Source organism: Nilaparvata lugens, chromosome 1 (genome assembly GCF_014356525.2).
Source record: "Nilaparvata lugens isolate BPH chromosome 1, ASM1435652v1, whole genome shotgun sequence".
NCBI lineage: Eukaryota > Metazoa > Arthropoda > Insecta > Hemiptera > Delphacidae > Nilaparvata > Nilaparvata lugens.
In genome coordinates this window covers 28,852,299-28,996,477 of record NC_052504.1, presented here as the reverse complement: position 1 = coordinate 28,996,477, position 144,179 = coordinate 28,852,299, and the positions used below count along the sequence as shown (strand labels likewise).

The 144,179-nt window shown below is 34.4% G+C and overlaps 4 protein-coding genes across 7 annotated transcripts; 2 read left to right on the top strand and 2 right to left on the bottom strand.

The window, feature by feature from the left end:
• Nucleotides 1-30,437: 30,437 nt before the first annotated feature.
• On the bottom strand, nt 30,438-87,594 carry LOC111058001 (neuropeptide-like 1). Of its 2 annotated transcripts, XM_039424616.1 has the most exons (4): nt 87,417-87,558; nt 42,722-44,078; nt 38,415-38,583; nt 30,438-32,598 (listed from the first exon to the last, which is right to left on the bottom strand). In XM_039424616.1, the coding sequence occupies exons 1-4, from the start codon at nt 87,480-87,482 to the stop codon at nt 32,403-32,405; spliced, it is 1,788 nt and encodes a 595-aa protein (XP_039280550.1). In that variant the 5' UTR covers nt 87,483-87,558; the 3' UTR covers nt 30,438-32,402. The 2 variants fall into 2 exon arrangements, with proteins under 2 accessions (XP_039280550.1, XP_039280556.1); XM_039424622.1 differs by lacking the exon at nt 38,415-38,583 and having other exon boundaries at nt 87,417-87,594.
• On the bottom strand, nt 46,337-48,180 carry LOC111058002. Of its 3 annotated transcripts, none has more exons than XM_022345495.2 (2): nt 48,064-48,180; nt 46,337-47,117 (listed from the first exon to the last, which is right to left on the bottom strand). In XM_022345495.2, exons 1-2 carry the CDS (start codon nt 48,118-48,120, stop codon nt 46,428-46,430), a joined length of 747 nt encoding a protein of 248 aa, XP_022201187.1. In that variant the 5' UTR covers nt 48,121-48,180; the 3' UTR covers nt 46,337-46,427. The 3 variants fall into 3 exon arrangements, with proteins under 3 accessions (XP_022201187.1, XP_022201188.1, XP_039280579.1); XM_022345496.2 differs by lacking the exon at nt 48,064-48,180 and adding an exon at nt 47,883-48,053; XM_039424645.1 differs by lacking the exon at nt 48,064-48,180 and adding an exon at nt 47,533-47,767.
• Nucleotides 87,595-107,296: 19,702 nt separating the features above from the next.
• Nucleotides 107,297-121,602, top strand: LOC111061272 (beta,beta-carotene 15,15'-dioxygenase-like). The gene is made up of 11 exons (XM_039420627.1): nt 107,297-107,560; nt 109,293-109,426; nt 109,840-109,980; nt 110,638-110,760; nt 115,440-115,593; nt 115,719-115,735; nt 116,103-116,294; nt 118,202-118,315; nt 119,807-119,947; nt 120,463-120,663; nt 121,336-121,602. The coding sequence occupies exons 1-11, from the start codon at nt 107,491-107,493 to the stop codon at nt 121,600-121,602; spliced, it is 1,554 nt and encodes a 517-aa protein (XP_039276561.1). The 5' UTR covers nt 107,297-107,490.
• A 15,885-nt stretch (nt 121,603-137,487) lies between these two features.
• On the top strand, nt 137,488-138,174 carry LOC120349785 (reticulocyte-binding protein 2 homolog a-like). The gene has a single exon (XM_039420537.1). It carries the CDS (start codon nt 137,488-137,490, stop codon nt 138,172-138,174), a length of 687 nt encoding a protein of 228 aa, XP_039276471.1.
• Nucleotides 138,175-144,179: the final 6,005 nt, after the last annotated feature.

Below are 144,179 nucleotides of genomic sequence, written 5' to 3'. Positions count from 1 at the left end.
TCTCATAGAATTCTATCAATGCCATTGGCCTTGAATGCGTTACATACATAAACACAGACTAAATAAAATCTGAGTTGAAACATAGACCTCACTGCGTTCGGTCAACTTCTTAATATATGGATTTGCGGTTTTCGCCATTCATTTTCTCATGGAATTATGTATCAAAATAATGTATTACAGGACCACCTTATCTTCCAGTTTTTAAAAATGAAGTTGAATACAAAATGGTGGATCCAAGATAGCGGACCAAATTTTGAAGCGACAGAAAAGCAGTTTTTTCTAATTCAAATAGGATCCTCAAGATTCCTACAACCTACAAAATCCCCAATGTAACCTACTGTCAAATTACCCTTAGTGAAAGAAGTTAGCCGAGACGCGTGTTCGAATCTCAACAAATCCCATCGAATAGGCATGGACGTTTGAACATCTCATCAAATCACTCTTGTACTTCCCATTACCCACGAACAAGCAGAAAGCTCATGTGGGAATCATCCGCAATAACATTTGCTGATAATGTGATGATAACATTTCTAGCTGACGTTCCAGGTCACTACAGTCACAAAGTAGAGAAGCACTACTTATGGTATGCTTATTCCGTGCTACAGTCGAAGAAAGAACTTCCGAGTTTCTGTGAAGCAGAGAAAAGTAGGGATACAACAGCAGCGATGTTGCCGTGCTGAAAGCACTGCATCGATTGAGCCTGATCGTGAACGTGGCAACCGCGTTTCTTTCGGTTCTTTAGTGACTATTCATCAATTGGCTGAACTGGTTCTTCATCCCCCCCATCACCCTGCTCCCCATATCCCTCCAAGTCAGTGGTTGTTTTAATTCTACTATAGTGTAAAGTTTGAAAGGTTTGATTATTGCACAGTCCACCTGAGCAATGGAGCCATTTTGTATTGGTGTATTGCGCAGGTGTGTCTTCCGTGCAGGCGTATTGCACTGTTCGGCTGACCAAACAATTGAAATTGATTATCAATACGTGCGCAGATTACCTGATCGATAAGCCATTCGGCAAATCTGCACCGGCGTGAGGACATTTGTGGCAAATATTCCAAGTTGAACTTGAATCATTCGGAATAGATTGATTAATATAGAATAATGATAAGGTATATACAGGTACATAGAATGAATACATACACACATAGAATATAGAATTAATTTTGAAATATATTTGAAAAATTCCGACTGACTTTATTTCCATCATCATTCTCTGTTTATAGCAACTAGGTACTGTCAAAGCAATCACATATCTTGATAGGACAGTACTTCACAAATCCTTTTTTCTTAATGCCCAGGCCGCACTCTTGCCAAGTCGCTTGCCAAATGGTCAACACGAGCGGCTCGCGTTGTTCTTACCATCCACACTGCAATGTAACTAGAAGACAAGTGCCCCATCAAGATCAGTAGGGAGCCACTCAACTTCGCTCGTCTCGTCTTCACAAAAATCGTAGTGAAGGAGAGTGGTGGCTTAGTAGGTAGCCATCCATACTCTCGCGCTTTTCGTCATTCGGACACAGCGGCAAGAGTGTGTCAGCTTTAATAATCTTAAACTTTCTATGTGGTCTTACTTGTCCAGGTATTCACTCTTTTATCTGTCGCTAGTTGCTATACATAGAAGATAAAACAACGCTTGATTTGGAAACTCCCCACAATATCCAAACAGGTCATAGACCTATTCCCCACAGATTCAAGAACTATAGCCTAATCTACTATCACGAAACCTAATCCAAAAACGTTGAGGACACCAAAAAACGACTTTTATTTTATGGAGTGTTGCAGCGGTAATGTTATGCTTCTATTCAATATGTATTTCAGTTCCAAACGTTATTGATTTTTATAGGCTATATTGAGTAAGTTTTATGTTTCTATATTTTGTGTTTGTTCATTCCTTGTTTGTTCACCAGATTATCTATATTCATATAGGTGAGTTGAGACTTTGCACTCCAAACGAAGAAATTACAGCGTTGGCAAACTGTTTAAAATTGTAAAACTTTCACAAATTTCTAATTTATAGTCTGTCCAAACTGGCGTGAGCTTTCGAAGGATTATAGGCCGACCCACCCCTACTCACACACACAAGCGCAGTCCGCGTTTGTGTGTGTGAGTAAAGGGACGGTCTGCATATCTTCCCACTAATGATTCTTCTATGAATCGCCTTGTGCTAAAAATATACATTTTCCAACTGTCAACTTTACTCAATTTGTACTCCAATTACTGAACTCTAAAAATGATTCTTTTCAAAAAAATGACGGTACAATTTCCAAATACGATACAATTGTGACAACTCTTAACAGTTTCATAGTCAATTGGCTACAATATAATAAATAAATTAGACTTTTTTGAAAGCACAGAGTTGTCACAAATGTTCCGTTTTTGGACTCATTTTGAAAGGAATGATATATGGATTTCAGTAATTAGAGTACAAATTGAGAGAAGTTACAGTTAGAAAAATGTAATTTATCAGCACAAGGAATACTTGATGATAGCACAGGCATTCTATTGGTTTCAATTGAATTGTTCTTCGCTCATTTCTAGAAGACCCAATAGCGCAGGTAGGCAGGGCTTGTGTGCCTGTGCTTGGGGGTGCAAGGGTCAGCTTAATCCTTCAGAGCTCACGGCTGCTTGGACAGACTATAACCACAGAATTTTTTGTAGAATATCATCCCCGATATTCCAGTATTGCTGAAAAAGTTTCAGGAATGAAGGATAAAATAAAAATTCAATTTTTTGATAAAATTAAAAACATTGCAAAAATGTTCTTTTCTTTTTTGAATATCACTTCTCTCAGAATCATGGGGTATCGTAATGCGTAATAATTTTATATAAGAATAACGGGGGGAATGTCTTATTTTTATTGGTGTCTGAATTATTTTCATCCGAAAATGTTGCTGTTCGTGCCAATTAATAATGTGTTCTGTCTTCCTGTTTTAAAATCCAAAATTTTTAATAATATGCATTCCTAAAATCATTCATTATTGTTGGCGAAATTGAAATTTTTCTGTTGAGATGACTTGAAAGCCATAATAATTCTTCCTATCGCCGAAGCAGAAGCATTGAAGAGGTACAAGTGATTGATCTCTCAATACCAGGTTTCTTAAATCTCAGCTATTACGACTTGTTCAGTTTTTCTTTATTCAGCAAGGTTGACCTAATAATGAAAGACCATCTTCTTCTCTTCTCTATATCTATAAAAGGCTAAGCCCCGACAGACTGAAATCACACCACAGCCCAAACTACTGAGCCTAAAACTTAAAATTTTGCACAATTGTTTATGGTAGCCTCAAAACATTCACTAAGAGAGGATTTTCAGAAATTTCCCCCCCTGAGGGAGCTGGGGCCCCCAAAAATTGTGTACTTATTAACCATTCATTTCACAGCAGAGTCATGAGGAACTTTTTTGTTCAACTACGAAAAAAAATTAGATCTATACAGAAAAATTCACATCAGGAGCACAGGGGGGTTCAGGAGAGGGCATTTCTCGAAAATTTTTATGTAAAATCACACTACAGCTCGAACTAATTGGCCTACAGACTTAAAACTTTGCACAAATATTCTTCAAACATGCTAGACGCGCACTAAGAACGGATTTTGAGATATTTCGCCTCTAAGGGTTTCAAAGGATGAAAAAGGATCCTATTAAGTAAGGTTATGAACATGGTGAGGTGAACGTCATATGGAACTGAGATAATTGACACATGATATTCTAACATATTATGTTGTAATCATTGGAAAGCTTAAAATAATTTTATCAATCAACTGATCAAATTAATTTTGTGTTGAGAGCGCGAGCTTTCCACGTGTGTATTCCATTGTAGTATGCTTGGCCAGTTCGGTTTGCGCCTTCTATCAGCTGTATATGGAGTCTCATACATTCTGATTAAAAAAGAGCACATAGATTTTCTTTGGTTAGGAGTTTGTTGATAATTCTTTTTTCAAATTCAAATTTTATTGCTATCAAAAATCACATTGAAAACTTTCTTAATAGACAACAAGATTACAAACAGATAGGGGCCTACCTACATTTATTTGTAGTACGGCCAGAAAAAGACAAATTTGAGTACTAGCCGTGAGTTCATTATTTTTCGTTAACATTTTGTGAATAAAAAGTACGAGTTGATGAGAGATGTGAGTAACTCCTTATATTTGATCCAAATGGTTATTCATATTGTAGTAGTCGTGGTCACTTCAATCAAAATTTTTTCATTCTTTTATTGGCTAATAAATTTCATAGGTATTGATTGTCCATAATGTATCCAGTGTCCATAAAGGAAGTGATTGAACTACGTACTGAAAATTAATGGCTTACTGGTCCCTCATAGAATTTATAGTATTCCTGGTGATTGAGCCTGTCTTTTTTCAGTGTTGACTATTAATAACTAGTAGTTCTGTCAACAGTAGACCTCGCGCTCAGTGAGTTGAATTGACTTGTTCTTATGTTTTCTCAAAAAATAATAAATAATTTATCAATTAAAAATGTCTAAAAAACCCCTAAATAAACATAGAGCTTTCTGTCCTATATCGTACCGTGATGTGTCATCCCGGAATGTGAGTGTGAGCGCTGTTATCAGGTCTGGCTGCAACTGTCTACAACGTTGATGGAAAGATACAATTTTCAAGATGTTCAATGTTTCTGAACGGGTAGTATTATAGTCAACTGTCTACTAACGTTAATGGAAAGATACATTTTCAAGATGTTCGATGTTTTTGAACAGGTAGTATTATAGTCCACTAGACAGCTGATTTATGATGAATAATATTCTATAGACTTTTTTTTACGGTAATATTGGCGTATGGAGGAGGCTTCTTTCTCCTTTTATATTATCCTTGAAATGTAAAATTTCCAAAAACCTTGTATATACATCGACATGCAATTTAAAAAGGAACATACCTGTCAAATTTCATGAAAATCTATTACCGCATTTCGCCGTAAATGCGCAACATAAAAACACTAGCAGGAACCCGTGCTTCGCAAGGATCTATTTTCAAACTTGATAATCTGAAAACTTGACATAATGAAATTTTGAAGAATTGAAAATAGACCTATAAACATCCTTGGTTAATTAAGAATCTAGCGTATATGCAAAATTTTAAGTTAATTAGTCCAGTAGTTCAGACGTGATGATGGCGTCAAACATAATTTTCCTATCCCGTACGTGTATAAGCAAACTCTTTATTTTATTATAGATATGGTTAACGACTGCAAGAGATAAGAGTGTGGAACAGAATAGTTGTGCAACTATGATAGCGCCAGAAGTGTCTCAAACACAATAGTAAGTACTACATGAACTTTTTGAAAGTGATTTGAAAAAAAATGTTAAAACAACAGAACTGAAAGTTGTCAACCTTATCATTCTAAAAAAAAATGTTAAAACAACAGAACTGAAAGTTGTCAACCTTATCATTCTACCATCATTTAGAGAGGCTTTTGTTTGAGCCGAATGAAATCTTCTATCTTCTATATATATATATATATATATATATATATATATATATATATATATATATATATATATAAGAAAATGAATGTCTGTTTGTGTGTTTGTTCCCTATGACTTGAAAAATACTTAACATAACGGCATGAAACTTTGGGAATATGTTGTGTGAATATTGGGGATGGTTTCTGACCAGAAATTTTAATAGGGTGGCTAATAATGATTATTTATTAATCTACTTTACAGGCCTATGTTTTCGAAATTGTCGGCCTAGCGGCTACCGAAGAACGGAAAGATGATCATGATTCAAGATCATATTGAGATAATATGATTTAGCATCTAAAGTTACCAGCTGTAATAAACACGTCACCCTATGATAAATTGTGTAGGCTACTGGTATTACAACGGTAGTTTGGAGTTAAAGTATAGTTGATTGGTACCAACTGTAGATAATGGTTCCTTAGAAGACCTATACAAATAATTATCACTCCCCTATCATTGAGTAACCGGAAAATGTTGGAAAAAATTATTCACCTCATGGAAGAGAGTTGTTCATATTGCATTCATTATTACTGAAGAATGTCAGAATAATTCACAATTTTTTTGAATTTAGCTTAGCTTATTTTCATCCTGAAAATCCTAAAATGGAAGATGGAAAGAATATGTAATTCCTGGTGATGATTCATTGTACATCGCATATTTCCTGGACCATCTATTGACAATCAACAACTATGAAAACATTGAACTCAACACTAATTCATCCTATCTATTTTTTTTTTAATTCAACACTTTACTGTTAGATATTACTAACAATTGATTGAGAAGAATATGTTTTGGGAATAATGAATGCTGCATGACTAAGCACATAGAAATTCTGTATTTAGATGTGAATGAAAATATTGATTGTCAGATAAATTTCATGATTCACCAAATAAAGTGAAGTGTACATTGACTTTTGGCGGTACGAAGTTCGCCAGGTAAGCTAGTTGTAAATAAAGCTTTATTATTAATAGTCAACACTGAAAAAAGACAGGCTCAATCACCAGGAATACTATAAGTTCTGTAAAGGACCAGTAAGCTATTAATTTTGATTAGTTTAATCACTTACATTATGGACAATCAATATGTATGACATTTATTAGCTACAAAATAAAAAACTTTGATTGAAGTGACCCCGACTACTACAATATGAATAACCATTTAGATCAAATAAAAGATATTACTCACATCTCTCATCAACTCGTACTTCTTGTTCACAAAATATAAACACAAAAATATGAGTTATATTGAATGAACTCACGGCTAGTAGTACTCAAGTTTGTCTTTTTCTTGCCATGCCACAAATGAATATAGGTTTATGTTTGACATCTTGTTTTTTAAAATCTTGTTGTCTATTAAGAAATTTTTCAATGTGATTTTTGTTTGCAATAAAATTTGAAAAAAGAATTATCAACAAACTCCTAACCAAAGAAAATCTCTGTGCTCTGTTCTAATCAGAATGTATGAGACTCATACAACAATGGAACAAACACGTGGCAAGCTAGTGCTTTCAATCTATGGAAAATTAAATTCGATCAGCTGAATGATGAAATTATTTTGAGCTTCCCAATGATTATAACATATGTTAGAATATCATGTGTCAATTATCTCAGTTCCATATGGCATTCACCTTACCATGTTCATAACCTTACTAAATATGATCCTTTTTCTCCTTTGAAACCCTTAGAGGCAAAATATCTCAAAATCCATTCTTAGTGCGCATCTAGCATGTTTGAAGAATATTTGTGCAAAGTTTCAAGTCTGTAGGACAATCAGTTTGAGCTGTAGTGTGATTTTACATCAAAATTTTCGAAAAATGCCCTCTCCTGGACCCCCCTGTGCTCCTGATCAGAATTTTTCTGTATAGATCTAATTTTTTTTTACCTGAACAAAAACGTTCCTCATGACTTTGCTGTGCAATGAGCGGTTAAAAAGTACAAAATTTTGGGGGGCCCCAGCTCCCTCAGGGGGGTAAATTTCTGAAAATCCTTTCTTCGTGGATGTTTTCAGGCTACCATAAACAATTGTGCAAAATTTTAAGTTTTTAGGCTCAGTAGTTTGGGCTGTGGTGTGATTTCAGTCTGTCGGGGCTTAGCCTTTTATAAGTATAGAGATGAATGTCTGTTTGTGTGTTTGTTCCCTATGACTTGAAAAATACTTGACATAACATCATGAACCTTTGGGAATATATTGTGTGAATATTGGGGATGGTTTCTGACCAAAAATTTTAATAGGCTAATAATGATTATTCATTAATCCATTTTACAGACCTATGTTTTCGAAATTGTCGGCCTAGCGGCTACAGAAGAACGGAAAGATGATCATGATTCAAGATCATATTGAGATAATATGATTTAGCATCTAAAGTTACCAGCTGTAATAAACATGTCACCCTATGATAAATTGTGTAGGCTACTGGTATTACAACGGTAGTTTGGAGTTGAAGTGTAGTTGATTGGTACCTGCTGTAGATAATGGTTCCTTAGAAGACCTATACAAATAATTATCACTTCCATATCATTGAGTAACCGGAAAATGTTGGAAAAAAATCATTCACCTTATGAAAGAGAGTTGTTCATATTGCATTCATTATTGGCAGAATAATTTACATTTTTTTTTTCAATTAAGTGTAGCTTATATTCATCCTAAAATGGAAGATGAAAAGAATATGTAATTTATTCTGTGTGATTCATTGTTCATAGCATATTTCCTGGACCATCTATTGACAATCAACAACTATGAAAACATTGAACTCATCTTTGAATCTCTGATTTATCCTATTTTTTTTTAATTCAACACTTTACTGTTAGATATTGTAACAATATTCATTGTTCCAATTGTGAATGATGAGGATTATGCAAATTATCATGAGAAGTCAGCCTGTTATGAAACTCTATTTCGCTTTTCTGCATTGTGTTGTGTCGACTCTGTTAGTGTGTGCATAGAAGTTATGGTACTAAGAAAATCAAAGATTTTCCTGGAGCATCAGTCTGGTTCATGACCTTATAAGGCAAGGAATTTGGGTCCGATTGATTATCAATCATGCCTTATTTGGTTAGGAATTTGGAAAATAGCTGTCACTAGGTGAGAGAATGTATCTTAAATTGTAGTTGTACCGTTCCTTTCTATTAGCGGAAATTTTTCTAGGAAATAGTAACACCCAATCACAGTTAATGTTGGTTGGGTTTCTATCTAGTGAGGCCGTTTACAGCTGTCCATGGCAAGACGAGAAAAGCAAAGTGCATTCACTCAGTGTCTGTCCTCTGTTGTAAGAAGTACAAAATGTAATCACAGAACTTTTTGTTAATCATGGCTTTCATGCCAGCTTTAGGCTTTTTAGTATTTGGCTCTGGAACCTTTTGTTCCAGTAGCATATTTAGTTTTTTCCGCCTCAGTAATTGCTTTAATTGAGAAGAGAGGATATCAAATTTGTCACCTTACAATGGAAATTTTCCTCCTATAACCGCTACTAAAGGTACGTCATAGATTATAATATAATTAAGGAAATTATTATCGATGAAAGCTTCCATCAAAGTGTTAAATTTATTGTGATAGATACATTCAAGTTTAATATGTAGAAATGTGGAGTACCTATAAGAAGGAATTGAGAATGATGTTTTTGATTTTAAATTATTTTTGAAGAGGAAGCTATTAACCTAAATTTAAATGACAGTATTTTGTGATATAGATTTTATTTGTTTTGCTGATTCTAATGAGAAGCTTTATTGATTCTTAAGGAAACACCTATCATGTTATTTATTTTTTTTAATTACACTATATATATGTAATTTATGTAAGAGAACTGACTGAACAAACTAACAACAATACTCTGAAGACCTTGTTATGAAAAGTTGTTCAATCAACTAGTGAATTAAAGTTTGGTATTATGGAATAATAATTATGTACTCACCTCTTTGTATATAGGGCATGACCCTGACTACAAATAAATCAAGATATAAAAGTAATGGCTATTTGTATTTTAAAGTATTTTTTTGTATTTGAGTTTCTTATAGGAAGCACCTAAATAATGTTGATTTTATTATATAACTGAAGTTAAGTTAATTTGTTTTATCCTAGTTTATTTTTTTACTCTAACAGCGGTCAAAGTATGGGTCCATCAATTTACGGGTTCATGAATGTCTCGTGAACGTGTGTCTTTAAGCCGCTGAGATGCCTCTGAATCGATGGCGATCCTAGAAGCTTGGGGTATGCTGTCTCCTGTCCATCTGGACGTGTAGAGCTCGATCACCGAGCCTAGATTCAAATTGAAGAAACAGCTTTGATGTAACAACTTTTTCCAAATTAAACAAACGTCCCAGGAACTCCGGATGTGACAGAATGGGTTTTAGTGACTATAGACTTTCAAAAAGGGTAGGGGTGTAAAACGTGCTGGATTAGACTCTTTTTGTTAAATCGTAACTTTGATTTGGGAATTATTAGATTACAAATTTTTATTTCATTTGAATAGTAGATTTTCGGTTGTATCTTTACATTGAAATGTGAGGCCATATTTTCTCTGTAAGGATCCAGCTGGGAATTTCATTTTTCTTTAAATTTATATTTTATATTCTACTAAACTACTAAAAGTTGAATTAGTATATGAAATGTTTAAAGGTCCCTTATTGATAAATAAATGTTTTAAAATAATTTTGGTCTTAAAAGTTGTAAAGGATCAAATGAAGTTTCAAGAACCCTAACCTTTTCTAAATTTGTTTTGATATCACATAATTTTGAATAGTCTTCCTATGTAGAATTCCGTGATGTGATACTTGAGGAGTATTTGTCTTTGCAGCTTTCATGATATAAAGATACAGAATATATATTATTGGGGATTATTAGTATTTGATAATGTTTTGATAGTGTTTTAAAAGTTTCCAAGTGTGTTCTAAATGTTCTAAGAATTTTATGAATTTTATGTTGATCTTTCTTTTAGAAGATGAATTGTTATTTTATGATTAACTTTTGAGAAATGTCTATGATAATATATTCCAATTCTTCTTTCTGAAATTAGAGTCCTTAAAGTTTCTCATGATTCAATCTAAAACGTTAATCTAACGTTCCAATCTAACGAGTAGGATACTATTGAATTAGCTATATCGGAGATAACTTTCTAAATTTATTGATTGTATTTTCGGTTTTCATGATGTAACTTCATTTTGTTTTAATTAACAGTTGAATCAACAAACTCCTAACCAAAGAAAATCTCTGTGCTCTGTTCTAATCGGAATATATGAGACTCCATATTATACAGCTGATAGAAGGCACAAAATGAACTGGCCAAACATACAACAATGGAACAAACACGTGGCAATATGCTCGCGCTATCGATCCACGGAAAATTAAATTTGATCAGTCGAATGATAGAATTATTTTAAGCTTTCCAATGATTACAACATATGTTAGAATATCATGTGTCAATTATATCAGTTCCATATGGCATTCACCTTACCATGTTCATAACCTTACTAAATAGGAACCTTTTTCATCCTTTGAAACCCTTAGAGGCAAAATATTTCAAAATCCGTTCTTACTGTGCGTCTAGCATGTTTGAAGAATATTTGTGCAAAGTTTCAAGTCTGTAGGACAATCAGTTTGAGCTGTAGTATGATTTTACATCAAAATTTTCGAAAAATGCCCTCTCCTGGACCCCCCTGTGCTCCTGATCGGAATTTTTCTGTATAGATCTATTTTTTCTGTAGGCCAATTAGTTTGAGCTGTAGTGTGATTTTAAAAATTTCAAAAAATGCCCTCTCCTGGATCTCTCTCTGCTCCTTGTCGGATTTTTTCTGCATAGATCTGATTTCTTTTCCGTTGCTGAACAAAAAATTTTCTCATGACTTTGCTGTGCAATGAGCGGTTAAAAAGTACAAAATTTTTGGGGGCCCCAGCTCCCTCAGGGGGGCAAATTTCTGAAAGTCCTCTCTTAGTGGATGTTTTTAGGCTACCATAAACAATTGTGCAAAATTTTAAGTTTTTAGGCTCAGTAGTTTGGGCTGTGTTGTGATTTCAGTCTGTCGGGGCTTAGCCTTTTATAGATATAGAGAAGAGAAGAAGATGGTCTTTCATTATTAGGTCAACCTTGCTGAATAAAGGAAAACTGGACAAGTCGTAATAGCTGAGATTTAAGAAACCTGGTATTGAGAGATCAATCACTTGTACAAGTTTTCAGGCTCAGTAGTTTGGGCTGTGAAGTGATTTCAGTCTGTCGGGGCTTAACCTTTTATAGATATAGAGATATAAACATATAAACATTTACACATTTAAACATTTAAATATTAAGAGAAATGCCAAGCCGTCGACTTGAATCTTAGACCTCACTTCGCTCGGTCAATAAAGCTTCATTTATAAATAGCTTATCTGGCGAACTTTGTACCGCCAAAATGTCAATGTATCCCATGTCACATTTGATTTTATTTGGTGAATCATGAAATTTATCTGACAATCAATATTTTCATTCACATCTCAATATGGACTTCCTATGTGCTTAGTCATGCAGCATTCATTATTCCGAGAACATATTCTTCTCAATCAATTGGTAGTAATATCTATTAGTAAAGTGTTGAATTAAAAAAAATCTGTTGGTTGAATCAGTGTTTCAAAGATGAATATTCAATGTTTTCATAGTTGTTGATTGTCAATAGATGGTCCAGGAAATATGCAATGTATGATGAATCACACAGAATTACATATTCTTTCTATCTTCCATTTTAGGATGAATATATAAGCTAAGCTAAATTCAAAAAAATGTTAATTATTCTTTCATTCTTCAGTAATCAATGAAATCAATATGAACAACTCTTTTTCATGAGAGTTAATTTTTTCAACATTTTCCAGTTTTTCAAAGATAGGGGAGTGATAATTATTTATATAGGTCTTCTAAGGAACCATTTTCTACAGCAGGTACCAATCAACTACACTTCAACTCCAAACTACCGTTGTAATACCAGTAGCCTACACAATTTATCATAGGATGACGTGTTTATTACAGCTGGTAACTTTAGATGCTAAATCATATTATCTCAATATGATCTTGAATCATGATCATCTTTCCGTTCTTCTGTAGCCGCTCGGCAGACAATTTCGAAAACTTAGGTCTGTAAAATAGGTTAATAAATAATTATTATTAGCCCCCTATTAAAATTATTTATGTTCATGGAACCATCTCCAATATTCAGACAACATATTCCCAAAGTTTCATGCCGTTATGTCAAGTAGTTTTCAAGTCTATAGGGAACAAACAAACATACAAACATACATTCATCATTATCTATATAGATTTACATTCAAATGAAAGCCTTTCTAAATAGAGGTAGAATGATAAGGTTGACAACTTTCAGTTCTGTTGTTTTAACATTTTTTTCAAATAGTTCATGTAGTTCTATACCTACTATTGTGATTGAGCCACTTCTGGCGCTATCATAGTTTCACCACTATTCTGTTCCACAGTCCTATCTCTTGTAGTCGTTAACTATTGTAAAATATCGGAATTTGGGTAGATAAAAATCCCTAACCGAAATATTAATAGGTCTGAAATAAAGTAACTGGCTAATATCGCCAAATAGATAACAATTAAGATTAGATAGCATCAGCTTGTTCTGGCTAAACGGTACAAAAACCTAAAAAGGATTTGAAAGAATTTGTTGCTAATAAATATATTATTATATAAAATATTTTGAAGATTGAGGTTAGGTATATGCATTCAGTGATCGGCGACCTAAAGATCGACCAAATCGAGCAACGTAGAATCTGACCAAAACCCCTTGGCAGAGCTCTATTGCAACAAAACAGTATGCAATGTGAAAGAACACATGATCACGTGGCTAACTATTAGGTGGCATGAAACAAATATTAGTATATAGAATATTAGCTAGCATGTAGAGAGCATAAGTAAAAAACCAAATAAAAATAATTAAGTGTATTCAGGAAATAGGAGGTACCAGGCGCATGAATACTGAACCAAATTTGCATGCACCAATAGCACAATAGCAGTTAATAGGCGGCAATTGTAGGCCAATTCAAAAATATTTATATATATTTCTATAAATGTTCGGAATTTATGTTAAATTGTTGTATAGTCTATGTTATAGATATGGCCCGAAGGCAAAGAAATTATTAAATACACAACCTAAGTAATAATTTGATATTTTTTGTACGATCTATTTGAACCTAAATGGCGGAGGACTAAGATATTCAAATTTTATGTTAATTTGAAAGTCGGAAATAAGATTTGTAAAATTGAGAAAGGAGAACCATCACTCGCCAGCCAAATGCCACCATGAGAGGACCCTAAATATTTTAGAGCGTAATACCTTGCTAATAAATTGTAAAAGTTAAAGTTAGATCAAATTATTAAATTTCTTAAAGGACTTTGTGATGCTCTTGTAAAGCAGAAGTCATTTTCAATTTCAAATATTTATAACCCCTTGGAAGAGACGATTCCGGCTACCATATTCCAGGACCACCAGGAGTTGGATCGACATCGGCGGCTTATAAGAAGATTTTCGACACGTGAGTGATAAATATTGAATTAGTGATGGGCGCCCTAGTGCTTCGAATCTATCAAATGATCAAAGCTAGCTCGTCGAAAGGGTTTTTATTATAAATTAAGAATTTAATAAGAAAAATACTTGCGCAAGTAAAATTAGTATTAAAGGTATTTTATTGAAGGAAAAAATAGATCAATACATTTCAGAAAATTCTATTGAATCAAAGAAGTATAAAATCTAGGCTATTAAAACATATTCATATGATATTTAATATTTGCGATATATTTTGCGATAGTTTGTTATAGCTCTAATTCACTAGATGAATTGCTCTACCTATTCCATCAGGTGCCGAATCTTGCACCCTGAGATAAAATATATATATTCAATACAAAGAAATCTACTAAGTACTAGAGAATTATATATATATATATATATATTTGGATTATTAGTTGCTAATTTATCAAGTTGATCTTAAAGAACCTATTTTTAATTGAATTGTCCAAGTCGACAAGTATTAGCAAGCTCATATTGCAGCTACATGCAAAAGGATGCATATGATTTTAAGATAAAGGCACATGGTAATGATTCGTGCCATAAATCTAGAGTATAAAGTTTAGCCTGTGATATATTACTGATTTCAATTATTGTTCTGTTTTTATTTTTATATTATATTTTTTTATCGCTCTTTATATATTTTTGCCTCGATCTATTTTTTGCATTATTTGTTTAATATATGTATCAAATTGTTTATGGTGTGCAATTTATTTTAATTCCTCAACACTATAGTATAAGTATCATATTTATATATATTTATTTTTTAATGAATTACAAGAGTTATAGGGGAAGCTCATATCTGGGCCTATAAAGATTTTATGAGACTGAATTCTATTAAAAAACCATGACCTAACTATATAATTATATCAAATATTCATGCTCTACCGACTGATGCCAAGCAGGAGGCTAATCGTTATTTAAATATAAAGAATAACGTCATAGAAACATGCCGTACCAACGTGGGACTGATGATGAGAGCCGAGCTCATTGAATAATTATTTGAAATTAAGTCAATAACCATATTGAAAATTATAGATAACTTATACGAGTATTGAGGAAAACAGGCGAAGTAAAATTTGTATTACTTTTTGGGGAATCAATAGCTTTAAATAAAGAGAAATTATATGTTTTAAAGAAAATTTTATATTATTGTTATTGTAAAAAATATATGTTTTATAGAGAGAGATTATATTTTATAAGCCTAAACTGCTATTACTTTCTAGTCAAGAATATATTATGTATTTAAGCCGGTTGGAAAATAAGTCACAGTCTGCAAACTAGTCAAGAATTAAAACTAAACATTGGGGGCGCTAGAGCATTATAAAAAACTTAAGTATAAATACCTTGTCTTTGAGTATCCAAACACTTTGCACATAACTGTTTCACTGTAAGTCCCGGTTTGTGTCTCTTTTTTAAGCATTTTCGCTTATTATTTATCACTTTTTCAATTAGCATTTATCATTTTTGACACAATGAATCACACTCCCGCAAACTCTGAAGTTTCATATATGTACAGCGGTTGCACAGATCCCACTTTGTCGACTCCCAGCACATCAAACCCCACCATGGTAGATGCCAATACGCCACGAGAAAGGGAACCAGGAAGTGTCGGGTCGATAGTCTTTGATCCACAAGGTCTGCAACCTCTATCATCCACTCGAATCGACGCCGTTGACACACCACTGAATCAACGGATAGCAGAGATCAACTTTGAAGGGGGCGAGGAGCAGCCTGCAGAACCCGCATCCCCAGAGGCTGAGTCACATCTGAGCAAACAAAGTCTATTTTCAGTCACAGAGCTAGATCCATTTAAAAGGGTAATAATGGAACAAACTAGCAGTACGTTCAATATTATGTTACAAAACACAATGGATAATATGATGCAGGAGATTAAAAAAGAGATTGCTGCAATAAAAGAGGAAAATAAACAAACAGTGGAACAGGGCATGAAAGAGACCACAGGCGCTATAAAATTAGTAGAACGACGGTTGGATAATATTGAGACTAAAGTAGAGAATCATAGGGAAGAATTAAAAGCAATGTTAACTTTACAGAAAGAAAGTCAGGATAAAGTTACGGCAGGATTATCGGAAAGGTTGGATACGGTTACCTGTGGACTCAACGAAAGGATAGATAACCTAACCACACAAATCACTACACCCATTCAGGATATAACAAATAACATTAAGGCCGATTGCCACCAAGAAATCCACAAACAAATTACCATTGCCAATCAAAATTTAACAACTACAGTTGACAAAAATATTAACAGTATTAAAGAAATACAAAATAAACAGATTAATATGTCCACAAAAATGAACCAACTGCAAGGTAGCATCAATCAAAATACAGAAACCTGTAAAGCTTTAAACGGAACTCTACTAATTCAAAAATCCACTCTGACTCAATTAAATCAAGAAATAAACGCTAATAAAATTACACATAATAGTCAATGGCAGATGACACAGGAAAAAATAACAGCATTAGAAAATCATATCCAACAACGACCTCAAGGGATTCAAGCAGATAACATCAACTCACATAGTATATTGCAAGGACTGGGCAAATTTGATAATACTGATCGCCATTTGCAACCTCAACCATTCATTGATCAGATAAAATTAGTACAAACTCTTGCACCTACCTCTTGGAGCATGTGGCGTCTTCGTTTGACTAGTTTATTGATTGGCGAACCCCTGATGTTCTTTCGGAGTAGAGCCCATGAATTTACATCATTGGATGAGTTTGTAGCTGTCTTCCTGGAACAGTATTGGAGCAGAAGTAAACAGTTGGACGTGCTAGCAGACATTATATCATGCGATTTCAACCCTAACTTAGACGGTGCATGTACCACTTTCGTCACTGCCCTACAGTTTAAAAATTCTCAATTGAGCGAGCCCATTAACGAATCGGCATTAGCAAGTATTATTTTAAAGAAACTACCGTATCAAGTTAGAATGGCACTCGCCACACAACCCATTACTGATTGCAAACAGCTGATAAATCATTTATATGGCATACAGTCTGTGATGGCAATGTCAAACCACCGTTCAGACCAAAGATACACACGGAATCAACACAACTCAAAAAGTAATCAGTATAACAGCCAAAATTATGAACCGGTATCATATGATCGCTACCGATCTGCCCCTCAATTTGAACGCCGCTATGAGCACAAGCAAAATGGTAACTGGAATAATGAAAAATTTCAAAATCGCCAAACAAATCATTATCCACAGCAAACTTATCAAAGAAATTATTATTATGGCCATGATCGATTAAACTCAAATAATGGTTACACTCAGAATAATTATAATAGAAATTACAAACCGCCACCTCATCAAATAAGTACAAACTACACCATAGCGCATGCAACAGGATTAGACCAACAAAGAACACAGAACCCAACACCTGATAAATCACCACCAAAAACCGCCGCCAACAATGCAGTTAAAACACCCCGAAAGCATCAGCCTCTATTAAGTATCCTGTTCCCTACCGAAGATCCCTCACCGCCGGAGAACACCAACAGCCACCAGGATCATGCTATAATTAAAGAGTTGGTGAATACAGAACAAATTGAAAATGTATCAGATCCATGCACTGAACCTACAACCGCTTATCAAGGGACACCACCGAGGCAGACCAAGGACCCCAAGATAGAGGACCAAGAGGATGACACCAGGGAGGACGGACTACCGGACAAGAGGAGCGACCACCGCAAGGCCCGGAGACGGAGGCGCCCGAGGACACCCGACCGACATCAAGAACGAGAGGACGGCATTCGGGACACAAGAGGTATGCATCGTAAGGCCCGGAGGCGGAAGAAGCGATGAAGGAGGAACCGCGCGCGCGCATACCGGCCGCATGCACGTTTTAAACGCCCGAGGAGGATTCCGGACCGACACCGCGGAGGACAGGAGGCCGACGACATGCATCCATGGCACATATGCTTCAAGAGAGCCAATCAGCGATGTGACCGGCAAAATGGATCGAATGAATGGGTTAAAACTGGAACTACTGGAAGGACTATTATGGATTCATGCATGGGCAACAACGAAATGGACTACTTATGGAGATATGTGAAGGATAAACAGTGTCTAAGAGTGAGAGAAATAAGGAATTATACTAATAAAATGGAAGTACCTGGCTATATGTTGAGAGATTATATTGTTAAAAAGATGATAAATGTTTGGATATGGTGTTTAATATTTGTTATGATGGCTGTGATAATATTGAAAAGTGATGCTATAATTAAGACCATGTTATTGTTGAAAGAATTTATTAGTGTTGATTGGAAGTGTTATATTATTGAATTGTTTATTATGATGATGAAGCCTAATAATGAATTTAAGTGGAAAGTATCGGATGAAGATGATTGGAAGCTTTATATTATAAAGTCGTTTATTGGTGTAACTAGAAATATAAACAATGCCACTAAAGTGAAAATATCGAGACTCAACGGAATAAATAGAAATAATAAGGAAAAAAACAGAACCAGAACAAGGAGTTATTTGAAGAAAGAATACACAAGATACAAGGGCTTTAAATTCATGAAGATAAATTATCAATTAGGACAGCCTCACCAACGGATAGCAGATAACCGAACAGCCTACAACATCTACAAGCAGAATGCAAGAAGATACGGGAAAGCCACGAAATTTCTACATGCTATATCGTCAAATTTGAAATAATACGATAAGTAATCAAAGAAAACACCACTATCAAGCCAATTACTAACCTTTCTTAATAAATTTAATATTGATGAAGCCACCTCGTGTCAACAAATCAGATTTTTCGTTTCCTTCCAACTATCAAAACCTGCAACAAGCAAGGGAGTAATTTTTGATTATGTAATTAAATTAGTTACATCATATAAAAAAGGACACAAGCGGGGATAAAATATTTAAGATTTGTTAATTACCTTTAAAGAGGAAAAATGTAGAAATTAGGTTACTTGCAAGACTCGACAACCAGTTATGACGTAAGCAGTATGAAGATAGAGACAGCGACCAGCTGAGCAAAGCCACCTAAATCAAATATGTAACGTCTGTTAAACATATGATTATAAAAAAGTATTGTAACCCAAAAATGTTATTTATTACTGTTATTTATTATATTTATTAATGTTATTATATTTATTTATATGTTTTATATTTATTACCGTTAGTTATGCCATGTTTGTACCCTGAAAAAACCTAAAGTGAATGCTAGCTACCCAAAACCAAAGAGCCATTAGCAAAAGAAAAGTATTGTACCTGATGTATAGAAAATTATTTATATTAAGACCTAAGAAGTACTATAAAATATAAGCCCAGAAGTTTTGTACATCGAAATTATTGTCTGAAAAGAATCAATTATGAGAATCAAGAAATGTGTGTAGTTAGGTTGGCGGCCCTGCGAGCGGCGAATTTAAAAATATTATGTTTTAAGTGTTGTAAGGAGGAATGCGTCTAGAAGATTATATTTATGATATTTTATGTGTGTTGAGGAGGAGAAATTGTTATTGTATTTGATAGAGGTCTAAAGGAGGTGCAGCAGATAGATCTGCGAACTGTGATAGAAGTCTGAGAGTATAATTTATAAATAAAGTATGGTATATATCGATGTATTGAAGGGTGGATTTTCATTAAAAACATTGTGATTCTCAAATATTTTGAATTCAAATCCAGGGGTGCGTGTAAAATATTGGAATTTGGGTAGATAAAAATCCCTAACCGAAATATTAATAGGTCTGAAATAAAGTAACTGGCTAATATCGCCAAATAGATAACAATTAAGATTAGATAGCATCAGCTTGTTCTGGCTAAACGGTACAAACACCTAAAAAGGATTTGAAAGAATTTTTGCTAATAAATATATTATTATATAAAATATTTTGAAGATTGAGGTTAGGTATATGCATTCAGTGATCGGCGACCTAAAGATCGACCAAATCGAGCAACGTAGAATCTGACCAAAACCCCTTGGCAGAGCTCTATTGCAACAAAACAGTATGCAATGTGAAAGAACACATGATCACGTGGCTAACTATTAGGTGGCATGAAACAAATATTAGTATATAGAATATTAGCTAGCATGTAGAGAGCATAAGTAAAAAACCAAATAAAAATAATTAAGTGTATTCAGGAAATAGGAGGTACCAGGCGCATGAATACTGAACCAAATTTGCATGCACCAATAGCACAATAGCAGTTAATAGGCGGCAATTGTAGGCCAATTCAAAAATATTTATATATATTTCTATAAATGTTCGGAATTTATGTTAAATTGTTGTATAGTCTATGTTATAGATATGGCCCGAAGGCAAAGAAATTATTAAACACACAACCTAAGTAATAATTTGATATTTTTTGTACGATCTATTTGAACCTAAATGGCGGAGGACTAAGATATTCAAATTTTATGTTAATTTGAAAGTCGGAAATAAGATTTGTAAAATTGAGAAAGGAGAACCATCACTTGCCAGCCAAATGCCACCATGAGAGGACCCTAAATATTTTAGAGCGTAATACCTTGCTAATAAATTGTAAAAGTTAAAGTTAGATCAAATTATTAAATTTCTTAAAGGACTTTGTGATGCTCTTGTAAAGCAGAAGATATTTTCAATTTCAAATAATTTATAACCCCTTGGAAGAGACGATTCCGGCTACCATATTCCAGGACCACCAGGAGTTGGATCGACATCGGCGGCTTATAAGAAGATTTTCGACACGTGAGTGATAAATATTGAATTAGTGATGGGCGCCCTAGTGCTTCGAATCTATCAAATGATCAAAGCTAGCTCGTCGAAAGGGTTTTTATTATAAATTAAGAATTTAATAAGAAAAATACTTGCGCAAGTAAAATTAGTATTAAAGGTATTTTATTGAAGGAAAAAATAGATCAATACATTTCAGAAAATTCTATTGAATCAAAGAAGTATAAAATCTAGGCTATTAAAACATATTCATATGATATTTAATATTTGCGATATATTTGCGATAGTTTGTTATAGCTCTAATTCACTAGATGAATTGCTCTACCTATTCCATCAGGTGCCGAATCTTGCACCCTGAGATAAAATATATATATTCAATACAAAGAAATCTACTAAGTACTAGAGAATTATATATATATATTTGGATTATTAGTTGCTAATTTATCAAGTTGATCTTAAAGAACCTATTTTTAATTGAATTGTCCAAGTCGACAAGTATTAGCAAGCTCATATCGCAGCTACATGCAAAAGGATGCATATGATTTTAAGATAAAGGCACATGGTAATGATTCGTGCCATAAATCTAGAGTATAAAGTTTAGCCTGTGATATATTACTGATTTCAATTATTGTTCTGTTTTTATTTTTATATTATATTTTTTATCGCTCTTTATATATTTTTGCCTCGATCTATTTTTTGCATTATTTGTTTAATATATGTATCAAATTGTTTATGGTGTGCAATTTATTTTAATTCCTCAACACTATAGTATAAGTATCATATTTATATATATTTATTTTTTAATGAATTACAAGAGTTATAGGGGAAGCTCATATCTGGGCCTATAAAGATTTTATGAGACTGAATTCTATTAAAAAACCACGACCTAACTATATAATTATATCAAATATTCATGCTCTACCGACTGATGCCAAGCAGGAGGCTAATCGTTATTCAAATATAAAGAATAACGTCATACTATATATCTATAATATTAATAAAGCAAAGAGCTGGCTTATAGACGTACGGGATAGGAAAATTTTGTTCGAATCATCATCACGTCTGAACTACTGGACTAATTAACTTGAAATTTTGCATATAGGCTAGATTCTCAATCAACCATGGATGGTATAGGCCTATTTTCAATTCTTCAAATATCATTACGTCAAGTTTTCAGTTTGTCAAGTATTAAAATAGATCCTTGCGGAGCACGGGTTCCTGATAGTTTTTTTTAACAAATATGTAAACTGAATTGGCTTACCGTACTTAATAGGAGCTACTCTTTCATGGATTACTTATTCATCAATCAGTATCAGTAGTGCAATTCCTTAGTGGGCTTCTTGTAACTCAAAAGCATCTTGAGAGAGACGAAGCGGTCCTGCTGAATCTGGATACTATTTGAATTTGTATTGAAAAAGGACTACATTCTTGAAATGAGATGAAAAGTGATTTGTAAAGGAATAAAGTCATTTTTATTATAGACATATAATAAATTATTTAGTTCATAGGGAAATTTTGATGGGCAATCGAATTGGAGAGTCAATATTTTTTATTATTTATACTCATTTGTTGGTTCTCATTAACAAGCTTATCAGTTGGAAAATTTGTCCTGTCCAAGGGGCTCTAATAAAGTTCTGAGAGTATGAAAAGAGAGATACGAGGATGAGTCAATATTATCTGCAATGTATGTGTATTTCTGTTCACTGTTAATTTGCGAAAATCAACTTATTAATTCATTTACCCATTTATTAATTTATTAAATTAATTATGCATACTTTGCTTATATTGTGCTCAGGCTAGTTTCAAACTGTTGTTTTTTATTCCATCATCACTGACATGATGTCAATTTATTATGCCGCTCCACTTGTCATTTGCACCAACGTTCAGTGTGAACCGTATTCCGAGATCGGAAGGTGTATCAGGGAAAATTCATCAACATTTTCAGTGCTATACGGAAATAGTGTTTTACCATAACTGAGTGTTTATGAATGAAATTCAATAAATTGTGTCCGCTCTCCTACCACAAAAAACGATTGATCTCACTAATCGTTATACTCTTATTTGGTGAAAATGAATAGTGTAGCTACCTTAATTAACAGCATGTCAGTGATGATGGAATTGAAATAGCTGTTTGAAACTAGCCTAGATATTATAAGCACAAATGAACAAAGAATACATCATCAATGCAAATCAACAGTCCAACCAACATAAAGAAAAATACACCTATATTGCGGATAATAATTGACTTGCCGTCGTATATTGGTTTCGGGAAGGAAGGGTTTCGTCGTTTATTGGTTTATTGTAAAGAAAAAAGTAATATTATATCTATCATTGAATAGAGCTGTGCAGCGAGACAGTTCGGGAGGTAACTTGAGAACAAGATCATTATCTGTGAATGTCGCAGGTTGTTGTCGACAAATTTTATCGCCCACAATATCAGTTGCTCTAGAATCGGTCGCTCGGAAGCGGTCGCCTCGCCTCGCCTTGCCGCCACTCGACTCGACTCGATCGATAAGCGTTTATTGTCTTGAAAGATATTAAGTCAGCTGAACAGCTTGCAAAGCACACGGACAAGGACCACTCGTTCCCGAGTCTGACAAGGTGAAAAGCTTCCCCAATTCACAACACCATCCACTGTCAAGCATTCGCACTTATCTTGATGCGCTTGTTGTATTGGACCGCTACTGTGCTATGACATTGTTGTGCTCGAGGAAAAAGAAGTGACTGATCTTATAGATAAAATATTAAATTTCATTTCTACATTACTTTTTTATTTAAATGAAGTACAAGTATTACCCTATTCTTAAACGCTTAAATTTTTCCAGTCTGTAATAATAAAATCAACTACACTGTCAACTATTCAATGAATTTCACATAATGGCTACTGATTAATGCTTATTGAACGAAATTCTAATTAATAAATTTAATCAATTACTGCGTATCCTTCCCATAGACAGTGTAACACAATAAAAAAAATATAATCGTGTAACTACGACTAGTAGCTATTTTTGAACGAGCGATAGCGAGTTCTCACCTTTGACTCACTGTTGGCCAAAGTCGTTATCCGTCTGTTTGTATATGTTTGTCACTGCAACCTTGTTCGTGGCGCTTGAGTCTGTACGCACTTTTACATGACTTAGTAATATTGCGTATTGTGAATCTCTAAAGCTGCACTCACACCAAAGCTATCAACAAAATATTAATAACTCAATCCTTATAGATTCTATTAGGTTGAACATAACTTATCATACACACATGATGAATATATGTGTTTGTCAAGTTCCATTCAATCTAATAGAATCTATTAGGATTAAGAGTTATTAACATTTTTTCAATAACTTTGGTGTAAACGAAGCTTTAGGTGTAATACCAGTCAAGTTCTCATTTGACCATCTCCTATTGCACAAAGCGAAGATTGAGTGTACCGTACGTTATTGGATTCTGGAGTGGATTTGAAAGCTTCTTTCTCATTCGATGGAACGAGAGATCTATGAAGTACTGTCGGAATATACAGAGGGAGGCAAAATAATCTGAGATCATTTTCCGTTATACATTTCGATTTTACTGAACTCAGCGGTTTTCAAATGAATAAAACAGCCCCTTCATTCATACAGTTCATTACATTGTTCAGTTCTTACTCCATTTGAAATGTCACTCTTGGATGGAAAAATAACCTCATTCTAGCTTTATGGAGTACTTTTTGTTCATAATTGATGCAATAAAAGCGTATTCTAAATACTAAAAAGTCATTATTTTATGTTTGCTTGGTAATATTATCATGCTCTATACTTGATACATTATCGTCTTTATAACTGTGTCTTATTCTATTATTGGTACCTAATAAACTATTAAGATCGCGTAAAATGGGCTTTTGCTATTATTTAGCAAACATATATTATTGAAATGAACCGGTAGATAGGTGTTGGTTTATTTACCATGTACCACTACGGAATCTCACTGTAACTTACAATACCATCTTCAATTATGCGCTATCCTGCAATCATATTTTTTATCATGGTAGAAGTACAGATGAATTTTTTCAGAACTCTCAAGTTCACCATATTCTACTGAACTAAAATATCTTGAAAATTCATTAGTTGATGGTTTGGGCATTTTGATGTGATGAATATTTCAAAATTGTTAAAAAAGAACATTATATTATATAGATTGCCTGGTGTACCGTAAAACCGGTCAACTTGGGACAGTAGTCTAACTTGGGACAGTTTAACCCCTTCCCTCCAATTCCAACTTACCAGCTGTCTGTGCAATTCATTCCGAGTTCTGGCATTGTGGATTTGTTGGGAACATATCATTGAAAATATTTAATAACGTTTTGAACATTTGATTATCAGCTTAGATACTTTTTTAACAGTCATAACAATCTACTATTTGTAACCTAGAAATTAATTGAGCCTTTAATAAACTTCTATTGTGAACACTCAATAAATTATTACACACGATTATTATATAAATTATTTTACAGTTAAAGTATTTTTATTATGAACTAGCCGTCAGGCTCACTTCGCTCGTCATATCCGTCTAGCCAGGGGGCTCCGCCCCCTGGACCTCCGACTGGATCGTCCAAGAATGAGATCAGCAGGCTCGCTTCGCTCGCCTGCATTTTTCATTTGAGAATTTTTATCATATGTTAGGACAATCCAGTCGGGGATCCAGACTAAACGTCTGGCTAAACGGATATGGCGAGCGAAGCGAGCCTGACGGCTAGTAATATAATATTCCCAGGATTGAAGTAGCAGTGCCCAATCAATTTTCCGCGATAAATGCATTTAAATCTTCAACTTGGTGCCAACCTAACAAAGTCAACTCAACTTAATGCCAACCTGACAAAATTATTAATTTAGTTGCCAGTTAACAACTGTTTCGAAGAGGTACTCTATCTAGATTATAGTTCTATAGTAACATACGGAAATTTCAATTATAATTAAGAGATTGGGAGAAGAAGAATATACATGCTAAAAGACGAACTTTAAACCCTTAAAAACAACCCTTAGAGTTAAAATATTGCCAAAAGATTTCTTAGTGCGCCTCTAAAGGGCCAACTGAACATACCTACCAAATTTGAACGTTTTTGGTCCGGTAGATTTTTAGTTCTGCGAGTGAGTGATTGAGTGAGTGAGTGAGTGAGTGAGTGAGTCAGTCAGTCAGTCAGTGGGCGAGTGCCATTTCGCTTTTATATATATAGATATGAAACATAGGTATTATTCAAAATCTAATGTCCCAAGGTAGCCTTCAACCACTCAATTGTCTAATTACAGGCAAATCATATTGGTTTCCCAAGTTACCCAACCTCTGTGGGTAACTTATTGGGACACCATATTTTCTTGTCAGAACAGGTTGGAATAATAATGAAATTGAATGTATATATTTGAAGTCTTATTAAAGACCTTCGGTAAGTTCTGAGCACAGGAGAAATAAACTATTCAAATAATGATGGAACTGAATTTCAAGTCAAAGTTGAAAACTGTCCCAAGTTAGCCAGTTTGACGGTATAGAATTCGTTGTAACACTAGTAATAAAAAAGATGACTGTCCAGTACCGCGTTATACACTTTTTTGAGTTTTATATAGGCCTACCGTATATTTCCCCTTTTTGAATATCATTAAATGTTGGAATCGTCCAGTTTTTATCATTCATAATCTTCCCGTGTAGACCATGAATACAGAACTACTACAGAACTTTAAAACTCACTAAACATAAATTCATCTTACCAAATAGTTTTGACACCCGCACAGTTAAGTTATGTGAATGATTGAATTTCAGTTTCTTTCTAATCAAGATTATTCGAGGTTGAGTGGTAGAGAGGACTCAAACGTCCTAACTCCACCTAATAATTTTTTCCCCATTTCATATAATGCTTATCAATGAAAAATATATTTGTATTATTATCATTGAACAACGTTTCAAAGGCTATTTTATACCTTTATTTGCAGTAATGCATACGAAATTGAACTACTGCTACTCGTATTTTACAAGGTTTTTGTAGTCTTTATAATTATTGTTGAGTTATAGATTCAGTTGATTGAATTGAAACGAACATAAAATTTACCAAAGACATTCTATTCCCTCTCCTAAATGGGGGAATAATAATGGAAAAGTAATATCACTAATTAGAGGCATCGTTGATACAGCTGTTGATAAAGCTTGTTCATATGAAAAGGGCTGTATAAAGATAGCGAGGAAGAGACTCGTGAAACCATCAAGTATCGGAAAATGTAGAAACTCACACATGCCGAGCATTTTCTTGTGGTTGGGAATGCAATGGATGTTTCTAAGCTGGCTTTAGAGCTGACTCGAGGGGAGTGGGTTATTCGTGATAAAAATCCTTTGGAAAGACTGTGGCAACTGGATTCTCAGTCCAACAACATCCGTCTTACTGTCGCATTTTCTTATTGATTTCCCTGGAAACTTTGAAAAAGAGGCTGATGTATCAGATTTCAATAACATGAGAGGTGAAGCTGAGAACTCCAGAATTCAAAGAGAATATATTTTTCAATTCAGTTCAGAAAAGCAAAAAGTGAACTTCTGTGTCCAACTCGGATTTCTTACATTATATTCACAATAAAAATATTTATATTTATATACAGGCCTATTTCGAATTCAAAATAATTTGTTTGTCATAGAAAACAATATTACAAATCATGAAAGAAAGGAAACTACCTACAGCAACATAATTAACATAATTAATAAGTCTCATCCTATCTTTATATTCGAATATTAACTAAAAAAATAAAAACTCATAATTATATTCATAAAATATATCGCCAGCAAAAATCAAAACATTGCCCGCTCGTAGTTATTGCAATCGAGTTGATTATAATATACGTTTGAAGAATCGTTACTGTATTATTCTTGTGGCTTGACTATAAAAAAAAACTGTGCAATCAAAAGATTCAATTCATCAAAAATTGGAAAACCATAATATTCAATCACGACTCCACGGCCTGAATATAAGATTTGAAAAATTACAAAGTAGATTGAATTTAAATACAAAAATCATCAAACATATTGATCGATTTTCCATACCGGTAGCTCATATTAATGTAAAAATGGTTGTTAGTTATATTATTAAATTCTATGATCAATTTTTAATAATATCAATGTGCTGATTGTCGGGCATTCAATTACTGTATTATGCTCTTTACGCCGGCCAGGCACGGCCCTAGGGACTTAGCCGCCCTGGGCGCCGCCCCATCTCGCAAGTATCCCGTCTAATTGTTAATCCCGGGTACTACCCCTTCCTTGAGCGATCGCCTAACTATTGTGTCTCCGCTGTGATGCGATAGCGCCATTCGCACCACAGTCACAGTAAACACTAAATAATTATGTACTAGGAGTCTCAAGTGTAAATTGCACATTTTGAAATTATTTTTGTTTTATGAACTATTTCATGTTTACGGTTGCAGATATATTTTTAATAAGCCGACTTAAAAATTTACCTGAAGTTAAACAAATATTTGACAAATATGAATATTGGGGAACAGTAACACAAAATAACTGATTAAACTATTTTTATGTTCGTAACGGATACGGTACACAACAATAAAACTGGCTGTGCAAAGACTAAAAATAAACTTTCTACTGGTGATATTTTTCAATTTTTTTCGATTTGTATATTATCAAGCTATCAAAATGATAAAGTTTTCTTGAAAAACACGTTTATTTCAGATATTTTTGGTAAATTGAATAACTTTCTCAAAAATTGATATTTTGAAAATGTTCTTGTTTTATTTAATGAACAATACCATGAAGAATATTATCCTCTAAATCTCATGGATTTATTTATCTCTTACCGAATTTGAAATGTTCTGTCCCAAAAATTTAAACTTTAGGCGGTCTTATCTCAAGAAGTAATGATCGAAAAAAAATGTTTTCCTAAGAAACTTTTTCACTTTGATAGCTTGATAATATACAAATCGAAAAACTTTGGAAAATATCACCAGTTACTGGTAAACCAGTCGTGTCACTTCAGGTACAATGAAGAAACGCTTCAATACTTGTGTGTCAAACTAAAGTAAGTGACTGCTGTCACTACAACAGGTATAATAGCACTGGACCTAGGATTACGCTAACTTCAGCAATGTAATTATTTCATTATTCTATGAATTTGAATTTAAACTAAGAAAATCTATTTTTAGCTTTTGCACAGCCTTTAGACGTAGACTGCAAGAGAGTATTAGGCCTACTTGACTTGCTAAGTAATTAAAACTACAATTTTTACAACACACGTCTGTTTAACGTATCTGTTTAATTAAGTAGAACTCGTCTGACATTTGCATGGGAAAATTCCTCCACCAATTCTTCAAGATCTGGGGACTGAACTATTTTATGTTCGCTAGACCACTCAGACGTTCCTGGGACATTGTTGATCTTAGAAAAGTCTTCATTAGCTCGAGTTGGGAAAAGCTTCTTATATAATTATACTATTCACATTTAATATTATGAATCTATTATTTATTTGTATTTTAAAATTTTCCGTTCCTTAAAATTTTCCGCCCCCAAAATCTGCCGCCCTGGGCGGCCGCCCGGTCCGCCCACCCCTGGGGCCGGCCGGCCCTGCTCTTTAGATCTGAATCTGGAATTATAGGCAACAGAATAATAGCATACTTTCTGCTGTACCTGCTTCAATCTCATAATTAGTTTTAATGGTCGATTGCCTTTTTCTACTAACGAAAAATGGAGGGGGGGAAATATAATATAAAAATTTTGTTGCCTCAAAAAAATTCAAATCCTTCATATTATTGATGGCTTACACCCATGGATGCCCCATCAACGAGACATGGAAATTAAAAATGGGGGTCGAGAATGAATTCTTTAATAAGCAATAAGTACAGTTACAATATAATAAGTAATCGTATAAGAGGATATCAGTATCAGGATAGAAATTAGAGTCAGTTTCATTCATATTTTATTCATGTATCAATATCTTACATTTATAAATTTCAAAAGGACTGTCCTTTTGAAAGTAATATGCTTTTCAAAACATCTATAATAATATTACAATTTGATATAATGTGAGATTTTGAAAAATTCAACAACTTTATTGATAATGGATTATTTCTGATTTTTATAATAGTAATATTGTATATTGTTTAACGTTTGACCTATCAACTATAGATACTGTACTTGAATGCAATGATTCAATCAATTCAAGATTATGCAATCCTATATTCTTCACATAATATAAATACACCAATCCTGGTTAAGAAAATATGGGAGTTAGTTGATTTCACAGCTAAGTATTGTCTTGAAGGAGGTTAGCGTTTGATTCTATCATAGAGGTCTAATTTTTGTTGAATGGAAGATTCTTATTAATTTTTGGTTCATTCTCGCTACGAGAATATTCTACCCGAACAATAAATTCTCAATTATTGTCATTTGTTATACTGAAGTGAGTTCTCTCTTCAATAATTCAGATCCAATCATCTATCTCGATTGTATTACACGATATGATAGAATATCTTTTAGAACTCCTGATGTTTTGACGTTTCAAATTTTCTGTTTTTCAATTTGATTGAAAATGTAGCTTGATTTTAAATTTTTAATCATAATCATCAATAGAATCAAGCATAAATTATGCTCAAATTGATGGTAAAGTTCAAAGATCGAATTTTGATTGTGATTATCAGTTGCATTAGCACTAGGGAAGTGACTCCTGTGACGAGACCAATCTTTTAATGTAAAATTATTGCAATTCCTCTTTTCAATATATTGTTCTTTAAAAATAAAGATTTTTCATAATACGGTAACTCTCAATTATAGGGAATTATATAGATGGCGTATATTGTATAATCCAGTTCTAGAAAAAGTCATAATGAGTGCTCATCAACGATCTGATTATTAGACTTGAAATCTCAAGATGTTTTACTTTGGAGATTATTAAGAAAGTGATCACTTCATAGCCTCCATGATCGCCTCTGGTCGAATACTTACCGTACTTCACTCACTGAACACTTTACATATTGTATTGTTTTGTTCAGTGCACTACCAACTAACAACTAATGAGAATCTACTGAAATGACTAGGAAAGATGATTGAGTGATTGAAAAAAAAAACGATTTGACTTGTTCAAATATGAGTTGCATTGAAATGTTGTTTGGATCCTCATCCTTGAGAATAACAACTTGATCATTCCTCACATAAAAATTATGATTCTTCAAATTAATCAAATACAAATTATAAATAAAAAAAATCACATGCCAATTTATGAGATTTTAGAATTCAATTCAAATTTAAATGCTCTCATTATCCTACCACATTCTCATTGATTGGTATTGGTATTTTACGGTATTGCTTCTATTTAGTGGATTTCCAATTAGGCCTACATTTATTTTCTCGAGCGTGTTTTACCGTTTTAAGCGATAAGCCTACATTTGTTTTCTATCATCGTATTTCAGTAGACAACTATAGAGCCATTAAATTACGGATATGCTTATTACATTTTGTAATCTGTTATTTAGTCGGATTTATATGATATGAATAAATGTCAATGCATGAAATTGAATAATATCTACAACAATATAATGTGAATTCCATTTTGAAATAAGAAATAGATTTAGACTATGACTGACAGCGTGTAATCAAATTCTGTGATGTTTTTTTAGAAATCTCTTTTCCTTCTCCTTATTGTGGAGGACATCGACACCTTCAACAAAAATATCACAGGATAATTGAAATGGACTTTTTGAATGTTTGCTCAAACTGTCGTTACGGTATTATCAGTGTTAGTATAATATATTTTCTTAAAAATAACATTAAAATGATGAGCTATAGAGTTCCGAGGAATATTATTCTCTTTTTTAAATTCGACTGGTGTTAACTAGTGTTAGTATTCATGGAATTTATATAATATTTTTAGTTGAAAGGTTTTTTATTAGCCCTTTCTAAGAAAAAGATAATATTTGACTAATCTGAATTTCCATTTTTGTTATGTCTTTCGACATTTTCAATAATATAGAGTGAATATTGATTCCACTCTAATCAATGATTATATAATTTATTTTGACGTCCTTGTGCAATGATATTGTTAAAATAATAATTATTAAATATTTTTATTTCATTAAATTTTATCGGTAATATTTTTTTCTATTGAGTCTCTATCGATTTTCTTGTTGAGTAGGCTATCTTTGCCTCAATTTTCGGGAATAAAGGGAACTCGTCTTTCGGATGGACACGACCGGGATCGTTCCCGGCTGCCTAATAACGCTCGTTAGGTCATGTCAGAGGCCCTGAAATTGATCACGTGTGACCTGAAAATTCTGAGCCAGCCATGTCACTCAATATTATTAGTATGTTGGAAATGTGATCCATTACCCAACTTGTTGAGTATAATAATCTAACCTATACTGGTATTATAATTATTATTTTCCAATGTTTTAGTACGTCTTATCATACTTAGTTTTCATCTTGAAAACTATATTATAATGTTGTTAATTATCGAATTCAATTTCTTGATCTGTATTTTTATATATTGAGTTTTGAATTTTATATTGTCAGTCATCGACATTATGACTTGATTGATTTGTACTTGTCAAGTCCTCTTCCCAGGAGTCACTTCACGAGAGGTTTGATGGCAACAATAGATGGCAATAAATAGATGTCAACAAAAGCGACTACACGATTTGTCGTGTAGGTTGTTGGCTGTTTGCGGTGTGGGAGTGGGACTAGTGTTTAGTGTTTGCGGGGTTGATGCATTTGCCTGAGAAGTATGTAGTCGAGTGCATTCAGCAGGAATAGTCGCTTGTCCTTGCGGTGACTGTCGTCGCTTAGTGGCCACGACGTCTGCCCGAGTTCTGGTTGTGCGAACGCCGCGACGATCCTATCTGCGGCAGTCTGCCCCCAGGTATCTTCCCCCCACCCCTCACCGCTGCAAAACACAAATCATACATATTCCATTCAATAAATTACTTATTCATTGTTCGAAATTAAAATAATGTTGATGAGAAAACAGGTGTTTTGAATGAGGTAATTCAGTTTATCTCTTAAAAATCGTTGATGTGGAAAATCTTTGAACTCAACATCTCCAGCTCTGGAATTTGCTATAATATTATATTTTCAAATATTGAGTTCATAGATTTTTTATACCAACGATTTTCAAGAGATGAACTGAATGTCTTCATGTATATTAAAAAGTAGATTTTTATCATGGACATGTATTATTTCAACCATATAATATAATGATTATTGGCTCGCTTGCACAAAAGCCTGTTGAATTCTAACCGTGACTAAATGTCCCGAGAACCAATCAGAAAAGCCATTTTTTTCAAAAAAAAATTCTCAGATTAGTTCTCTCATGTACCCTAATTTATGATAATAAAGGAAAGAATTTGCTTTTACATGTACGGGATAGGAAATTCACGAATGACGCATCATCACGTCTGAGCTACTGGACTGATTAACATGAAATTTTGCATTTTGATTCTCAATCTACCGAGGATGGTTATAAGCCTATTTTAATTTTTTCAAGATTCCAGTAGGTCAAGTTTTCAGTTTGTCAAGTTTTTAATTGGATCCTTGCACGGGTTACCTGCTAGTCATGAATAAAATCAACAGGATTTTGTGCAACCGGGACTTGAAAGCCTTTTAAATTTTAGCCGTGATTAAATGGCCCGAGAGCAGAGAAGCCTAATTTCCAAAAAATCCTTCTCTGATTGGTTCTCATGGCATTTAATCATGATTAAAATTCAACAGGCTTTTGTGCTACCGGGACTTTTATATGTTTAAAATGGAGGGTTGCATAGACGCTGACTTAAATTGATTATTTTGGGAGCATTCAAGTTGATTTAAGTGTTATGGAATACCCTACGGGAAACTGAGACAGCGGAAAATTTCAGTCCCTTGGAAAATTTCAAATACTGTTTCTCCACTTTAGCAAACCTGTAAACTCATAGAATTTCATTTTTTAAAATTATAAGTTATCACTACATTCCATAAAATTGTTTGAGTAAAATGGGAATTAGACGAAAGCTTTGGTGCCAAAAAGTGGCAGCTCTATATGTTGTTAGTTACTGCTTTACTCTTATAAATAAGTTGAAAATAACCCATTTTCCTTGTTTTATTATCGATTATGAATGTTCATACTATAAAATTATTCAGGCTAAAGGAAATAAAAACAATATATTATGTATTCTGTACGAGTCATAGTGTAGTTTACTCTTGATGGAAATAAGTTAAGGGGAGCACTTTCCTGTATCCTTTCACATGTTAACGTAGCTACCTTTTTCTTAAATACCATGAAGATATTATAGTTCTGATTGCACTTTCAGAAAGAACATCATTTTCTGTGTAAGTGAAAATGATAAAAACAATCCTGTCATTAATTTTTATTTCGTGGAAAACTCTCAAACAAAACATTACAAAAAGTTGAAAAATATATATAATAAATAGAAATGAAAAATTTGTTTCAAGATAATCTGTGATTTTTAGAATTTCCAATTGTGCAGAATAACATCTGGAACATAGCAAGAAAAGAATCAAACAGATATCTAGAATGGTTTCTGAGAAAAAGGTACCTAAATTTGAATAAATAATATGATTTTGAGAGAATCGCGTAAAACAAAAAAGTTAGTAATCACACACTTTTAGTACTGTCCTAGAGCCTAAGACGGGGTGTTTTCGTCTTTCTCTTCAAATTGATCTTTCAGTATCCTCTTCAACACATGTCTTTGTTGTCTGATCTTTATTTTTAGTTCTTTTGGTGCTTTTTTGTCCCTGATTGAAATGCCTTTTGTCCAACATCTTCATCACTCTTATACAATTTATCCCAACCCTAACACCAATTTCCCAAAATATCATGCACTTTGTTATGAGTCCATCATTGAAGTTTGTTACCACCTAGTATACACCAAATCTTAGAGTATTCAACCGAACAAATATTTGCTTGGAAATATTATAATTCCAAATCACATTATTTAGAAACTTATTCACATTTTGCATTCTACCCTGAACACAAATTAAAAATTTCAATATGAATAATTTAGCTGTTGGATTTAGGTTATGCAATGTATGAGTCATAGAAATGGGAATAAATGATGAGATATTCGAAGGAAATAGAAATATTTTTGTGTAGTTGAGAAGTTGATATTGTGGTACCAGGTATCAGTTTATCAGAGATTGACAATGGTGTAATAATCGAAACCGGTCTTTCTAATTATCAATAAATCAGTGGTTTTTTGACAATTTCTTAGACTTTTTCATTCAAATAGGAATATGTTACATTTTTTTATTCACAGTAAAATCTGAAATGAATGATCTGTAGAAATAACCACATATTCTTAAAAAAAAAATTAAAATATTTCTAGCCATCTAATCGACATGAAACCTATTCCATTATCAAGAGGAAGATTCAAACTAGTAGATAGAGCAATAAAATGAAATTTGATAATTTTTCAAATGTTTGAAAAGTGCTTCCCTTAAACTAGGGCTTTATGGAGAGGGGAGTGGGCTAAGCCCCCAAGAATAGTGTATAGCTATATACCATCCTTGCTAAGATTCTACTACCTACCACAACAATCAAGTAGGAGGACTGGCAAAGCTTTAGAACCCCTCCCCCTCACTCTTTGCCTATTTGCCTATGTAGGGTTGAGTTTTTCCACATCAACTATTTGAGAAATAAACTGGAATAAACTTGAAAATTTAGACTCTCATATCTTAAAAAATGGATTTAGGTTCACATGGATTCGGAAACCTGTGCGTGGTTTCAACCTCAAAAATACAAATTCACCTATGAAATGAAAGTAATACTAAAAATTATTTTCCATTTTACAAAATCAGAAACATGAACAAATCTAAATGAAATCAAATAATATCTATGTGAATTGTTCTGAACAACTTTGATGTTTTGAAACTAGTAAATTACCTCAACAAGTTTCAAAAAGAAGAGCAGGAGGGGAGCTCACTAAATACCGGTAAAGAGCTTTACTGGTATCTACATTGAGCGATCAGATAGTGTTCTTATATAAGGTCAACCTCAAAAGTACACTAGCACTACTGAAAATTACATTTCTTGCTCAATAACTGAGTCCAATACAAATTATTACTTTCATAATACAATGAGAATACTGTAGTGAATCTTATAATACCCATTTTAAAATTATAAGTCCAACACTATGAAAAAAGCTATGAAAGAACCTGGAAGTCTGCAGGATAGCATAATACAAAGAAGCTTTATAAAAATTCCCTAGAAGTTTAAGTAGTCTAGACTTGAAAGGTTGCTTTGTTAAAGGATCACATATTTATCCAAGTAGTATATTAAACTATAACCTTGATGTCTAAGCATTATTTCAACCCCTAGTGCGTAAGTGCGTCCACAATAGTCACTAGACTTATCGATTCAGTACTGTCCTACGGTGCGAGAATGACAATGTCATTGGTGAATTCATCTATTCATTACTTCGAATTTTCCGTTTACCAGAATTGCCTCTTGGAAAACCAATCATTAGAAGAAAATGTTGAGTATATTTTTGAGATGTCATTATCAGGAGACATTTTTCTTCTGATATTGTGGACTTCATGTGTTAATCGTGGCATATTAAATCTGTGCTGTAGGCCTATTAATTATTGAGCTATTGAAATTCTGATAGAGAGGAAAATCGTTGAAATGAATATGAAGAGACAAGTTCATTAGTTAAGGTAACTTATCTTTTATTATTCCATTAATAAGACTATTTCTTGTAATAAATATTGTAAGTTCTCGTGGTATCAAATTAGTTCCGTTTCAATGAATATTATATTATTTGAACTAATATTTTATTGGCTTTTATCGATGTGATTCGTTGAACAGCCTACTTTTCCACACACGAGTCGTTGTGGAGTCTCTCTCTCTATTCCCACCTTCATAGCAACTTCTCACGGGTAAGTATACAGATCGAAGGCGAAGCTTTAGTAACTTTCCTAGTATCCACTGTACAGCTCTGTAAGTGCCTCATAACTATGGTTCATGGTTTATATCAGTTGTATAGCTATTTGGAAAATTCAGTACAAAGTTGAAAGTGGAATCTATTATTATTACTTCGAAGTTAGTGGTTTCTTCATCTTTGATATTTATGTGTAGCAATCAATGGAGACAACAATAATTTTATGTGCGAGCTTCGAAGTTGGTACAAGTAGTTGTCACTTATACCTTTGAGTTGGAGGATGAATAAATTTAGTATCCTACAAAAATATTAGCCAGACTTGACAGTTTTGAAATATGATAGTTTTATACTGAAACCTATGAAAAACCTATTCCAGTCTACCTCAAACAACTCACGCAGAACAAAAGAATACAATAATTATTTGATATAGAGCTTTCGCTCCAGTAGCTACATAACCTCATACCTCGTCCTCCAATTCGATGAATAATTTATTATCTTCAAAATGAACAAAATCAATCAAAATCCAATCAACATAACAAAGGCGTATCTCTGCATTGCAGATGACAACGTGGAAATGACAACACATCATTGTTACCGTAATCAAACTGATGGAACCTTTCGTATGTGGTGGCACGGTACTGTTATGATGTTGCTATGATAGTTATTGCTAAGTAAATTATAAACATCAAACCTGTAAGACCTACGATCTGAGAATTGAGCATCTGCAGTGAATTGCTTGGAGTACATTGAATTTTCTACCAGCATAACAGGATGAGAATTGACAGCTGTTATCAGATGACAATGGTGTTCATGACAATGTAAGATAATGTTCCAAGGAGAAGGAATTGAAGGAGGAAAGTAGAAAATGGACAGGAGACTGCACAAAGGATGGGAAGGATCTATCTGGGAAGGTTTTTGAGAGGAATTCTTGGCAGAATATTGGCCAAAGAATTTATTTATTCAGCGTATGACAGATACACAACACATATAAAGCTCATAAGTCTCAAATGTCTACATATACACTACCTATATTTTTTCAATTTCTTCAAGATGTTGTGTAGTTTTTGGTCAGGAGAACATAAGTTTGTCTGACCGCCATTATATGCTAGTCCATTTAGCGTAACCTACTGTGCACCATGAGATGAGATTATGAGATGATACTACACAATGGCCAAAGAATGAGATAAGATGTGTGACGAGTGAAGGTCACACTAGCCAGTGGCTTGTAAAGGCTAGTGAAATTCACTTTACAGTCAGAATTTAGTAGAAATCACTTCAGTGCTTTCCATTCGACTAATCCTGACCGATAAAAGTTTAGTTGTCCAGTTTGTGCTCAGAAACTACTTGAATGTTTTTAGTAACAGCGACTGGACTAAAGTTGACTTAGTTTTCAGGAGTTGAACTGTTATAGAATCAAGGCTAGTTAGACTGTCAGTATTCCTTACAAATAACATCAAAGCTTGTCATTAAGATAATGCTGACAGTTTGGAGAGTTGCTGATGAGTTTTTGCTCAGGCTGTGAGTGGAACTCCTCGAGTTTGTAGGCTGTAGTAGTTTGTAGGCTGGACTGATGAAGTAGATTATGTAGATTAGGTTGTGTCAAGAGTTCAATTTGAGTGGAATGTGGAAGCATAGAGAAACGAAAACTATATTTTAGTTTATACTTGAACGGATATTTCGTTTATAGATGAACGTATATTTCTTTCATCTCTGGTGGAAGGAAGGGCTGCTTCATAGTCCCATATGAATGCACCAAAAAATATTTTTAATGGAAAACTATTGATAATTTGTGAATGGGAAGTTGTGATTGTTGGGAGTGAAGTCTAACCTCGATCTCTTGCAGGGCGATCTTGCGTGGCGTCCGTAGCGGTTGAAGGAGCGGGCACTGCGGAAGGAAGGGAGCCAGCCGAGCCGGGCCAGGGCTCCGATGTGCCGCTTCGACGTACCCTTGCTCGAGTAGTAGCCAGACGGTAGCCACCCGTTTCTGGCCAGGGCACCTGCAACGCTCAATCTCATACTACCAGAGCGTCTAGACAACTGGCCAGCCCTAACTATGCGTGCGGTTGGCGACTATCGAGGCTCAATATACTAGAGTCTCAATCACCTATCGAGTCTTGATTACCTATATCAGTATAGGTGTAAGGAGTATAATATCACCTCCTGTCATACGTCCTAACATAGCACTAAGCGGTTGAGGACTATCAAGTCCTAACTATCTATACTGGTGAAGTGGAGAGTATATCATTACCTCCTATTATATTCAAAATGCTTATGTCAATCTAAAGGTTATAACATATCTTAGGTTGAGAGTTGAGAGGAAGAGAGAACTCTAACGTTGAGGGATACCGGTATTTTGATTTCATTTGTATTTTTCAATCAAGAACCGTAGGAGATTCTGCCCCTGATTCTGTTCTTGGAGTTTCTAATCAGTTATTTCAAGGTTTCTGAGAAAAATGGAATCCTATATACAAATCTAATTCCATACCTTCTAAAGGTAGGTATCAAATAACTTTCTGGGGCCGTTTAACTATTATTCAACCCGTGAGAGTCACTGATTATGTCCTTGGAACTGGCCTTGAAAATTAAAAAAAAAAAATTCGAAAGAAAATTTATATTGATTAAGGTATTTTGAAATTTGAAACAGTAAATTTTGAACTCCAAATCTCCAGTAATTAATGAACTACATACTTGAGCTAGTATCTTTTGGATGTAGTGTCTTAAGCTTCTAGAGTAGTTCAAGGAAAAATATCTTCATAATTTTTTGAAACTGTAACTCCATGAACTACATGACGTTGTGAATTTCTGAGTAAATGACCAAATAAGAGAATACAGATATCAATCGATTAGTTTGATTATACATTTTCCTACAGTTACCTTAAAAAGTGATCATTCCTGCACTGATTACAGAACGCAAAGAATCACTTTTCCGCACTAGTGCGCAAAGCATTACTTTGCATACTCCAGATTTGCAACATGTCAACACAATAAATATTCTCCATTGTCCATGTTATTTTTAAAAAAATTCAGTTTACTTTGAGCATTTTTCGGTAATTTGAGTCATAAGTCTAAATCTCTGAATCCTGTTTTTAGTACTTTTGAGCTGAATGAAACGAACTTAGGTATGATTTTTTTCCGCTAGGTCACGCGCTTGTTCAGCCATCTTGCAGCCATCCCAATCAGCTGTTGACATTGTTGGCGTGTATTTTGAATGCGAATTTGTTCTATCTGTATTTTTTCTGATTTTCAAATAAATAAAAATGAGAACTCATTAAATTATACATTTTAAGTATTATTAATTATTCATTATTTCAAATAATAGGCCTATTTTTTTCATTCATAAATTGATTAGTTGAAAAATTATTTCGAAATTAAGATTTACTCAAAATTATTCAATTTTTCAAATTAATTGGATCAATTTAATTTTTAATTTGAATAAATTATCGATTATTAATTTTCAATTGGATTATCAAGTTTAAAATAAATATTAAAGTTGTTATTAATAACAACATTATAGAGGCAAACAATTGATGGATTCCAGCCATCATTTTACCCATAATCAACCACTTCTCATATTCAATCGTAACTGTAGGAAAAATTTAATGTGAAATACGTGCGCAAAGTTCCTCTGCTGCACTCAAGAAACCATTCTGCCCTCGCCTACAGCTCATGCGTAACGTTTCTTTTGGTGCAGCAAACTGCCAATTTGCGCACTAGTTGCACAAATAACTATTCAACATCTTTTGTTACTTTATTGTACTAATTTACTGATGAATTATGACTATTGCTGATTGAGTGGATACATTTTTCTCAATAAAATAATTGCGTTATGGTCCAGCTATTGGTTACGCTGTCTATTGTTTTGTTATGGTCTTTAATAATGTAATAATTGAACCCTCGAGAATCTATAAATAAGAGTGATTATTACTGAAGAGTAGAAAGCTCTTGATTGGAAATCGATGTTAATGGATTTAGCTTCTTTGTCCACTCTAGTATAGAGAATTGTACCATAGAGTGAAGCTACCGTTTAAGGGACCTATTTATTTGTCTTTGATAGTATATTGTACATCTCTTCTAATCAGCTATTTCAAGTTTTTTTGAGAAAGATTGAATCTTACATACAAATTTAATTTTACACCTTCTAGAGGTAGGTATCGAATTGATTTCTGGGAATGTAGCCTATTCTGATTTTTGTATACTATTCTTATTATTTGTCATTAGTTTCTGAATTATCATAGCCTGAGATTGTTGAGATGCGATCAGTAAAATAATATCGATAATCTTTCAATAGTCAGTAATCTAGACGCTCATAAGAACAGACAATTTTGCAATCAGTTTTTGAAACCCCTATTGACGAGAATGACATTCCTTCAGTTGATGGAAGCCTGGTATCCTGTGGAACATCATAATGAAGATCAATCAGTTAACTTCCAGAAAAATCAACTTCAGAAGCATGAAACAAACATCTATTGTGAAATAAGATAGGAGATCAACAAGCTACTCTACTAACATCAAGAAAGGCAAGAATCTGATACACAGCACTCATGACTTACAACAAATGCATTAATCGTAACATTGAAGATAAGTCAAGAAGAAACATGCTTCACAGAAAACTACACATACAATTCAACGAACAACAAATAGAAGAGAGTTGAGATTCACATAGACAGCCAACATTTAATGTCAGTGATAATGAAATGGAAGCTTCCAGTAACACAATTCATCTCCGAAGAGAAGCACATGAACATAGAGCTCTCAAGTGCTCATGGTGATGATGATCATGATCATGATGACAAGAGACACAGATTGAAGAGAGATGATCAACAAAGCTTCTAATCATATAGATTCTACAAGATTTCGACACAAACACTAAATATAGATGAAAATACAACCTTTTTGGACTCCAAGCTCAAGAAACCATTGCAGAGAAATTAGAGACGACTAAGTTTTCAAACATCATCCGACTTCTGCAATCATCTAGGTTTCAATTAACATTTAACATCAAGCAACAAAAATTACACATTTATCACACTCGAGACCTTGAAAAAACACGTCATTCCCATCACAACAATAAATTTCGCTCCACATGTGCCTTTACATGCTGCAGAGTTTTAAAATCTGCTGTCATCTTATCACGCTGCACAGATTTCCGGCACATTCACGAAAACTAACATTGTAACTATTGATAAACTTCTCAATAAGTTCAATACTCCTTAATACCGAAAAATAAAATATTTATAATTAAAGTTATTCATGAGTGAATAAGTGTTTGAAGAAGAACTACTTGCTACGAACTATTTTATTAAAATAATTTATAATTTTATTAAAGATTGTTATTCCTATCCATTCTTTAATGATTATTCAATAAAATGTAATTTATCTAAATAATCTGCATAAACTGAATTATTGGAGATCAGTTGAATAATTTTTTTCGTATGATTATTGGCATTGTTTTTTCTTTAATTTTTGAGCATATCATTTTCTGTGCCAATTCACATCTGGGAAGGGAAGATTTGGGACAAATCTTCACATTTGGGACAATTGATTACTGTGGGTTGAGAGAGCTCCAGTGCATTCCTCTTGGTAACTTCAATGATATTGATCTGGTTTAATACTCCTCCAATTGTATTTTCTTGGGCCCTGCTGAATGATAAAACTGAAGCTAATTGAATACTTTTGTAGCTCTAAATTGAATATTTTAATAAACAGCAGACTACTGATATTATTACTTCGCTCTATTCAAATTCTTCATTCAGTACGAATTCGTATTGTATCTTCCAGTGGTTAACACGTTGAGTGCGGCTAATTCATATCAATATCCCTCAATTTCGATAGTTTTTGAAACTCAGAATACGAGTTAGTCTGTCCTAGCACTCATCTGTGATCGCTTTCTACTGAACATCATTGAGTTAGTGTTCCAAGTGTTATCGAGATAATTTGTTTTGATTTTATGTTTTCACTGTTTGTTTCTAGCTTCGGTGTGAGAGAATAAAATTTTCAATTTATTTTCGGGGTGTGTCGTAGGTGATAGATTTTTTGATGGATTACTATAGAAGCGTATTATTATGGACCTCTGATAAGTTAACAAGGATTGATCTGCAGTTGAATTCAAAATACAGAGAATAAACATCATCTTACCAAAGTAGCGTTTGTTCCTTGCTGAAGGTCCATCACCTGTAGCCTTTGATACAATATCTTCATAGTCGCTGTTGACAGTGTTCTGCAGGACTGGCATGGTGTACTCATCGGATGACAGCGATGATGCAACGTCGCGCTTGCTCCTATTGGATCCAGTATCTACTTTCTTGTCCGCCTGACTGTTCAGTTGTTCTTGAGCTTGCTCTTTCAAGTCCACTGACTTCTTCTTACGCATGGCAAAGCTCTTATGAGCAGCGAGTGACCCGATGTGACGCTTGTTCAATTCCTCAGCCTGCTCTGCTTCCTCTTCGTCTTCATTGTGTTCGTTGTCATCCTGATCGACCTGCTCGGCTGAAGAGTCGATGCCAACAGGCAGTCTGCCCTGTCGCAGCAGTGCGGCTACATACCTTTTTGCCAATACTTCATCAGTACTGTCAGCTTCGGGTCCTCTTCTCAGTGACTGAGCTGTTGTATATTCAGGCCGCCTGTAGCCCCATGCCCATCCTGTTCCATGGTTTCTCTTAAACTCAGGGTCTCGGCTCAGATATGGTGGACGTCCATTACTTGCCAAGAATGCTCCTACATATCGTTTTCCTTCTACCAGAGGGGACATACGATTCCTTGCCAACGATTGCACATTCCTCTTATTCTCATAGTCTGCACCACCCCAGTCCTCATATGCATCCTTCTTCTCGTTCCGATACGAGAGACCGGACAGTCCTCCACTTCGTGCAAAAGAGGCGAGATTGCGTTTGTCAATTGTTCTGTAAGGAGCGTCGTCCTCCTCGTTTGCCAACTCATCCAAAAAGTTGTCCAGATCATAATCTTCATCACGATTACGCTTCAGCTGATCGAGCCTGCTTCTCATGAGAGATGCAATACCTCCACGCTTACCCGACCAGGGAAAGTCTCCATTCTTAGCCAAGTTGGCGATGCCTCGCTTTCCTTCTCCAGCGAATGGCATGCTGCCACTGCGAGCTAGCGATGCCAGAGATCTCTTCTCTTCGTCCAGTGCCTCCTCCTCGTCACGCTCTTCCTGCAACAATTCCTCCCGAAGAATTTCACGCCTCAGCCGCCTCAACTCTTCGGCAGTCAGCAGCTGTTCAATCAAATTCTCGATGTCATCCCGTTTGGCTTCTCTGAACCTGGACTTCAGGTCACCGGCCTTGGCCAGAGCGCCCACGTATCGTTTTTGTTGATCGTTGTCATCGCTGCTCTCGTCATCATAGCTCTGCAGCTTCTTGTTCCATGCCGGTCGCGTAAACGACGACAGCTCTCCACTTTTGGCCAGTGATGCAACATACCTCTTCACTGGCACTGCACGTTTCTCCAATGCAGCATCGGCATCTCCTCTAACCTGGAACAAAATCAAGCACCATGAAAATTCTAATCACATACTCCTGATTCCTTCACAATAATTTAAAAGTGAGCACAACCATTTCCAATCACAGTGTGAAATGAAACCAGATACTTGCATTTCAAGGTGAAGAAAATTATCAGATTCATGAGTGATGAATAATTTATAACACATCCTAATTGTATTAGCATGGATACCCTGACAACTATTCATTGGAAGAAATAATTTTCAAAAGCCACAAACGGACTGCTAGATTTAGAGAGAATAAGAGAGAGCTCCGAAGAGGAGAAATCCTTTCGGGAAAATCATTCACATAAAAATTCTACACTAAAGTATTGTGTATCTACGTCCAATAAGTGAAAATGCTGTTGGCAGTCCATGTTTGCGAAACTATACTACCTTTGATCTTTCATTGATTAGTTGGAGATAAATTACTTTTAAGCGACGAGTCGAAGAGAATTACCATATAATAGATAGTTGAAAGCTGATTCCAGTGAACTCTCACCAACAAAAAAAGAAGATTTTAGTAAATTCTTACTAACAGAAAAAGAAGATTGTAATGATACTATTTTGAATTTATTTTTTTTTGAATTTTTGTGGTCGATTATAATTTTCTTGAAAAAACATGACAGTTGGAGGTAATTGAAATGGGCAGTTATTAGTGAATTCCGTTCATCAGTCGTACCTAAAACGCTCAGTTGGCTAAAGTATAGCTTGAAATTTATACTCTCAATGAGCATTATTCAAGGTCCACTCATGTAGGGATCACTATTCCAAAGTTTATTGAATTGAATAATCATACAAAGTATTATTCATAAACGAGTATCAAACTGAGAAATAAAATAGAAGATGGAAGAAAATCGATGTGGAGCAGCTTCAAAATAGTGAGGAGATCCAATTTATCATGTAGAGTTTCTATACTATACTATGCACATTATACATATTATGTCAAGTACGATAGTGCTCTTCAGTCTGTTGAATTCCCACTGATCCTCATAATCAAGAACTCAAGGTCAGGCATTCATCTAGATCAAAGCAGGTTGAAAGTCTAAACCGTTAATAACAGTATGAGAGTACGCCCTGAGCTCGAAATTATTGCGCCATTGTTCCTTCCCTCAAACAATGACAAATACTGAAAGAGATGTGACATCTTAGCTGCGAAGAACAGCAGTTGCTCACCTAACACACGAACAGAGGAGAAGCTTCAAAATCTTCAATGATAATTCCAACTATCCTATCAATTTTTTAAAGTTTAGAAAAACAAACTGCATATTCACTCAATTCTTGTATAGGCTACAACCACCAAGCTTACAACAATAATTTGAAACTCAATATTGACTCTATTGAGTCAATAGTAGGATCGATTAGTGCAGGTTCAATTGGAACAATTCAATTGGCTGGAATTGAACATCAAAAGCCACCAAAAATATATTTTATATTGTAGACACAACATAAGCATTGTTTTCTCCAGCTATAGCCCAATTGCAACATACCTATCAGTTCTTATGTACCTATAAGTTTAATGAGGGATTTAGTTGAAGTAGATAATTATCTAACCTTTAGACTGATCTATATCCCAATCTTAGATCTTAAAAGAAACGAAAAATGTCAAACTCGTGTAACTTCAAAATGATTTCCTCAATTATTTCACATTTTAAAGATTAATTTCGAGATCTTCAACTATCCAATTATATTGATAATAAATATATATGTCTTGGAAAGATGACACACACAAAACAGGGATGAAACTTTGAGTTTTTTCTGAAAAAAAAACCAGATGCCAAGTGCTTTACCACTACTCTACGGCTCCGCTCAACAACGTTATTGCCTCCTTATAAACAAACACATTTTACAACAATGTATGCCGTATTGCCGTATGAAACTTTATGTCGCATGAATAAAATTCTAACAATAATTCTGAAAAATCTAGGAGGAAAATTGAAATTTGGGCTTCGGGGTGCACGAGATTGATATTTTTAGAATCCATGTGCAAAATTTGGATATCTAAATCATTCCCGTTTTTCCTGTATGCAATTCACAAGTTGACATGTTTTGATGTGAACAAACACAACCCTACTCTTTCTTATTATACAGAAGATAAAAGTAGGTTACCATGATGGAATTTGATATCAATTTTTGAGTAAATGCTGGAATAACCAGGTCAAATGATGAATTTGCTAATTCCATCTTGGGAATGAACTATTGCACTAAAATAAACATTGAAACAAGATAAAGGAAAATGAATGAGAAAATTCGGAAACCACATTTTATTCTCTAACCAAATTATTGATTCCATTCAACATAACCTTCCATCAGCAACAATAATGCTGCTAATTGAATTACTCTCAATCATTCACTGCACTTTAGCTTTGGTTCTAGCAAAACCATGAGCTGGTCTAATATTGATTTCATATTTTCAATGTAATTGCTAAAGGTGCTTTGCCATTGGTAGTACTTCGTTATGCTGGCACTGAAGTGTAGATCGTCGATCGAATTGAATATGTGCTCGAAGAAAAATCTTTCCTCAAATATATTAGCTTTGTTCATCATCAATACTGTAATCCGATTGGCCAATACCCGGTTAAGCGCATCATATACTTTGACATCAGTCTTCAATACTTCCAGGAGTGCGGGAGACAGATGCCTTTTCGATCTCTTTGTTTCAAGGTATGCAGCCAAATAATCACGTTTGAATCCACCGTCTGGATACGAGAGACCATAGAATTCTTTATTTTTTCTCTCCGACCAGTAATCACTGACAAAACTAACTAGTTGTCTATACTCTCTGTTGTCAGCCAAGAATTTGTAATCTTGCATGAAAGCAGTAATATACATTTGAAATTTGTTGTAAGTGATCTTGTCATTCAGAAACGCGGTGATATTGTAACCGGTCGTCAAATAAAGAAAAGTAGGATCATTTGCGATTATTGTGGGTAGAGTTTTTCTATCGATCTCCTGATGAACAACATCCAAAAGGGTTCTCATCATGATAGCACTTGGCAATTCATCCACTTTCCCATTTGTATGAGCATTTACAACCTGTGAAAAATCATACATTGAGAATCCTGTGTATATCAAAGCGAAATGGCACTCACTTACCTCACTAATCAACAGAACTAAACATCTACTGGACCAATAACGTTCAAGTTTGGTAATAGCCTATGTTCAGATAGGCAGCCCTAGATAGAGGCGCACTTAGAACAAATTTGAAAAAAACAACAACCTGCATTTTCTGTTTTTTTTGCGTTATCTCTCAGCCTCATCGAGGACAAAATGAAGAAAATGTTCAAGAGAACAGAAGCTTAGGAAGGGTGTGAAAATGTAGTATCAGAAGTAATTTTAGATAACGCCAAAGATCAGCCCAATTTCGGAAGCTTTTTTGTTTTCCTGTATTTTTTAGCTTTCTCAAAAACTAATTTAAAGAAAAACCGTTGATATTTGATAAACAGTTTACCTGTTATCTGTTTATCCAGGAAACCTGGCTAGACGGATAAGGCAAGCGAAGCTAGTCTGCCGGCTAGTACTATCAAGTATTATTTAATCAAGCGTTCGAATAATAAATGCATGATCTTCCTCGTCAATCTACTATCTTGTAATAGCTTTCAAGTCCATTATGAATGAATTTATCATATATGGTTCAAAAATCATATCCATAAATCAATAATTTTGGTACATGTTAAAGATAAATCAAATTAAGATGAAAAGAGTTAATAGTGAAATAAATTCCACATTTATATAGATTAAAGTAAATAAATGAAGGATTAAACAAGTATTTAACGTCACTATTGTGTAGACCTTGAATACCTTATGCTCTTATGCAGGTAAGATATAGCTTGAAAGAGATCAGAAAGTTCAACTTCGAATGGCATTTCTCAGAGAGCATCTAATTGAAAATTACAATGTTAATGATTGATTTTCTAGGAAAGGCAGAGAATTACATTATAGTGGAGAACTAATCAATGAACTAATAACATTTTCAACTCACTGTTACTGAGCCCACTAGCAATGTGGAAACATATACCCAATAATAATTATCAAACATGTTATGCAGTTCAAGTCTCAGCAAAACAGTTTCAAGTACACGTAGCGAATGTTATCATCGGATAGAATATCAATAGTGAGTGGGAATTTATGGCGTTAGACAATATTGTTTTAATTAATAATGAAGGCACCTGAGTAAATTCCATTTATAAACGTGTGCTTGTAATTGAATGCACCACTCTTCCAGAGAGTTCCGTTTCAGGCTGTTTCGAATAGCTAACGTGAGAATAAATGTTCTATTTGATGCAATTAATATGAAATTTGAATAGATTTCGATAGATAAAATACGCCAACATGAGTATTATTGGTTTGAAAAGACGTAAATGATGAATAAAAAATTATAAATTCAATAAGAGCCTCAAAAATTCAAGTATAAGGATAGAGAAGTATTTCACGAAATGAAAATAAGATTAATTTTAATATCATGACAAAGTTTCTCAAAAAGTCCGAAAAGCAGTCTCATAATGATGTAGAATTATATCAATGAGAGAAATTCAACCCAGGTGCCAACAGTAACTTTTAACCTGAAGTTTTATCTACAGATTTACTAAACAGAACGATGGATTTGAACTCAACTATGTGCTTATGTTGTGAAGAACGACATTATACGAAAGTCTGAGTACCAATCTGAAGCATTTTAGAGGATCTGGTATTCATGTAGAAGTATTGTAGTGCAGGAGAAAGCTGCCCGACTTCATGGCATTAGGCAGGTAATTTACATGGCAAGGCCTGAATTTGTGCGGACTTAGTACAAGGGTAGCTTTTAAAGGACTTTTTCAGGACATGAAACAATATTTCATGATCTTCTGCTCAATAGTTTGCGCTGAAATGAAAAATGAGTTTGACAATGTTTGTGCTGTAGTCTGTGGAGTGATACCCGCAATTATCTTTCCAAACTAGCTGCGTTGAGAAGTGATGGTGATACAACCTGACCACTCAGAAGAACGAGGAGATTTAATTATTGGAGGCTAGCGAACAGTCTGTAGGTAGGAAGCAGTGAATTAACGCTTACATGGCTGAACACACATCGAGATGTTTGCAGGTACCCGTATCCATATTCATCGTTCATTATGCGTCATCGTTGAGCAAGCGGCAGCGGAGGCGGTGGAGGCGGTGGAGGCGGCGGCGATACACCGGAGGCGGCTGTGATCAATCACAGCTGTCGATGCAACAGCAGCCAATAGACGGAGCAAGTCTGTCCGAACCCTGATAAGTGTGATAATCACGAAAAGCCGTTATTGCTTTGTGCCGCCTTTGTTCGGCTTGTCGGTGATCCCCCCCCATCGACGGCCGGCTACATTAAAAATGCTGATGCATCGGACCCAACCGTCAGACTTTGATTAAAACCAACCCTCGTAAATACTGCTCACATGCACACTGCACGCCTTGCAATCTCTGTAGTAAAATATCGCAGCAGTGTAAACTTTTTATAGTTTCCGCTTGCAGTAGGGCGAGTAATATGAAATGACCACCCTGGAAAAAACTAAAATACCCGTAGTCGGATTTGATAGAAAACACTAAATTTGTTTATCCTGGTGACGGATCAGTAACTTTTCATTATATAATTTCTCTATATAGGTTACTGTGTTTTTACAGTAGTGGGCCTTCATTTCCAGTATATAAGTTATAGTAAAGTATTAATGAAATGCTGTGGTGATCCACTACAAACAATAACGTAGTAAGGGGGTCTTCAGAACCCCTTCTTCTAAAATTATTCGAAGAACTGCACCCTCCCATAGATTTTTCATATTTTGCGCTTGTATGGCGGGTTGTCATTGCAATGAGAAAGATACCTGCTACAACAGTGGTGGTTGAGAGGTAGTTAAACGGTTTCACAAACATATTTATTATAAGGAAAGGTTATATTCCCCATAAACACTCAGTAGAGGAAAACTATACTGGATTCATACTCATCATCCAGATTGTTGCTTTAATTCATATCGTATAATAGTTTGTGTTTGAAACCTCAATAGAAGTATGCTTTAAACAAAAGCAGGATCTATCTCTATTTTTAATGCAATTTTTCAAGTGAAATCGTAGTCCAGATCAATATTTATTCAGTTTTGATCATGTTGGTCATCTAATTCTTAGTTGAGTAGGCATTTTATATAAGTCATCTTTCAGTTGGCCTGCTATTATTCAAGCTTATCTACGATTGGAATTGAATTGATTAAATTTGAAAATCGATGCAGTGATATAGTCGACAATAGCAGTGAGCGTTTGAGCATTTACATCTGGATAAAAAATATGCGAGATGTAACGAACTTGAAAGAGGAATGAGATGAATAGAGGAATAGTAAGTAGCCTAATGGACCGATCTGTACGTGAGAAGAGGTAGTTTATATTGGAGAGAATGTGCATGAGAGCCATTTTTTTGAAATCAATACCGCTGAAGTTACCATGAGATTTATGTTTGCCTTTCCATTCAAAGTCGTTCATGTGTGAAAATCGGAAATGTTTATCTGTCAACTTGTGGTGCATAACAGTTTTATGACGATCCATATGGCGATACGCGCTCCAGTTGTTCTATTTACACCTCTGTCGTGCTACATTTACTCCTACCTATATCTCTATGCTCACCGACATGAAAATTAAGGCCAGTGTCAGCCTGGATAAGTTGAGTAGTTTGTATTGCCCTAATATTCTCTTCCTTCTTGACTTGGTAGTAACTACTCTGTAGAAAAATTGAATTGGAGGCCGAATAGAGTCTTCATTCTAACAATAAACTAGTAGTTCTGTGAACAGTAGACCTCGTGCTCAGTAAGTTACATTGACCTATTGTTATGTTTTCTCAAAAATTAATGAATAATTTATCAATTTAAAATGTCTAGAAAAATCCGAAATAAACATAGAGCTTTCTGTCCTATCGTATCGTGACGTGTCGTCCCGGAATGTGAGTGTGAGCGCTGTTAAGGTCTGGCTGCCGTCGATACGCCAATCCAATCAACCCATCAGAGGACATTCTGTGTTGTGTTGGCGAAAAATCGGTGTGTTGAAATTAACAAAATCAACTATCATAATGCTGATTTCCTACAAACTTCATTTCTCACTTTTCATGATTTTAGAAATCAATTTCTTTTCAATAATATTTGTTGCAATTTCAATCATCAGATTAAAAAAGAATAATGTAGAGAAAAAAATGTTTTCTATCAATAACTCCAAACTAGAATCAGTAGACAACTGTCTACTAACGTTGATGAAACGATATATTTTCAAGATGTTCGATGTTTTTGAACGGGTAGTATTAAGGTGCGGACAGATTTACGCGCTGCGAACATGAGCAATTCACTTTTAATCAGCTGATGCATGGTTGTAAACGTGGAGAATACTAAGTATAATTCAAATAGGATTATGAACAATCATACCATAAAATCAATACAAATATGATGAATTAATATTATTCGATTCCTACTTATTTATTTATTATTTATCAAAATTTGGGAACAGAATAGTTTTGGGTTATGCCTGTTGTTCTATCCCGATCATATTCATATGATTTGTAATTGTATCAAAAATAAATAAATAAATAAAAAATACGGGGCCTTGAATAGATGGATAGGTGAGTAGGTGAATGGGTGAAAAGGTTAGCATTAAACTTCATTTTTGAATTTTTTTAGAGACGTCAGCATACATTTTATCAGTCATCATAATCATCAGAATCAGTAAGGTAGGAATAATCAGTAGGAATTCTCCAATTACTGCGTTTTTCCGGACTTGTATCTTGGAATAATAGATCATTTTCAGTTAGAATTGAAGAAATAAATGTATTGCCCATCACACAATAGTAGATAGAGGTCTGACACAGTTTCACGAAGTGAAGAATGCTCGTCTTTGTCCTGGATTCTTCAATAAAAGTGCGAAACAATGTTCTACTGGGAATACTCGAATCCCACTGTTGTCACCTACTTTGGAATCCCAACTATCTCTCTGACAAAGATGCTACGAAATCACAAGTTCCAGACTCGCTTCTTTATAACAATGATGAATGTCAAGAAACAGAAGCTTCGTTGAAGAATATCTATCTTATTTTCACAAAAAACTGAGAACAACTCAGAGAAGAGCAGCTAACGCGGATGAACCTTTCAGCTTATGGAAGATAAATATTTTTCAGAATCAATGCTTCCAAGGAAGCCTTTTGATATCGTAACAAGTAATTGGTGATGTGGATCGTCTGCCCTCCTCCTATCAAATCACAAAAGACCCTCCACGTCAAAGAACATACTTGCTTTCTAGAAATGAAGCTCATCTCTAATTGGATTTTGTTAGGATAAAGGTCTTTTATAACAAACTCTGATACACTTTTATTGTTAGGTGTTTATTGGGTAGTTTTTTATGTGTATGAAGTGGCAAAAAACAAAACCCACAATATTCAATATTTCTTCTTTTTGGCTTGGATGATGTTTGACACTTGGCATCAATTTTGAATAATTTTCTTGTGTTCATTGTTCATTGATTGACGAGAGTTGTGATTTATTTATTCCTCAGCAGTGGTGACAACTCAATAAAATATCCCATGTCTTCCGACTATACATTTTCGAACTATGAGTGAGTAATTGCCACAGCCATCAGCTTGATTGATAAAGTAATAACGCATTTCAAATAGAGACGGATAATGATGATTATGATGATTCGGATCTCTTCAACCTTATAATGAAAAAAGGTGGTTCCTTTCAATGAGTAATCAAACCTAGTGGGTGATGGGAGGCACTGCCCGATAGCGGTCACCTTGTGAAACGAATGATCCATTAATAACCTCATAAATAAAAACCGCTACATACGACGTAATAAAACCGCCACAACTTTCTTATATGCAGCAAGTTGCAGTGCCATCCATTTATCCAGAGTACTAGCTTCAGTAATCCACCGAATGGAACATCTGAGCACGGTCGTTGATCGTTTTAATCACTTGGCTCAACAATAAATGACTCTCGGTAGCCATGCATTCGTGAGTGCTCGTTTGAAATTAACAACTTGACAATCCAATCGGTTCTATTAACTTGTGGTTTGTATTCACTTGAAATGTTACATCCTGTAACATTAGTGGGCAATAGTCGACAATCGATCTTAGCAAATATGTTTCGGGCCAATTACAAACGGACATTCAAATTCATCTATGAGGATGATTTGAGGAATAAGGATAAATTTTCATAATTATATAGTGATTATAAGGATAAATCTGCAAAAATTATTTTAGCAGAGTCTATAGCTACAATTGGGGTTGAATGTGGGCTTCGTAAAATCATACTGTAAACTCAGTTAACAATTTAATTATACCAGTCTGCATGAAATTACTCAGTAGAAATGTAAATGAGGTCTAGATTACTTCTTTAACACCTATTACTTTTAGAATTTCCTTGAAAAATCCGTCCAAAGTAGACTCATTCAAAGGACTAGAACTTGATTCCTGACGTCCAATCATTGGTTTCAAAAGTCCGAATCTAGAAGATTGATCTGGAAGTCGAAAAATCATTTAAAAGACAATGAGTTTATGATTTATGCTGACTAGTTATTTGCCATACATAACTTTTTTCATTCATCACACTTGAAATTCAATTAATGAAATAAATGTTTTTAAATTGGCTTGATGAATGTATGGCTTGATATAACTCCATAAGTAGAGTTTGCTGACTCCAATCATGTATTCGGCTTCTAATCATTCTTCATGACATTGAGTTCACATCACAAAACAATGTGGGAGAGCTGTACGAAGCAAACATTATCTTAGCAGAGTATATAGCTACAATTGGGATTGAATGTGGGCTCTGTAAAATGTACGCAACAGTATTTTTTGTACGAGTGTAAAAGACTTCATCCACATCCAATTCAGACAACTAGAAAGATAAATTAACTTCGTCCGAAATGGATTGCCTGACAAATTGTCAACGACAGCCCTCCTATCTCAACATTTTCTAATATTATATTTGTGGCTTGCGAGTCTTTCCTTCTTGTCTGCTCCGTGATCATTGCATTTTCAAGAGAGTGTGATTCAAACTGATCGTGTTGGAATTCATCATTTGTTTCCATAATCATAGAACTTTAATATCACATTGTGTAGGTATACTCAATAATATACGACAATTCATAGGCCTACTCATTTACTAGATGGACATAGTTCGTAAGTCTACTGTTTCATGCTCATCACGAAATTATGATTTTGAATATATCAACTACTTTATTTGAATTGAATACGAATATTCAATTGAACATTACTAAAGGATTCAACCTTTCTTCAGATTTTAGATCGAAGACAAACGCTCTGATCACACTTTCGACAGGTCTATGATAATTTCAATCATTTTCACTCGTTCTTTATTCCTTCGAGTTAACAGCTCAAAAAATGTTATTAAGCTGCACGAAGTGAAAACTTTACTTGATTTGAATATAATTATTCGATTCAACATTTCTAAAGGATTCAATCCTTTCTTCAGATTTTAAAACATAGACAAACATATGACCATACTTTTAACAGGTCTATATGAATTTCAAAAATGTTCACTCGAAGCTATCAACATCAACTAACAACTCTTAAGACACAGATAAAGAATGAGCAGAAAGAGCCTATGGATATCTATTCAATAGAATCTACAATGAGTAGTGGGAATACTTGTGAATTCCAGAAGTGAACATTTTTCAAATTTCAATTCTCAAAATTAGTTAATACAATAGAAATATGGAAATATTTCATTCGGGACTAAAAATATAAGCTAACTAGCCGTCAGGCTCGCTTCGCTCGCCATATCCGTCTAGCCAGGGGTCTCCGCCCCCTGGACCCCCGACTGGATCGACCAAGAATGAAATCAGCAGGCTCACTTCGCTCGCCTGCATTTTTCATTTCAGCATTTTTATCATATGTTAGTCGGGGGCCAGACTAAACGTCTGGCTAAACGGATATGGCGAGCGAAGCGAGCCTGACGTCTAGTAATAATATTCCCAGGATTGAAGTAGCAGTGCCCAATCAATTTTTCCGCGATAAATGCATTTAAATCTTCAACTTGGTGCCAACCTAACAAAATCAACTCAACTTAATGCCAACCTGACAAAATTATTAATTTAGTTGCCAGTTAACAACTGTTTCGAAGAGGTACTCTATCTAGATTATAGTTCTATAGTAACATATGATATGGAAATTTCAATTATAATTAAGAGGTTGGGAGAAGAAGAATATACATGCTAAAAGACGAACTTTAAACCCTTAAAAACCACCCTTAGAGTTAAAATATTGCCAAAAGATTTCTTAGTGCGCATCTAAAGGGCCAACTGAACATACCTACCAAATTTGAACGTTTTTGGTCTGGTAGATTTTTAGTACTGCGAGTGAGTGAGTGAGTGAGTGAGGGTGATATTTATTTTTGATGAAATTGCTTTCTAGCAGATCATGCGGCAGAGCTAGGGGCTATAGGGCTGTTGGATCGGAATAGATTCCCGGATCCTGATGGTGGGCCTGGGCCCAACCGGCCACTTTTCTGTTTCATCACTTCAGCTATCTCAAGTATCTATCTCTTATACCGCTCTGCATTTTTCCTTTTTCATTCTTGGTCTATGCAGGCGGATTTCCCCACCCCGTCTTTCTTTTTTCGCCAGCAGCTGGAATTTTTCAGATTCCACTCATCACATTTTATATTCATTGAGAATGCAACCTCTCCTCACTCCTTACATTCGTTACATTTTAGTACACCATACTCTCCTTTCCTTCTCATTCTCTGGCCATTTATCTTTCTTTGTCAAGAGAGACAGCATCAGCTTAATTCTTGGACTTTCAAGAGAGATCTGAGAATGCAATTTTTCATCGTACCGTTATCCCTTCAATGAGTTCTTTTTTCTTGACTAGCTTATTAAATAGTTTCGATGACCTAACTCTTTCTCCTGTGATCCAATTTGCATGAAATGAATCTCATTCAAAAGAATCTGAATGTCTGTTCCAATTGCAGACTTTCAATAATTTTTCAATTTAGATTTCATATTACTGTTGTGAAATTTTTCTTTCCTCCTCCTTATTCTTCTTATTGAAGGAGGAGAGAAATTCTCCCTCCTTTTTCTATAAATTGAATTGATAATAAAATACTTGAGGGCAAGCTCGATAAACTTTAATTCATCAAATTCAATTCACTCTACGAAAGTAGAGAATATACTATACAGTAGTACAAATAGAGACGATTGTCTCTACGAATACAATTAATTCTGTTGGTGACAATAATTGCCTATTCTTGGACTGTTCAATGCTTCAGTCATTTTGAATCACATTGATCGAGCGATGCTTACTCCTGCTCGTTCGTCAGTATCTGCTGATACAGTCCATGTGATTATCGTTGGCGGTGAACACTATTCAAAGCGGAATAATGGCCTCTCGTGTCGAACAAGTCAGACTATCTCTCCACTCACCAGCGATATTCAGATGCACTCGGGACTCGAGCTATGAACCGCGCTTTGCTAACCATTGATAGCTCTGCTATCATTCCTAGAACAGCTTTCCTGATTGGATTATCGCAATAATAGGGATGTTGAGAGTCCTCTACTCCCGGATTGAAGTGGGCCGTAGAAACTATGCTCCCCCCTTACCACCCTTCAACCTGCCAGTGAATGATACCCACGATTAATAAATTATATTAAATTGCTCAATTATTATAGAAGTCATTATTACCTTTTTTATACTCTTTTCATAAACACAACACAGTTTAGAGAACTCATGCAATTTTCAAATGTCAAGAGAACAAGCTCGAAACTAGTTGTGTTCATGTAAAAAAAGAATAAGAAGAGTACTATTAATTTCCATTTTCATGATTAAATAACTTGAGTTGCCTTCTTTAAATGCTATATAATAAATAATTGATTCACTATTTAGTTTTCCACTTGATTAGTAGTTATGAAATACACCTTTTAAAAATGATTTTTCATGATTTATGGTATTGATAATATTAATTAAAGAAGTGCCTACAAAATAGAACTCAGCACCCAGCACAATTTTCTTGGGTAGCCATTGATTTGTAGGAGCTCTGGAGTTATAGTGTATATCTATCAAATCTGTGTAGATAATATAGATTATTCTTGAAAGTCTCCGGTATTTAGCAAATAACTTAATTTGCCACAAAACTTACTGATCAATTGTCGGTAATCTACTTGCACTTTGTGTTTCCCAATTGTCAATGTTATGCAAAGACAAATATGGATTCCAATAGTGGCTCCTGTATCACCTGAAAAGACAAAGTTTTTGTTAAAGTATCTTCTGAATAAATTGATGGATTTGAAACTACTGTAAGTGCTGATCGCACAAAATCGTGATCAATTCCACGAGAACCATTCGGAAAAGCCGTCTCTGATTGGCTCTCGTGGAATTAACCATGATAAAAATTTAACCGGCTTTTGTGCAACAGGGCCTTGATCTATTATTGTTCCATCCCAGACAAACTATTTGATATTTGAATTGATTTCATGTACGTACTTTCTAAAACTTGATTTAAGTTCCAATCTCTTATAATTTATTGACCATTTCAAACAATCATTCCATCTATTATGTAGAAAGATATCTTAGTGACAGAGGCTAATAATGCTATCTCGGACTGTACGGTTGAGAGGAGTCTTTTATGGAGCAGTGGCGTAACCTCGTCCTTTCTGCTAGGATGAGCAAGCGAACATCATTGAACAATGGCATCTGTCGGCAAATCTCAGAACTGTATTCGGCGCCACGTCACCCAATGAATAATGATGTTATAAGCAGAGGGCTTCTGCGGCTAGCAGCGTTATACCTCCTGTCCAAATCCAGATAAAAAACCGACTGGAACAGATTTTCAGTCATTGTTCGTGAAAAACCACACTAGCCACATCGAATAAGCTCATGAATCATAAACAAGCTCAGTCATTATAATATTGGGAGCGTAAAAATGTGAACGATGTTTACATTTATTCGAATAAACCGTTCTGTTGAGCAAAATGCGGCTTTAGAGGAATACTACAGACTCCGACATGTCTCTATCAAAACCACAAAAGAACTTGTTTTAGTGATGAATAGCTTCAAAATAGAAAATTCAGGAATATTCATCAGTGAGTGTGGTGTTAAATTCTGAATTCATATAAGCATGTCTTCATGCTTCTGTATTCGTCGTGGTGAATTTCTATATTCATGTTTTCTCCCTTCTCTGATCATATTAACAGAAAATTGTGTCCTTTTTCTTCCTTCTTAATTCATCACTTCTTTGAAAAGTGTAATATTCATAAGCACTTCATCTCAATATTATTCGCATAATTCGTTAATTCAAGTTAGATAATGTATGTCAATTCAGTTAACACCCCAAAGTCTCATAATTCTCATAATGATCAATTCTATCTTGTATTTAAGATCCAAAAGTATTCGGATTCACGAAAAATAAACTTCGAAACACCCATCTCTCATAGTCGATCGAAAATCCAAGCAAGTCCCTCGCCCAATTCGACGAGGAAAATCGCGGTAAACTTTATTTTGTTGGAAAGTTCTATCGTTGGATTGAACATTGTAAACCAACTCCGAGAACTTTTACCGAGAGAGAGAGAGAGAGAGGTATCCCTGATATTGACAGTTGTGTGTAGGAGACTATGAATGGAGCACTTTACACAGCAAAGCTGTTCAATGAATTAAGTGGGACTTTGCTGGTGGCTGCCGTGAGTGGCTCAATCAGGAGAATGGCCGAACTCAATGTCCAAGTCGGTGATTCAGTGAGAGAAGAAATGGAGGTGACTCACCAGGTCCACTTCTACTCTACTCAATCTCTTGATACTATTATCAGTGATAAGTTTGTGAATGTTCATCACTAAAACTTGGGAGCTGTCACTCCATTTGAGAGTTATAAGATTACAACAACAAACTTCTGATTATGCTCGTCATCAGCTCAAGCACTCAACTAATAACATTTGTGCGACTATTATGTACCTGAGAATGCAATCGATGTGAGATATAATTTTATCAAGTGGATTTGAATTATTTACTGTATATAATTATTGAGTGATGAGACAAGTGGCAATGAGATTAGAATCCTATTTAATTTCGAAATATCCAATTAGCCGGATTGCATTGTCAAATACCTGTAGCATAGGACGCTCCATTTAATTCGGCTTTAAAATGGAATAATTGAGGATTAGGTCAGGTAGATTTGATCAGGTAGGTTGGTAGCTTGCTACAATAGAATATCTCTCCTCTCTTTCATTATTTTAAATCTGATAATCATTTAATTGGAGCTAATTCCATTTTCTCATTCCAAATAGAATTTCTTCTAGAATATGTTAATCAATCAAGCTGGAAACTATAATAAGCTTCATTCAATTTCATCAAGCACCTGATTTGCTTTGATCATTATTGTTTTATGAATTTATCAAGGAAAATCTTATCATTTCGATATTTATTATTATCAGGGATAGTAGTAATTGAGCCTCAAAATCATTACCCTAATCAGATAATAGATTTATCATCTTTTATCGTATATTTCAAATAAATGGCCGAGCTCTGTTTGACCAAATTAAATTCTACTCTAAAATGGCAAATTCAAATCTTCAAGAGAAATTCGAATCTATAATATAACAGAAAGAAAGTAGTTGTTGGATCCATGGAAATAGATTGAACAATGAATTACATCTTTATAACCTAATTCGAATAATTGATTCATCACCTATTCGATTCACCAGACTCATTGATATTATAATCAGTTATAACTAAATTGGAATTTTAATGTAAAATTGAACGGGGAATGTATTGAGAGTAACTGAAAGTATCTCTAATTGAACATTGTAGAATCTATTCGACTGAAAAAATGCCACGGAGAGGAGAAATACATGGAAACTGTGTCTGGTCAATAGAGCACAAGTGCCTTGCCAATAAAGTGTCATAACCACTAACAACACGAGCTACATTGCAGTGCGAAATCACAATAAGCTTCCAGCAGTTCGATATTCAATTCTGGGGTCTTGACGCTGCAAATCAATTTTGGCTTCTCTATTATTCCCATTCTTCAGTCGCATTCGATTACAGGAACAAAGGCTTCATTGCAATTGCCAATGTCCAACTGGAATGAGGGGGGGGGTTTGTGGCAGGACGGCCGGCTGCCTGTTTAGTTGCGAGTGTTGTCAATGTGATAACAGTAACCACATTTTCACATCAAGTGTTTTTGCTTACGCTGTAATAAACGAATACATCACAAATTCGATAATGCTGTAGAACGGGAACACGATTAAAGTTGTCAGTCAGGTGTAATATGAGAATTTAAAGCGTCAAAATTGTATTAATCACACTTTATGTACATTCCATGATTCCATTTGCGAATACTACACAGGGTAGAACAGATAAGGATGAATATTGTTCCTATCGCTATTTCCCCTCTCTATTATCGTTTTGCCTGTTAGCCTTCAACTATCAATTTGATCAACTTTTCACAAATGTTCAGTTAACCAACAGCCCTACATTCAATTTTTTATTCGACCTGTTCAACAAGCACACTCCTATCATTATGGAAGCGTTATTAATTCAAATCAAGAGAGACTATTCCATGCTTTTATCATTTGCTCTCAAGTGTCATGCCATACGTTACATATTTGGTGTGGTGTTCATCGATGACAAAATTGACATTCGATTGCATTATTTGGAATTGATTAGAAAGTTTCGCAAATTAATTCAATTATTCAGTTTGGATGTTTTCGTAACAGTCGATGAACCTCTATAAATTTTTCCCCATTTCTTGCTTTATCGTGTGTTATAATGAAGTTTTATTTATTCATATTCAAACACTAAGGCTTAACTAAAACAAAATAGTTATCTTTTGCTCTTCATCCTGTACAAATCAACCAGGAATCCAAGTGAAACTTATTGCATTGTCTCTTATCAAATTTTCTCTCACCATTATGATATCTGATATGTCTTCTATCCTACTAGGAGATGTAGCAACTGAACTTTAGCCTACTCTATACAGCATTTTTTTGTTTTGATATGAATCCAATATTCAAAACTATTCAAATTTCTATTCTACAGGATTTTTTATGTTCAAATGACAAGATATATTATAAGTTAGTACTTGTCCAAATCACTATATCTGTGCTCTAAAAGTATTAGAAGCTCTTAGGTATCAATGTCGGACATACTATATGCGTGATTGGTAATTTTGAAATTATTGGACTTGAAACGAATGTGCAGGGTAGAATTCGAAAATACCGAAGTGTTTACTTTCCACTTTGATAATTTTCATGAATTTTTCGTTAATATATGGAAATGCAATAAGAATGTATGATCAGGAAATAAAGTTTTCAGCTTTCCGAAGATATAAAAATGACAAAAAGTGGTCATTCAATGTTTGTACTACCAACAATCGATGTGATGATGATAATAATAATAATGCTCCTCCAATGGAATATATTATTCAAAAAATCAATTCCTTTCAAAGGCTTGGAAATGAATTCAGTAAGCTTACAGGCCAAGCAAATTGATAGACTACCCTGCAAGGCTATGTGAAGAAGCAAACAAGTATAATAAAATAGTTCTTCGAATCGAGATTGGTTTTTCTGAACGAACGAGTTTCAAATGAAAGATTTCAAAGGATTTGAGGAAGATCTATGGCTTAACAGTTCCATTGAAGAGATTCCAATTTCGTGTTTCGCAACTGCCTACTCATGTTTTATGAAGTCCAGTTATATTGAATTTCACTGTAGTCCTGTAAATAGTCATCAAGTACAATGAGGTGATGAAATGCGAAAAGAAACTTTCATCCTTATTCTATATAAGTGATAGAAATTATGTTTATATTGCATTTTGAGTGTTCCAAGACGCGGTAGGTAGCAGTAGGAATGTACCTGGTTGTGAGACATTTATAACTCGGATTTTATCAGTATCATTAGTAGGGATTTCCTCATTGTCTGTGATAAATGAGATTAGAATCTTGTTGAATCAACTCGGTTGATAAGGAAATAATTCAAAAATCTCTCTTTTATTCAAAACTGATTCTATCGCTTTTGCAAACTGAAACGTCTGGAATTATTGGTAGCCCACTCTACCACCTTGATCAGCTCAATTCAGCTGAAAAGATTTATAGTCGACCAGGAATGCTCACGCACTCACTGATCCGTTGAATGCAACTGATGAAGTGGTTCAATTGCTCCTCATGAATCACCACTTCGTCGACATGCTTTTAGACGCCATTTCAATTCACATAGTAACTGAGCTCTTTGCCAGTTACAGCCACAATTCCCAGTCAGTGAAGCATCAACCTCATTAGGTAAATATTCGGGTTATTGAAAACACTCTTCTCTTCATCAATCAATAACGAGATTCGCCATTCTTTCTTAGTTGATCATTCTTCTTCTGTAATATACCACTAGCTGAAAAATGTTAATGATAATTTTCCTCTATTCTTCAATATTCTATCATTATCCCGGATACATCATCCCATCTACATTTTTATCCCGGACATGAGAATTCATCCTATTCTAATTTAGACAGGGGAAAGTTGGGAGTGAACCATTAGACAACTATCCTGAATCATCACAATACTATCCTGTACGTGTGACACTAGTTTGCAGAAACTGCGACTTGTATTCTGAATAAACCGACCAATGTGTGCCAAGTGGTGGAAAAAGAAAATTGTAAGATAAGCAAACTGCATCACAAAAAGGGAATTGTTGAGATTGAGATAATTTTTTCAATATTGAATGATATTATTTCTTGTCCACTACAAACTGACGTCCACAGACATCTATTCCTTAGAAGAATAATGAAATGCTTATTAAACTTTTAGAAGTTCTCAAAATAATATAACAAGTTTCTGGCATGTCTTCAAATCTATTCCAAATGATAGTTCAAAACCATTCAGAATGGGTTCCAAGTGATCAGAAAGCATGCTACAGTTAGTGGATAAATATTCTATTTTGTTATTCTGAATAGAAGCTGCAAGTCATCTTCCATATTGTATGCCATTAAACAGCAGGGTGTGTGAGAATGGCCCATTTTTCATATAAAAAGATAATTTGATTGCTGGTTTCATTAGGGATCTTACATGTTATTCATATTCTCCAAATACCACTTTTATTTAAGTCAGATCAAAATTTTTGTGGGACGCCATCTGCATCCTCAATAAATTTTGAATATAAGTACTTTTTCTAATGGAGAAGTGGCCATGATTCTGGTGAAATAAAGGATCATTGAGTAATGAAAATGATTTGAATATGAAATTTTAAAGCAATCGTTGAATGCTGAAAGCTGCACATCAATATCTCAAACCGTTTTGAAGATACTCACATTCGAAAATACTTATATTTCATGCAAAAACAAATTCAAGTTGAAGTATGGATCAAAGTGCTGATAATAACTTGCTGATACTCACGCTAGTGAGACTTTAATTATGTATCGCGGATACTCCTGTCACTCGGACCTTCCAACTAAACTTCAACTTGAGTCGCTTATCATTATTGTTGCCTTAAATTTATCAGAACTGGTGTAATACATTCCTAGTGGTCGAGTGGATGAAAAACTATTTCCAACAGCAAAAAAGTTTTTTCAAATTCTTCTATTCCTATTATTCTATAAAAAATCTCAATCTATCTCAATTTGCTACTCTTGAAAACTTCACATACCCCTAAATCGATTTTATCACAACTTGGATAACCTTTTCACAACGCAATATATCTTCTCCAGCTCTTTTCTTCCACAGTGCTCCCTCATTTCCCTCCCCAGAGCCAGAAATAAATAATACAGCAAACACATGCACAACAGTTTCTGCATGTGACAGAATATCAATCTGGCAACTCGCTCCTATTTTCATTGATTACACTTATGGTTTGGTCCTATTCAAACTCTCCCATTGACTCGCCGTTATTTCACGAATGCAGGATCGTTGATACCCTTCATGTCCATACTCTACAACAAGAGTATTGTTCTTGTAGCAAATCCCATCTATTAAATCGTATTGCTATTAAATATTTCAAATGATACATTATAGTGTGAGCTTGTTGATTGTAGCCTACTAGGAAGCACTAACATTTCCTCGATGGTCAAATATAGTAGCGCACATTTGTATTCTGATGGCACTGCCTCTATTTGTTGTTGGGATCTCTTTGCATAGGGGTTTGTCATATACTCGACGAAGCACCATAGCAAACTTCAAGTCGCATTATTATCGCTGTCGGAGATATCCTGGTCGTGACCAGAATCCAAGCGTTTCAATTTCTTGCTCCAACGCCACGCGCGTCTTCAATATATCTTTCACTGGAAAGTTCTTCAGTTCCGAAGAGCGATCCTATAAAATGGCACTTGACTAAGATTAAGGAGTCTATGATGTGTCCACTGCATCTCAACAATAGAGTTATAGCTGAATTTCAGAGGCGGTTAGTGAACATAGTTGAAAATATCTCTCCAGACCACAGTAGGTGAACCTCAACAAATTAAACTGACCGGTGTTTGCTCACATGAATGATTTCAGTAGTATGGAATAGAAACTCTTTGCAATATAATACTTTCACTCTTTGTTAAGTGTTGAACCTATCATGAATCATTCGATTGATTAGAAATACCAAAACACCAAACTATTGAACTAAACTATTTAAACCAATTGGATGCGCTGTGTTGATGATGTGCATCTTTATAGGTCTGAAATTGAATTGAATCATTCGTTGAATATCCTCAATCTGCATAAAATAAGCTCGTCTATGTGTCATTGAAAAATGAGAGTAGGATATTCCAAGAGATTCATCTATTACTTCATGGAGTGTGAGGAAAAGTTAGGTTTAAGGGTAAGCTATTAACTTGAATGTGAATGTAGTTGTGGATGATAGGTATGCGAGGTTCATATATTTAAATAAGTTTTTATTCGAAGCTACCTGCTTGACAAACTCAAAATAGTAACTCATCCATCTCTTATTGTTCAATTCACTTTTTCGATTGTATATCAAGATACCATAGATCATATTCACCGATTGGATAATTAATAATTATTATCTGGAATCTCGGAAATCAATTATGACCCATTATCTTTCTGCTTCCTGATTCGACATAGGCTAGGATATTCTACTATTTCTGAACAATCCTAGTTTGAGCTTCTATCATGTCAGTTGAATGCTGAGAAGAGTTTGGCCTAGTTTGAGGCCAGATTGACAATAGACCAAGACTTACAAGATTTGTAGTATAAGAGGAGTAGAACTCCTCAAAATAATCGTTGAGAATGAAGATATTTTGGTTGTATGAAACATAAAAGTTAATAACAATGGAATTATATTACGCAATACTGAGTTATTCTGAGAATATAAGAGAAAAGGATATTCAGAGTTTTCAATAATATTTCAGATTGCCAGTGGCCGATGGCTATTAACACTAGATATTGCTACCACGAAGCAATGGCTGTTTCACAACTCTGCGTCAAATTGATCGCCCGCACTTCACAGTTGATTGATAATGCGAGCGATCGGTAATCAAATTCCAATTTGATACTTGTCAGAGCTAGTAGCCTTCAAAATTGGAACAATCGAGACGTATGATTTTTATAGGGGAGTATGGATTTAATTTCGGGGTACCAGCTTTGTCGTTTTGTTTGACCCGCTTCGTTCTTGCCCATTGCAAACATGGATATGCGAATACTCGTTTGAAGAGCTACAGGAATTATAATAAAAAATGGTATTGATCCTTATGGATTCAACAAATTAATTCGGATTATTGAATCGGAACTAAAACATTCTGAAATATTCAATGATATAATTGGTCAATTATAAATGAATGAATGCCGAGTGACCTGACTCGCTCAGATATAATATTATAATTCTTCCAGACAACTTACTTTGAAACAAACAGTTCGATCATGTGACAGGTATTCGAATTTGATATTTTGAATGAAAACTGATTTCATTAGTGAAATCATTAGAATGATTCCATTATAATGAATCATGCTGATGAATGATTAGTGAAATGATTCTCATTTCATTTCTGAATAAGAAGCGATTTCCTAGTTTGATCAAGTTTGGTTGCAGCGCAACTGAAAACCACAATAATTTTGCTCGATGACAAACACTAAAAATAATGATATTAAGCTTATAAAAGGTATATTTGATAGGAAAGAGCATTACTTCAAATTGACTCTAGTTTTATACGATGAAGTTGCTTTTAGCGGAAACAGGAAATTCGTTGTTGCATCCACAACTACACTTTCTTATTTCGTAAATGAATGACAATTCTACAATTAGACTTGTGCTCATTATAATGTTGATGCTTATCAATTTGTTTTTATAAAAATGATTAATAGGGTTTCTCGAGCTTCTCCAAAAAATGTCAACCACTTTCTAGAAATGCTGAATTCCTTTATCGATTAAATAATTAGGATGAAGATCAAAGCTTAATACAAAATCTTAATGAACTGAATCACCGATTCCTTGATAATACAATACGTTAAAATTTCGGTTATTGTTTTATGGCTCTCTTATCAACTCATGGAAATTGAAAACTGTAAGATTAGTCTATACAGTTTATATCAGTTCTTGTTATGCTTTACATAATACATAACCCCCCAAATTTATAAACTGAAGTCATTTTGTGGGAGTATTGTACTCCATCTTATTGTTGACATGTTTGTGATTGAATAAACTGATATATTAGAAGTTAAACATCAACAATAACTTTCTGGAATGGAAACATTGGATTCACCACTCATACCATCTAGAAATTCAGCTACACTTCAAACCATAACAGCATCACCAACCCACCCTCTTCTCATCCAATTCAAACATTTGTCTTTATCATTCAAGATTTTGTTCATTTGAAAAGCAATCAGGGAGAATCGGTGAGCCAGGAATCCCCGGGGAGAGACAAGGACTTACATAATAATTATCACCAACCCACGAATTTACGAGCTCTCATATCAAGGTATTTCGGATTGTTGTTTCTAGTTTCCGCTTTATATGCCAAGAATGTATTCGGGGAAGAAATGGAGGCAGCATGTGTGATCATAGTAGGCAGGCAGCCACAAGTAGCAGTGAAGATGATTCATACAATATAATATGCTCCATATTCCTTGTAACCGAGGTATGACAAGCACAATACGAATGGAAGTTCATTAATTCAGTTGAAATGTAGCAAAACCACTATCTCACACATGATCACATGAATCAAACAGATATGGGCGTAGCGTGTAGAACAACTTGCTATTTTGTTGCACACTTGAACTCAGCCTAGAATTATTCAAATCATTAATAGAGCCTCGAAAGCCTACTATTCAACTTCAGAAATTGAAATAATATGTGGATTAACAAATTAATATTATTATTACTATGCTGGTTGACCCCATTCAGCGTAAATGTATAAGTAGGCTTTTGGCTTTTATGAAATTGGTAGCTGTCATATTCTGTCGTTAGGTGGCGCTGGGCTAATTTAAGTTTATTTTGTATTTTCGACTCAATCTAAAAAGCGAAATATAAAAGCGAAATGGCACTCACTCACTGACTGACTGACTCATTCACTCACTCACTCGCAGAACTAAAAATCTACCGGACCAAAAACGTTCAAATTTGGTAGGTATGTTCAGTTGGCCCTTTAGAGGCGCACTAAGAAAACTTTTGGCGATATTTTAACTCTAAGGATGGTTTTTAAGGGTTTAAAGTTCGTCTTTTAGCATGTATATTCTTCTTATTCCTATATATTAAAATTATAATTGAAATGTCCATACCATATGTTAATATAGAACTTGTCACGTTATTCTTTATATTTAAATAACGATTAGCCTCCTGCTTGGCATCAGTCGGTAAAGCATGAGATTTGATATAATTAGGTCGTGGTTTTCTAATAGTATTCAGTCTTAAAAAATCTTGATAGGCCTAGATATGGGCTTCTCCAATAACTCTTGTAATTCAATAAATAATAAATATATATATAAATGATACTTATACTATAGAGTTGAGGAATAAAAAATAAATTGCACACCATGAAAGTTTCATACATATATTACATAAATAATGCAAAGATCAGTCGAGGCAAAAAATATATATAGAGCGATAAAAAATATAATATAAAAATAGAACAATAATTGAAATCAATAAAAATATCACAGGCTAACTTTATATTCTAGATTTATGGCACGAATCATTACCATGTGCCTTTATCTTAAAATCATATGCATTCTGTTGCATGTAGTTGCGATATGCGCTTGCTAATACTTGTCGACTTGGATAATTCAATCAAAAAATGTGTGCTCTAAGATCAGCTTGATAAATTAGCCACTAATAATCCAAATATATATATATATATTAAAATCTCTAGTATTTAGTAGATTTATTTGTATCGCATATATATTTTTATCTCAGGGTGCAAGATTCGGCACCTGACGGAATAGGTAGAGCCATTCATCTAGTGAATTAGAACTATAATAAATTATCGCAAATTGTATTGCAAAAAATTAAATATTATATGCATATGTTTTAATAGCCTAGATTTCGTACTTCTTTGATTTAATAGAATTTCTAAAATATTGATCTATATTTTGCTTTCAATTAAATACCTTTAATACTGATTTTACTTGCGCAAGTATTACTCTTATTAATTTCTCAACTTATAATAAAACCCTTTCGGCGAGCTAGCTTTGATCATCAGATTAATTCGAAGCACTAGGGCGCCCATCACTAATTCAAATTTAATCACTCACGTGTCGAAAATCTTCTTGTAAGCCGCCGATGTCGATCCAACTCCATGTGGTCCGGGAATATGGTAGCCGGAATCGTCTCCTCCAAGGGGTTATAAATTTAATTAAAAATGAAAATGACTTCTGCTTCACAATAGCATCACGAAGTCTTTTAAGAAATTTAATAATTTACTTTAACTTTAACTTTTACAAAATCATTAGTAAGGTACTTCGCTCTAAAATATTTGGGGTCCTCTTATGGTGGCATTTGGCTGGCGAGTGCTGGTTCTTCCTTCTCAAGTTTTACAGATCCTCTTTCCGACTTTCAAATTAGCATAAAATTTAAATATCTTAGTCCTCCGCCATTTAGGTTCAAATAGATCTTACAAAAAATACCAAAATATTGCTTAGATTATATGATTAATAATTTCTTTGCATTCGAGCCATATCGATAACATAGATTACACAAATTTTAACACAAAATCTAGTACATTTATATAAATATATAGAAATATTTTTGAACTGGCCTACAGTTGCCGCCTATTAACTGCCGTTTTACTATTGGTGCATGCAAATTTTATTCGGTATTCATGCGCCTGGTAACTCTTATTTCCTGAATACATTAAATTATTTTTATTTGGTTTTTTATTTATGCTCTTTGCATGCTAGTTAATATTCTATACATTAATATTAATTCCATGCTACCTAATAATTAGCCACGTGGACAGGTGTTTTTTCACATTGCACACCATCTGATTGCAATAAAGCTCTGCCAAGGGGTTTTGGTCAGATTCTACGTTCCTCGGTTTGATCGATCTCTAGGTCACCGATCCGTGAATACATGTACATAACCTCAATCTTCAAATATTTTATATAATAATCTATTTATGAGCAATAAACTTCCTTCAAATCCTTTTTAGGTTCTTGTACCATTTAGCCAGAATAAGCTGATGCTATCTAATCTTAGTTATTATCTATTGGCGATATTAGCCAGTTACTTTATTTCAGACCTATTACTGTTTCTGTTAGGGCTTTTTGTCTACCCAGATTTAATATGTTACACGCGCCCCTGGGTTTGAATTCAAAATATTTGAGAATCACAATGTTTTTAATGAAAACCCACCCTTCAATACATCGATATACACTATACTTTATTTATAAATTATACTCTCATACTTCTATCACAGTTCGCAGACATATTTGCTGCATCTCCTTTATACCTTTATCAAATACAATAACAAATTCTCCTCCTCAACACACATAAAATATCATAAATATAAACTTCTAAACGTACTCCTCCTGACAACACTTAACATATAGTAATTTTTAATTCGCCGCTTGCAGGGCCGCCAACCTAACTACACACATTTCATAATTCTCACAAATGATTCCTTTTAGACAATAATTTCGATTCACAAAACTTCTGGGCTTATATCTTATAGTATTTCCTAGGTCTTAATATAAATAATTTTCTATACATCAGGTACAATACTTTTCTTTTGCTAATGGCTCTTTGGTTTTGGTAGCTGGTATTCACTTTAAGTCTTTTTCAGGTAACAAACGTGGCATAATTAAAAGTAATAAATATAAAACATATAAATAAATATATCGACATTAATAAATATAATAAATAACAATAATAAATAACTTTTTGGGTACAGTATTTCTTTTTATAAACATATGTTCAACAGACGTCACATATTTGATTTAGGTGGCTTTGCTCAGCTGGTCGCTGTTCTACATTTCATAGTGCTACATGTTACATCAGAATTTGCTGTCGACTTTCATAACTAACCTAACTGCTCAATTTTTTCTCTTAAAAAGGTAATTAACAAATTTTAATTTTATTATCCCCGCTTGTGTCCTTTTTTATCTGATGTATATAATTTAATTACATATTTAAAAATTGTTCTTTTCCTTATTGCAGGCTTCTAACGGCTGGAAGGAATTAAACATTGGATTGTTGCCACGAGGTCCTATACCAAGATTAAATTTATTAAGGAAGGTTAGTAATCGGTTTGATAATAATGTTTTCCTTGATTTCTTATCATATTTATTTCAAATTCTATGATATTTCATGTAGAATTGTTGTGGTTTACTTGCATCTTCTTGCATTCGGTTTGTAGATGTTGCTGTAGGCCGGTTGGTTATCTGCTGTTGATTTTTGAGGCTGTCCTAGTTGATAATTTTTCTTCATGAATATAAAACCCCGGTATCTTGTATACTCTTTCTTCGAATAACCCCTTGTTCCTTTATTAATAATTTCTTTTAATTGATCCAAAGTCTTCCAATCATCTTCATCCGATACTTTCCACTTAAATTCATTATTAGGCTTTATCATCATAATAAACAATTCAATAATATAACACTTCCAATCAACACTAATAAATTCTTTCAACAATAACATGGTCTTAATTATAGCATCACTTTTCAATATTATCACAGCCATGGTAATCCACACAATACAATAAATCAAAACACTAATTAGTTCTTTAATAATATAATCTCTCCACAAATGATAGCCCGGTACTCCCATTTTATTAATATAATTCCTTATTTCTTCCACTCTTATTAACCACTTTCCATTCTTCATTAGTCCATCTTCCATTTCCTTGTTGCCCATGCATGATTCCGTAGTAGTCCTTTTAGTAGCTCTGTTTTTATCCCATTTATTATGTCCATTTTGCCGGTCACATCGCTGATCATAGCCTTTAAAGCGTATGTGCCGCGGATGCACGCTCTGTTCCTGTTCTCCTCGGTGTTGGTTCGATGTCCTCCTTTGCCTCTTGAAGCGTGCATGCGGCTTCCATCGGCGCGCGCGGTTCCTCCGTTTCTTCCGCCTCCGGGCCTTGCGATGCATGTTCTCCCGAATGCCGTCCTCCTCGTCCTGATGTCGGCTGGGTGTCCTCGGGCGCTTTCGTCTCCGGGCCTTGCGGTGGTCGCTCCTCTTGTCCTGGATGCCATCCTCTCTTTCTTCCATCTTGGGTTCCGGATTTTTTGTTGATTCAATCCTATTGCATGTGCTAATGTATAATTTGTACTTACTTGTTGAGGTGGCGGTTTATAATTTCTGTTGTAATTGTTTTGTGTGTGATTATTATGTGAGTTTAATCGATCACGGCCATCATAGTGATTCTTACGATTGCTCTGCTGGGCATAGTGGTTGGTTGTGCGATTTTGAAATTTTTCATTATTCCAGTTACCATTTTGCCTGTGCTCATAGCGGCGTTCAAATTGAGGAGCAGATCGGTAGCGATCATATGATACCGGTTCATATTTTTGGCTGTTATGCGGATTAAATTTTGAATTATGTTGATTTGATGCGTATCTCTGGTCTGAGCGGTGGTTTGATATTGCCATTGCAGACTGTATGCCATATAAATGATTAATCAGCTGCTTGCAATCAGTAATGGGTTGTGTGGCGAGTGCCATTCTAACTTGATACGGTAGCTTCTTTAAAATAATACTTGCTAATGCCGATTCATTAATGGGCTCGCTCAATTGAGAATTTTTAAACTGTAGGGCAGTGACGAAAGTGGTACATGCACCGTCTAAGTTAGGGTTGAACTCGCATGATATGATGTCCGCTAGCACGTCCAACTGTTTACTTCTGCTCCAATACTGTTCCAGGAAGACAGCTACAAACTCATCCAATGATGTAAATTCATGGGCTCTACTCCGAAAGAACATCAGGGGTTCGCCAATCAATAAATTAGTCAAACGAAGACGCCAAAAATTCCAAGAGGTAGGTGCAAGAGTTTGTACTAATTTTATCTGATCAATGAATGGTTGAGGTTGCAAATGGCGATCAGTATTATCAAATTTTCCTAGTCCTTGTAATATACTATGTACGTTGAGGTTGTCTGTTTGAATCCCTTGAGGTCGTTGTTGAATATGATTTTCTAATGCTGTTATTTTTTCCTGTGTTATCTGCCATTGACTATTATGTGTAATTTTATTTGCGTTTACTTCTTGATTTAATTGAGTCAGAGTGGATTTTTGAATTAGTAGAGTTCCGTTTAAAGCTTTACAGGTTTCAGTATTTTGATTGATGCTACCTTGCAGTTGGTTCATTTTTGTGGACATATTAATCTGTTTATTTTGTATTTCTTTAATACTGTTAATATTTTTGTCAACTGTAGTTGTTAATGTTTGATTGGCAACGGTAATTGTTTGTGGATTTCTTGGTGGCAATCGGCCTTAATGTTATTGGTTATATCCTGAATGGGTGTAGTGATTTGTATGGTTAGGTTATCTATCCTTTCGTTGAGCTCACATGTAACCGTATCCAACCTTTCCGATAATCCTGCCGTAACTTTATCCTGACTTTCTTTCTGTAGATTTATCATTGCTTTTAATTCTTCCCTATGATTCTCTACTTTAGCCTCAATAGTATCCAACCGTCGTTCTACTGATTTTATAGCGCCCGCTGTCTCTTTCATGCCCTGTTCCATTGTTTGCTTATTTGCCTCTTTCATTTCCACATTCTCTTTTTTAATCTCCTGCATCATTTTGTCCATTGTGTTTTGTAGCATAATATTGAACATACTGCTAGTTTGTTCCATCATTACCTTTTGAAAAGGATCTAGCTCTGTGACTGAAAATAGACTTTGTTTGCTCAGATGTGACTCGGCCTCTGGAGATGCGGGTTCGGCAGGCTGCTCCTCGCCCCCTTCAAAGTTGATCTCTACTATCCGTTGATTCAATGGTGTGTCAGCGGCGTCGATTCGAGTGGATGATAGAGGTTGCAGACCTGGTGGATCGAAGACTATCGACCCGACGCTTCCTGGTTCCCTTTCTCGTGGCGTATTGGCATCTACCGTGGTGGGGTTTGATGTGCTTGGAGTCGACAAAGTGGGATCTGTGCAACCGCCGTACATATATGAAACTTCAGAGTTTGCGGGAGTGTGATTCATTATGTCAAATATGATAAATGCTAATTAAACAGTGACAAAAATGATAAGCGAAGATGCTTAAAAAAGAGACACAAACCGGGACTTACAGTGAACAGTGATGTGTAAAGTGTTTGGATACTCTTACAACAAGGTATTTATACTTAAGTTTTTTACAATGCTCTAGCGCCCCCAATGTTTTGTTGATTTATTCTTGGCTAGTTTACAGGCTGCGACTTATTTTCCAACCGGCTTAAACACCTAATATATTTTTGACTAGAAAGTAATAGCAGTTTAGGCTTATAAAATATAATCTCTCTTTATAAACATGTAATTTTTCACAGTACTAATAATATAAAATTTTCTTTAAAACATATAATTTCTCTCTATTTAAAGCTCTTGTTTCCCCAAAAAGTAATACAAATTTCCTTCGCCAGTTTTCCTCACAACTCGTATAAGTTATCTATAATTTTCAATATGGTTATTGACTTAATTTCAAATAATTATTCAATGAGCTTGGCTCTCATCATCAGTCCCACGTTGGTACGACATGTCTTTGTGTCACGTTATTCTTTATATTTAAATAACGATTAGCCTCCTGCTTGGCATCAGTCGGTAAAGCATGAGATTTGATATAATTAGGTCGTGGTTTTCTAATAGTATTCAGTCTTAAAAAATCTTGATAGGCCTAGATATGGGCTTCTCCAATAACTCTTGTAATTCAATAAATAATAAATATATATATAAATGATACTTATACTATAGAGTTGAGGAATAAAAAATAAATTGCACACCATGAAAGTTTCATACATATATTACATAAATAATGCAAAGATCAGTCGAGGCAAAAAATATATATAGAGCGATAAAAAAATATAATATAAAAATAGAACAATAATTGAAATCAATAAAAATATCACAGGCTAACTTTATATTCTAGATTTATGGCACGAATCATTACCATGTGCCTTTATCTTAAAATCATATGCATTCTGTTGCATGTAGTTGCGATATGCGCTTGCTAATACTTGTCGACTTGGATAATTCAATCAAAAAATGTGTGCTCTAAGATCAGCTTGATAAATTAGCCACTAATAATCCAAATATATATATATATTAAAATCTCTAGTATTTAGTAGATTTATTTGTATCGAATATATATTTTTATCTCAGGGTGCAAGATTCGGCACCTGACGGAATAGGTAGAGCCATTCATCTAGTGAATTAGAACTATAATAAATTATCGCAAATTGTATTGCAAAAAATTAAATATTATATGCATATGTTTTAATAGCCTAGATTTCGTACTTCTTTGATTTAATAGAATTTCTAAAATATTGATCTATATTTTGCTTTCAATAAATACCTTTAATACTAATTTTACTTGCGCAAGTATTACTCTTATTAATTTCTCAATTATAATAAAACCCTTTCGGCGAGCTAGCTTTGATCATCAGATTAATTCGAAGCACTAGGGCGCCCATCACTAATTCAAATTTAATCACTCACGTGTCGAAAATCTTCTTGTAAGCCGCCGATGTCGATCCAACTCCATGTGGTCCGGGAATATGGTAGCCGGAATCGTCTCCTCCAAGGGGTTATAAATTTAATTAAAAATGAAAATGACTTCTGCTTCACAATAGCATCACGAAGTCTTTTAAGAAATTTAATAATTTACTTTAACTTTAACTTTTACAAAATCATTAGTAAGGTACTTCGCTCTAAAATATTTGGGGTCCTCTTATGGTGGCATTTGGCTGGCGAGTGCTGGTTCTTCCTTCTCAAGTTTTACAGATCCTCTTTCCGACTTTCAAATTAGCATAAAATTTAAATATCTTAGTCCTCCGCCATTTAGGTTCAAATAGATCTTACAAAAAATACCAAAATATTGCTTAGATTATATGATTAATAATTTCTTTGCATTCGAGCCATATCGATAACATAGATTACACAAATTTTAACACAAAATCTAGTACATTTATATAAATATATAGAAATATTTTTGAACTGGCCTACAGTTGCCGCCTATTAACTGCCGTTTTACTATTGGTGCATGCAAATTTTATTCGGTATTCATGCGCCTGGTAACTCTTATTTCCTGAATACATTAAATTATTTTTATTTGGTTTTTTATTTATGCTCTTTGCATGCTAGTTAATATTCTATACATTAATATTAATTCCATGCTACCTAATAATTAGCCACGTGGACGGGTGTTTTTCATATTGCACACCATCTGATTGCAATAAAGCTCTGCCAAGGGGTTTTGGTCAGATTCTACGTTCCTCGGTTTGATCGATCTCTAGGTCACCGATCCGTGAATACATGTACATAACCTCAATCTTCAAATATTTTATATAATAATCTATTTATGAGCAATAAACTTCCTTCAAATCCTTTTTAGGTTCTTGTACCATTTAGCCAGAATAAGCTGATGCTATCTAATCTTAGTTATTATCTATTTGGCGATATTAGCCAGTTACTTTATTTCAGACCTATTACTGTTTCTGTTAGGGCTTTTTGTCTACCCAGATTTAATATGTTACAAACTATAATCTAGAGAGAGTACCTCTTCGAAACAGTTGTTCTGGTAACTAAATTAAAAATTTTGTCAGGTTGGCAATAAGTTGAGTTGACTTTGTTGGGTTGGCACCAAGTTGAAGATTGAAATGCATTTATCCAGTCGAGGGTCCAGGGGACGGAGCCCCCTGGCCAGACGGTTATGGCGAGCGAAGCGAGCCTGACGGCTAATAGTAATACGTATATTTTAAACAGTAGCCTAGTCAATGAAGACAAAAATCAGGATTTTTCACAACAAATCAGGGGTAGGTGAATTTTTGCAGGGTGTTAGTATATACATAGTACATGGCCTGGAACCGAAGAGTCCTCATCGTCACACCGCTTGCTCCATCCCCCCCCCCCCCACCAAGGGAAAATTCAATTCAATCTAATGGACGTGGAAGGAGAACTCCTGGTCTACATTTTGAGACCATATTAAATTCTCTATCATCAAGGATATCCGAAGTGGATGGCATGAGGAAAAAAACACTTTTGATTATAGTTACCCCGAAAGCACCTGTTGGTGGTAGTCAACATACACACATCAATTTTTGTTCGTACAATATTTTGCCGTTCTTATAATTTCTATAAGATTTAATGGAACCTGACAAACATCATGTGTTTGAAATCATCTGTTTAATCTAATAGAATTTATAAGTTAGAATAAAAATCGATGTGTGTGTATCTGGCCTTACTCAAACGGGCGTCTTGTGCGAAAAAACTTACATTGTGCAGATTAACTGGACATCAACGATTACAGGACATCAGAAAAGTTCGACTTATGTAACATCACCTTTTAAAGGTCATAAAATAAGTTATAACTTTTCATACGAAAACCGGAACCGTAAACTTTTATTTTGAACCGCCTTGACGAGCCGAGAAGAATGAACTGCAGTACGATGGGATCCGATCATTGTGTCAAAAGTTATGAGTGTCAGAAAATGTTGATCCTTGAAATGTGATTATGTGCGCCTCTTCACTAGATTAATCTAACGGGTGCATCTAAGTGCATCTAACTGGTGATTCTCATAGAACATGATCTAATGGAGATAGTGAAAATTATTGAAGCTAAAAATTAGGCGATTTTCAAAAAACAAAGAGCATTGTTGTCATTGGTGAATCTTATGAGATAGAGCGCTCTACCTGGTCTCAGATTGTAGAGCATAAAATTACGCCTTGTGGGATTTTGAATTATACATTTGAATGGTAACAATTGTAAGATATTGTTGTTCAAAAACTAAAATTCGTGAAATTTTTCTTCTTAGAATTCAAATCATTGAGAATAATTCAACAATGCACCTGCAATTATTGATATGTCACGTTAAAATATGATTCAGATATGATTTTATGAGTTCGAGAGAGAGAGAGAGAGAGAGAGAGAGAGAGAAAGTTGAGAGGATTTCATGAGCCCTGTCTATGGTTTTTAAACTTGGAATCGTTTATAACATGAAAAATGAATATTTGGATAGAATGTCCCAGTTTGGTAATAAATGAAGAAGTCTCCAGGAATTCTTCTGGTAGTTGACTGATTATTCTCATTTTATCCGTGTATATTCTCTTACCTCTCGATCTCCTCATTCTATCTTACTATAACATAGAATCAATTTTGAATAGGTCTGCTGTAGTTCTATGGTATCATTAAATTAAATCGAGTAATTGGTTAGTAATCTACATGAACGTTGAGAACTTTATTGTATTGTATTACATTCAATATAAATTTACAGTTATCAGCTGGTAGGGTTAGATTCTCTCTAATAATAATTATTATTTTATATTTTATAGCCTTTAGACCAGTTATAGAATAGATACGCCCCATTGTATATTCATACTGAAAGTCGATGAAGCCAATATCTACTGCCATATCACCCCATCGTGACGTCAGCATTATATAATATATAATTATAAGTTCTCAATTATATAATTTTAGTTCTTCACTTCCATCTGAAATAGACACAATCTGCTATGGAAACAATATAAAACAATGTAGACAAACTATACAGAAAAGTTTTATATTCGATGCTGACGTCACGATGGGGCGATATGACAGTAGATCTTGGCTTCATCGACTTCAAGTATTGGGGCGTGTCTATTCTATAACTGGTCTAACTAAGGTTATAGCCTATGTGTTCCTGAAATAAATTTTAAATTTTCAATGGTTGAAAAAATGTTTCTTGATCAAATCCTGGGACCTGATCCACTGTATTGTAACACAGAAAAATCTAATCATAAGAAATGGAAATTATGTGGTAAATATTGTTTTATGGAATAAATATCACATCATATACACATAATAGCCTATTTATAAAGGACGGTATGTAGATACATTATGTTCTAGCACAGTGTGAGTATTTTATTGTCAGTTTGTCTTGTACCAAACTTTAAAATCTTCATGTTACAGATCAAAGTTGGAACGGATCAGAGAAGGATCTCGTGAAATGATGCTGGGAGTTCAAGTGCGAACTGTTACGCGACTTGCAGCATTTCTTGGGTAACAGCTGGATGAAGAACGTGTTCAAACTCGAATAGAGGAAAAGCTGTGATATTTTCTGCTTCCTCCACGAAATTAATATCCTGTTGAGAGGGTGAGACTGCAGCGAAATAGAGTTGTCGGAATAGACTATGTCTTCTTATTAAAATGAGTGGACTTTGTGGATATTAATAAACTAAACTTTAAGACTACTACGCTGTACTATATACTTTGAGAATGTACATTATGAGTATAGATTACGTTTACCATTCATTCCCCTTGAGATCATGTTTATTGCAAATACGTAAAATTAAAACTTTGGAGTTGATCGTAGTAACTCATGATAATCATTCGCATATGCACTATCCAAGTGCTATCATTATATGGAAATGAAAAGTTCTATTGTTCGGCGATGCTACTGAGGGATCTGCCAAAAGTTGTGGGATCACAAATTTTTGTCGGAAATAGTCTCCTTCCCAGAGTATAAATCAGATGAACTCAATGTGACATATTTTTTGTTCTAAGTAATGAAAGAAATGAGGATTTTATCCCTACACCAAAAAGTCAGATCCTTGCAAGTTCTTAGTGATGGGCAAGTTACAAAAACTTTAGACCGCGAAGATTTGAGCAAGCGAAAAAGAGATATATGCTCATAGTTTCCTTCAAGATTCTATTGAAGATGTGTTCTAATTTATAGTCCCCCTACCAACCTTCTAGCTATAAAAATGATGAATGGTCGAAGACCTCGACGAAATTCCCCCACAACGTTCTTACTTTTTAATTTTCTAACCGGAAACTAGGGTCCATGCAGAATTTCTTATCAATCACAAATGTAATTATCAGAACGAACATTCTGAGGCTGCGTAATATGGTCTAGGACCTTCTTTAGATGATAATTAAATTGTCACTTGTATATTTGAGTGTCTTTCGAGTTTAATTTATCGAAAAGATTCACGATTTGAATAGGTGAAACCTTGATTATAGTACTTTACTTCAACTAGAACTCTAAATTCATGTTATATTCGTGATGAATGCTAATGGATAAATAATTATTATGAAACCGGAATTCGAAGTTAAATAATGCTGTAGATCACCCCAAAGACTTTGGTTACAGCAAATACAGAGTCTACTAGAAGGAAATTTTATGAGAGCTACTATCCAAAAATTGTTTGCCAGCCCGGTTGTTGATTCCAATGATAATATTATTATTAACCACAAGAAGATCTCTTTCGGTTGACGGGTTGACTCGGATGAACATATTTTCCAGTCACTTAATATAATAGCTGCATTTCAATCGTTCGAAATTTTTAGAAAATCAATGTGTGATGCAAGCTCAGATAATATAATTTTCCTATCAGTGGATTTTATACGAGAAGGAATGAGAAGCGATTGGATGTTTGCGCGTTCTTCATATCGATAACATTTTGAATCACTATTCATCCAATCATTAGAGATAAAGAGAATAAACTCAATTAATGGAATCAGCGAATATCACTGTTTCTAGACAAGAAAGGTAATGTATCAGTGGAAATGCTCTTTAGAGCTTCCACGAGTAACCTCTCACACACAAACTTTGCTGCTGGTGTAAGCAGGACAATTGGATTTTCCAGCATTTTCCAGAACTGGAAACGAGCCGAGTTTGCACTGGCGACTGATGAATAAGTCTTATTGCATCGGGTTTGAGAGGAGATTATCCTGTCATTCTTATTACCTGCGCAACGCATTACAAAGTAAGCTGATTGTCTCCTACGCAGAATATATATTCAAAGGATTCCTCGTTTTCCAGAGGTCTCATGATCAGGTCAGAAAATTGTTCCTTTTTAATACCCTAATGGACGAATCCTATTCAGATAAGGTATTTAGATCTATGAACTTTGTGGGGTTGGTAACTTTCATTCAAACTTCCCCATATTAAAAGACTGAGACTGAGTTAACTAGCAAATTGAATCTACAATCCTTTCTTCTTCTATTGAAAGATCATATTGGATTCATTAGTATCCTTCATTCCTTTTGAATCATTAGAAGAGATCTTATAATATAAAAAGTATAATAATATGTTTGTTTTAATGTATATTAAAACAAAACAAAACAATGCAAAACCCTTGTAAAGCTGATTCACATGAAAATGGAATAATTTAGCTGTCAGTATGGTAATCTTCTCATGTAGGTAGATGTCAAGTTTTTACAGAAATTCAATTCATTCGTAATAATTACTGGATACTTATTAATACGCTATTAAATATCCTTAGTTTTCTCTCCCGTCAGTCACCTCTTGTAAAGCTAATAAATGGATGAATAAAAAAAGATTGTTCTTGACATCATTAACATTGATTAATTACAGCTTCTTCAATCAAATTTGATTCATCAAAGCTTCAAATTACCAACCTTCCAATTCAAAAATCTTCCACAATTTGATGATGAATTTCGAAAAGTTTCAGCTCTATCAGTCTTTCAGAAGCATTGTTCCTCTATTTGTGAAAAGCTTCTCAATGGATGCTTCTGTATGGTCTGATTCTGTGGATTTCCTTACTCTGAACAAAAATACTAATGATAACTCGAGACTCCAGACTTGTACTATATTTCTACCACAACATTGAAAAAATTAATGATTAAAAAATTCTTATGGATCAGAAAGTCATGATATGATTCCAGTAATTTTGTGCACCAAGTAGAAAATCGTTCTTCTCTGTGTTTTGTGCTGTATAGTTGAGCCTCATCAGCCTCGTTAGAGGTGGTTGTGGTTGAGCTTGAAAAGCGAAAAGTTATAAATTTCATCAGTTTTAAACTTCACAGCATTGTTTACTAATATTTTAAAGGGAAAAGTATAGTCAATACAATCCTTGTATTTTGAATAAATAATTTCCATGAAAACTCTTAGGAGATGAAATTTTAAAGATGAGTTTGGAAAGTTCCTCGATCTCTGATACGATACAAGCGGATAGAGCCGTCCTGGAAGATTCAAAAGAGAGGTAACAATATCTCTTATCAGGTTTTAGGAAAGCGGAAACCGAACTTTGTGAGAACATGAATGGAATACCTGGAAACATCGCTATTCATTAATCTGGTTCTTCTTCTTGTAGATTGTTGGTCAAAGTTCAGAATCTTTCTTCATCAAACTCATCCTATATAGGCACAAAACGTAGTTATATCTGCAAATTAACTGTATTTGAAAATTAATCAACGACGAACTAGATTATTGGATTTCGTGTCATATATGAATGAAGAAGCCTTCTCGGTTTTTTCAGTAGAATGATAAGCATGCTCACTCAATCGAAACTTCAGATTTTCATTACAATATTTTATGAATGGGAAGAAAACTTGCCCATCAACTCAGCGTGGCTTTTCTGCTCGAGAGGAACAAACTTTTGAATATCGTTGACAAGATGAGAACTGAGACGTTGACAAGCATGCTTTTATTATGAAAAAAACTCTTGTCAAAAAGTTTCATTAGGTTCAGAGTTTCCTTACCATACAACGCGTACACTTCTATAACAAAATCAATTTTCCTCATATTTCCATCCCATTCTTGTAGTATATTGCTGGTAATTCTGTTTTTATCAAATTAATAGCATATGTACTCATATGTAGTACGAGTAAATGTATGAAGTAAATTTCTGTATAATGTATATATGGAGCCCATGTGCTGTATCAGTAGCCTATTATTGTGTTCATGGAATATTAAGAGAGGAAAGTGGAGGTCACATTGGATTCTCAAATCTCTTGAATTTCAAATATTACTTACAGGTTTGATGAGAGCCATTGATAATATTATCTGCATGTACTCAGAAAATGTTGATATGTCAATTCTGATAGATTCGATGATTATTAACCTCAACACTATAATTAAAATTTATTTTGTGAGTTAATTGATTTTTCAATATTGTTTTTGCAGAAATGGCTGATATCTCAGACAGATTTTGTTGTGAAATCTTTGAAATAATTAATAAATAAATATTTGAAATCTAAAAGTTAATAATAGCCGATCAGTTGTTGGGGGTTGTAATAGATTCGTTATCTTATAGTGATGATTCTCCTATCACGAAGTTTTTTTATCGCCTTCCAATTCTTTGAAATGCTGTTAAATATTTGAAGTCTCCTACCATCAGTGCCAAGTGACTGTTTGACAAAATAATTTGTACATTATGTTTCACTATTTTTCCTGCATTCTCCATTCACGTGAATTATTTAAATTCTACAGATCTCATCACAAGTGATAGTGATTTACAAGTCTAGGGCTCAATCCAGTTCTAAATATCGTGTAAGTTCTTAGATATTTGAATCGAAACTATCTCAACCCCTGTTTTTCTCATGGCGAAGAAGATGAGTAGATCTTTGATCTAATTTGTTGAGTTGATTATTGTGAGTGGAGTTATCCGACATAGAATTCATAATTTGAATGAAAATGTATGAGATCTAATAAAATCAAATAGAACTTAATAGAATTCATTTAAGTCGTCTTATCTAGTTTTCTCATTATTGCTGTCATGTTATTGTTTGATCACTTCAATCATCTTAAACTGATTCCAAATGAAATCATTTTCAACGTAGACAGGCAGTAATCTTTCTATTGAATGTAATACGGATCTAAGTGAAAAACAAGCTTCCAGGCTAGTCGGTTTGCCGTTAATAAGAGCGCAGTGAAGTTTCGGAATGAAAAAGCGGAAAGCGACTGCTAGCGTGATTTTGACAGCATTCATTTCTCACGGATAAAGTCTGAGGAAACTCTGGAGCTGCTTAAAATAGGGAATAGTTTGGATCTTATAGGAGGGTTCTGTGAAGGAGAAAATTGAGTTTTTAACTGATTATTGTGATCTGAAGGACAAGAGAGCTGACATTTTTCTATTAGTATATTTTGTAGTAAGTCATCTTCACAATATGCTCGGGATCAAAGAGTAATACCATGATTTTCATATATTCTTATATTTTTAATAGCTGATTGCAAGATGAGCTGCAAAGAAATTATGTGGAGTGAGCTTTCTTCTTAATTGTCACAAGGCTATGTTGAAAAATATGTGGTCGCATGAATCATTGTAATTGTTGAGATTGAGGTTATTGAATCATAGCCAGAGTAATCTTTCTGATGAGTGAATCATTAATACCTTTCAGCTGATCTAAAACTTCATTCATTAATTTTCGGAAATTTTCTTTTACAGTACCCCGGAAAAGAAAGGAGGAACTAAGGCGAACTCTATCTTTTAGTGGAAATTCAAGCCCTCGTAAATAGATCCAGCTATTTCTCTCCAGTAAAAACGCTGTCAATACTGACGTCTTCCTGTGCATCTTCTTGCTTCCCAGGTCAACCCGTAGAGAAAATTCTTTGAGCAAGCTCGGCTTCAGCCATGTTGACTGAATCGATAAAATTCGCTTAGGCTTCGTGGCAATTTGTGGTTTTGCTGTCATATCCTGTACATTAGCTGGCTGTATTTTATGGGGAAAGATGTCGTTTAGAAGAAATGTGGCGTTCTGTCTGACATGATAGAGATCGTGTCAATATGAGGTTTGAAGGCAATGAACTTTGAAATTGAAGACAGCATCAGGACTACAACGGCAATAACATACGGCACATTTTCAAGGAGAAGTATCTTCCAAGGAGAATAGAATAACATTTCCAGGCATCAAAGTTCTTTTTTTTTAATGTGGATGATGCTCGCATGAGATTTTAGCTTGTGTGTGGGTGCCTACCAGCGGGAATCGAATCCGCGACCATGTAGCACTAGTAGACTGAAGGGTGCAACGACTTTTATAGGGTTCGAACAGAATATTGTTAGTTCGCAATGGAGGTTTCATCTCGCTAGCGTTCTTTCATATCTATATCTATTATATCTATATTAATCACTCCAAATGTTTTTATCATTGCACATCATTCTTCACCGCGACTTACTCGTTCTGCGATAGAATGCGTTGAAACGATAGCGAGACAATGTTGTAAAAGAGAGTAATGGCCCACAAATGTGTAGCCCATCTCCACTATCAGCTCGTTCTTGTTTCTCTTCCTGTTCTTTTTCGCCCATTTTCTTCCTCACCGACTCTGAAAACCTGGACGGAATGTAATTTCCGACACACACCGGCTCCGAGCCTCACAAATTATTGTCAAAGACAAAAATAAAATGTGAAAGCGCGTGTCTCTATGGCCTTTCCAGCTGCCCGAGAAGAGATATACGCTTTTCCTATTTTGTCTTTTTCCAGAAAACTCTCCAGCTAACGACTATTATAACTAACGAACTGTTCCAAAAATACTATTTTGTGACACTCTGTCACCTTTCCAAGGGCTTGACTGCAATTCTTAAAACTTGATAGCATTTCCGCATCATTGAAAATTTCGTGAAATAAAATAACTTTTCCGAAGGAAATGACTTGAAATAAGGAAACTTTCTTCGTCCATTCATTCACAGATTCCTTCCTCCAATATCAGTTTTGAATTTTTCCCATCATCTTGGCTCTAGTGTAATTGAAAGTTGAGAGTTTCAATATAGCTAAGAATTTCTTCACTGAAATCTGGAAGTCATAAACTTTGAATGGATTCATCTATTTTTTTGCTCCCATCTAATCGGAAAGGTCGATTGATAAAATCATCTACGTAGAGAATAAAAGAATGGTTATCGTGTTAAATGTGAGTGGCATGCTAACAAAAATCTTTTCACGGTCTTTGCATATTAGTTTTTTATAAGTTATACAGTTTAGAAGCGTATTCCTGGGATGGCAGAACTGTTATTAATTTGTGAAATCAAGGCATTGATAGTATTAAATTGACAGTTTGCATCCAAAATTTTGGAATAAGAGTAAAATAAACTATTGACATCTAATGAACTGCAGTTTGATTTTCTATTTATCAATACATAGAATCACAACAAAATAATTATAATATTTGAAATTCGGAAATTTGAATATTAGGAAAAAACAATTGATTGCCTTACGACTTAGACTATGATTGATAAGAATTTAGGTTCACGTGATGTACAATAGTATTGTGATTTTTATAGTTTCTTGCAAAAAATGATCCTGAACTTGAACTGATGAATAGTTGATGATGAACAATTGGGTGTAGATGTCGAATACATGGTAGGATTTGCATAAACAATTAATTATTTTTAGAGAAACACTCATTCACTTGAAGGAACCAATTAGAGTTATTCCATCAATGCTTATTATTGCATATTCCATTATAGGATTTTGATTTCAAACTTCTACGCATACTCATCATGAATATCAAATACCAGACTTCAAGCAGTCATCTCTCAAATTTGTATTATTGATGTAGTTCATGTGAAGCAAACTTTGACTGGTAAACAGAGCGTGCTAGACATCGAACACTTTTGGAGTTCAAACAGCATTATGAAATACGCGATCAACAAAAGCAGATCAACTGAACTGAGCTGAGACAATGAAATTGGGAATTAGTCAAGTGAATCCGCCTTAGAAAAGTTTAATCCGACGACGAACAAGTTTCCAGTGCAAGTTTAGCCAAGTTTTGGAAGCTCTGTCAACGCTCACTGTCGGCGAGAGCTTTAGCAGTTTGGAATACGATGAATTGCGAAGTATGTCGACTTGACCAATCTAAAATCACTCTCCTCATGAATTTGAATGTACTTTTTCAAATAGTTCTACCCGGAATAATAATATTAATCTACTGAAGATCATAGAGCAATATTTTATATCCAGAATGTTTGTTCTGTGTAATATGAGAATGTACAGAATATCTTGAATATTCTTTCCCAATCCCTGATGATTTTATATGATAAAATTTGCTTTGTGACAAGAGACAAGAGGGTTTTGGGTGAATGAAAAATCACGATGAACAGAATAGCAAGTGATTTGAAATTGATGACCAGATCTGTAATCATTCTGTTTCAATTTAGAAAAGTATTTTGTGTTTTGAAAAGAAAAAAAATTTTTCGTGCATGCAACGTTATTACGAATGAACAGAATTTTCATAAATGTCTTCTCAGAATCTTTCCTTCTTAAACCATCGTTCTTGAGTAGAAAATTGAAGTAGAGAATCTTGAATTTCCCAGTTTGAAGTTTCTGACATACTTAAGATGAAATTTTATGTTCGAAGTTCTAGATTTGTCGATAATTAGCTGGGTTCTTTAAGTGAATAACTTAGAGTAAGTAATCAAGTAGGATTTAATAGTAGTAGGATGGGGTCAAATTTATTGCAATTGCGTAATAACGTATGTGCATTGATCAGAGATAGTCATTCGAAGGATTATTGAAGTTCTAATATCTAATTCATAAACATTTGTTAGAATTGTATTTAAAATTATTACCACAATGTTCGTTAAACTCACTTATCCCCAAACGTTGAACATAGTTTCACCAAAGATCACACCCAAAAATTTCATTAAGTTTCATCATCGATTGCAATATTCATGATCCATTCTCTGTCAATATATTTTTGGCTATCAATCACAGATATCCGAAAAATGTTATTTCAAGTTTAAAATCGGATAGTTAACTTTGCTTCTTGAATTTAAATTCGGAGTTTGAAGCATTCCATCAATACATTCCAGCTATCCAATAAATAAATAGTCATTGGAGGATGTTTTGTTTGTGAAATTTCTTCGTCAATTTTCAGTCGAATATGAATAGTTTCATCGGAAATAATCGCCCTGATATCTACTGGCGCGCAATATTTGTTACTATATAGTTATGAACTTTCAACAGGAACGGGGAGATATGCATAAACAGTGGAATTCAGATAATGATGAACATTCAAAGTCGCAAAGTTTAATGAGTACATCATGTTCGATAAACATCCACTAATTAAGAATTTTATCATTGAACTTACCTGAACAGAAAGGAGTATGCCAAACGAGACAAGTAGGCCTAGAATACGCAGTTGAGTTGCTGCCATAACGCTTGCCGAGTCCTCTTGCCGAAGTAGACGTCGCGACGCTATTTATACCCGCACCCTTTTCCAAGTGCACTGCGCACCCTCCACACGACGCCCACCCCTTGCTCTGCCACCTCGTTCCAACGCTCTGCTCTCATCATGCAGCAGCAACAGTTTGCCAGAAAAACCCTCATCGTTTCCTCAATCCTCTGCTACAACAAAGCTGGTTCACCACCATTCAAACCCACGCCGAATATTTCTGGTCATAAACGTTTCGACTGAAAGAGTTTCCCGCTGTGTTCCCGCAATAATAATGCATACGAGCCTTTCAGGTATATCTGTGCAATATGGCGAGAATAGCTCGCACAGGCTCCGCAACCGAAGTAGCTTCACAAATTTTCCGTCTCATATCTCTCCACTTGAAAATGGTTTGCTTTCTCCACATTTTCAGGAATATTCTTTTCATTCTTGTGAGGTCTCCGTTCCGACCTTTGATATGTTTCAATACAGAAAAAAATCAAGCTCGGACGAAGAAGACTTCATTATTATTGTACATCTTTCCATATAATTCCATCACGGAATCAGTCTATTTTTGAGAAATCGAAGTTAAGAGCTACTATTCACTTCTACAAAAAATCTAACAGGAGTGAACTGTTTGTCATTGTAAATTTTTGATATTCCACTAGGGGATCATATCACACATTATTATCAGATTTTCCTTTATCACTTAAAATATCACTCCCACTTTGGAAATCCTTTGAAACCGGAACAGTGTTCGCCTAAGTTTGTACGCCTAATCCTGAAAAGATTAAGAAGAAGAAGAAGAAGAAGAAGAAGAAGAAGAAGAAGAAGAAGAAGAAGAAGAAGAAATCCTTCATAATATAAATTAGAGAAAGTGGGTTTTTTAAGTAGCCACTATAAAGAATCGTCACAGCCTCTAGAGAACTTTCATCTTTTCTCCAGATATGAATTCGATGTCAAACTAACGAGGACCTCCAAAACAATGTCATAGTGCACTTGAACAAATTTGGCAGCAGAATTTTATGAAGAGGGTTTTGGTAGACCGGTTCACTTCTTCTTCTCTCAGCGTTACAGTCCTGGGTGGACCTTGGTTCTCTCAACTATTTGCCTCCATTCATCTCGCACCACTGCTTTTCGTCTCCAGCCCCTCACTGACATAGCCGTCAGGTCGTTCTCAACATCTTCCAGCCATCGTCTCCTCGGTCTACCTCTCTTCCTTGTGCCCAGCAAGTACTTTGCTCCTTCCTGGGCAATCTCTATAATTTTTCCTGCCTGTAGCATGGTTCTAACGTTCAATGTTGCTACCCTTAATGAATGTTTCCGTTTCCATAATCTTATATTTTGCTTATTTCCTTTTTGTTTCTCCGATAATCCAGTCCCAATCCGAGGAAAATTTCGAGAATTCGCAGAATGTGAATTCGCCCAACCCCTAACCTGGAGGACCAGGTAATTTTTTCTAGTTTTCTTCCCTAGCCTTTGACAACCCAATGCTAACTATAAGGCAGCAGTCAATTTTATGTTAGGGTTTTGTTCCCTTAGCCCCAGGTATTTCATTTCCCCGACACCACCTAAATGGCATTCCCCAATCCGCCACCTGGGGAGGCGCCCGCTAGGAGACCAGCAACTCCCACGGGAGACCGGTCCACTAGTATGACGAATACCTCAAAATCCACGGAAATTATGTTGAAGAATAATCCACTAAGTGAGTAACTTTTAGTGGCAAACTTTTTCTTTTATATATATTCGTACAGTATTTTATGGCCAATTTGAGGTTAAAAAATGACCCTCGTTTAATACTCGAATCCAGTTGATTCAATCATCTTTCGAATAACTATATTTAACAAGATTGCATGTTAAGTGTATTAGAAAAGAAATACATTGAAGTGAACATGAACTGAGAAGAGGATCGGTTCGTTCTGAAATATAATTATCATGCTCAAACTATTCGAAGCAAATATTTATTGATAATTATTTGGTACATTGAATATGATTTGAGATAACTATTATTGAAAATGAGTGGGTCGACATCGTTCTCGAAGTTTGGAGACTGTGTTTGTTTGGATGTTTCAAATTCAATGAACGGAGGGAATGGAAAAGTTGCACCACATTTCACGAAGTTGATTTATTCAATCAATTATTCCCAACTGAAGCCATCATATTTATCTTACAAAGTAAATTAATTATAAAAGGGACAAGGTAGAAGAGGAATTCTACTGTATAAGGTTCACTGGCTTGATGTTGTGCATAAACTTTTATTAAATTCAGTTTTAACGTGATCATCATTATCATCATCATCATCATTCATCACCATCAACATTGAGTTTTTTCAAAATGTATGATTCATCTCATAATGATGATTGATTCTTTCAACTGACTGCACGAGGAGTACGATTCTACTGATGATTTTCAATGAAGATACTAAATTCTCATAAATTGATAGGTATCTCACTACAAAGGAGCTACTTTCATTGGAGATTAGTGCATTGATGGAATTCATGAGATGGTTTCCAATTTAACAGTTCCTGTGAAATATCTCCAATATAAAGGGGGAAAAGTGTATTTATAGTCGTGCTTCTATTGGCTTTCGAAACTGATGAGTATACGTAGTTAGTTATTGGAAAATGGTCGAGCTTGTGATCTTGCCTGACCACAACGTTAGTCAAGAATGCCAATTTCTATTCCTTCTACCGTCCAGTCAGTTACCAAATTCAGTTTCCCAATTATAATGGTTATGCCCCGCTTCCTGATGATTATGCCCATCAGCATATTTCTTGTCAAAAATAATAATGGATTATTGATTACTGATAGTTGCACGGAACTCCAACTTCTCTTCCTACTTCTCCCTCATTGAATTACTATCTGGAAATATAAATACGAGAAATGAATCTGGGAATTGAGCTGATCAGGTTGAAGTGTGATAAAAACAGTCTTCAATTTTCATCTTGTCCTTCCACTGGTTTATTTGATGAACCATAAACTAAATAAAATTGTTCGCTGACTCTGTAGGTTCAATTCTATCCTAATTTCAATTCTGAATTTCAAGTGAAAATTGAATGGTTTTAAGTTTTGGTCTATCTGTTCTGTTCTGTATTTACGTTCCATATACTTTGCATTTTACAAGATGAGCGTTGCTCAAAAAACTCTTAATATTGCGTAAAATTTGAAAATATGATGCTCGAGCTTGTAGAAAAGTGCTCTTTAAATTGAACAAGCGGCAATTTATCATAAATATTATTTTGAACTGTTTATTGTGTTGTGCGTTTTCATATGGCCGAAACAACTAACGAGAATATGACTTTGGATGGAGGCATCACATATATTAATGTTAATGTATGAGGCATCCATCACATTACTCTTCTACATTTGTCTTGAAATTTGAATATAAATTAATAATATATTTGAAATATGCAATGTGAGACCCACCAATAGTCTGTAACTAATCATAACAGGTATACACTAAACTAAACTATACACTCAAATTCCGGTTTACTAGTAGCTTCGTCTACTAGAATTCTGTCTATAGTCAAAGCTAGTAGTGTTATCAAGGTATAAATATTTCGATAGATATCCGCATTCAATATTAATATTAATTACTCCAGTCAACTCTCATAAGTTGGAATATATGCTATTACTGGACAGTATGATTTCTCATTAATGTCGTAAATCGATGAAATTACTATCTGAGGAATGATGATCTTATAACAGAGGAATCAATAACACAGCTCATCTATCTTTGTCCATGAAGGAGCTTTTAATAAACAAAGGTTTTTTAATAAAGACAGCGAATCAATTTAATTCAATTCATAATGTGAACAGTATCAAAATAATGTATATGGGAGCTTTAATATATTCACTGGTTCAAAACTCAATTGATATAGGCACATCATCCATTCAATGAAGATAATTTATGCATAATACTTCCGATCTACATGCCCTATAACTACACACTATAATAAATTGATGCATGTAATATTATAAGCTTGACAGCATGTTGAAGGTATGTAGTTGGTGTATGTGATACGTGATGTTTGTGTGGTTTTGCTGCTATCAGCTCAACCTGAAGCTGCGACCTGCTGTAACTACGCCAAAAACGTCCAACTCTGCCGTCAACAGCTTTGCAACTCTCGGGCTAATAATGTCTGTTGTCAGTTACCGACGCAACCCACCAGCCTGGCTCACTTCACAGCCGCAAAATCAAAGTTGCACTCCCTCTACAGCGACCAGCAACTGACTGCTCATGTGTCAGTTGGAAAACGTGTACTGATTCATTAGCCGCATTGGAAAACTTGTTGATTTGCATTCTCACCCTTTCTGAATGGCACTTGCATGTCACTAACACTATGAGCATTCTAGTGGCAATCACTCATTTTGGCTCACTTTGTTTTTCTCCGTGAGGATTGTTTGGGCTTTGTAAAGAAGCTTTTTTTTAGTTCATTGCTCATGATCATGATTAATGAATCATATATTGTAAAGACTGAATCAATAAGTTCAGAATTCAGTTTTTAGTCGAACAAATTTCGGCGTTGACTGATTGTGTGGAATTAAGACTTTCTCATGCGAGCCAAAGTGAAATGATACACAGTTACATGTGAGCTGGTGAACTATTATTCCCAAATGTATTACTCCTCAGTCTAGAAATTCTGCTTTTCCGTTGATCTTCAGTCCTTCCTTGATATTTCCATAGAAAATCAAAAACATTACAAATTTCAAACAACTTACAATTTTCTCTCCTCCATTATGTAGACGCTTTGAAAATTGTATCCTCTTGATGTAATTGAACTTCGTACAGAGTTTTCAAGAAACTTTGTTTTTGCGAAGCTCAGCTAGTTCCGAGCTCATTCGCCACCCTCTCCAAGTTAATTGAAATCCTACGCTACTTCATTATCAATGGAATAATAATTAATCTTGATGGGAATAACACAATGAAAAGTAATGAGAATCCTGTTTATTCTGCCACAGATATCCAAGATCTTTCTTACTGCAAGATGAATTTGGAGGAAGAAAATTTGCGACAGTCAGTGAAGCACGGGAGAGGATCAGGTAAAAAGAACAAAAGCCCAGGTTTGTGATGGAGGCAGATGTTTAACAGTAAACACAGCACGAGTAAACTTAATTGTTTCTTGCAAGCTACACTGCGGCTCGCAGTCTAATTACTTTTTAAGCCAAGTCACCCTTTCCCTTCCAAATGATTTTTGTCTGGCTGAAGCCTTTTCAAATAGCTGCAAATTCTTCCCTAGAATTTCAGCAAACTGTACAGCGTAGCCTGAATAGTTACGTAGTTCTTTGAAATTGAAATTCTGGTATGAAAGTAAGATTTTTTATACTCGAATAAATGAAACATTTGTATCGGAACAGAATAGCAATAGAGACGACGATTCAATTGAAGTTTCAGTAATCTTCAAATTACTGTATTTTATAATTCCAATGTTAGAGCTCGTGTAATCTGATGCAATCCCAAGCAGAACCAACTATCGAAATGTATGTTGGGCTCCCAAATCCCACATTCCTGTTGAACGGATCCAATCGAAATAGCTTCTGAACGGACAAGTGATCGGAAATCAATACATGTTTGAATATAACTGCAATGAATGTAATAACTATCAACTAACAGGACACAGCAGTTCAACATCATATCTCTGATATCAAACAACATCATTGCTAGTAACAATACATATCTGACATAACATAACTATCCGCATAACTTTGATTCCTGGAAGCATACGATTCTTGGACTGTGCTCTAAGTTATGCTGGAAATCTAGACAGCCATATCTGCGATAACATGATAATAATTTACAACTACTTACCGTACACTAAATTATGTTATTTGAGTACATTAAAGAGGTCTGCTAAGACATATCACAAATTACACAATCTAGCCTATATCAAGTTACGGTGTGATAATTTGATTAGTAAACTTGTGATTACTGTGACATCTTAAAATTATTGAGATTATAAAATAAAATAAATCAAAGAAATAAAAGACATTATTATTGTCAAAGGCTAGTAAGAGTATCAAATGTACTGTTACCTGATAGCAATGAAGATTATACTCTTATCAACAGCTGAAACTGAGATAAGAGCACCGTTCTATACGGCATATTTTGGAAGAATTATTTATTGAAAATTATTATTTATTGCAAATAATTTGTTTATAGTCAACCATCAAATTTGGAGGTTACAACTTTGTTTATGTTAGTGAACAGCTGTTTTGAATGCAATTAAGACATTAGTCAAAATGAATTATTTGTACTGCTGAACTTACGTTTCAAAACGATGATATAATTACTTCTAAAAATCAATAATTGTTGTAATAAGGATAAGAGTTTCAAAATAAGAATATATTTATTATTGTTAAAATAATTTATTAATGGAAATATACAACATGTTAGATATTATAAAAGCGAGCATGGTCATGATACAAGCATTATCATTGATAAGAATTGTAATAATAATTTTTTTTTATTTATTAATGTAATAAGAATCTCTTATATGAAATATTAATATTATATAATAATTATTATAGAATCAACCGCATGGACTGATGTAAAAATCTCTGTAACCCGTTTAGGCCAATCATAGGTCAGAAAAATGACACCAAGAAGGGATGATATTCTATTTTTGTTATCAGAAACTAGAAATGCCTTATCATATGCAGTAACACATTGTATGTTAAATAAGGAGAAATATGAAGAGAATTTAATTACTAATAAAAGGCAGATGATTTAAGTTTATTTATTGTAAAGCAAGAACTATTCTCTTACTCATCTCTGACGTGATGTATACGTCATACTATTGCCACCAATAGCAAAATTCTATGCAAATTAAGTAAGACGTAACTGCTCAGCAAAAGTTTTTCGAGAAGAGAGACACTACTTCCCTTTCAATGCCTTCACTGTAAAGACCTTGTTCTCAAAGTTACCATTTTTCTCGTGAGATTCTTATTTATTAAATTTAAGTATTTTAAATGTAAGCCTATATCTGAAGCAATATTATTCGTTATATTTGTAAAATTATTCTATCAATTGATTACTTCCATGAATCTCAATTTTATTATTCATTTTTTATTAGTGAAGGAAATAATTAGTTTATAAAAAATCTCCCATGTGCTGAAGATTGAAGTTTGGACGAACCATCGAATCGAAATTAACCACCATACCAAGAAGGATCACGTGAGTTCTCTTTTAGTTGTATGGGGCCCCACCCTTCGCTTCGAAAAGTACAGAAATTACTGCAATTTTTTCTTCGCTAATTATTAATGGCCACGTCGAAAGCGCAAATAGCTTAAGTGTACTGAATTGTAATTGTAGGTTTCGTGGTCGTTTAACTGTCCTTATCTGCCTGAACCACGACCCTGATTAAATTTCACATGTTGTAATATTTTCTAGTTAAATCATTGGAATCATAATTCATCTTTCAGAATTTTTAAACTTTGTAAAAAGAACGTGCATGATAGCCCAGCATCATAGCACTAATTCAAATAAGCCTGTCAGCAGAAAATTATTCAAAACCTGTTTATCAAATCTTGAAACTGTACTGTTTATTAATTATTATTACTGCTCATTATATTTCAAATTTAATACTTTATTTCCTGAGTTCGATTATTTCTTTAGCCCTTCAGATTTTGTGTTTGGCACGTTTCTACTTGTCAAGCACCGATCAAAAACGATCATTGAAATACTTGATCCAAATTTGGTTCAAGGAACAGATCTAAGTGGAAATATTAAGTGGGGTCAGATCGAGATTATACGTTCTCTGTCCTTACCTGCTAATATCTCAGCTTCTATCTGTGCCCTACTTCGACTTAGGAATAAAGGTTCCCACCACAGAGCAGAGCAGCTACAGCGTAAAAATCATACAATAGAGCCTGAAACTTGGAAAGATTCTGTCCGCGAAGTATCTTCCGAACGGCATTTGGTATATCATCAAACCTAGCCTAGACCGTCGGAATTTATTATTGGCGCAATCCCGCAAATTATATGCACCAGGCTCCTTGCTCGACCTGTTTGATTTTGTGCACTGTCCACAATACAGGTAATAATTTAAGGTCTCTGAATCTGGTGTCTAGCAATTGCTACACTACGACGCATACTTGCAAAGAATATTATTCTCATAGAGATAGTCATTAAACAGATCAAGGGTGTGCAGGAGTTTGTGCCTCCCGCGAGGGATAAATCTTATACTGATTCTCTCAGCCTGGTATTCTATAGTATTCATCCACACACTCATAAATTTGAGATTAGATCACCGAGGATTCAGTGTAAGATTTTATACCTGTGTGACGTCTCCGTCTGGGGTATTATTCAAGTCGAAAATCAGGAACCCCCCAAGGAGCGTTACATTACTTAAAATGCATTTTGTTTCCAAATCTCGTCTTCATTTGAACTATTTAATTAAAAGAACTCTGCAAAATAAAAATAATTTGTAGAATTCTAAAAGATATTGCCAGTTAAATGCTTGCTATACTAGAAAGGGTGATGTGGAATCGGTATAATCAATGTATCCAGAATGAGTGATGTCACCTACATGATTCACTCTTTGAAAATACATAGCAATAGTGTTTCAATTGTATTACAATTTCTATTCAATGCTTCAAGTGCTTATGTTCACTGCTGTTTCATATTCATATTCATATTAAACTATAGCACTATCGTAATATTAAAAAAAACAAATAAATATACAAATCGAAATCGATTCCATGGGGTGAATTTGATGCTGCATGTCATCTGATTCCAGAATGATACTGAGATAATAATTGAATGTCAATGGGAAGGCAGAACAAAATTAATTGAAACCATGTAAAGTTTTCCCATCAAATCATGTCAATTATTTCCCAGTGACACGGAAAATCAAGGTAAACAAATTCAAATTCATTTATTTTTCATAAAAATTATATACAAATTATAATAAAATAAAAATATTCTATTACAATGGTTGAGTTCAAAGCCACTGATCGGTGAGTGAACGATGAGATCGGTGAGCGAACGTAGCTCTGAACGAAGTACTGTTTTGTCGTTGAACGATGCATAGACTCACATGCAGCGCTAGATTATTTGGAATTGAAATCGGCCATTAAGGGGACAGCCTGGAAGATTATTACATACTAAAGATCTTGAAGATTTTTGTGATCTATAATATTACAAAAAATATATATTATATAATATCTTGCGCTAAAATACCTCAATGGAACCTTATTAATTTCAAGTAAGAGCTAGCATTGGGAAGGCATAGGCATTGTGGGTTTATACCTCTTCAAGGTCTTTGGTCTAACTGATTAGAAAAAGAATACGTCATATCCGGTTCGTTCACTGATCTGCTCATCCTACTTTTCTGCCGATGGAAAAGAACGTAAATAGAGTAGCTGAACGTAAACAGACATGGCTGAATACGAGGTCTTTTACAAATAATGGACTCCATTATAATGTATTTGGGAGCAGAGAAATGCATGATTACATAAACTCAATAACATTTAAAATATTTTACAAAGCATTTAAAACTACTCCAATCACCTGATGGTTTTCCATTTTAATTGATTACAATGAAATAGGTTAAGTTCTAGTTTTGTTTACAAAATATGATTAACAGGGGAAACATCTGTCAGTCATGACTCATGAGAACCGTTCAGCCACAGAATACACACAAAATGGAAGGTATTAATCTTACCAAGATTTGAGTGCAACAAGACCACGACACAAATGACTGCATCATCTTGTTAGAAATTAAAACTACTGCTGTATTACAATGCTACACTTTCTTTCAAGATGGCGTATTATGGCGTCAAGATACTAGCCGACTTTCTATTCTGTGGTTCATCTGTGATCACTAATCTGTGATCAGGTTTTTTACTGAACGTAAAAAAAACCCGATGGAATTGATCAGTGGCTTTGAACTCAACCCATATGGTACTACCGGTAAAGAACAACTTGTGCGCCGGCAGTGAGTTTGAACAACTAGGTATGATAAAAATGTCAAAAGAAAAAGAAAAATTGAGCTTATTATAAACAACTAAAATAAATAAAATTACAGAAACACTTTATCAGAGCTGCATAAGCGCAGGCCCAGATTGTATCCTATAGTGAGGTCCACGTTATAATGGCAGTGTACGATTGACAATACTGTTGCTGTCCTCTTCTATCATACAACAAAACAGATAACGCTATCTCTCTCTCTCGCTTTGCGATGTTGTTCGTTTGCAAGAATATTTTATTTTCACTTTTGACATTGACTGTACAAAAGTAAACAAACAATTCTCAGCCGCCATTTCTTTCCTACATTCTATCAAAATATTTGAGTACACAAGTCGTATAATTGATATAAAATGTATTTTTGAAACAATGAAATAATTTTTAGACATTACCGTATGAGAAACACATATTAAAATACCTGAAATGACATTATAAAAGTTGATAACTAACCATCCTAGACCTAATCCAAGCTTCAGTTAGCCTACACGTTTAGGTTAGTTATCATACCGGTATAAATAATATTGAAAGGTTATTTCAGAATCATTTCCATTGAAATTACTTATTTTAAAAAGGATTTCTATTTTTCTATCATTTTTAAAAGACATTGGAATACAATATCTACCAAATAACTTAATTTCTGTTGTTTTGAGTTTCAGATCGGTGTACCTATCACAGCTTTTTAAATTAGCCGCCATTTCAGGTTTGTGTAAATATAAAAATCTGATCTTAGTTATGGAAGCAAATTTTTGAATAAAATTATGAAAAAATATATTTTCTTGATTAATTTGACATGAAATTGATTATTTTATCAAGGGAATGATATTTATTATTTGATCAAATCCAATGGGATGAATTGAGTAACAACTGTGTACAATCAGTGGCAAAATGGAGAGACTTGGCAACGTTTTTCTCCTATCTTTCTTCACTGCCATTATAACGTGGACCTCACTATAGTACTAGTAGAATTCTTTTTCAATAATTTCAGGGGCAGAAAAGTGAGGCAAACATGTTGAAAGGATTGCTTCCCTGAAAGGACAGCTTGTATGTTAAACATCTTCCCAGAAGTAGAGGTAAACCGCTCTGTGTCTCTTGACGACACCACATTCACAAGATTTCCTCTAATTCAATTATTCTTCACTGAAATTACTATTAACATTCCACTTTCACTTGTTGCTGTAATTGTTTGCAGAACTCTACATAGTAGCGGGTTTCGCTACACTTAATAATAGTTTCATATTGTATACTGTTGAAATGACCTCGAAAATTATCTATCAATGTTTTTGCGGTACGGCAGAAAGAATTTAATTTATAGATTGCTCACGTACGTTGTATTGGGAATCGTTTGCTACTTCAAAGACGAAAAACTTTGCTTTTCACTGTAATATATTTCCACAGTATGAAATATTTGCACTTATAGGGTAGCTCCATTGAAATACGTGATTGTTATAAGTTATTATAAAAAATATTCAAAAAACGCTGCTCTGTTTAGAAATGATTTATTAGAAATCATCCTGTAGAATCCAGATATAACATCAAGAGTTTGATAATGAAATCTGCCATTTCCCTTGTCTCCATGTTCCCTTTTCATGCACACATGCAATTCATGCAATGTGATTCATTTCAGAGGAACTGTTTTTGGTATAAATTTACTTTTCAAGCTATTTTTGGGGAATCAATCTACATACAGAATTTCTTCCTCTCTTTCATAGAGAGGAATATCTTCTTCATAGATTCTATCATTTTCATGCTCCGTATTGCTGAACAAAAAATACACCTCACTGACCCATGTCTAGTTATCGATAATTTATTGATCTTCTTCATCAAGGTTTGGGCTATGATGCCTGTTTCGACTCATAAAAGGTAGTAATATCCTATCAATTTTATCAAGTTATCAAAAGAATAGCGAAGAATATAATGTTACTGCCATCTTTTCAAAGGCCTACTCAAATCTCGTTTTCCTGTTGGATGATAATTATAAATCTTAATTGATGATTGATTGTGATAATCGATTGATGATATTTTCAACTTGATTCAGTTGACGGAGCAGTGAAGTACGAATGTAGTAAAGTAAGAAGCATTGATTGAAAGTACTACATCAATAGCCAAAATGAAAATCGCAATTTATATGCTGAACACAATTTCAAGTGAAACAAGGCAAGAGGATTATCGAGTAGCAGAGTTTGAGATATAAAAACCAGAACGTGAGACTTATCGAGCTCATGGAATGGAATCAATATCAGTATTGATCCGTCTCGACAAATCCGATACTTGCGTTCAGAGTCATGAACATTCTGGCAGGGTGGGCACAAACATGCTAATTTCCGACCGAGTCTGCGGTAGCAGATGGCGTAAGTGGTGTGGACGGTGGCCTAATGGTTGCGGGCTCAGGGCTCACTTGTGTGGAGGGTGGGTCTCGTGAGGGGTAAGGGCAGCAGCGGTTTAATAAGAGAGCGAATTTGTCACCAAGCAGAGAGACGCACGCATTGTCATGCCGGTCCCCAGTCGATCTCCATCTCTTCTGATTGTTTCCAATTAGATGCAGGTGCGTCAAACTGTAGTTATGAAGCACACCATCAGATTTCTAGCCGGAAAATAGAGCCCGGTCCATGAAATTCATCCTAATTTGTTGCTGTGGCATGGTGCAGCTGAAAGATAACTTACGTTCATGACAAAGCTATCATGCCTCAATTTTGGGCAGAAGCAGCCAGCCATATTGAGTACCATAAGATCAATGTAAAAGCAGTCAAAAAGTCATTCATTTAGAAACACATCACGGCTGCCGTTGAGGTAGGATATTTCCATATTTTAAAACTTGAAAAAGTTTAATTTTCTCAAATAATAGAAATAGTTTCGATATAAAAAAAGTAAAAGACAATTTTCATGAAGAATTCATCAATGATGGCGCCAAGTGCTCCAAAATATCGATCTTAAGATGAATAATTCGATATGGACTACTGCATCTGCCCACTTCAGCAGCTTACAAAACAATGAAATTGAAGATTTTCATGATGATGAAAACATAAACAAGGAGCACTTCCTCGTCTGAATAGGTTGTCACCTAATTCACTCCAATCGACTCTAATAATTTCATAGAATAATGTGGATTAATTTATGTTTCATCTTTGTGATATTGGTTTCAAATATTTCCCACAACCAAATAACTCTTCTGGTGTTACTTATCTACTGTAAATGATATTATTATTGAATGATAGGTGGCCTTGATATCAAACATGATGTAAGCCGCTCTCCTGGTGACAAATAATTCTGTAGGAGAAGGCTTAGTTGTTGAAAATTGTTCTAGGCTCTGAGGTCAGCAGATTAAGATCAGGGAAATAATGCGATCTTAATTCTAGTGGTTTGAGGGTCTTGGAAATAAGAACATAGATATGCGGTTGACTGATTGCTCTTATAATAATGATAATAATATCGAAAATAACACAAAACACATTTTTACATGAAGAACCAAACAATAAATCTGTCTTTAAGAGACCAACACATGTCTTCAAGAGACCAAATTTACGGGGGCACATCTGATATTGTAGTACTTGAAAAATCAAGTACTTTTCTAGGATCTGTCGTCATCGAGTCCAGTGTCCAAAGGGTGACGGATGAGGGTGAAGGATGATCACCTTCAGGCATCGGGCTAGAGGCGTCAGATCGAAGATCGTATTTCAGGTCCCTCACGGCAAGGTCAGATGTCCGATATCGCCGGCCATCTCGGTCGGCGAATTCGTCAGCCCTCGTTCGACAGCAAGGTATATTTACAGCTCAATCCCCGAATGAGTATTCAAGATACACAAACATACTAAAAAAAACCTGCAACACAAGTCACAACTACTTAGTAATGCTAGAAAGAATAACATACTTAATATTGTATTCAATGAATGATTTCTCATGGAATCATTCATATTTCTAATGAATACAATGCATACATACAATTTACATTAAAAATGAAATGAAATTAAAAAAGAAATATTTTAGGTTTTAATTGTAGAATTATAAATCTTTAATATAGATAAATTGGATTATTACTTTTTCAAAAGAATGATAAATATAGACTATATAAACAATATAAAATCATGATGATACAATATGAAATCCGTTTATGAAATCTGGATTATAAAAGAATTAATCAATCCGTTGAACAATAGAAGAAAACGAAAAACTGTTAAATGAAGGATTGCTACATGATACATACAAGTAAAATTATCAAGAGAAGGACAATACAACAATACTATAAAATATTCATTACTCACCCTTAAATGGGTTTTCGACTGTTGCTAGTCCATATATCCTAAAATAATTAAAACCTGCAGCAGTCAACCTCTCTGAATGGAATTAAATTAAATATGCCATTAATGAGTTATAACGAATAAGCAGATACAAAACTGATGGGATAAAAATGATTCCCAATAACTAGATAACTTTAGTCTCCAGGAGAGAACGGAAAACAGGATGAGTAAGTCATTATTAAATCGGACAAAGAAATAATTTAGTTCAGAAAAATAATATTTGTACTCTACAGAATCTAAAGGCGATCTCTTGTTCAGGTCTCCAAGTCAACCGAATCAGGCTCAAAAAAGGTATCAGGCTTAGCAAAGAAGCCTATATTATATTATATCAGTAGTTCTGTGAACAGTAGACCTCGCGCAGTTATAACGACGTCCCAAACCATAAGCACATCCACACTGATACACTAACTTTTTATTTGATCAGATCATGCTTACACAAGATTTAATTATCATAATATAACGCTTTCCGGAATTTAGCGCGAGAAAACCAGAAAACATCTAGGCGCCCAGACGAGCTGTTATAAATTCTTTGCATCCTATTCAATAGTGCATAAAAATTGCATTCAATGAGGCATGCAATGAGGCATGCAATTTATAGTCTACACAGCTGCTAATAATTGTTTACCAAGTTACATTGAGAAATTGAATTGCATGCGTCATAGCATGCAATTTATAGTCAATCCGACATCTGATTTATGATGAATAATATTCTATAGTCTGATTTTCACTCTAATATTGACGTATGAAGGAGGCTCCTTTTTCCTTTCATATTATCCTTGAAATGCAAAATTTCCGAAAACCTTGTATATACGTCGACGCGCAATTTAAGAAGGAACATACCTGTCAAATTTCATGGAAATCTATTACCGCGATTCGCCGTAAATGCGCAACATATAAACATATAAATATATAAACATTTAAACATTCAAACATTAAAACATTAAGAGAAATGCCAAACCGTCGACTTGAATCTTAGACCTCACTTCGCTCGGTCAATAAAAATTTACCCAATTACAAAGTTTTTGGTGGTGACGCCAATAATTTCCCTTAATAGAACGAAAAGGAATACAACTAACAAAAACAGAATACAGTAAAAATCCCTCAAGCAAAGTAGAAAACTCAGCAATAGAATGGACATTCAACTAATTTTTATGATGATAGCGTCTGTAACAATTCTAAGTACTCGAGGAAAACGTTGGACAACAATGGAGGAAATATCAGAATTAAATTATGTAATGTGATGAATTACATTATGAAACTACTCCAATACTGTGAGATTAGCAACGTTAATCCAGCACTCTATAAAAATTATCTAGAAGTTATAATTTTGAAAAGGAAATTTCGGCACAGATGTAATCCTGATAGCATGAAATATTATAGACATACAGCACCAAAGTGATCAATCACAATGTAGTGCGAACGATGTTATTCTTCCTTGTGGAGGGTTATATTTCTACTGTTGTCTTCAAGTACTAGGATATCCAGTGAAGAGTTATGATAAAAATGAAATCTTTGATGAATAGTTGACGAATAGCATAACATAATCCAGTTATTGCAATCATTTATTGCCTCTCACGGTATTAGTATTGGTACAGGAAAAACAATCTGCCAGGAAATTTTATCGTAGATTAATTGAAGAAGTTACTCTAGAACATAACAATATGTTGGGATACAATATATTGCATATATAATACAATTGTGCTGCAATAGTATAGTAATATCACATTCACTAGAATTGTACTTGTACATGAATCATAATCTATTACTTGATAGACTACTGAGTTGTGACAAAAATTGAGCCAAATACTGAACATTATCCATTATGTAATTTGGAAGCTATTCAGAACAGCTCTCCAATTATTTTTATATCGAGAATGTTTGGATATCATATACTAAACAATAATTCATTACTTGTTATGGGTGACATCCACTCCATCAAGATCTCAGTTGATCAAGAATCAGCCCGTGCAGACAACTTCAGTACGTCACGTTCCTTTTGCTTTTCGGAAGTCCAGTGGTCAGTGGATACATTATATTCTGCTCCAAAATTATCAAACATATCTTAATAATACAATTTAAAACCTTATGATTGATATTGTTATTGAAAAACAGAACCTGCTCCCCAACTATTCTATAACCTGACTTCAACCACAGATCTAACCGGAAAAATCTGTTTACTATGCTGCAAGTTAACTTCTCCCCAATCCATTCTCATTATCCTCAACTAGTGTGCATTGGTGTAGCTGACTATGTCACGAAAACTTGATGCCGTGAGACTCAACAAGCTGAACGGCTCAACTTCCCATTTGCTACAGTATAATTATTATGAAATGGTCAATATTGATACTTCGTGAACTGAGATCTTGACGAATCGAGACCCTTCCCTTGTAATACGATAAAGCTCATAAGCTTCCCAAATCAACGAATATTGACACCCATGTGAAAATATCTCTTGTATATGATAAAGTGACAAATCGATCACATTTTCTATCTATTTTCCTGTCAACCTTTCAAAATCTCTGTTGTCGACTCCCCTGACCATCTACGCCGTTTCTGGTTTTGAAATATTGTTATCAGCGAAGTGAGTCACTCGGAACAGCATTGGTTGATAAGCCACTGGTACGGGATACAGGATATTGAGATGAAGTGAAATGAGCTGATCATTTGAAGGAGAAAAACGTATAAATTTGCAATGACGATAAGTGCAGGGTGCTCCTCGTGGCTGTCTGCTGCTAGCTCGTGACTAATGATGGTCGCATTCCCCAGGGAGCCACAATTCAGAGGCCACTTGGCGCAGTTTGGCGTCGCGCCGAAGTAAACTGATAGCGAGCCCACGTTTGCTTCTCTCCCTCACTCATACAAAATATTCCATTTCACATTACACTGTATATTTCAAATGCGTATTTCAGATAGTGCGTGTTATAAGAAGTTATTATATGCAGTATCTTCTGAATTTAAGTTGCTATGTTATGTACAGTACTCAATCATTGAGAAATGAGACATAATGCTTGATGTGGAGCAAGTGTAGGGTTATTGATCACAGAAAGACGATTACTACTTTATATCTCCCTATTCTCAATAGGGATTATAATGATTCCCTAATCATTCAATTGAAAACGTGATTGGTTTTTTGTAGCCTGGATTGGAGAGGAATTTGTGTAATACAATATTAAAAATGTTATTTTAATTTAGAATCCAACTGGTAATTTGAATATGATGTTATAATCTCACTTAATCTACTTTCTTCCTGATGAGTTGTACTCTTGAAACAGTTAAGTATTCATGAGAGTCCTGATGAGTTCCCATGAAGCGAAGCTGATATTTTGTAATGTTTTTACCTTATTTCGCCTATCTGATTACATTACTGGAAACGTGATCGGTTGAATTTTCAATACCGTATACTATTTAATTTCTAATTATATGCTATGTAATTTGAGGAGGGAATAAATTCATTCATCCATTTATTCATTTGTATTATGCTGACAACTTTCGAACTACTCGTATTTCCAATCATTTCACAAAACAGGAACTAGTGTATACAGTTTCCAAAGTAGTGCAATCAAGTACCGTGAGAACAATAAAAATATTAGAATTGTCATGTTTCTACGTGGATTTTAGTGCTAAGAATTGCTGAATGATTTGATATCATTGTATTGATTAATTAATTAATAAATAAAAATAATAAAATTTAAATCACTGTCCCTGCTCTGACATCTACACTGACATCATAGTTTATAATCTTAAAAGATTATGATGAACTAGAACCCAATGTATTATTGGAAATTACAGAACTGAAGTACCGTACTTTAAAATAGCTGGGTAATAACGACTGTGAATGTAGAACATCCCAAACTGTAGACATCTTATTTTGATGATTATGAAGGAATTAATCCAATAATTCAGATTTGATATAATAATATTATCTTAGAAAAATATATTATCTTATAAGTTGTCTAGTAATGTCAATGTACCTTGAAATCAGATGTGACCTGAGAACTCCGACAACAATCCTAAGCCAGCCAGGTTACTCGGCATTTTCATGAATTTTATATCAAAGCTCAAGAATAATATCATTGATCCCAACCTTGAAATTGGTACCAGGCATTTTACTGGTATCTTTGCTGTGAAAAAATACTTGATGCTTCTCTACATAGATTCTCAATTTGAGAAATCATATTAGCCATTAGTATCTGCACTGATTCGATCTAAATGATTATCAGAATCATTTGAAGCAGATTGGGATTGGATAAACACAATTAAGTGATCCAATATAATGAATAACATAACATCTCATAAGGTACATATCAATTGTTAGAAGTTCGGAATTTTCTCCCGGAGAACTGTAAGAGCAGTGTCGTAAATTTACTGTCATAAATATTATAGCAAGTTACCTGTCAAGCTCATTTGTAGGCATAATCCTTTGAAAGGTGGGCTTACAATGAATAATTGATTCTTCTACCTTCAGCGTTATGAGAATCAAGTGTTGGATTAACAAGTAAGTTTGCCTCGTTCATAAATTTATTCCTCTACTGAAGAGAGATTTGCTAAGTCTCGTTTAACTTCAGGCTTGAGATCCCCTTCTAATGTATTTGCGAGTTTGAAGGGTGTGATAATATATTCATAATCACGAATTTCAGCTTGGTAATTCATTTTTGGAGATGATGCTAGAATGAAACTAAGCATTTTTGAAGTGTGTTTCAATGTGTGCTCAACTTACATTTTACACGTTACACAAGTTTGGAACTTTGAAAAAATGTATATTATTTGAAGTTCTCGTTCTCCAAATATTTATAAACTACCTAGGAAGTTCAGTTTCTAAGTTATTTTCAATAGATTTTCAAATCAGATCAAATGAGATTTTCAGAAAATATTCACATGACATTCAGTATGCGAGAAAAGTGAAAATATTCTGCCTTGATGAAAGGATTATGCCTTTAATGAGGCCATAATGATTATTCAACTTTTTACGTCTAATATTATAAAGTTTGAAACTCTACATTATGGAATAATTAAGATGAAATTATTGAGTAAAGTACGATTCTTACTAAGAGCTATTCAAGGAGTTCGAGTACATAAATAAAATGTTGACATACTACAATATAAAACTGTATCTACATTGGTTTCATACTAATTACTCTTACTAGTGTAGCTGTGCTCCAATCAACATTCGGTAACTGATGCTTTGGAATACGAAATAATATTTTATCACATTTTGGAGCATTCCGGTGGATTACGCAACTGTTAAACCTGTGCAAGCGTTTTTGCCTTATATTAAAATAATTTGTTAAGAGAGACTAAATATTCATCATGAATGGCTGAATCTCCGTAAGACATTTAAATCCTCCAAATAAGAAATTTATGAATACAATTCAACAAGAATAACAGAGTTGGGTGAACAATGGCCATTCTGATCGGCACGACCTTGACGTCGACTGAGTTGGGCAGTGCGTAATTAAGAGCAGAGTATGTTGTCTGTTATTGAATAGGTTTTCAATGGAAATGTATGGTCAACAAGGCGTATAGAAATAGATGCATGAAATCAAAGGAGAGCAACACTGTCTAATAATAATAATGTGCGTTATGTGAAAGTAATAGTTGAAGGTCTTGAAGTGGACGTCGGAAATCGTCTGGAACAGTTCTGCTCGAGGCTGTAGTTGAGCCAAACGCAGTGCGGTTGTTGCTTGACTCAGTTCCGGCTGTTTCTCCTTGTGTTGATAGAGAGATTGATCAGTGTTTTCGAAATAGAGCCGTAATGGCTGATTTCAGTGGACTATTTCGATCAACTGAGGAGCAGGCAACCCCTATACAAGCCAATGTCAAAGGTAAGCCAATTAAAAGACGTGAATTTATTACAATTTTGTATGCGTATCATTCATAATATTTAATGATAATATCAATATCAGTGACAGGACACCATTAATATTAATTAGTCTGTGTTTATCCTGATTCAAAATGTTGATTTCTGGAAATTGAAAGGAATTCGTTTACAGCTTTATCTGGTTGCAAATACTATGTTTTCGAATGAATATATTAATCTTTCAAGTACAGTACTAGCAGTAATAGTCTTATGCTTCGTAGCAGCAAGTTCCAGGGATGAACTTCAAAGCCATGGAATTAAGGCTTCAGTTGAAGAAAAACTGCACTGAGATGAAGGGTAACAAAGTAATATTAGATACATGTTATGTACTAGTAGTATTGGAAAGTATGAATACGAGAAGATTAAGAAAATAGTTATGGTTCATGCCTGTATTCCATTATTACGATATAACATATTGTACAAAGTTGTTCAAAATCATAGTTTATTAAAAGCGAATACTCCAAAACGATCTGAAGTTCAACCACAAATATTAACCATATTTTGTGGGTATATCCACACAGGGAGTGTGAAATTGACTTCTTATAATATGATGATGAAATTGATATCGTGTTCCATTCGAGAAATTACTCATCAATTAACAATAATTAATTATTGGAGTGATTCCGATACAGGTGACAGAGTTCTCCAATACAGCACTGTATTCATTCTGTACAATGATACATTCACTTCACTAGAGTTTATCCAAAGTACTACAGTAGAATTAGTTCACCAGAATCATATTCCAGTGGTAGAGCACTAGCATTATTTACGGTACCTAATGATGAAATTTCATGTTGTTCTTGGGAAGGTAGTCAACAAGAATTTTGAGAATTGTATTCTGAGTAATCATTGACTTTGATACAAGTTGGAAAGTGGATGTGGGCAAGCCATCAAATAATATTATTGGAACATGTTTTGCAATATTGAGTTGAAATGCCAGTTGTTTGATAATAACTGTGTCAATATGGTTCATTAACGATGCATTTGAGTAAATTGGAAGACTCATCTCTTGTTCGGCTTGTTCCTAAGTAATGGAATCATATTTATATTGTTCATTGGATGATTGGTTTTATTTGGAAGACGATATTATCTTTCTCTATTTGGGACTTCTGAGAAAAGATACTGTAAGATACTTTCGTAGCAATTCTCAAATACTGTAGTGAGGAACAATATTATACTATCGTCTGTCATTCAGACTTTTGATATAATTATATAAATTGAGTAACTCTGCTCAAAATCAATTCTTGGGGTTGGTTCCGAAAAAGTTCAGCATTGTTTAGATTGGTTATTAATTTTCCTGTTTTTCTTTATAGGAGGAAGGGGGTAACTTGAAGAAGTAGATTTTTTCTATATTTAGGGAGGGAGGGAGGTTGTTTACTCCTGGCTTAGGTTTACAATGTCATCTCGATGTGATATGTTATAGATTTGAAGCTTCATGTTGACGATTTAAAATCATTATTTAAAAATTAAATTACAGTGTTAATTGGTCTGAGACTATGCAACCCCATTCTGCTTCGTTCCAAGAGTTGGAAGCCTGCCCGGGTGCATTTATCATCTCATCACTTCACCCGCGCACAACAAATAGCTTACTCGTATATGGGCATTGTATGGTGCAATATATTGATTTTAATTCTATTGTTGATAGTATCTGTGTTGAATGTAATCAACTCTTCTCATAATTCCAAAATACTTCCTAGGACTAATACCGCAATGGCTGAATGGTGATTTTGTGCGTTTGGGTCCGGGAAAATTCGATCTAAGCAAAACCAAAGTGAAGCACTGGTTTGATGGACTTGCAGTTGTGTACAAATTTGAAATTGTCAATGGAACAGTAAGTAAAAAATATTTTATAATATCATTTTACAGTATGATTTACAATGTGCATTCATAATAAATAAATTATATTCATATACTCAAACGAAAATTGTAGCAAAACTTTGGATTGTTATTGGCTCTATTAGAAAATTTGCTGGTTTCAGAGAATAATCATTAAATTTTTGTTTGACTCCATATTCATATACGGAAGGTTGAACCCTACTTATTAGATCATTGAAAATTTCGTTTTTGATCTGATGAGCTTCTTAAATTAATTGATGTGAAATATGTCTTTATTCCAATAGTTGTCATGAAATTGAATTTTTATATCACGTACAATAAAAAAAAAAAACACAAAAACAATGAATGAACTACTCATATTACTCTATGTGGTGTGATTCAATATTTCTTTCAATTTGAACTTTGTAGGTATTTTTCCGAAAAAGGTTCCTCAATTCTGATGCATACAAAAAAGCAACCGAACATGGACAGAGCGTTTACACTGAGTTTGGGACGAAAGCTCTACCTGAACCAGGCAAAAACATTCTTGCAAAATTTATAGAATCGCTGGTACGTAATTCTGAAAATACTTAGTAATTTTTTCGAATTCATATTTCTCATTCGATAGAATAAAGTGAAATTTATGAGGCTATTTTAAATTTAAAACCTTGAATAGTCCAGCATCTTAGATTCAACATTGAAATATTCTCTGCAATTGAGTGGAAAGGTCGATTTTAAGTTACTGCTAACAGGACTGTAGAGCTCTTTTGGACATCCCAGCTGAAAAAATGTACTCAGCACTTCCAGTTCTTGAATAGCGATGAGAGAATAGCGCCTAATTCACGCCAATGAATAGCGTCTTCTACACAAATTGAATGTATTCAACTGCACAATTCATTGGGAACGATTCCATGGGTTTTATAAAGAAAGTTGCTTTTTATCAGCAGTAGAAGAAGCGAGGAAGCTCTTGAATCCTCTTGAAAGCCAATGATGATTTAAGGAAACGACGAAGAAGATTTTTTTCTGTTCGAAAGTGAACATCTAACATCAATTTGATGAAGTTGATTTGATAATAGATAACGTGACACATTTCTCTTCCAAGATACCATTATCTCAATTCTCAAATATATATCATACTAATAAATTTGTTTTACCATACCATAATAAATCACCTTTTATTGCATGTTATTCCCCTCTTCAGTAATAATGATTCTTTTCTGTTTTTAGAAGCCAGAGCTCACTGATAACTCTCACGTTAATCTTTTCAAAATGGAAGATTCCCTTTTCGTTGCTTCGGAAACACATTTTCTGAGACGAGTCAATGTTGGGAACTTGGAGACGCTTGATAAGGTATGAATGACAGATCATTTTGATTCATTATTTGAATATTCTTCCATCTTATGCGAGATTTATCATAATACATTATTTCCAACTATTTCAATATGATATCTAACACAAAACAAGTTCCTTGAATCCTCTAGAATGAACATGGACAAAAATATTATGATAGAATTAAAATTTTAAAAAATTGTTAAGATAGAACGTCGTCAGCCAAAAGCCCTCATCGATTGGAATTAATATAGATTCATGAATCATAAATGAATAAGTTGGGTGTAACTGATAAAGTTTGGAAGGCTAATTGATAAGTGGAATCAATTTGACTCTTCTCAAAACCATTGACAAAACCATTTCTTGAATTCGTACGTAAAAAAACTTTGTTTGTAGAAAACTAACAGCAACAGAAAAATGAGAAGAATGAATGGGAAGAAACAGAACGAATGGGGAGAAATAATGTACCAGTACTCAATAAAATTTGTTGAATCAGATAGCTATGTTTTCATAGCAATTTGTATCAGTTCATAGAAGTCTAGAAGATATTCATGCTCTTCAAATTCTATGAAGACATTCTTCACAATATCTTCTCTTAAACTATTCAATTATTATTCAATTCAATTCTTTATTCAAAAAAATGATTAAACAATCAAATGCATTCCAAAAATCAAATACAATATTGTTTCCTAATTTCTAATTATGTGTTCCCTATAGGCTACCCTGTGTGGGGACACTTGAATATATATAATAAAATATTTATATACAAATTTAAATATTATATCATGAAGAACATAATAATTGAATATGGTATTATATTGAAATAAATCAATATGTCAATATTTGATTGATATCAAATTGATATCAACATCAGATTTGATATGTCAATATTTGAAATAAATCAATATGTCAATATTTATAATCATTCTTGCACACATTCATACGCACACACATTCACATATGCGCACACATTCATACGCACACACATTCACACAAACATACACACACACACACACACACACACACACACACACACACACACACACCACACACACACACACTTACATACACTTACACAAAACTTAAAACTATGTACGGAGTGGTTGCTGTTTTTTTTCATATTTAGTTCAATTTTATTCATAGTTAACGTTTCGTTTTTTTTTCAAAGTGCTGATGTAATTAGACCATAAATGAATGCGTTTTGAAGAAAGAGACAGTGATTGAAATTTGATACTGTCTTACTGTTTACGCATACCGGACGGGATTTGTGAGTTCAATGATCTTTGATTGCTGCAGTGTTCATGTCGTGTAATGTGTAAATTATTCTAAATTTAGACCTATATTAATTTAGTAAAAAAATCATTCGGGTTGTCTAGTTGTAAAATGAATTTCTTGATTTCTTTTCTAAATAACTGACGTGACGTTATTTTCCTTGTTGTTACTGGAAGTGAATTGAATATTTTTATAGCTATGTATTTGAAGTGTCGTCTGGAATGTTCTAATCTTGGTTTTGGGAGGTTAATGTCCTGTGAATTCCTGAGGTTTATTCTTTCTCTCATCTGTTAAATATCGAAATTATTTTCAGCTAAATCCAGCTATGCTTTGAATAGAAAAGAATGTCTCACTGATAATATTGATAGTTCTCTGAAGAGCATCATTGAACTATATTGTTTAGGTTTATTACAAATTATTTTTAATATATGTTTCTGACCAGTAATCACAGGTTTAATATGAACATTGTATGCACTCCCACAGCATATTATTTCATAATTTATTCTAGAACCAATAATTGCATGGTATAATTGTAACAATACTTCTTTTGGACATAACTGTCTGAGGTAATAGAACTTCCTTATGTATAATTTTTTATCTTCTGTACATGATCTGACCAAGTGAGCCTACTATCCAATATGAGGCCCAGATACTTAACTGTACGTGCTTGTTTTATTGTTTCACAGTTACACAATATATTATTCACCTGTTGCGCACAATCTAATTTATGGAAGTAAATACTAGTTAACTCCTGATCCGTGTTTTGAAGATTAAATTGTATTATATTACATTTGTCTGTGTTGATAGTTAATTTATTTTTGCAAAACCACCACCTAAGGTGTTTAACATCCATTTCTAATTTATTTTTAAGTTCTTGATTTGTTTTGGCCGAATAAAATATAACTGTATCGTCTGCAAAAGATGTAATCTTTCCCTGTAAGTCAAATCGTTGATAAAGACCAGGAATAAAGTACTTTCTTTATTTTTTTTCAATCCTATTAACGCGTCAATTGTTTTCCACGTCTTTCTAATGTTTCCCTGGCTTTCTCTAAACAGTTTTGAATAATAATATTGTTTTCTTTCTCTCAGTTCATTACGTAAGTTATTTTTGAATGTATTGTATATTTGTTTTAAGTCGTTATTATTAGGTTGTTTGATTACATTCTTGTATAACTCATTTCTTAAGTTTATTTGCTTGATCAGATAACTATTTATCCATGGCGACCTATATTTCTGTGTCAAGTTATTTTTTAAAAGAAGATTTTCTTGTGAATCTTTGATAGCGCTTTTTAAAATGTCAATGAAATTTTCCCATCCCTCATCAACCGATACTGCTGGTATTTCTCTATCCCAATCAATCGATGATAAAATATTATTCAACTTCCGGTGATTGATTAGGCATATTTTTTATAATTTGTATCTGCTTCTTCCTTGGATATGTTCAATCCTTCAACTTTAAGTATGATTGTACTGTGATCAGTTATATCTAAATGTAGTATTTCCGGAATTAGATTAATTTTATTCAGTTTTGTTCTACTTTTGCCGGATTTTAAGTAAAGATGATCTATTAAAGAGTTGGAAAATCGGGACCTATGAGTGTAATCAATATTGAGTGATTCAAATCCAAAACTATTCATTAGATATTTGTAATCGTCAATAATTCTGGTGTTCTGAAAAAGATCTATATTTATATCTCCCGTGAAAAAGAAAGGGACCTCATTGTTTTCGTTAATATTAAATATTTATTCTAAGTACAAGGTTAATTCGTTAAGAAATATTTTGAGTGAGTTTGATTGCAACCTGTAAGCAGCCAACAACTGAAATTCAAAATTATTATATGAACAAGATATATGTACACAGTCCGCTGAAATAAAAACTATTGTCTTTGTTTTGAACGTTATCTCACTGCTTATATAAACCAAAGTTCCTCCTGCTCTGTAGTTATGATTAAAATTACCATGTACGGAATAGCCCTCTATATGATATAAGTCTATTTCATTCTCTAGTATCCATATTTCTGTCAAGACTATTATTAGCGGGTTGTTTTCTAATTTCCTCATTTGCACTAAGAATAGATCGAAATTACTTCGCAGACTGCGTATATTTTGATGAATAATTAGTGTTTCTCTGTTACTTATCTCTGATGACATTTTTATTTACGGTACTGACACTGTTATTTTCTTGGTTACCCGGCTGCTTTGATGCACTTATCACGCTCAACTTTTTCACTTGTTCACTGTTCTTGAGTTCAATAACTGGTGTTCTGTCTTCTTTCTTAGCTAGAATCTTCCCTTCCTTGATCCATAGGTATTTGATGTCGCCTCTTTTGAAGATCTCTCTCGCCATGGTGAAAATCCTTCTTCGCGTAGGTGCTAGACTTTCATTCACATAGACTGGATGGTCCGTTGTTTCTCCCATCTGCTTTGTAGAAAACTGCCTCGTAACTTTCCTTTTATTCAATATTACTTGTTTGTCTGTTCTACGAACGAACTTGACAACGATTGATGGAGGTAGGTTTTCATTTCGTTGTTTAAGTCTGTGACAAATGTCGATTGCATCTGCTTTTATTTTGTGTCCTAATGCTTCGCTCATTCTACAAATGATTTCTGTTACATTTTCATCCTGTTTTTTGGGTATACCATTTATTTCCAGCATGTTCGATCTTGAGTATTGTTCCATATCCTCGACGCGTTCCTTCAGTTCTGCATTTTCTTTCCTGAGGCTAGCTACTTCTGTTGAAAGCTTATCGATGTTGATGAGGCTTGTGCTAATTTGCTTGTTTTGTTCATCAAACTTCTTATTTATGTCGTTAATCGCCTGATGACATGATTCAATTGATTTCCCGAGCTCCAACTCCATTTTCTTAATATTCTCCTTCATCGACGTCTGATTTCCTGCAATTACCTCAAGAACTCCTGCGAGTTCTTGGAGAGTCACGTCCTTCTTTCCTGTTGTCGATTCACTCACCATACTTTTCCGACGTGTAGAGGAACAGCTGCCACATCTCCAAATTTGTTTGTTTCTCTTTATGTAGTCCGCATCGTCCTTGGTCATTTTCACACATCCTATATGAAAATTCGCTTTACAGTCGACACATGAAATCAGCTCACCTGAAAATAAAACAAGACATTTTTAAATCTTCAAATAAAATATTCACTACAGCACGGTTCACTAGCACGAAATATTTTGTTACGGAACGTTTAAACTTTGCACAGCTGACGCAGCAACCACTCCGATACGACCGCTCTCGTCGAGCTCTCAAACATTACTGAACAACTAAAACCATATTACTTCTCTCATTACAAATGATTGGTAAATGGTACAGACTATGGTAAATTTGGTTGTTATCCATTGTCGTTAAATATTGAATCATATCAACATATTATAAAATTATTTTTAAAAATGTTCACGTATAAATCTGTCACCAGATTGATCTGTTGGAGTCGACCGGAGTTCACCTATCATCATCTCACTTTGTAACAGATAGGAAAGGTGATAGTTACACAATCGGGACTTCACTCCCTATTGGCAAATATAATGTTATCAAGGTGCCGAAATGTGAGACCGGGAAAGCGGATCATGGTAATCATTTTTCGTATACATTGGAAATAAAAATTCGTAAATCAACTGATAAGCAGTTCTGCATTTCTTATAAAATAAATTTTCATTCGAACAAACTAATCTTCAACAACACTTTTAGCCAACAGGTCAAGAAGCGATCAAAGTAGAGTGCGAGTTATTTTATAATACTCCAACATATTCTGCTACATCCGGCCAAAACAAATAATAATGTCAGTAATTTGATATGGGTGAATAGTGGCATTATTATTTTGAGGGTCTTCCTAAATAAAAGGACTGAACTAAATCTGATTTGAACAGGAATTCTACAAACTGAACCTGGAATTTCAGTTTTACAGGCATCCTTCAGATTTATTCATATTATTTATATTCCTTAGTCATCACTCAATAAGATTATAATTTGCTCTATTCTGACCAATCAATCGCTCAATTCATACAAGTCTGAACCGATTGAATTAGATTATGATATATTTATAGTCTTCAGTAATATTATTAATTGCAGTATGCTGTAGCACATATCAGTCATCTCAACAATGTCACCCGGATGGGGGGAAAATATTTGCTTCTACCACAGCTTTGGAGTGAGCGAGAATTACATTGTACTTATTGAAACGCCGTTCATTTACAACATGCTAAAGCTACTCTCCGTACATGTGAAAAGACGCTGCTTGAGAGAATGCCTCAATTGGTACCCAGATCGAACGGTAGGTTTCTCAAAACAAGTTTTCTCAGGAAAAAGAATTTTCCGATCATTACTTTTCAAGATATTGGTGTCTAAACTTTAAATTTTTGGGTTAGATCATTGCAAATCCGGTAAGAGATGAATTCATGAAATTTTGAGGATAAATTATTTATGGTATTTTTGATTGAATAGAACAAAAACTTTCAAAATAATACATTTTCTAGAAAGTTATTTCATTTACAAAAAATGATCGGAAATAACTTTTAGTCGTTATTTTTCAAAAATTTATTTCGTTCTCGTTCTGCTTTTTCTATCTCTCTCCTCCTCTAGCTCATAAACATTTTTCCTTTTGTGATTATAAAGGTGTTTCTCCATTTTCCTTATAAATTCTATCAGAGTAGTACTACGAATGCCAGTGCACAAACCTAGGTTTTGCTGGTATAGTCAGATTAAAAACGTGTTATTTTCAGTTCAAGAATTTATGTATTGATTGAAATCTTAGTGTGTATTTTTTACTTACCTATTATTTATAAATAATTCATTGTATTCATCCATCGTATAGTTTTCAATTTGATTAAATGAATTTGAATTTTAATTATTTTTGGTCATCTTTGTAAATTGACATTTTCAGTGAATAAATATTAGTATTCATTCAATCAACAACACCACGAAAAATAATCATGAATTTATCTCCTACCGAATTTGAAATAATCTGTCCCAAAAGTTTAAACCTCAGACGCTCATATCTCGAAAAGTAAAGATAGGAGAAATTTTCCTGAGAAACAATCAAACAATAAATGATAAAACTTCTTCATTCTGTTAGAATACAAATCGAAGAAAAAATTTAAACTATTAGCAGTAGAAGTTCCTTTCAGCCTGTTGCACAGACTTAAACATTGAACTTGATATTTGCAAACTAATCGTTATTTTCTCTTTTTGAATATTATTTAAACATAGCATAATACATTGTCAATCTCTAATTCATATCTTTCAAATCTTCGTTCACATTTCTATCGATCAATCTATATTTTTTTAGCCATCGGAAAACTTGAATAGATTCATATGAGGATAATTTTATAATGAAAATAATTTTATGATTTTCAAAAAATTAAATTAACTATTCAATCTGGATGAGCTCCATGACGAAAAACTACTTGGAAACAAGAAATCAATCAAGTCCATCTTGAAAGACTAATATCACTAGATTGATTGCTGGAGTAAAACTATTTCTCGAAAAATAGAAAGTTCACGAATAGATTTTTGATGACGAAAAAATATTGGATTTTATCGAAATCGAGCTTCCGAATCCAATGCAAGATTATAAACTTAATGTTTTCTTCTCTCTAATATCAACGTTCATGATTTGTTTGAATTGAGAAGGAGTCTGTGATCACCCCATTTAGAAGATATTCCACGTTGGATTCTCTGGCAAGCTCAAACATTCTTACTAGGAAAAATTGAACGGATTCCAATTCTGTGCAATAATCTTTGTCCCACTCCTTCGCTCCATAAAATATGATGAGTCGAACATTTTTGTTATCTACAGGGTCATTTTTCTTTTCCAATATTTTCAGTATCACTGTAGAAATGATGAAGAGCAGTAGAGATATTTCTCTTATACAATAGCAATGTGTTTGTATGGTACGAGTAATAAGTTACGATCTAGAGTTGTTAACGAAATAAAATTTTATCATAAAAATCAATGAAATACCAGATTTTTCTTTATATAATGGCAATCTCGAAGGAAATTATTTACTGAAGTTTCAGTTGAAATTATTTAGTACGGTACAAAACATTATGCACCACTTTTTGTACTTCTGAATCAATTCCTAGGATTTTATGAAAAATTTTAATACAAGATTGAGTTTCCAATTTGTACGGATCTAGCAATCAACGAGCTCATGCGTCTTTTGTCATGCGATGTTCCAGAATAGATTCTTCGTTATTCACAAAGAGAGCGGAAATGTATTGCCAGTCAACTTCCGATCACGGGAACCATTCTTCCTACTCCATCACATCAACTGCTATGAAGAAGACGATCAGGTATGCTGTCAAAAAGTACATTATCGAAGTACGAGGTACTACTCGTAGTATCATATGGTACTCGTCGGTACCTATTCTGTCTTGGAATACTATGAAAAATCCATGGAGTATCTCAGTCATTATTAAATAGAATATCATAGTTCTCATAGTTGATATAATAGTAATTTTGAATGGATGATAATATGTAGTTTCAATTGAAATGTTTTAGTACGGTACAATTCATTATTCACTACGTTTTGTACGTCAATCATTCTATAAAAAAAGATGTAGAAAAATGATTGATTTTAAATTCATAATCTCTCTTAGTTTTCTCTTTTTTCCTCTTAATTTATTCAATTTGTAGTGAATTGATTTAGTTGTTTCCTTATAATTTTTAATTATCATTTAATTTCAAATTGTAATGTATATTATTATTTTATGTAACTTATCATCGTGGGTTAAATGGAAGAGGGGGCTTCTATTGCCTCAATTTCGCCCACCTCACTTTTATTGTAAAGTGTAAGATAAAAGTCATTTATCTATCTATCTATCTATTTGCAAATTATCAAGGAAAACTATAGCATTGGTTGGAATAAAATAGTCAAGAATGGAAAGAGTGTGGAGTAGCAACATCACAATGATTGCAGAAATGATGTGAGATGTGAGATATTATGCACTACACTTGCGATGAGAGCGAAAGAATATGATTAATAGCTCTCCTCGCATCACATCTTGAACCATAGGGATAGGGATTATATTCATACTAGAATTCCGACGAACAAATTGTCTGTTACGCGGCAGACAATAGCAAACACAATTTAGGGAATTTATGAGAAGGATTACGAAGCACAGCATCCTTTTGCAATGATGTAGGATGCAATTAGAAAACGTGCATTCATGAGTGCAGTTAGACTATCCAGAGTCGAGTAGTATTTTTTCTCTGAAGACATGCGACAGAAATATTTGTCTAGAGGATTAGAAATTAGAATACAGCATTTCTGATTTAACAACATAGGCCCTACTAATCGTTTGTTAAATGAGTATAATTATACTAATAATGTTCATGAATGCATGCAGTGTGAATGTGCGGATTGGAACTGTAATATAGAAGTTCATTAAAAACTATTAATCTATAAAAGCACAATCTATGAAACTTTTATCGATATAGTATTTATTGCAAATTTGATATTCATAACAAATAAACAAAAATGAAATATGAAACCATAGATTATTTTCAGAATCTAATTTTCTAGTTAATTCGACAAGCTTAAATTGTCATCAATACCGGTTGTTTCAATTTCACCAAATTGAAATAATTTATTATAATTCTATCTTAGTTTTGTTCCTGCTCACCTTCCAATAGATTTATTAATATGTATTCTTACATTTAATCAAGGAGTATTATAATAGACCTCCCACTTTTTTCAAGATTTATTACTTATAATCACAATTCGCTACAATCTGAAAATGTAGTATAAATCTTTATTTATGATGAATTTTCTGCTTCCACAGTTGGTTGTTGACATCATCAAGCACAAAGAAGTTGAGGTTCTTGATAACCTGTATTTGGATAATCTGCGTAAATCTGAGTTCGATATAAAAAATCCTGCAGTTGGATGTAGGTTTGTACTTCCACTTCCACAGAAAAATCAGGTAAGACATCACAATTTAGCAATAAAAGGAACAACCTCAATAATATCAGGCTCCCAATTAGGGAACTACTAAGAAATTGAATCGAGGAGTAATCTCTGAAAACGATTTATTATTATAGCCTATCAATTTGTTTGAAGCTTTCTCTCCTTCTATAATGTGTGGTATGAGTAAAACTTGATCCATTGACTGAGTATCAAATAGCCAAATGAGCATTTTGTGAACTAATAAGAATAATTTTATTGAAAAAACTCGTTCACTGAATATCATGCATGTTCTGAAACATATTCCAATCCATCGAACCCCATTATTCTTTTGATTTGAAGCATGTAGTTGTATTTTAAACTTTTTTATGTTTAATTATTATTAAACGAAAATCCCAATTAAATGCTGTAAATCACCCCGAAGACTTTTGAATTCAATTGGGATTTTCGTTAAATAATAATATTATTCATTGATTGGAATTTGAACAAATACGATTTATAATTTATTTCCATCTTTCCTATGTTGCTTTTTAGAGTTTTCCGATAAATACCAATCTTATCACCATCAGCAAGAAAGCAACTGCAATTAAGGAGAAAGACACAATTTGGCTGAGTCCTGAATTACTCTCCGAACCAGGATATGAACTACCAGCTATAAACAGACAGTACTTCGGTGTCAAGTACAGATTCTATTATTCTACCGGAATGTTCGACCCTGGACAATTTAGAAATTCTGTGAGTATTGTATTGGTGTAATTACATAGTCATTCAGCCTCAAGTTACGTTTGGAACAGTCAGGTCGATATTTAGATTTTAGTGTAGGTCGTGCTTGCAATAGACCTCCATGTAAAACAGAACGGGCAAGTCACAATCGCGTTTCGACCCGGTGTCATCCAGATGTTGTCGATGTTTGCCACTTGATCGATCGAAACTGGAAGCTAAATCGAGCCCCACTCGTTCTGTTCGCACCATAAGTTGTATTCAGTGAGTAAAGAATATAACATTACATTCTATACTCACTGGTTGCATTGAGTTTCAGCTCATGCACTTTCTCATCAATAGCGTGATGGAATTGTCACATTTCGATCAATAAATTTAAATTTTTCAAAGATTTTGTCGGTACAGATCGGCTTCTTGATCAATAAAGAGATAATTAGTGGAGTGATAATTTTTTTAATTTCCTACTATGATATTCAACAGATCTCTGATGATTTGGAAAAGTCAACGTTCAATATAATAATATAATTGCTCACAATCTTACTAAACTATCAATTGGAATCATTGAGAAAATTTTAGTTCTTCAATAGTACATTCTAAGCATCTAAGTATCGTTCAATTCTACTTTGTTCTTCAGTTGTAATTATACGCATAGCATTATGTTGTTGACGTGGTGACTCCTTTTTTTAGCTGGTGAAAGTTGACACGATGACTGGGTGTGTTGACACTTGGAGAGAGAGTGAGAGCACTTTCCCGGGCGAGCCGCAGTTTGTTCACAGCCCCAACCCCGCAGCAGAGGATGATGGCATTCTCTTGTCATGTGTAACCGATCTCAGAGCCAATATGCACGATTTTTTGTTGATTTTGGACGCGAGAACAATGACTGAAATAGCTCGTGCCGAAGTTGATTGTCATGTCCCCAATGTCATTCATGGACTTTTCATACCGAAAATTTAAGTGCATCAACAAAGCACGTGTCAGTTGGACCAAACCAATGAATTTGCATGGGAATTCAGCAACATTAATTCTGGATGGAGGAAAGAGCATGTCGTCAAGCTACTCCACGTTTTTCCAGGATATTTCAATAACTTCAAAAAATGACTTGAAATCTAGTTTTATTTATTCATTCATAGTCTCATTATACAACTTCATTGCTTGTTCTTAGCTATAAGTATTGTTTCAATAGTGTACGCAATTTCATGCGTAGATCCATGTAATCATGTAACATTCCACCAATGTATTAGATAAAGTGCATGAAAAACTCGAATAAGAGTGTTAAGTGTTATCAATAAAGTTTGCATTTATTTGTCCTATCTCGTATTAACAACAGCATAGTGTCATCCCACACGTTCTCAATGTATTGATTTGTAGTGAATGTTTCCTCTCATTGCTTGATTATTAATTAATGCCTTATCTGTAATGAAAGAAAAAATGATAAGAACTACTGCCAAAGTTGCAGGTCTCAGAAAAAGTGGCTTTTCGTAAATATTCATATTCTCTGGAAATTTAGACATTGATTCCACAGAGAACTGAGAGATTCATGGTATGACCTTTGATATTTTAGTAGAATTGGTTACACAGAAAATGATCAAAACGAATTTGATAAAATTCTATCGGTAACTGGCAAAGCGGGAAAAACATCTTACTTTCTCTAAAAACTTATGTACAGGTAATGGACAAGTGTTCAGTACAATAATTGAATATTCGCTTCGAACTAATGTTCATAATAGAGTTTTACAATTAAATTTGTTCGGAATTCGTGTACTGTTCACATTCAAATGTGAATCCTAGGGATCAAAACTTGAAACGCATGAAGTCATTTTCTTCTGAAGAAGGAATAAGAGCTGTTCTAGAACATACATTTATCTGGATAGATTAGTCTGGAGCTAGATAGATTGGCTGAACTCCTATGGAGTTATACAAATTGCCCCATCATAGCTCACTTCCAGCTCTTTCTATCTCGCTCACACGCGCTCCAATATTTCTTCAGAAATCAATACTAGAAAGTCATAAATTTCTTGGTTTCGTTTTTGCTCAAAATCGCTTATATAGAAACGTTGTCTGGAACGTTATGTGAAATATCATGTTTACGTAGGTTCGAGTATAGTTTTATTCATTTGGTTTATTTTCTTATATTAATTTCTTATATTCTGGCTTTATTTCAAATTTGAAAGGTTAAAATCGAAAATACATTGCAGAAGGTTGGGAGGAAAAATCTTTTCAAACTCAATGACTGTGAGGAAGTTTAATAATTGAGTAAGACTGGAGGAATCAGTTTGATATCCACAGTGAATCACGTTTTTATTGATTCTCCATCTGAAACATTTATTCTTGAAATTCACAAATAAAAAAATGTGAACTGAAACTCGAACTCACCTGCAATGTAGAAAGCACTACAAAACGTATTGGAAGGTTTGAAACAGTTGATAGATTTCTGTCAATGATTTATCACAATTGTTATTGTATTACGATTATAGATCAGTTTCATACGATTTGATAAATTATGGAAGATGACTACTGGCTGTAGAAGTAGTACAACGATATTGAAATACTAGGAGGCCAAACATATTCTATAGGAATTGTATGGAGAATGGAGAATGATAATTTAATGAAGTTTTCATAATATTCAAATAATAATGCAACATAAATATTGAATAATATTCTTCGCAGATTCTCTATTTTTTGAAAACAAAGCTTCTAAGAATGATATCCTATTATATTAAGCGAGTAATTTCTGTATATATTTTTATATTTGGTTATTTATATTCATATATGGTTATATATGTCCAACGGATCTCGAAAACGGCTCTAACGATTTTCAGGAAATTTGGAACACAGTAGGTTTATGATATAAATATTCGATTGCACTAGGTCTCATCCCTGGGAAAACTCGCTGAACGACATTAAAAGGATGATTCATCCTTGGAGAAACAGCTGAGACTTTAGTCATCTGTGGATAATGAAAGAGTGAGTGAGACGCACTCGGTCTGTGAAACATTAAAATATCTCAACCACGAAATTCATAAGCTGACATATAGCCAGCTGTAAAATATAAACACGATCATTTTAAAGAATAATTTATTGTGTTCTGTTTATCAATAAATAAAAATAACGAGCGAAGCTCAGTGCCCCGATATTGACATTGATTAATTTGAATAATGAGGTATTCAAATGAATCAATAGATTATAATCAATATTTTAGGCTTACTTGGAGATGTCTCTAATGCCTAAAGTCACCATTGACTAGATAAAATTTCATCATGAAATATTCGTATAATTTATTGATTTTTGAGCAAACATTGAACGCTAAATTGGTTGCAGAGTTCATTCATATGCAACCATGGATGATCCAGCACTACATTTCAATTTGATTACTTAAATCGAATAAGCTACCGATTGGATACCAACTTAGAAAGTAGTCTACATAGAGTTTTTCGGAGACTTTTTAAGAAAATGTGAAAACATCATGTTATCGTGAAAAAAATTATTTTCTATTGGACACAAATTGTTCCAGTATTTTATGAACGTTGTGCTTTATTTTTAACTATTAATAAATTCTATGTTCCAAACACCAATCTTCATAGGAAGACTGTATGATTCTTGCGACTGAAGTACTGCTTTTAGTATCAAGCCCCTGCAATGATTCAGATATACTACCCGCTAAGCTCGATACAAACTCATTGTTGCAGTGACCACTGTTATTATTTTTATGTTTCATAAAAAATCTGTAGATTCTTAAGAAAGCTCCTGAAAATTAAAGCTTACTGAGAATTTCCTCGAATTGTGCAACCTTCGGCGTGAGGCTGAAAACTTGTCAGTGTCACTATCTAACGGTTTGATTGTGAACTAAGTAATGCAAGACAGATGCTTCTCACGAAGTCTGCTGTTAGTACCGAAAAACAAAATTTGCTTTTGGCTTTGAAATGTATAGTGCCTTCAATCAATGTTTCCTGATTTAATAGGATATCATATTTCTGTAAAGATTTTTGGAACTAGGCTTTCTCCACACCATCAGGGACACAAGTTTTAAGTGTATGAGTGAATCAAAATTATGTTCATGGAAAAGTATTAGAAATAAACTTTTTTTTATAATTACAGTATTATCAGAGCTTCAATAAATAATTGAAGAGAATGCAAGGGTGATATAGAAGCTACTAAGAAGCGTACGAGTATATCGCTACTATTATTAAGTAAGAATGATTTCATTGATTAATCCATTACTTTTCCGACGTCAAACACTAGATTGAATTCAGTTCCTCAGAACCAAGGACATCATACTATGATAATAAATTATAATAATCAAGAATGTGGAAATATAAATTGTGAGACGCCTTACTGATCATTCTGATTTACTGCGGTTTAAAAGATATTCTTCAAAGAGTTTTCAACGATTATTAAGAATCAACCGACAAAAATTATATTTATTCACTCAATGTGACTCTTTCATCGATTTTTATCATCTCTGGTGATAAATTTCAATTCAAATCGATGGGTACAATAAATATTTCCTGAATGGATATTAAAGATGGTGTAGTCCCACATACACGTAGTATGAAACTAGAGTATTATTATTTTTGACAAAATGGAGATTCGAAATTAAATATTTGTTTTTCAATCTCATTGCAATCTAGTCTAAAAAGACTAATGAGCAATTTTTTCCTAATATTATAATAATGGGTTGAATACTAATAAGATAGGTGTGGAATAAATAAGTAGAATAAAAATACTTCTCCAAGTGAATCTTTTTCAATCAGAATTGACTATAGGATTGAACAAGATATTCGATAATACAAACCCCCTATTGAGATTATAGTTTTTGGAAGCATTCAACGTAATGTAGCTCACACATTCTAAGAGTCAAGTGGGATAGTTTCAAAATAATACTTTGGAGCAGATTCATACAGTTCAACATGATTGAATGTAAACTCTGTGATGAAATCAATTCAAACGAGAATATCCGCCGACGTAGTTTGGAAAACTCCCACAGGATCGCGCGGCAATGATGCTTGCTGTAAGGTTTGTTTTCCATATCCACATGTTGGCCCAATGATGACCAGCGCCAATGTGTGGATGGGTGGTTTGCCAATGCTGGCTACCGCTGGCCTTCACTGAGCACTGATCACATTGCAGGCTCGGACAGCCTACTGGGAATGCAACTGGGCCAACATATGGACAATACATTTCGCATGTGTAAGGTTGTGATCGGTTCGTTGCCGAAAACGAATAAGACTTACATACATACAAGGTTCTGGAAAGGTATTGTATTTTCTTCTCCAGCACATGCTGTGTTTAGATTTTCACAAATTCTGTATACTATATAAAAGTATACGTCATTTCATACTGCCTGAGTTTTGAATTTATCCTAATACTCTTGTAGGATTTCATCACAGCACTTATCCTCAAGTTCCAACCACAGCAATGAATCACGGAAATGATAAAAAATAGCTCAAATGAAATTTTCCATTTATTTGTGGATGCAATAAAATACATATCATATTATCATGAATATGATTTCCTTGGTGAAGCCTGTAATCCCTAGAGGGCATTTCCTCAAGTAGCGGGTAGAGGAATGCCTCTCAAATATGAGTGGCAGGAGGGAAATCAAACAATATCAGCGGACCAACAGATGGAACTGGTCAACGACCACAAATAAGCAATTCTTGTGAATCAGTACAAGCTTCGGAACATGGATCGGAAATACTGGATCAAATAAAGCTCGCAGAAAAATGAAAATGGGAATGGATTGGAAACTAGCAGCTTGGAATATACGTACATTATTTAGACCTTGTGCTCAGGATGGCCTGACAAATCAATTAAAAAAGTGCGGGGAGGATGTGACTGCGCTTCAGGAGATAAGAAGAAGAGGATCCCACATTCAAAAGACCAAGGACTACAGCATACTAAGCAGCGGAAATAATACTAACACCTTTAGAACTGCTCTTGTGGTGCACAATAACTTTCTAGGTCAGCGTATGGACTTCAAAAATATCAATGAGAGATTGTGCTCAATAAGGATAAGAGATAAACTCTTTACAATCACAATGATCTCTGCTTCAAAGGGAGGAAAGTGATGAGGATGCAAAGGATGCTTCCTATGATAGGCTTGAGCAGCTATATCATTATGATGGTTCTCGACTTTTTGACTTTGCAATCAGCAACAGAATGACTATTGCAAGCTGCTGCTCTCTCCCTTAGAATATACATAAGGGAGTATGAAAGTTGTCACCTGATGCTGGATTGACTATGTTCTCATAGATAGACGGCATGCTTCAGATATAATGGATGTAAGAACCTTTAGAGGGCTACGTCGACTTTGACCACTACCTGGTGATGGTAACATGCAGGCAGAGAATATCACGACTGCATTATTTAATGAGGAATCCAAGAGTGGAAAAATTTGACAAATATAATAGTATTGAAGATGAGGGAAATCACCGAGAAATATGAAAAGAAAGTAAAGAATCAGTTAGCACCTGAAGAGATGGAGGTAGTCGATGGTGTGAAGCATGATTGGGGAATATTTAAAGTGGCTTTGACAAAAGCGGCAGAGGAAACATCAGGCAGCACGTGACCTGCTCGGAGGGAAGAATGGTTTCACCAGGAATGCAGAGATGCAATAAACATGTGGAACGAAGCAAGGCAGAGCACTGCAAAGAGTGACCAGGAATAGCAGGGGAGCGTTCGTTAGTCAGGACTTTAGCATTCATCCGTATGATTCAGTAGTTGTTGCAAAATTGCATAACTAAACAAATGAGGCCAGTTCAACTTGAGAAATTAATCCGTCTGAAAAGGTTAATTTCAGTTGAAACCTGGTTTCAAGTCCATTAAACTTGACTCATCACTGTGATTACTTCACCCACCCACGTTGCTTGCTGGTGCACTAGGCAGAATTGCATTGTCGCGTGAGTAGTTTCGAAAGTTCTCAACATAATTCGATTTCGGCCTACTTCTATTTCAATCGAACTAAAACAGTTCTGCACGTTCACTGCAGTACAAAGTTTGGAGTTATAATCTACAGTATATTATTCTTATCGTCCTTTTGATGTTCTTAGTTGACTGGCTCAGTTGTTCATTTCCTTACACTATAAATTATATATTCAGTTTAGTGTAACTACCTTACCTTACACTATATCTTTAACATGATATCTATACAGGGTGTCCCACCAAGGTTGTAACAGCTGTTGACCATGGATTCTACTTGACATTTCTGACAAAAAATTTCCAGTAATCTTATTTCCTATTGTCCTTAGTTATCGATATTTCCAGAATATGCCTACTTGGTCATTGAATACTCAATAACTCGAAAACTATTTGTCGAATTTTAAGGGTATTGTTGAAAAGAGCAGAACGTTTTAAACAAGATTAATGCAATTTTATTTGTTGTTAGTATTTTGTAGTTTTCTATTAGGGCTTAAACTTGAAAAAATGATATTCTTCAAATTCGAAGTCAAATTTCAAACAGTTTTTTCTCCATTTTTCTCCAGGTAATTATATTGATTTCAATATTTCAGAAACTCCTCCATTCCAGTAGCTTTCGAATGAGTATGAATTCGAAAAGGTAAGTTCCAAGATAAAGTGTTCAAAACTGCTAATATCTGGGATGAACACCTTCAAAATGAGGAAATTCACAAACAGCATGCATCAAATGGTGATCCTAAGGGTAAAATTACCTGATTCCTCTCTGACAATATTTACAAGCTTCAATCAACATTTTAAAATTCTACAATCTGAGACCTTAAAGATGCATAGACTCACATGCAGCGCTAGTGTCGTACTTGGAATTGAAATCGGTCATTGAGGGGGCAACCCATAAGATTATTAGGGCCTACATACCAATGCCTTTGTAATCTATAATATTACAAATATATAGATATAATTTCTCGTGCTAAAATACCCCAATGGAGGCCTTCAATTTCAAGTAAGAGCTATCATTGGGAAGGCATAGGCATTGTGGGTCTATATCTCTTTAAGGTTCTTGCCTACAATTATATGACTTTTTCATTAACTTGTATTATTTCCTGTACCATGGATCCTGAATAAAATAACAAGAAGTGTATGCTTCAGCCTATTTTCAGTTAAGTTTTCAGTGTTCTTTCCACTCAATTGACTCATAATATGTATCAACTTTGGCTAGTAGAGAAATGTTCGCGTTCATTATCATGAAATTCACCTTGATTGAGTACTTGAGTATGTTATTGGTGTACGGAGAGTGTGGATGCAATTCAAGTGAGGCGGAGAGAGTATACAGGAGACGTTTTCCTGACCGTAAACACCCATCTAATAACACGTTTTTGAAATTGACAGATGTCAAGATAGTAAGGGTCTAGGATCAGTTTCAAGGTAAGAGATGCTCGTCTTAATTTCTGAACCTTTTGAGTAGTATTATAATCTTATTCTAAAGTATTTCAAGCAGAATCCTCGATCTAGCATCCGGCGGGCAGCTGGGATGTTGTATTTTTCAGAAATGATTGTTCAAATAATATTGAAGAAGAATAACTTTCGACCATTTCATGATACCTCAGTTCAAGAGTTCAATGTACCTGATACTGTTCGAAGGATGCAGTTTTACCGTTGGATCTTAGCACGAGATTGTGTTTCAAACATTTTATGGACAGATCACAGATAAAAGTACGTTCACAAGAACTGGTGCTGTAAATTTCCACAATACACATACATGACCTTTCATTTTCCCTGCAATAATAAATGGTGAAGTTTATATGGACTTCAAACAAAAGTTTCTCAACCAGATCACTCCCGTGTTATCGGATGGGCACGTTAAACTGTCGGTCCCGGCTGAAGTATGACAGTCCCAGTCCGTAAGGCCCATTAACGGTTCAAATTATATATTCAAGCGGTGGGACCTTCCCACAAGGGACTCCCCACCAACAAAAGCCATACGAATTTACTTTTTTATGGACTTTCTGGTCAATGAGCTTCACGAATTGAAGGAAGACGTGCCTCTCAATTCGAGTCAGAATATGTGGCTTCAGTTGGATGGCTATCTCCCTCATTCCCTCATTATGCTAGAAACGTCCGTGGGTGGCTTGATAACAATTATGCTGGGCGATGGATTGGCCAACGTGGACCCGTAAGTTGGCCACCACGCTCACCTGATCTAACTCCAATAGACTTCTACTGCTGGAGGGTTGTGAGAAGTAAAGTTTACTTTTACTGTAGAGACTAGGGAGGAACTGATTCTCAGAATTCGATTGACGTTTAAAGTAATGAAGACACGGCCCAACGAAGTGAGACGGGCTACTCGAAGCTTGTTGAACGGCAGCAGAAGTTGCATAAACAGAAATGGAAGCTATCTTGAATTCCTGTAAGCAGTGAGCATGATATGTATCCTGATTACCATCAGAATGATTGCCAAAAGTTTTTTTTAATTCTGTCATTCATCTACTTTGAATAATTATTCTATGAAACTTCAACTGAGTTGTGGTCGATGTTGTAGAAACGTTCCATGATGAAATAAAAACACATAGATGTTGTCAGTTTTCTACACTTTAATTTGGTACACGACCATGGTTTCGTGACCACACAGGTCACATTTTCAAGCTGACTAAAACTAAAACGGACATATTGGGCTGTTCAAAATAATACATGGTAGCCAACTCAACCTAAAGAAATAAAATAGCCTACTAAATAATTTGATGCATTGAGACAATAATAAATGGTGAGTTTCATAATCTAATAATGTTTAAAAATTCCAAAATATATTTTAGTAGAATTGAATAAATATATTAATCTATGAAACTAAACAGAAAGAAAGAATAATCATGTAGCCTAAGTAAGTTTGAAAGTTGGGAAACAGCTGAGAGGAGTGAATGTAGTCTGTTTACCATTGAATTTAGGATCGAAGTTAAAGAATTCCCACAGTTGGATTAATGGAAAACACAAAGAACTTGAAAATTAAAAGAACTAACTCTATAAATAATTAAGTAGAATTGAATAAATATATTAATCTATGAAACTAATCAGAAAGAATAATCATGTAGCCTAAGTAAGTTGGGAGTTAGGGAACAGCTGAGAGGGGTGAATGTAGTCTGTTTACCATTCCAATTAAAATTGTAAATATAACCTATTTCAATGAATGTGAGATTGAAATGAAAGAATCCTTATAGTTAAGTAATTAAAAACATAAAGAACTTGAAAATTAAAAGAACTAATCCTATAAATAATTTTAATCTCAAGATAAGTCAAAAAGATAAGTCATATTAAAAACTGTGAAGCTGATATTTTAGGAAATGTGGTTTGATGGTCTAATTGAATAAATTGAATGGATGGCAAATGAATGAATGATTATGCTAGCTCTAATCACACTATAACCTGAATGACTAAGAAGTACATAAATTTTCCAACTACAAGTACAATATTTATTCTACAGCAGATCTTAAATTATCAGAAAAATCTAATCCTACTATTGTGTGTTGTACAGTTATTGTTGTGAGGTGACTATTGTGTTTGCTTAGTTACTTCTTAAAACCATTTTACTAATGTAGCAGTTAACAAATTCCAACTGTTCGTTAAGGTTGTCACTGTTTGGACATCCAATGATTTTTTGGATTTCCATTGCTTCTAAAATATTCAAAAGCCTTCCTTTTTCGCATACATGTAGAATGTTCACATCTTTGGTGTGATCAAAGCTGTGTCCTGCCGTGATTAAGTGCTCTGCAAATTTGGATGTGTCCTTCTTGTGCTCCCATGCTGTTTTGTGCTCTAAGATCCTGATTCTGAATTTTCTTCCTGTCTGACCTACATATTGGGCATTGCACTCCCCACACTTCAACAGATACACTCCACTTTTATCCCATTTTTCAATTTTGTCTTTTGACATGTTCAACAGTTTGTGTAGAGTTGGAATGGTTTTGAAGGCCACTCTAAAACCATTCCTTCTAAGTAGCCTTCCTATCTTCTCTGAAACTAATCCTAAATATGGTATTGTGATCCATTTTACTTCATCCTGTGGGTTTGAACTTGTGTATATTTCTTTTAGTATCTTCTGGTTTTTCTTCTTTTGGAGTAATCTAATTATGAACCTATTGTTGTATCCATTGTTCTCTGCAATTTTTAGGATGGTGTCCAGTTCTGTTTTGAAATCTGCATTCACTCCTCTCAGCTGTTTCCCAACTTTCAAACTTACTTAGGCTACATGATTATTCTTTCTTTCTGTTTAGTTTCATAGATTAATATATTTATTCAATTCTACTAAAATATATTTTGGAATTTTTAAACATTATTAGATTATGAAACTCACCATTTATTATTGTCTCAATGCATCAAATTATTTAGTAGGCTATTTTATTTCTTTAGGTTAAGTTGGCTACCATGTATTATTTTGAACAGCCCAATATGTCCGTTTTAGTTTTAGTCAGCTTGAAAATGTGACCTGTGTGGTCACGAAACCATGGTCGTGTACCAAATTAAAGTGTAGAAAACTGACAACATCTATGTGTTTTTATTTCATCAATTATTCTATGAATAAATGTTGTTGGATCGTGTAAAAGTGTATGATTAATATTTTATATAGGCTATATGCTACAGAAAATAATGATTGTGAATTTCCTCATTTTCAAGGTGTTCATCCCAGATATTAGCAGTTCTGAACACTTTATCATGGAACTTACCTTTTCGAATTCATACTCATTCGAAAGCTTCTGAAATGGAAAAGTTTTTGAAATATTGAAACTACTATAATCACCCGGAGAAAAAACGGTTTGAAATTTGACTTCGAATTTGAAGAATAGCATTTTTCAAGTTTAAGCCCTAATAAAAAGCTACAAAATATATAAAAACAAATAAAATTACATCAATCTTGTTTTAAATGCTCTGCTCTTTCCAAAAATACCCTTAAAATTGAAATTTGACCAGTAGTTTTCGAGTTATTGGGTATTCAATGACCGGAAGTAGGCATATTCTGGAAATATCGAAAAATCGATAAATCTCAAAAACTAAGGTCGATAGGAAAAAAGTTTACTGAAAAAAACTCAAATAATCAACATGCTCAACTCTTTACTAGCTCATTGACTAGACAAGTAATTCATAAACTCGTTTATAGTGGCATTTTTTGTTTATAAACCCAGTTCTATAATGAACTGTATTATTCATGATAAATAGTGGTTGACATCTATTATTAATTTGATTATAGACATTCAGTCCATCTGTTCAACTCTATAATAGAACTCATGATTGAAAATAATGACTCCCTCGTTAACTCACTTCATGAGTTTACCAGTAGAACACACACATGGCTTGATTTATTCCAGCGACCAACTTGTGGTTCAAGTGAGCGCAATACTTTGCTCGCCAGGTGCATTGTTTATTCAGGAGATGCCTGCATCGGACTGGGGATGATAGCGGAGCTCTGCTTCAGCAGTAATTGAAATGTTTGTTCGACTCGTTTACAATTTTCGCTGGCGGCTATATTCGCTGGGGGATGAGTTCCGCATAGTCGATCTCTGGACTTTGATTGTTAGCGATCGTGTGTGATGTTTACACCCACGTATGTGTGGATTCTATGATAGATTGCAGTGTAGGTTTACTGGAAAAGGATTGGCGACTGGAGAGAGCTGGGAGTTAGTGAGATTTACTCTCCTTGGGGAGTCTAAAAACGCTCCATATCTCAGATTGATTAGATCGATTGACACTGAGAAAAACTGAGCGGCGCAGGCGGCTTATATCTCTCATCTCGTGTTCCCATATGCCCAGTAAGTGTCGACCAGTAATGGACACTGTCGAACATCGGACCATCAATTTTGAGGCAACCTATTGAATTTATTGCGATGTGGCTCACAGGATGGGTATCACGTGAATCTGATTGACTGTTGAGTTGAGAATATCTCTTCAAATCGAGTATCATAGTCCCAATGATATTATCGAGCAAGATAATTTCAAATTTAATAAATACAAGCATCAACATCAGATACTTGCCCACCCCTAAAAACATTCATAATCATAAAATGATAATTATTGACTTTGGAAAAATGCATTATAGCAAGCATTATAAACTTAACCATACTTTGTACATTCCATAAGATCAAGAATGAAGACTCAGGAATAAAAGTCGTTTTGGCCTAGCGCCTTTTTTATTCCGCTTTTGTGTTCCAATGTATGAATGAATGAATGGGAGACTTGAATATCACAAGCCACCTTTCAAGAATCGAATAAAAACTGTTCCTACATAAAATCGTCTACTTTTAAATATTACTTCACTAATACTTCCATGAAAACCATTTCTGAAGACCCACTCTTCTAAGCAACAGAACACAGTTGTTCAAACTATCAAGATACAGTTATATGTGATGAGAAACAATATATACTGAAAGGCCGATTAGAATATTGATGGTTGACGAAATAATAAGTGGAGATTGCATTTTGATCTGCTACTTAAAATTACATTTTATAAAAAGTACAGTTGTATTGAAGAAATAATTTTTACTGATCACATATATTTTCTACCAAGGAAAATTTCTCACTTGGAAATTTCAAATTGGATGAATGTAAAGGGAATAATGATTTCGACTAAAGACTTCGAACAGTGGAAAGTGGCTCATTCATGTTAATTTGACCCGATTTTAAGGATAATTTTGTAAGTCCGATTCTAAGCTAGATAGGCGACTGATTCCATCACATAATAATGTTGAGCGGCTTAGGACGTTCATTGATGAATTGATCTTTTCGTCTATTTTAATTCACTCGAATGACATCATTATATTGAAATCAAGGTACCTAGAATAGAATATATTCTAGGTACATTGATTAAAATCATTATTTGATGATCAATTTCATTGGTAATGTTCCTGTTGAACTATAGAAAACATTCTGCTGGTGTCATCGCAACAGTCGTCACTGGAGTATCATGTTTCTGTCTTGTTTACTTCCTTCCTTGATATTTCAGTTGATGGGAATCGAATTGATTACTTAGCTGAGGTAAGTGAACCGTGTGGCGTAGTACACAGTGCGTCTCTTCCCCTCAGATTCCGTTTTTTCTCAAAGGCTACGTTCATCTGGCTATCATGGATTGACTTGGGAAGCAGAATAAACACAATTTGAAAGTGTCCGTACCAGCAGAGTGGAGTGAAACTACTGGAATTAGCCGTTCTCTGCTGTGCGCTCCCGAAGTCTGAAACTGAAAGTCCTGGCTACCTTTGTGCCTGGTAATTTAATTGAGCCGAAGTCTCTCCTCTCGACCGGCAGCCGATCTTACTTTGATTCCAACCTGGAGAGCTCCTCGTTACTGTCTAATAGATATTAAGTGGTCCCTCCGCCACTGCTATAGACCTTGTCTTACATGTCCTGGCTTCTCAGCTGATGAAAGGCATTGCTGTATCATGCGTAGCCTACAGGCTTTTGCTTTTAGTGCCTTCAGCAACCAATAACTATCCATAAATATTTAAATGATACATTGTGGTTAACCATGATGACAAATTTGATCCTGAGAGTGGACAGAACACCTAGAGAAATTGTCACTATACATATTTCATACATACAACAAACATAATTGAACAATATCCAGTCAGTTCTGAAACAGTATTTAATGATTTTACCATGATAGTCACGACTCTTCTAGTTTCATTCAATCTTTTTTCATTCGTGATAATGTTTGTTCATATGCCTGCCTACTATGTGCTACTATGTACGTATTAATATGCTTGTACGTTTATATGCTTGGAGGATGAACAATGGCCTTTTTCACACCTCTCCCTTGTTGCACAAGTGAAAAATTATAGTTCATCAGTTATGAACAAGTGCAAAAGGACACTCTTTTTCAACATCAATCTAACGTGACGAATTCACATTCATTCTAAAAAATCACGTGTGCTGATAATGAATTTTGTGCTGATATCGGATCTTCGAGAGTATAATGACATAGTTATAAAACGTAATTAATAACGATAAGAATGCACGATCTCCTCACCTCCTCTCATCGAATGCTAAAAAAATTTTTGTATGTTCATCTACTAACTATTCTAAACCAGTAATTTGTGCATGTTTCATATACTTTGTGTGATGAATTTTTTTAAAAATATACCTCATGAGAAGAGAGAAAGATTGTGATTACCTTTTAAAATGAAAGAATTTGCTAAAAGAATGGTTAGCGACCGAGCGATAAAGCTTACTTATCAGTAACTGTATATTAGATAAGAGTACCGTTCTGTACTGCATATTTTCTAGAAAATTATTTAGAACCTAATAGAACCTAAACTTCCAATTTTGTTAATTCGTCTTCTGAGTTCGATTATTTCTTAAGCCTGTCAATTATTGTGTCTGATACGTTCTATATCATCAAGAACCGATCGAATACTATCATTGAAATAATTGAGCTGGATATTGGAACAGGCCTAAGTGGATGTAGTGAGTGGGGTCAGATCGAGATATTTATTCTCTGTCCTTACCTGCTCATATATCAGCTTTTATCTGTTACCAACCTCGACTTAGGAGCGAATACATCAATTGTATAGCAGATGCAGCCGGAGATCATATAATTTCCCACAATAGAGCTTAAAACCCGGCAAGACTCTGTTCTCGAAATATATTCTGAACGATATGTGGTCCAATTTTAATCCTTCAGAACTTATTAGAGACGCAGTCCCGTAAATTATCTACATCGGGATTTTTGCTCGACCTGTATGATTTTGTATGCTCATTCTTCACAGGTAATAATTTTAAGGTATCCGTATTCAGTGTTTAGCGTCCGCTACACTACTTATAAAAATTTCATCATCATACAATCTGTCATAAGAAGAATCAAGGGTGAGCGAGCGTTTAGGCCTCCTGCGATTCCGACAATTGTATTGAATCTTGTAGTGAATCAATCAGTCTGGTGTACACTTAGCATCCACGCACGCAGTTACAAAATTTATAACCTCAACACCATTGATTCAGTGCAAGATTCACCCTATGTGTATCGACTTGTCCTTGGAGGTGAGAGTGACTCCCCCAGGAAAAGCTTTACATGATTTGCCGGCCCAACGTGAGGCATTTAAATACAGCATTACAGGATTTGGCGCCCAATGTGAGGCATTGATGAGGTGGATAATCAACTGTGAGGATTATTTAGTTGCTCAGTATACTATAGCGCTGACAACGGGAAAATTTTTTGAAAAATTCATGGTTGTGAATTTCTTCAAATTTAATATTAACTGTTCACTGGCATATTAAAATAACAAGACATACCATACCCAATTTTTGAACAGAAAAGAAATTTATCGATTGATGAATTTTTTAGAGAAAAAATCGAACTCAGAATTTCATTATTGTGTTATTCGAAAATTTGGTCATATTATAAGTCATAGGTATAAGAAATACCATAAGAGAAGTCATATTATTTTAAGAGCATTAGGTCTATGCCAAAACAATTTATAAAAAATTTATGGAAAAGAGGATTGAAGTTATTTACATTTTTAAAATTTTTAAAGCATAAGGAGGGAAGTGAAATTAAATCACGGATATATTGCGGAATAATTCAAGCAGAACACTGCTGCTTTTGTATAAAATTTTGCGAAGAATACTAGCCCTATATAGAATTGCGGCAAGAACTTATAAGAGTAAAATATTTATAATAATAAGAATAATAAATTATAAGAGGCGTACCTTCGTTATCGCATTATCCATTGTGTATCCTTTATGTTATTATCATTCTATGTTAACAATATTGCTAATTCGATCCACATTCTTATCACACATATCTTTAAATCACACTTTATTATTTTTCAATTTGAACGAATTCTTTACACTATTTCAACTTGTGATCTTTCATTTGTAATCATTCACATAACATCACATGTTCGCGATCGTTTCAACACACTTTGCATCATTGTATCATCCAATAAATTATAAATTATGGAAGAACCACACCGCATCCTGGAGGCCACATCAGCGATGTCAGAGACGGAGGAGTTCGCGCGGGAGAAACGCCCATGCATCACCGCTCCAGAGGTTCAGACGCCCGCATCTCATGTCATAGAACCATTGCCGCCGACTGAGGACCGCACATTCACCCTTTCCGAGCAGGATATAAACACCCTCCTGGAAGCAGTAAACAAAATGATTAAAATACAAGAACAAATGAGGGAAGAATCAAAGAAGGAAATTCAAGAGATGATTAGAGAAAACAAACAAGCAAGAGAAGAACTAAAGAAAGAAAAGAAACAAATAAATGAAACACTAAACAATGTGATTGAAGATACCAAACAAGCAAATGAAGAATTAAAGAAAGTATATGAACAGGATTTCGATAAACTGGAACAAAGGTTGAAAGAAGCAACAGAGGAAAGCAGGATGGTAACACGGCAAATTGAGGAGAAATGTCAGACAATTAAAATCAATAGTGGACCAGAGACTGAGCCCATGCATGCAGAAGCAAACATACTCGACGAGGAGGTCATAAAACAGGCAAGCGAACGTGACACGTGTATGGAGGACCAACCTACCGAGAATGTCAAAACTGAAGTCGCCCTGCACCCTGCAGAATGCCGAGAGGAGCGGACGACATCACCAGCCAAGCCGAAGATGTCATCCATGGCATAGAGGGACAGCCCGTACCACCGCCCGCAGAATGCCAAGACGAGCCGGACGACATCACCCGCCAAGCTGAGGATGACATCCATCAGGTAGAGGGACAGCCCGTACCACCGCGCGCCGGACACCAGGAGTCCAAGGACGTTGCCCGCCGAGTAGAAGAGCAGCCTGGACCGCCGACCGCCCACATCACCGTCCATCCACTGAGGACAGCACCTGCAACAGATAAAATCAGTTCTCATGAAGATTGCCCACTAAACAATAGAAGTAAAACGGAAACCCGCAGCAAATCAAAATCAGAGAAAAAACCGATAACCTATAAATCAAAACAACACACAAGCAAAATAGCAGTTCAACGGAAAGGAAGAAGCATTAATAGAGTTTATCTACACCGCCATCATATAAGGCTAAAATCTTACATCAAGCTTTCTACCAACATGCAAGAAAAAAGGAAAATAGTCTCAAGAAGGACCTACAATCACCGCAGTCATGTCCGGTTGAAATCAAACAGACTGTACACCAGCATGCAGAAAAGGAAAATATTATTTAAAAGAACCCACAGACACCACCGGCATGTAAGGTTTAAAAATATCAAACTGCATGTCACCGGCCGACAAAGAGGAAACGAGTTTATAAGAATTGATTTACACCACAGGCATGTCCGTTTTAAGCAAAGTTTAGTAAAACGGACAGTCACAAATCGGAATTGGACCTTGAATGACACCAAATCAAATTTAGATGGGGGCTTAAAGAAGAAATAATTCTCTAATTAATTGGAAGCTACATTCGTGGAGTACACAAATTATCAACATTTTCATAATCACAGCCTACCCATCGAATCATTACTTTGCATACTGGCACCTTTCTACTGCAGCCTAATCAACATAACCTAAACTTCGCCGCATCTCAGCTAATAAGGAAATATTATAAATCCACATCAAATGAAGAAATTATTATCAACTTTAGGTCAAGAAAATTAAACTACAGAACAACTATAAAAATTACCAACCTGATCAAGCCATCTGCCTCATGTCATAGTCATCACAGAAACAATTGTCTAACACCATCTGCACAACTGAAAAACAGAAACAAAAATTATATTATCAACAGAAAATAACTGTAAATTAGAAATAAGATGAAATTAGTAGTGAATAGGAGGAAAAAAAATAAACAAAGTTTTTTTGAAAAAATGTGTAAATCTAACCTCGAAATACAGAATCGATCAAGAAATCTATTCAGAACCAAAGCCTGTTCGATAATTTTCTTCGTCATACCAGCCAATGTGTGCGAGATCACAGAAAATTGTAATGAATCAAAGCAATATCGTTATTAGTTGTTATAATCTATTATTTAATGTGAAATTATAAGTAAAAAACGCAACCAAAAATATCCTGATATCCTGATTCATTATTCCAACTGTTTCATTAATTTTTGTAATGGGACAGCTTAAATAGATTTGAAGGTCGTCTGCATAAGTATGGAAACTGGAGAATTTGATAATGGAAGAAAGGTCATTAGCATACAAAGTGAAGAGGAGAGGGCCTAAAATTGAACCTTGTGGTACTCCATGCATAACGTTTTTCCAAGTGGACTTTTTGTCACCGACATATACACATTGTTTCCTACCCAATAGATAGGATTTAAACCAAACTAACGAGTTGTGACTGAAACCAAGAATAGCCAACTTATTCAGAAGGACTGTATGATCAACAGTATCGAATGCTTTAGAAAAATCAAATAGGGTGAGGATGGTGCATTTTCTTTGGTCCATAGCTAACCTTATATCATCAGTGACACGAAGCAGAGCTGTCTCAGTTGAATAGAATTTTCTAAAGCCTGATTGAAAGTTATGAAGCTTACTATTGTTGTCTAGAAATTTTACAACTTGAGCATGAATGAGTCTTTCCAGCACTTTGGACAATGCAGGTAAAATACTGATTGGTCTAAAATCCTCAACTTTATTGGGTGATGGAACTTTATTTAGAGGGCGAACCAGAGCAAACTTCCAGTTTTCAGGGAAAATGCCTTCTTCAAGTGACTTGTTGAAAATGTCTGTAATGGTTGGTAAAACAGCAAATAACATCTTCTTGATAAATTTAATAGGAATTTTGTCTACAACCATAGCATTACTATGAATACGTTGAATTGCTCTGAAAGTGTCTTCTTCTGAGATTGGATGGAAATGAAATTGATGAGTAATTGGTGAATCTAAGTTTGTAACCTGCTCTTCAAGATCATTGATATGATTAGCAATGACAACTTCGTCGCGTTGGTTAGAGTGTGAAACGAAATGGTCATTTATATTGTTCAATGGTAAGTCTATTTGTGGATTCGATTTCTGTTTGCCAAGCCCGAATTCTTTTATTCCCTGCCAAAGTGATTTAGAGTCTTGTCTATTGTTTGTCATAAACGAATTCAAGTACCTAATCTTTGAGTTCCGTAATTCCTGTTTAACTCTATTTCTAAGGCTCCTATACTCTATCAAACTGTCCAAGTCAAATGTCTTTTTAAATTTTCTATGTGCTTTGTCTCTACGTCCAATCATCTTAAGTATGTCTTCAGTCATCCACGATACTCGTCGTTTTCTATTAATCCTCCTTGTCACATTAGGTGCATGTTTGTCATACAAAGTCAAAGTCCAATTCCCGAAAGTCTTGACCATGTCATCAACACTGAGGGTAACGCTTTAATTTGATGCCATGGAGTCTGAGCCACATCAGTCAGGAAGGCGACTTCATCAAAGTTTTTGAAGTCTCTATAAGTGATAATTTTCTGTTCTGGCTTAGGTATCTTATGAGAAAGTACACAGTAGATCAAATCATGTCCAGAAATAGCTGGGACTGGGATTTGGCCTGCTTGAACAATCTCGTTAGGATCACTAACAATGAGAAGGTCAATGAGTGTGTCAGATACATTAGTATGATGAGTTGGATCGAGAGGTAAAATAGTCATGTTTAGGCATTGGAAAATAGTAGTCAGTTGAAAGTAGTCAAAGTTACGATTTGTCATGTTCAAGTCGGTGTTCATATCCCCCATAACTAGTATACGGCTATAACAAGGCATAAGAGAAAGCAAGGCATTTTCGAAATCTGTAAAATGACCTATTTTTGGTGGGCAATAACAGATACCAACGAGTAATTTATCAGTACTAGATAAGGCTAATTCAAGTAGCATAAACTCTGGTCTGGAACAATACTCTTGTTTAGATGTGATTAAAACTTTTGTTTTGATACCATCTTTCACATAAATTGCTACACTCCCACAAGCTTTATTTAATCTATCATTCCGGAAAAGATTATATCCAGGTAATGCAACAAAATTTGATGAAATACTAGGCTTCAAAAATGATTCGGAAATTCCAATTACATTGAAGTCCTGAAAACGGAAGATTGCTCTGAGTTCATCAATGTGGCAGCTGAGGGATTGGATGTTAAGGTGAGCAGCCTTGAAAAGTTTTTTGGAAGAGTGGAGCTTATTTGCTAGAAACATACCTGCGTCATTATTACTATTATTGAAATAATCATACCTACTTGAGGGCGAGCGAGCTGACGTGTCAGTGAGAGGCATCATGGAAGCAGCAGACCAATCGTGAACCGACCTCAGAACGACGCATGACGGGGAAAATGGGGATGAAACTGATAAAACTCAACCTGAATGAAAAAGTCTCTTGATTCGAGTGCATCCTGTATGCCTTGACAGTTCGGCTCCCTTCACTATTCAAAAACACTAGTTCAAAAAATTCACTAAACACATCAATAAGATGTAGATGTTGTGATCTGTGGAGTTACGGTGATGAATAATTCACCTAATGGTGAATAAGATGAAGATTGAGGAAGAACTGGTAGTGAGAGATCTAGTCCAAGTTGAGATAGAGCGAGAAGGTGTCCAGTAGTGGAAGAATCGAGTCCGAGTGGAGGTAGAGCGAGAAGGTATCCAGTAGTGGAAGATCGAGTCGAAGTGAAGATTGTGCGAGTGAGAATCCAGTAGTGGAAAGATCGAGTCCAAGTGGAGACAGAGAGAGATGAAATCCAGTGGTGGAAAATCGAGTCCAATTTGAGATAGAGAGAGATGGAATCCAGTAGTGGAAGATCGTGTTCAAGGTGGAGATAGAGCGAAAAGGGATCCATTAAAAACTGCAAAAGAGAAGAAAAAGCCAGCAGAAAAACGAAAGATCTTTGAAGAATGTTATCAATTGAGAAAAGATACATAATACAACTGATAATGAATAATATTTGCATAAAACGGAAGAGGAATAGTATGATTTAATGTGAGAAAGAACCGAATATCAAATATGGATATTAGTGGAAAGTAATCAGATAGAAAGAGAAAAGGTAGAAAGAGAAATAATAGAGATAGAAAGAGAAATAAGCATTTGAACATGCTGGATAGCTAGTGGAAAAATCACAGGGGAAATAATGATAATAATGGGGAAGAAGAGAAGAGAAAGAAGGAATGTGCACAATTGAGAAGAAATTATGAAACTGAACTATAGAATAAGAAATAGAACATCGTATTGTGATCTTGAATTGATCAAGGAAAGAAGAAGAAGAGAAGAAAAAGAAAGAGAAGGAGAAGAAGAATAGAAAAGAATAATAATCATCATTGCGAAAATCAAGAGATGAGAAAGAAAAATAAGAAGTAGAGGAGACGCTTGAGAAAGAGCTAGATTATTTTAGATGAGTTTTAAATGGATTGAACGGTGAAGTTTAAAAAATATTATATAGTATTAGAAGTATAATTAACTATTGGGAGTTGCAATAACGATAAAAGTAGTAAATTGAGTACTGTAATATTTTAGTGATGAATGTCAAAGATAAGGTTAAATGAAACACAGCCACTTTATAAGCATATGAACAGACTACCCACCTCTCTGTTCCATCAATAACTCTTCACACATTAGCTTTTATTGTTCGAGCTGTGGCAATAGTAGAAGATATCATTATGTACACCTAATATAGAAGAGATTACTATCTATACCTATAGATTACATCTATATCTATAACGTATGTTAATCATCCATTTTATTTGTAATTCAGCATTTCGAAAATAATTATTAATTACTAGCTGTACCCTGCCACGCTTTGCAGTGGCACATTGTGATTGAATGTTTATTTTTTTTTTCTGTGGCCCCCACTATATATAAAATATGTGTTGGGAAACCACAAATATTATGCTTGTTAAATAAATTATGAACATCTGTGTTATGTGAGCTGTTAAATCTGGTTTATTGTGCAATTACAAAACTAAAAGGAAAAATAATGTTTATGTGAGAAATAAAATGAAAAAAAGCAAAATTTTTAGAAAAAAGAAATTAAAATGAGTAAATGAATACCTATATATAAAATAGAAAATTATTGATGGAAAATAATTAGATTCTAAAAGAAAAAAATATTTGAGAATAGTCTCTTAAAAAGGATTGATAAAAAAATGAATTAATAATATTCATAATATCTAGTTTGTAATAAGGTCTTCACTATAATTTATTCTATTTTCAATTATCCAAGTTTTTGTTTTTGCTTTAAATATATTAACCAGTACCATTTCCTTGATGTCCATTGGCAGCCTGTTGTAAATCTTTGGTCCTAAGTATGTGACTGTTCTCTGGGCGGCAGTTGTCATCCTGGGGACTGCTAGATCAATATTCCTTCTTTGCGTGCTGTGGGTGTGGTCCATGTTGAGAAAGAACTGCGGGTTTTTCCTGATGAATGTGAGTAATTTGTGAATGTAAATTTGTCGGATGCTCAGTAGTTGGAGCTCTTCATATAGAGAATCTGAAGGGTAGAGTGGATGTTTCTGTCCCATTATTCTGAGGATGAGTTTCTGGACTTTAAAAACAGGATTGATATGGCAGAAATACGTAGCTCCCCATGCCAGGATTCCATATCTTGCTATTGACTCTACCAATGCGTGATATACAATTTTTAACGTATCCAGTGTGAGTATCTGTCGGAGTTGAATGAAACTGTAAACCAGTTTCCTGAGTTTTGGTGTTTGCTGTATGATGTGTTTGTCCC

Excerpts from the sequence above, each read along its gene's own strand:
- LOC120349785 (XM_039420537.1), top strand. The coding sequence starts at position 137,488 with ATGGAAGAACCACACCGCATCCTGGAGGCCACATCAGCGATGTCAGAG.
- LOC111061272 (XM_039420627.1), top strand. The coding sequence starts at position 107,491 with ATGGCTGATTTCAGTGGACTATTTCGATCAACTGAGGAGCAGGCAACC. Across the intron at positions 109,427-109,839 it reads TTGAAATTGTCAATGGAACA|GTATTTTTCCGAAAAAGGTT; the intron begins GTAAGTAAAAAA and ends TGAACTTTGTAG. Across the intron at positions 110,761-115,439 it reads ACTTGGAGACGCTTGATAAG|ATTGATCTGTTGGAGTCGAC; the intron begins GTATGAATGACA and ends ATCTGTCACCAG.
- LOC111058002 (XM_022345495.2), bottom strand. The coding sequence starts at position 48,120 with ATGTTTGATAATTATTATTGGGTATATGTTTCCACATTGCTAGTGGGC. Across the intron at positions 47,118-48,063 it reads TGCTAGTGGGCTCAGTAACA|GTTGTAAATGCTCATACAAA; the intron begins GTGAGTTGAAAA and ends GATTTTTCACAG.
- LOC111058001 (XM_039424616.1), bottom strand. The coding sequence starts at position 87,482 with ATGGCAGCAACTCAACTGCGTATTCTAGGCCTACTTGTCTCGTTTGGC. Across the intron at positions 44,079-87,416 it reads GCATACTCCTTTCTGTTCAG|GTTAGAGGAGATGCCGATGC; the intron begins GTAAGTTCAATG and ends ATTTTGTTCCAG. Across the intron at positions 32,599-38,414 it reads TCGCCCTGCAAGAGATCGAG|CGGTGAGGGGTGGGGGGAAG; the intron begins GTTAGACTTCAC and ends TGTGTTTTGCAG.